Source organism: Pinus tabuliformis, chromosome 2_2, assembly GCF_031772625.1.
Source record: "Pinus tabuliformis cultivar Carrire ecotype Pingquan chromosome 2_2, CPIR1, whole genome shotgun sequence".
Lineage (NCBI taxonomy): Eukaryota > Viridiplantae > Streptophyta > Pinopsida > Pinales > Pinaceae > Pinus > Pinus tabuliformis.
Window position 1 is genome coordinate 854,915,232 of NC_142300.1, and position 144,179 is coordinate 855,059,410.

Genomic DNA, 144,179 nt, shown 5'->3' on the forward strand with positions numbered 1-144,179 from the left:
GTTTATTTGGGTCATATAGTTGGAGGAGGTGAGTTGAAAATAGATCCCTCTGAGGTTGATGTGATTTTGAATTGGCCAAGGCCCAAGACAGTTACTGAGGTAAGAAGTTTTTTGGGAGCATCCCAATATTGGAGGAAATTCAATGCTAAATTTTCTTCTATAGCAACTCCTTTGCATGCATTGACAAGCGTGAAAAAGGTTTTCCAGTGGGGAGGCAAGCAACAAAAGGACTTTGATGCATTCAAGGAAAAGATCGGTTCAGCTCCAGTACTTGCACTTCCAGACTTGAGATAGTCATTTGAGATCAGACTGATGCTAGTGACTACGCCATGGGTGCAGTCCTCACGCAACATGGTAAGCCTATATGTTTTCATTAGGAAACTTTCAATGGCGTAGTGATTAACTATCCTACATATGACAAGGAATTGTATGCATTGGTGCAAAGTGTGAAAAAGTGGAAACACTACTTGATAGGTAAAGAAACAATCATTCACATTGATCATCAACCATTGCAATACTTTCAATCTCAATCAAAGTTGCAACAATCAAGGCACTTCCGATGGATGGATTTTCTTCAACAATCCCACTTGGTAATCAGGTATAAGAAAGGTATATACAATAAAGTTGCCGATATGCTTTCTAGGCCTATTGTTAGTGCAACTACTTTACTCAAACGTAATTTTGTTTTGCATGAAAGTTATGTTGAGCAATATGCACTAAACCATGACTTTGAAGATGTTTATGCAAGCTTGAGTCAAGGTAACCAAGTAGAGGAGTTGGATTAGTATTTCCATGATAACTTGTTGTACTATCTTGGCAAGCTTTGTATTCCACAGGGAGAAAGAGTCAACATCATAATAGAGGCACATACTTCCCTTATTGCTGGTCATTTCGATGTAAGTAAGACGGTGGCACATCTACAGAGGTATTGTTATTGGCCTCGTATGTTTGAAGGTGTGCCACATTTTATTAAAGGATGTTCATTATGTGTAGTCATTAAGCTTGGCAATAGGAAGTTAGGATTGTACACAACACTTTCAGTTACTTCATGACCGTGGGAGAGTGTTTCAATGGATTTTGTAGGAGGTCTTCCATTGTCAAAAAGAGGTCATGATTATTTGTATGTAGTTGTGGACAGGTTCAGCAAAATGTATATTTTGATGCCATGTAAAAAGCAAGTTACATTTGAACAAACTGCTCTGTTATTCTTTCAGAATGTATGGGTGCATTTTGGATTGCCCACATCCATTGTTAGTGATCGAAGTTCTCACTTTGTTGGGAATTTTTGGTCAAGCTTGTGGGGATTCATGGACACCAAATTGAAAAAGAGTACAACTTTTCATTCGCAAACAGATGGTCAATCAGAGGTGGTGAACAAGACAATGATACATCTTCTTCATGAATATTACAGTAAGCATCCTATGTTGTGGGATGAACATTTGCACTATATTCAGCATGCTTACAACTGGGCCAAGTACTCTTCAACTCAAACATCGCCACTTGAGGCATGTTTGGGATATTTTCCTAAGTCTCCTTTGGATTACATTTTTGGCAAAGATGTTGCTATTGATGGTCATAGTGACATAAAACAAGCAAGAAGGTTCATTGAAAATATCCAATTGGTACCCCAAAGAGTTCAAGAAAATCCTGAAAAGAGCCAAGGAAAGTACAAAGCAAGGCACGACAAGCATCATGTAGATCACAAGTTTCAAGTCAGTGATGAAGTTTGGCTTCACATTAACAAAGAGAGGCTCCAAGGAGAAGGTAAAAAACTAAAACCAATTAGATAAGGTCCATTCAAAATTTTGGAAAATATTGATAACAATGCCTTCAAATTGCATCTGTCGTCATATATGCAAATTTATGTTGTTGTTAATGTTGAGAACTTAAGGTTTTATGAGCCTCCATCGGTTGAAGATCAAGGAGAAAATGTCCAAATTCCTTCCATAGAGGATTCTTCTCCTGAATACTTTGATGAACTACAAGAAGACACCATTCTTGACATAAGAACAAGGTCTTCAAAACGAGGGAATGTGGATTAGCTTTGAGTGGGGCTCAAAGAAACAAGTCCTTCAAAGGCAAAATGGATAGAGATTGGAAAGGTGAGGGAACTGTACCCTCACTTGCTGGACAGCTGAAAGTGATATTTTGGGGTCTAAAAGGCTTCCAGTGGGGAGGAATGATGAGGTGTTAAAAAAAAATAGCTCAAATTTCAAAATTTTCGAATTGGTGTCAAAACTAGACAACTACGTAGTGCTTGTCATCCTGAATTTGGCGAAACTCGTTTCGTGCGAAACGGACTTCGTATGACTCCAGAAACGAGTTTTGTTCACTTTCCTAAATAGGGAAATTTTCAAAAAAAAGGACAACCCAGTTAGGAGTTTGTATTGTTGACTGGGTGATGAGGTGGCAGAGCTGACTATGTAGTTTGACTAGTCAATGATTTATTTTAGCGAATTATATCATACCAAGTGGCACCTTTGTACTGGATGAAATTTTGTGGTTTTTCATTGGTTGGAATGATGGCCAACCACTAACTGACACATGGCTCAGCCGAAGGCGGCCACGAGGCAACTCGAGAGGCCACCAAAATTGCTGATATAGTTCGAGCGGAGGCAGCAGGGGTCAAAATCCATGACCTCCCAACACAGAACGCACCATTTACCACTGCACCACACAAGTTGTTACTTAATTGTATGGGGCGTGATTTATATTTAAAGTTTTTTACCGTGAGATATGGAGGTTAGGCCAGTTCCATGGGGCCAAACACAGACTTAACCCATGTGAACACTCCCGTCGTTAAGCCGCCAGCATTTATGTGATTGTTGCCTGATCGCCATCGCTTGACTGCCGGGGTAACCGCCCATGTGACACCACTACTTTAACCACCAGGGTTTTGTGACCATTAGAGGGAAGGGGCAAGCACCAGGGGCTGGCCACTGGGTGCATGCAACCCCCCACCCCCCCTCCCCCCACCCAAACCCCCGCCTCTCCCCCTTATGACCCTATTTCCGCATTTTTAGGCCTTGGCTGCCAAATTAATCGTCCGACAAATCCGCCTGGATTTTGGCGGATTTGGTGGCCAGTTAGCGGAAAATTGGGCGAAAATGGGGTTCAGTGCCAAATTTTGGGCAAATTGTGGAGTGAATACTGGAGAAACTAGGAAAGGTTATAACTTCTCCAGTTTTCAACCAAATTGGGTGTAGAAAGAGGCTAGGTGGCCATTTTTGGATATTCTGGACTCATCGGAGCAGGTTTTGTAAGCATTTAAGCATTGTAAACACACCTTTTTACACATTTGAGCATAACAGAGAGGCCCAAGCCATTAGAAGCTGAACCAATGAAACATAGCCCAGGAGGGATGAACTCTTTCATCATGTTCCTGTTGTGATGTGTTCTTAGTGGTGTTCTATACATTTATATGTTGTTGTTCAGTTTCTATTTTATTTTAAATTGCTCATAAAATTAACATAAAAACTCATTTTCACTTGCAATAGACTCATGAATCCTTAAGCACATGAATAACATTTTGTTTATAATCTGAGGAGGATCTTACCACAACAAAACTAATATTATTAATCAGATCAATTTACCAGGTTCCATCTCCAGAATTTTATGTAATTTTCTCTTGATAATCCATTAATAAAAATTGCAGGAGCAACAATGCTTAGTTAATTTATGGGTTTTACATTATTTAATTTGTTGGCAATTTCTGTTGTGTGAGTGGGTGAAACTTTATGGTTTTTTTTGGGATGAAATTCATGCTATAATTTTTTCAGAAGTAAATTCCCTAATATTTTAACAAAATAATAAAAATGATATTACATACATAAGAGTTTTTTCCTCTATTAGGTTGTTATTTATGTTATTCTACCTCAGTTGGGCCTTTTTTCTATGTTAGGAAGTTTTTCTCTACTGTTAGGAATTTTTGTTGTTGTTGTTGGGACATTTTTCTTTGCTATTGGACATTTTCTTTCCTATTGGGTCATTTCCTCTATTGCTAAGACATGTTTCTCTATTCCTAAGCATTTTCTTTGTTATTGGGACTTCATATTATCGTGTATCATCCACTACATTGTTGTATAATTATCCTCTTACTTGTTGTTGATTACCTTGGATGTGGTTGATCAAGGCTCAATTGATCAACTATTGTTGTTGCTTTCTTGTCTAGTCAATTGATCGACTGGATTTTGTTGTATTAGTGTTTAATCATTGACTGAGACTATGTTTTTGACTTGGAACCTTGTTTAATGAATTGGATGGTTGATTTTATGGTATTCCATTATTTGTGTTCGATCAACATTGATGTTGATAGTGTTCAAACTTCGTTAGGAGTGTTGGTTGGTGTTGCGAACAATGTTCAAATTTCCTCTAGAGTGTTACTTATTACTAGTGACGATGTTTAGACTTCTTTAGGAGTGTTACTTTGTTATCATTGACAATGTTTAGATTTATTCAGAAGTGTTACTTGTTGTTGGTTCATAATTCTCCCACTAAGATAATATATGGTAATTAAGGTGCTTTCTCACAATTTAGTATATCACCCCAATACCTAACACATTGATCTAGATACTCAATCAAGATTTAGTAGCTAATGGATTTTTTTTTTTTTTGGTATTGTCCTATTGAACAACCAACTACATATTTCTTCACCAAATCCATCATAATGGCGAAGTTTCTCCAACTTCCTAACTTATTTGGGATGTGGAAAGTTGTCATCAAGTGGGAATGTTAGTTAATAACAATTTTCTCTTCTGATTTTTTTTCTCTCTAGTTATCATTAGGGGGAATATTAGAATGGGAATGTATTAATGATTACTCAGTGATCTTTTGACCAAGTTATTCTTCAATGGCTCGCAATATTGTAAAAAAAATTATCCCACGTCTTATGGGAATTGTTGTCATTTCACTCTCTCATATATAATTGAGCTAAAGGAGGTTCTTTTGAGTGCACAAGGATGCCAAAATGTAATGAGCTCTAATGATTATGTCGGGGTGTAACCTTGTATAATTGGAGAGTTTACTTGGAGAATAAGAGTAACTTTTGTGGATGTTTCTCCACATTGGAGTTTTACCATATAATTCCTTGTCTCTCCCTTCTTTTGTCTTGCATTGTTTATTTACTATTTTTCTAATGTTTTCATATTAGATTAGACCATGTAGATCTTTATTTGTCAAATCTAACATTTACACCCATCCTCTTTAATTATTTTATTTTTAAATGCATGATGCAATAGTTATTACACATAGCCTAAGAGTATTTTAGCATTAAAATATTTATTCAAATCATCATTTGCAGGTTCTATATTGTGAAAAGCGTAAACAAAAGAGATCGGTCACCGATACGTCCATGGAAACTATCCAGGCAGATCCACCCAAAGGGATCATTTCCCGTCGGCTCATTAGTAGATCCTAACCACAAGAGTGTCAAGGAGAATTGACCCCGTGACCTCCTATTAGCAAGGTAATCTCCCATTGATCTTGCATTGTTTATTTACTATTTTTTTCTCTGTTTTTCACATACACTGGAGATCGGTGGTTGCTCATCCACATAAACTATCCAGGCAGATCCACCCAAAGGGATCACTTCCTGTCGGCTCATTAGCAGAGCCTAACCTTGAGAGCGCGAAGGAGAATTGACCCTGTGACCTCCCATTAATGATGTGCTTTTAACGACAACAAGATAGTTGTGGCTAGCCATAGTGAATTAGGTTTGCCACATGTGTAAGCGAACATAAATTTAAATATATAAATAATGTAGCTTGAAATTGATTTAGGCCATTTGGATGGTATTGATGGATCCAATCTTTAATTTCTTGCATGTTTCTATCACTCCATTTACGATGGCTATGGTATATAGGGTAACATGTTCTTTTCTTATTATTATCTTGTATATTGTGATGATTTAGATAAAATAGAGCATTTTTTCTCTAGAAGTGGGTGTTTGGAATGTTTCATTCACTAATTTCCTTTTTAATGGCTCCATTTAAAATGTGAATTAATCGCTTGTTTGTTTTTTTGTTTTTTAACTAGAATGGGAAATTGTTTTCATAAAGTATGTGTTATGGGCACAACAATTACATCAAAATAAGCAATTCAAAAATGATGATCTTATGCATAAGATGCTCCTTTCATTCACCATCATTATAAAAAAACAAAAGGAAAAAAAAGAAGCTAGTCTTCCCTTATATCTAGTCTATTATATCCAGAGGTACAGATTTGCCAAAAAACATTCAAAATTTTCAACTCTTGATAAACATACTAACTAATAGGAAAAGGTTGGACTAGGTCTCCTTGCACTAAATCCATAGATTGAGACTAAACAAGAGAATTAAGATCAAGCGGGTCTTTCTTTATGTCACTTACAATGTTGTTGGGATAAAAGGGCTCCATTTATTGTTGGTTGAGAGTAAGTTGCAAATATTCAAACAATTAACAAATGATTGTTCATTCCTCCATGATTTTTTGTATCAAGGATATGCATTCAATCAACATTTTCATGGTGGAGGTCACACTAGAAACTAGTCGATGCATTTCAACTATAGGGTGGTGATACCACATTGGAGTTGTTGAATCTATTTCTTTGAGTGCCTCTATGCTTGACTAGGATTGAGGGGCATGTTGAAACACACAAGCATGTGAAAACGCAAGGCCTCCCTCCAACCTTCACTGCATAGTTTGTCTACATTGGCCAACAATTAAGCTTCTGACTGAAGGGCCCTAAGTAATATTAACTCCACACTCCTTTTCTCTCTATGGCTAACCAACCAACATTGAATCAACAACCAACTTTCACTATAGAAAGGGAATACTAACTAGAGAGTCACCAAATTCTATATTGTTTGTGTTTGAATACAAAGGAAATTCCAACCTTCCCTACATGTATTAATTACACTATTTAAAACCTTAAAAACTACATGAAGGGACCTAGTCAGGGTTGGCATGGTCTTCCCTTCCTCCCCAAAATTGTCCAACCCACACAGAGATGATATACATTTTCCACCAAATTGAGAAGAGATATCTCAAAAGGACACCACACCCAACTAATAATCCCAAAGTAAACTCAACAAGTTCCAAAAAGCATGGAATACAAGGGATTATGTAAGGAACGAAGATAAATAACCTAAGTAAACCAAGCATAAGAGCTGAAACAAACTCAATTTCCATAATTATAAGAAATAGAGTGATGCCCAAAAATTTAGAGGAGTGCATATCACGACCCGGGGAGATGGGTTCATCATTAAACATATTATCATTTGCATGGAACCATGGATTTGTTCACCAAAATGCCATCATTCATCTTTTATTTTGAGCATTGTAACTGAAATCAGAGGACTAAACATTATAATGAAGCAAAGGAACTTTTGATGAAGCCATGTCGAACATGCCAAAGGATAGGTCGACATTAGTTCCCATGAAATGGATGAGATGGACCATTAGAGCGCACCCCATGATGGCATGTTTTGGTGACTTGTATACAACAAACCTAGGATCCTCATATCATAAGCATGAACAAAGACACTCCCGTGACTTATATCGGTGATCCTTCCCACAATCTCGCATGAGACTTGTAATCGAATTTGCATGGAATCTTTTCCACCAAAGTGCCACTTGGCACCAAAAAAATGAAACTAATAAGGTTTAAAATTTTAATCACAATAACTATGGAAGGGAATAAAATGACTCTTAATCATTGATGCATAGTGTTCCTAAGGCTAAAGAGGAGTCTTTATTAGCCATATCATCTGCAACCTTGTTATGTTGACGCAACTCAGATGCTTGAAACTTCTTTAATAGAACTTGGATTCTTGTGATAATATTTTTAAGATGCATTTATTTTGAAAGAGAGCCTATGAAAATATGTTGAATAATAATTATGGAGTCCTCAATGATGGAAATGTTTGACATATTTTGAGCATGAGCCAATAATAAGCCCTAGAGAAGGGCATAAGCTTTTGTCTGATTATCAAATCTCAATCTTATGCCCCAAGAATAAGTTTGTTGAATGTGTTTTCATTGATGCCAAGTTTAGGGGGAGATTGTTAAAAGTGTTTTCAATGATGTCAAGTTCAGGGGGAGCTTACTGAAGTGCACATAGTCACGTTACATTAATGCAGTTGTCAATGAGTACTAAGTGTAGGTTGTCTAGCTTAATGTCATGTTTGAAGTTTCACATTTGAGTAGTTTATATTTGAAGGAATTTCTTCTTTAATTCCTTAGGCCAAATGAGAATGAAAAGTGTATAGTTGCATAGCATGCTCAATGACCTTTCCAACGATATATGGCACTTTTCCTAACTCCCAAGGAACGAGGAGAAAAATTAGTTTGGAGTAAAGCAACTCATACACAGTTCCAATTGGTCAAGGTTTCACACCCCAGGCAGTTGAAAATAGGTGGAAAGTAAATGACATGGCAACATCCAAGTGTGACATGTAGCAAGTAGATTTGGTATTTTTGGCAAGCCAGAGGAACAATTGGAGGATGACACACGGTAGGTACAAGTAAACATCAAGCTGACATGTGGCAGGCTCTTATTTGATTGGTATAAGTCTAGTCCAGTATGTAATAGATGGCTTTGTCTAGTATGCAATGATTAACCACATATAATAGGCATCATTTTGAGCTTGATCTAGTATATGAATGTGCCAGGGGACCAATAAAGGGGGCCACGGGTCTAAGGTTGGTATAAAGGTGCTTGTTATAGGCTCAACCCAATGTGTTATGAGTAGGGCCTAATATAGGCCGGTATCAACTCCCCCTTCCTGACTCTGGGACCGCACAGTATGCACGTCCTTGTCAGTTGTGAGTAAGTCCATATGTATCAACACCCATGGGACCTTGGGACCCTGGGATTGCATAGTATGCACCCCTCGGTCAGTGGTGAGTAAGTCTCTGTATGAATATGTGGAACCTATTCTAGTATGGTTTGGTAATGCTCAACTTGGTATGTATAAATAGAACTCACTCATAGTGTGGTTTGGTGTGAAAAAAGATTAAAAGAAAAAATACAACTACGAAACTTTGATTTACCGCGAGCCTAGTGACACTTAATCACGGTCACTAAACCATACTTAAATCCTTAATTGATCATACCAAGATATGACTAGTGCAGCTTAATCACCCATGGATACAGGAGCACTAAGTTAGTATGATAGGCACAAACATGACGTTCAAGTCCATGTGGCAGAGGTAGTTGAAATGGTAGCCAAAAGTTATGACACATGGAAAGTGGATTTGATAAGATTCATAAGCCAATTGGACAATTGGCAAGTGACATTTGGAAAGCACACATTAACAATTTGATACATGACAAGTTCTCATTGGCTACAAGAGATGACATAACAGGTGAAGTGGTAGTTGGTGCGGCGTGGATGAGGCAGAGTGGGTCCCATATCGGGGCACGGGGTCATCTAGGTACCGAAGTGCACTTTATGTTAAAAGGCAACCCGATCCTATGATATCCAAGAGGTTTAGGATCACAACCCCCAGTCAAGAGTGCTAAGCATAAGCGCCTAGTGGCTTATCGAACACTAGGGCTTTAGTCTTGGTACAAAGGCGCAACATGAGCTGGGTGTAGGCTTGATTCTTCAATATTTGATAAGTCCTTGGTCGTGGCCCTTGGTCACATGATTCAGCTTCCCCACAGACAAAAGGAAAAGACATAAGCGATCCTTTGGCAGGTCAATCATCATCAGCAAGCAAGATAGATCAGCCATCAAGCACACCGAGAGATAAAGTTGAAAGAAGAGAAGTTCCGGCCAAAGAAGGAGAGAAGGTTTCAGCTTTTAGTTTGGAGAATGAAATTTCAAAGTTGAAAGTGTCCATTCCTTTGACGGAAATCATGAAGAACAACACTTACCGAGGCCAAATCTCCAAGATGTTGAATTTTGATCCAATGCTAGACACGGTGAATGTAGAAGATGATCAGCCGGAATTGATTTTTGGACCTGCTTTAAATGGTGAGTCTCCCGAAAGTGATGTTCCTCCATTCTATATCAGTTTGCGATTGCATGAGTATGTTTTACATAATGCCATGTTTGACTCGGGAGCTTCGCATAATTTGATGCCGAAAGCAATTATGGAAAAGTTGGGACTAGACATCACAAGGAAATATCATGATTTGTATTCATTTGATTCCAGCCGGGTAAAATGTATTGGTTTGATCAAGGACTTGGTGGTGAGCCTAGATCAAATCCCAGCAAAGAATGTTTTGATGGATGTGGTGGTGGCGGATATTCCTCCGCGGTTCGGCATGTTGCTTTCGAGATCTTGGGGAGCCAAGCTCAAAGGTACACTTCAGCTTGATTTTTCTTATGCTACAATCCCGGTCTTTGGTCAGATGAGGAAGTTATATAGGGAGCAAAAGATGAAATACATGATCACTAGTAAGGAAAAGCCAGTGAATCATCCTGTAAATTATGTACATACAGATTTGGAATCGTTTGTTTTGTTTGCTGATAATTTTAATGAGATATAGTCAGTTGGTTCAAGCAGAAGATATACCAGACATTACAGAAAATTTTAGAGAAATTTTGAGAAAAGAAAGTGAAGAAAGGTCCGTTGTCATGAAGCCAACAGCTGAAATGAACGGGCAGCAAACAGAAAATGCAGAGACATCACAGTTTCAGCATTTAGAAGATGATGAGGATGGTCTTTGTACCATGGATTTTGATGGCGCTGTGGGCAGCGATGGTGCTGGTATAGGTGTGTGGATTCGAAGTCCATTTTCTGTCCGAAACAAAGTCCCAAGCAAGGTACGAGTATGCTCTTACAAATTGGCATTTGATTGTTCAAACAATGAGGCGGAATATGAGGCTCTCATTGCTGGCCTGAAAATCCTTCGGAAATTGAAGGCAAAGAAGATAGCAGTATATGGCGACTCCGAGCTGGTTATAAAGCAAGTGAAAGGTGAGTTTCAGGCCAAGCATCCTCGTATGCAAGCATATCGAAATGTTGTCCTAGATATCTTAAAGCTGTTTTCTGAACATACTTTGACATGTGTGCCCCGTATCCAAAATGGTGTTGCGGATGCATTGGCTAAGGCAGCAAGTAATCTAAAAATCCCCATGAATTCCAGCAATAAGTTTGAGATTTATGTGAAGCACCGTCCTACAGTCCCAGACAATCAAAGATGTTGGCAAGTTTTCCAAGATGATGAGGAAATCAAGGATTTTCTGCAAGTTGAAGGTGAGTTCACAGACATCTCCATAGACACAGAACCTGAGGAAGTAAATCAAATGGATGTATTGCAGCTTAAGGACAATTTCATTCCTAAAGGATTAATTCCTTTGGAAGAGCTATTCGATCAAGATGATGTGGCTCGCAAACCAACCTTGAGGCCAACGGAAGAAGGTGTCGAAGAAGTGAATCTCGGAACAGCTGAAAATCCAAAGATGGTGAAACTATCAAAAGCATTGTCGCCAAAGGTAAAGGAAGAATATATCAGATTGTTGTCTTCGTTTTCTAATGTTTTTGCATGGGATTATTCAGATTTGAAAACTTATGACACAAGTATTATTCAGCATACCATTCCCATAAAGCCAAATCAAAAGCATTTCCGACAAAAGTTGAGAAGAATTAATCCTAAGTTGCTGCCATTGATCGAGAAGGAAGTTAACAGGTTGTACAAGTCTGGAATTATAGTGCCAATCAGATTTTCCGATTGGATTTCCAACTTGGTGCCCGTGAGAAACAAAACTGGTGAGATCCGCTTATGTATAGACTTTAGAAATCTGAATAAGGTGTCGCTAAAGGACAATTATCCGCTGCCCAAGATGGACCATATACTGCAGCGGGTAGTTGGGGCATCAAGGATGTCGCTACTTGATGGTTATTCAGGGTACAATCAGATTTTGGTGCATGAGGATGACCGCGACAAGACTGCATTCACTACTCCATGGGGAACATTTCATTATGCCAAGATGCCATTTGGATTGAAAAATGCAGGTGCCACCTTTCAGCGGGAAATGGACATGGCCTTTGCTAATGAGAAGGATGTCTTTTTGGTCGTTTATCTTGATGATTTAACTGTGTTTTCTAAATCTGATGAAGAACATTTGTATCATTTAACAATGGTGTTTCAAAAGTGCAGAAAATATGGTATCTCATTGAATCCAAAGAAGAGTCTTTTCGCCATGAGTGAAGGCAAGTTGTTGGGCCACATCATTTCCAAAGATGGCATTCGTATAGATCCTGCACGTGTGGAAGCCATTCAGCAGTTAGAGCAGCCCCGAAACAAGAAAGAGATTCAGTCCTTCAATGGCAAGTTGAATTTTCTGCGCCGCTTTATTCCGAATCTTGCCGAGCACCTTAGAGAAATCACTAACATGCTTAAAAAGGACAGCCAGCTCAAATGGACCGAAGAGGCGGTAAAGTCTTTCAATTTGGTAAAGTTAATTTTATCTTCAGCCCCAACTCTAATCAGCCTGGATTATACACAAGATTTTATTTTATTTTCATTTGCTTCTGAGCATACATTGGCAGCTGTGCTGATGCAAAAGAGAGATGGAGTTGAGAAGCCCATTGCTTTTTTCAGTCGTATTATAAGGGACAGAGCGCTGAAGTATAATATCATTGAAAAACAAGCATTGGCGCTGGTAAAAGCCTTGAAAGATTTCCGTGTGTACATACTGAATTCCCACATTTTGGCATATGTTCCTAACGCTGTTGTTAAAGATGTTTTGGTACAAGCGGAACCGGAAGGAAAACGGGGTAAGTGGATTGCTGCACTATTGGAGTATGATGTGGAAATCAAGCCTACCAAGCTGATCAAGGGCCAAGGTCTCACTAAATTGATGGCTGAAACAAATCTCCATGTCCTAGACATTAATTTGATTGTTGCCTTGTCCGACGAAGATGAAGAAAATTCAGTGCTACAGGTATCTGATATCTTTATTTCCTCTCCTTGGTATGTTGATATTGTATATGTGCTTCAAAATTTGTCTTCACCTCCCGGGATGCCTCGAAACAAAGCTAGGACATTGAAGTTAAAGGCTGCCAAATTTTGCATCATCAAATCTGCACTATATTGGAAAGACCCCGGTGGCATATTGCTGAATTGTTTGGTCGAGGAGGAAGCTAAGAGAGTTGTAGAGGATTTTCACAAAGGTGACTGCGGGGGTCACTTGTTTTGGAAGACCACGGCAAACAAGATCCTAAGGGCAGGTTTTTATTGGCCTTCGTTGTTTTCAGATGTATATAAAGCAGTGAAGAGTTGTCATGAATGTCAAATTTTTCAAGGAAAGTAGAAATTACAGCCCTTGCCTCTCAAGCCCATTGAAATCAAAGCACCATTTTAGCAGTGGGGCTTAGATTTCATCGGCGAAATTCATCCAGCATCTTCCGGACAGCATCGATGGATATTGACAGCCACCGATTACTTCACGAAATGGATTGAAGCCATTCCCACCCGGCAGGCCACGGACTTAGTAATTATTTCTTTCCTTGAAAATAACATATTGTCACGTTTCGGCTGTCCACATAAGTTGATTACAGATAATGCAGCAGCGTTTAAATCAAAGAAGATGGTCGACTTTTGCTACAAATATAACATCAGCTTGGGGCATTTAACCGCTTATCATCCGCAAGGAAATGGGCTGGCTGAATCTTCGAATAAATCTTTGGTAAACATCATAAAGAAACTGCTAGAAAACAATAAGAAGAGCTGGCACAAACAGTTAGTAAATGCATTATGGGCTGATCGTGTAAGTCAGAAAAAGTCAATTGGTATGTCACCCTTTGAACTAGTTTGTGGGACAGATGCGGTGTTTCCTACTTCACTTAGTATTCCGGTAGCAAAGTTGCTTAAGGAAGTTGGTGGTGAGGAGGATCCAATGCAAAGGCGGATTATTCAAATGATTCATTTACAGCAGACACGGGAGGAGGTTCTTCAAAATACTCTTAAGTTGCAAGAGCGCATAAAGAAAATCTATGACAGAAAAGCAAAGCCGGATGACTTCCAGATAGATGATGTTGTTTTGAGGTGGGATGCCCGAAATGAAGACAAAGGGAAACATGGAAAGTTTGATAACTTATGGAAAGGTCCTTACAAAATTGCAGCATACCGTGGTCCAAATGCCTTTCTTCTCAAAGAAATGAACGGTGATGATTGTCTTGGAGGGTCGGTCAATGGCCGGCTGCTTAAAAGGTACCATGTCTGAGCATTTTTTGCTCTAGTCATTATCATTGTAATTACCATTTTACTTTTATTTCACTGCAAGTGTGCACTGATCTTTCATCTTTAGTCTGGGGCCCGCGGTGAAGGCTATAATTCTGAAGATGGAGATTAGTTGGTGTGAGTTTTTTATGTTGTTTTTATCAGTCCATTTTCTGTCCAAAAGTTGAGTTAGTTTGGGTCAAAGTTAGTTCAATTTTCAGTCAGTTGTTAAAGTCCCTAAAGCTGTCCTGGTTTGGGTCACATATGTAAATAATGACTCCATTGCCCAATGATTGAAAAGCACTGGTCTGCTCTACCAGAGGTCTAAGGTTCTTGGTACCTCCAAGGAGTTACCATCCCCATTGGAGCCAATGTTAGAGTCGGTCTAGTAGCCCTCCATCAGTGATCAAAGCTCTTTGCATTTGCATAAGTAGGTGTCTCATCAGTGTCATCTCATTGCATTCCATTAGGCATGCCATAACCCTGATGGAGGAGCTGGTGTCTTTATTCCCCTCTTGGCACTGCTGGATCAAGTTGTTTCAGTCAATAAACTCTTTCAAGGTTTCTTGTCTTGTCTTGAGGTCAAAAGTCCTAGGTCTAGGGTTTAGGTCCAATTTGTCTTTGAGGTCATGTCTTTAAAAGTCAATAAATGCCCAGCAGGCCAGAGGGAAGACCATCAAAGTATTTCTTCAAAAGATTTCATCTTGTACAACTAATTTTTACCTTGGATTTAAAAACCCTGTTTTTAAAGACAAGGTCATTTTTTCATTTTTTTTAAAGTTGTAAAAATTCAAAATTCTTCGAAAGTCAGCATGCAGCCCTGGTCCCCTTTGCCAAGATTCCTCAGAAGCTATCCCTGCAAAAATTTTCAAGGAAAAGCATCAGTTCAACCAATTTCAAGACAAAAGGAAACCATAAAGTCAGCAGCATTTAAATTTTGAAAAAGTGTCAAGTTAAAAACATTAGAAAGAGGGTTTGAGGGGAAATTAATTTAAATCAAGCCTATAAAGCCCCTCTCTCCCTCCATTTGATCATCATTTGCCTCAAAGCAATAGTGAAAAGCGATTTGGAGAGAAATTGGGTGAAATTGTAGACAGAGCCCGCGCGCGACCTATCAAGACCTGCGCGCGACGTGTTGGGCAGGCGCGACGTGTCAGGGGGGTCATAGCAGTTGGGAAAAAGCACTGGCGCGACGTGTTGGGTGCGCGTGACCCGTCCAGACCAGCGCGCGACGTGTTGGGAATTCATCCACAAAAAATCGCCTGTAAACTGCCAAACGACCCCAAAATTCTTCAAGATTGCAGGTAGGCCTCTGATCATCAAAGTATTTTGCTTGATAAAGAAAAAGGAGTATGGGAAATGTGCTTTAATGCCATCAAGTTGAAATGAGAAGTTCATGTATATTTGCTTTAAAAATGTCAAAATGCAAGTAGAGATAGGGTTTTGTTTTGCTGCTCTCAAGGTCATCCCTTTCACTCCCATTTTTTCCCCCACATCCCAACCATCTCCCTTATCATTTTTACCTAATCTCCCTACCAAAAAATATCAAAGGCCCAACACCCTACCCATATCCCTAAAATCCAATAATATAACCTTAAACCCTACGTCCCATAAAATCTTTGCAAATGATAATGGTATGATGTTGTATATGTCATGATTCCTTCCCTTAATTCCCTTTTTCATGTATTTTCCCTAATTCCCCTTAGAAGTCTCCCTTCCCTAACATATCCCTTGTGTTATTTGTCCCCTTGAAGCAGCATTTCAGACAGGGAAAAACAACAGGTCATTTGAGGAGAAGCAGCAGTACATTTCAGCCACTTTGCTCTTGAAACCATGTCAGAAACCGAAACCGACTATGAGAAAAGTGATGACCGTGAATCAACACCAGAAGTTGAGGTACAAAGGAGGCCTCACAGGGGTGGTAAGATTGGTCACCATGTGAGAGAGGAGCCCACTTCTTTGACCTATTTGCAGGCTTGTCCACTTGCAGTCACATGTTTCTGTCACCTCTCATGTTATGAATTTTGCAAGAGGATTTCTCAAATTTAGCACCATAGGGAATTGGTCCGCTTGTTTGTTTTGCATCTGCATGATGGGCATGTAAATCTTGCAGGGGTGGATTTTATATTGTCATATGAAATTATTGCTCAAGCAACAGGGATACCCAATGTGGGAGAAGAGTGGAACAAGCGCAAACTATTGGACAGATTTCAGTATGAGCCCTACATTAAACCTGCCTACATGAGGTACATGACTGGTGTATTTCCTTTCAGATTTTTGAGGGATGAGTATGCTCCCTTGATGAGGCTCATCATGCGCTATTTCACCTGTGAGGGCAGATTTTCATGTTTGTATTCGTACCATATTCGCTTGTTGATGCATTTCACACGGGTACGGATGATGAACATACCATTTTTCATGTGTCGGAATATTGAGAAGATGGTGCCCTTGGTGTAGAGAAAGAGCCCAACACAGCAACACAGGAGTATCTATCATTATGGTTTGATCTAGCTTGTGGTCATACATCAGTTGGCTCAGCAGGGTATCACATGGGAGGATTTTATCTCTCGAGATTTTTTCACAGCACCAGCATCATCACCCCCTGAGGTTGTTCATGAGGAGGGAGGGCCTTCACAGCAGCATGATATTCCTGAGACCAGACATGTCAGCTCCCCTCCATTGGTCACATATCAGAGAGGCCACAGGGCCTTATTTGCATCAGCTAGGCGAGTATTATCTCCACACCAGGTGGAAGGGGTCTCGCCTTCTTCATCAGCACCACGAGTGTTATCTCCACACCAGGTGGAAGGGGCCTCGTCTCCGACAGCAGCACAGGTACCAGAGAGAGGCAAGCAGCCCAAGATTGATGAGGGGCCATCAGGTGATCCAGGCATAGATGTTGTTGACCTTGATATCAGTTCTCCTAGCCTAGAGCCAAAGGAGATCATCCAGCACCTAAGGGCTGAAAATGACTCGTTGCAGCAAAGATTGGAAATGGAAAATTGGACAATCACCTACTTAGAGAAGCGCAACAAGCAATTTGAAGATGAGCACACTCTTGATGAGTTACAGAGGATCCATGAAGACCGCAACTTGGCTCGTAAGAGACCCGGTGATTTGGTACCCGTTGAGCGAGAGGCTATGCTTCTCCAGGTCAATGCTCATTTGGAGAGGTTGCTGGCCAAGGCCAACAAAGATAAGGACCTGCTCCGGAACATGAAAAACCACTATTGGGCCCGAATGCACGTATGCAAGGCGAAAATGAAGGTGATCCAAGGGCGGTTGGATAAAGCACTAAAACGAAGGAAAAGGCCTGATCCCCTCCACATCTTGGCTGAGGCTTCCTTGAAGGAGCATGATACTAAATGACTTAACTTCAGCACAAATTTCAAAAAAAATTGAGCATTTTTGGTCACTTGTGAATTTTTGGGCAAAAAACAGGTTTTCTCCACCAACACGTCGCGCGCCGCGCGCGACCTTTTCGATGGGAAACTCCATTTCGGGAAAACTCAACATTTTTGGATTTTTCATGCAAAGATACACCTGCTCAGCAATTACCAAGAGATTTCATCAAGTTTTGAGCCTCCAGAAGGTCAAAAAACAAGCAAAAAATGAGTTTCTGCCACCTTTTTGACACACAGGAAGCAGTCTTAGGAGATTGCAATTTTTGAGGGGCAAATGGCCACCAAATTCAAAAATTCCACTTGGGTTGGAAAGTAGACATCCAGACCTTTCCAACAAGCCCACTTTTGCCTCATTTGGACACCTGGAAGTGCCTCAAAAGCAGCTCCAAAGGCGCGCAACGTGTTCAGGATCAGGGTGCGACGTGTTGGGCAGTTTTCACAGAAATTCACCTACAGCTCAGCAAAACGTAGTTTTGACTGGATTTGACTTTTTGGAGTAGATTTTGATCCTCCTTGTTGTAAATGATGTAATTTTATGATATTTTGACACTTATTTATCTCTTCTAGAAGATTCATTCATGAGATAGGCAAAAATTTAATGAATGAATTGGTTTCCTAGCTTATAGAGGCAAGTTGTTTTGACTGCCTAGTTTTTAGTGCTCAGTTTAGAATTGGTTGAAACAGCTCCTAGGATAGTGAGCTCGACCCCTAGAGGCAAGGAAAGGTGCTCAGTTTAGAATTGGTTGAAACAGCTCCTAGGATAGTGAGCTCGACCCCTAGAGGCAAGGAAATATGTTAGATTACCTATATTATGTACTTTCTTGGTCATTTTCATGGTTGGAATCTTGAGGGAGAAAGCTCTATTGTATTACTCATTGTATCTCTGCAATTTTGGCAAAGGAAGAAAGACCAGGGTTTTGCAGTCCTTTTTGGGATTCCTGTGGTTACATGTATTGATGGTGTGTTTCTCTTTGTACTTGTAAGTTTGTTATGTGAATCATCTTCTTACTTTTCCTTTTGCAAATAGGCAAATTAAGTGTTAAAGTAGAATTCATGATTGTCATGCTCTGCTTTTAAGTTTGCTTAATATTTATGTTTTCATCTGTCTAAAGAGAACTCTTGAAGGTTTCTTGCTCTCTTTAGCTCCTCACCGGTCATTCCTATCCATTCACTTAATTCAAAAGCATCAATACAGTCTCCTACCTTGCCCCAAAGAACCCCCTGCAAAAACTGTGTCCAATCCCCGCACCCAAAATTGCCTTTTCCCGATTTTCCACCAAAATCCTAAAAATCTCAAATCAAACCTTTTATCAGTTTACTAGCCTAAAATCAGTGTTTCCTCATTGGCTATCTCGCCCGTTGAAGATCTTTACCGAGATAGACCGGAGAGAGCCCTCTCCTGCCCCGTAGGGCTAGCTACGAGGCTAAGTGGTTTGATGTTGCCTTTAAGTTTACCTTTCTCAGCCTGAGGTGAAATTTCAAGCGCTAACAGAACCAAAGAAACAAAGGAAGAGAAGTTGCTATATAGAGAAAAAAAATCAGAGAAGTAGAGCAGAGTTGATATTGAAGTTTATTGCATATGTGATAATTTAATTAAAAATCCATATATCTAAGTCTAAAAATGTATGAAAGAGGGATCTCAGTGATCTCAGTGGCTAAAGCAAGTTGTTGCTGGCAGATCAGCGAGATTGACGTCTCTAGTAGGTTGGTCGCGAGATTGGTGTCTCTAGTAGGTTGGTGCTTGCAAATACATGAGGGTTGGTGCCTCCAACAAAAGGGTGCTTGCAAAGAAAATGGGGTTGGTGCCTACAAAATTTGATGTAAATTGGTGTTGGTGCTTGCATTTACATTAGAATTAAAAGAAGTTTTGTAGTTTTGTCCAGTAAGGGTTTCCATGTATATCTTGTGTTCAGTTTATGTGCATTTTGATTGGTGTATGGTTGCATGCTTTAATTTTGTAAATTGTTATAAAGAGATTGATATTGATTCACCCCCCTCTTAATATCAACTTAATTCCCAATAATTGGTATTAAAGCAGGTTCCTTCAACAACAGTCTAACAACTCGAAGGTAGATCCAATCTAAAACATGGCCAACCAAGATGGTAGTCTTACTAACAAAAACTCCTATGTTCAATGGAACAAACCATACCTTTTGGAAGGTGAAGATGAGGACTTTTCTAATGTCCCTTGGTACAAATGTTTGGAATGCAGTGTTGGATGGATATGAAGAGCCAACTTTTTTTATCAACAAGGATGACAAGTTGGACTTCTCCTATAATGCTAATGTAATGAATGTAATCATAAGTCGTCTTTATAAATATAAATTTGTTAAAGTCATGCATTGCATGACAACCAAGGATATATCGGGCAAGTTGAAGAATAATTACGAAGGTGACAATAACATAAAGAAAGACAAACTCCAAGTCTATAGAATGTAATTTGAATCATTAAAGATGAATGAGGATGAGGATGTAGCCAAATTCTTCCTTCACGTGGATGAAGTAATATAAGTCATAAAAGGTTTAAGGAAACTATGGGTGATTCCATAGTAGTTAAAAAAGTCTTAAAATCTCTTCTTTCAAGATTTAATGCCAAATTTTCAGCGCTTGAGGAGATGCAAGATCATGGTAAACTAACCATGGATCAACAACACTGAACTCTAGCTTCCTATGAGATGAGAATTACAAAAGCTAGATCTATATCAAAGGAAGTGACTTTAAAAGTAGATAAGAAGACAAAGGATGACCAAGAATGCTCAAGCTATGGATATGATGAAGAAGAAGCACAATTTGTCGAAAGACTGAAGAAAGGATCTGACAAATACAAAGGCAAGTTACCTTTCAATTGCTTTAATGTGGAAAAGTTGGTCACTACGCACCTAAATTCCCATATACAATGGAATATAATGAATATGATAAGAAAGCTATATATATATATAAAGAGTTAAGAAGGAGAATAACTTCAAGAAGAAGAGATTATATACCCAATAGGACATCAACTCCTCACATGATGAGGATGAGCAAGCTTTTGATGAAGAAAGGATCAATGATTTCATGCTCACGGCTATAGAAATCCAAGTTGAAGGGAAATATGAATATGAATTAGATAAAGAAGAGATTGAAGTAAATCTGGAAGGTGAACTTGTCAGTGCCTTGGAAGAAATAAATAGACTTAGGGAAAAAAACAAGAAGCAAAAAGAGTTATTGGTAAAGTATGAAAAAGGAAAAGATGAATCTAAAGATTCATCGCTTCTTCTGAAACTGGAGTTGGAGGAAGCCTAGATGATTAAAGGCACTCTATTATAACAACTGAAAGAAAAGGACAAATAATGTGTGAGGCTAGAGGAAGAAGTCGTCTCCATTGGGAAAGAATTAGAAGAGACCATGGCTCAAATGAACCAAAATTTAAAGTCTATTAAATGATCTGAAAAATTGAATAAAATTTTGAATGTTCAGAGATATCCCCTCATCAAAATTGGTTTGGGTTATGAAGGAGAGACACACACCAAGAAAGCTGAAGACAAAGAACCAAAAAAAATATGTTGAATCATTCAAAGGTTGTTACAATAATGGAATCAATGGAAATAATCAAAATCAATAACAACAAATAAAGGTAAATGACTCCAAGGAAATCAAAGATAATAATGAAACTTAGCAACAGTAAAGTAAGGTAAATAACAACAATTCAAACAACCACAAAGACGAAGTTAAAAATTAACAGAAGCCTCGTCCATCTCAAAGAGACAACCAACAAAGAATCAAATGATATTTTCCTCAGAGGTTGTTTGCACCTAGGTATCAAAATATGTTTTATGGCTATTGTTATTCATGTACGAATTTCGGTCATAAGGTCGTCTATTATAAATCATATCTTAAATATAGTCATATCATAAATAAAAGTAGTGAATCTTATCAATCCCTAAGAAACATGGATAACAAATTTGTAAATCCTCATAGAAACAAAAATCCTTTTGTTCCTTTACCAGATCATATTGAATGTTATAACTATCACAAATTTGGACATAAGGTAGGTGAATGTAGAACAAGAAAAACTAGATCAGCCCCCTAGATCAAGAAAGCATAAGAAGAACCAAAGACATAGAAGAAGGAAACTACAAAAAAGAAAGAAGAATGTGGGATTGTTTTATATGCCCAAGACCAAGGGAGCCATTATTAGGTGGATAATGGGTGCTTCAAACACATCACTAGTGATAAGAGTAAATTCTTATCATTGAGAGAAGATAAGATTGATATTGTTACTTGGTAATGATGTTCCAGGCAAGATCATGGCAAAAGGCACAATTAGTTTGGATAATGGAAAAGTGAAGAATCATAATGAACTATATGACGTAGATAGACCAAAAAACAATTTGTACAGCAAGTAATATATACACACATAATGAGGAAAATGAAAATTATTGTTTGGGAAACTTTGATGAGAGTTTCCTATGGCATGGAAGGTTGGGGCACTTAAATTTTGATCATCTGGTGAGGCTCAACAAGAAGAAAGTTGTAAGGGATTTGCTAAGGATTTCAAATACCAACAATGCAATTTGAAAATCATGTCAACTTATAACAAGATTGAGTATCTCTCGAGACCAAGGAGCACTCATCAATTAGGCCTATGCAACTAGTTCATATATACTTGTGTAGACCTTCAAGAATCAAGACCCCAAGTGTAGAACACTATTTTATGTTGATTATAGTTAACTACACCAGGCTAACTTGGGTTGCATTCTTGAAGGAGAAATTTGAAGCACTTGGTAAGTTCAAAACCTTCAAATCCCTTGTTGAAAACTAAACAGACTTTAAAATAAAATGCCTGAGGTTTGATAGATGTGGGGAGTTTACCTATAATGAATTTAATTACTTTTGTGAAGAACATGGGATAAGGAGATAATTCTTAATTGCAAGTACCCCACAAGAAAATGATGCTCTTGAGAGGTAGAACATAATGGTGCAACAAATGACTAGAATGATGTTAGATGAGAAAAGTCTTCCCAACACCTTTTGGGTTGACGTTATTCATACAAAAAACCATATTTTAAATAAAACTCACTTTAGGCTAAACAATGACAAGACTCCTCATGAGCTTTGGTATGGAAAACCAACTTCAATAAAGCACTTTGAAGTCTTTGGCATAAATGCTACATCAAAATTAATGATGACAAGCTTGGTAAGTTTGATGATCGATTGATAAGGGCATATTTTTAGGACATTAAACTAACAACAAAGGCTACACATGCTATAAATTATAATAAGATATTGTGCAAGATTTTTGATAACATTGATGTGAAAGTATACCTTTGCCTCTCAAGGAGAAGCAACCTAGATATATTAACCCAATTGATTAAATCAACAATCAATATGAAGAAGAACGACATGAGGAATCATAAGAAGAAGAGGAGGAAGAGGTAGTATGCACTCATCTAAAGACCCCTTCAAGGTATGTGCAAAAGAATCATCCCAATAGTCAAATTTTTGGTGATAAAGAAGTAGGAATTATGACAAGGAGAAAGTTTATATGTACTCCTAGTCAAGCAAATATTGCCATGTTATCCATGATTGAACCCTAAGATTTTTCATGGGCAAGTTAAGATAGGCATTGGATAAAGTATATAGATGAGAGAACAGATTGAGACAAATCATACTTGGGAAGTAGTTCCATGATCAAGAAACAAAAATATCATATGCACTAAATGGGTCTTTAGGAGTAAACTAAATGGGGATGGTTAAGTTGTCATGAACAAAGCCAAACTAGTTTGCAAAGATATGCACGTGTTGAAGGAATTGAATTTAAATTATCTTTTGCCCCTATTCCAAGATTAGAGGCACTAAGAATGTTTTTAGCATTTTCCTATCACAAGAAATTTATTAGATGGATGTGAAATCTACCTTTCTAAATGGAGAACTTGAAGAGGAATAATATATAGATCAACCTGAAGGGTCCCGGTTGTCAGACAATCTAAGTGATGTGGGTAGACTTAAAAAATCTTTCTATGGACTAAAGCAAGCACCAAAGGCATGGTATTCTAGATTAGACATATATCTTCAACACCAAGACATCAAACGAGGGACAAATGATAGTAATTTGTATATTAATTTTGAAGAAGAAAAATCTTCTAGTCACAATTGCTTATGTTGATGACATAATCTTTGCAATTGATGCAGATGTGGTAAGTCAAAACTTTTCAACTTAAATGCAAACTAAGTTTGAAATGCCAATGCTAGGAGAAGTATCCTCTTTCCTTGGTTTGAAAATTGTACAATCAACAAAAGGAATGTTTACCTTCCAAGGAAAATACCCTAAGGAAATGTTGAAGAAGTTTGGAATAGAAGAGTGTTCACGTGTTAGCACTCCTGTGGTTAATGGATGTAAGTTGAGAAAAGAAGATGAATCACCACAGGTCAATCAAACCATGTTCAGATAAATGTTGAGGCCTGACATAATTCAAGTTGTTGATTTAATAGCAAGGTATCTATCAACCCTTAAATAAGTCCATCTACCATACAAAAAAAAAAAAAATCAGATATCTAAAAGCCACAATAGACTTTGGTTTGTGGTATCCAAAGGGTCAAAAATTTTCCTTAACCGCATACACATATGTTGATTGGGTTGGAGATGTCGATGATAGGAAGAGCACGAGTGGTGGTGCCTTCTTTTTAGGAAGTTGTTTGGTGGTTTGGTTGAGTAAAAAACATACTTCAATCACATTGTCCTCAGTTGTAGTGGAGTACACAATAGTTGGTACATGTTGTACTCAAATTTAATGGATGAAGTAGACCTTGCAAGATACGAAGGTAATGTATGATGAACTAATTCCCATTGTTTGCGATAATACAAGTGCCATAAGTATGTCCAAGAATCTTGGTCTTCACTCAAAAACCAAACATATACCTATAAAGTATCCTTTTCTTAGAGAACAAGTGGCTGATAAGACTGTGAGGTTGAAATATATAACAACAAAGGAGCAAATTGTTGATATATCCACCAAGTGTCTTGTCATAGATCCCTTTAAATATTTAAGGCATAAGTTGGGACTGAAGTCTCCCTCATCTCTTCAATGGATTCCTCCAAAAGGAAATAATGTAGCTTTCCAGTCATCTCAAGGAGAGTTGTATGCCAAGATGTCAGAGAGAAGAAAAGAGAGTGAGCTCAGGGGGAGTCGCAAGGAGAGAAATATATGATCAACAAGAATAACACTTGCTAAGGGGGAGTCTATTGCACTATAAGAAGAATGAAATTGAAAGTTTATAGATTTGATATGTTTTCTCTCAATTAGTTTCAATAGTAATTAGAATCAACCATATGTTATATTAAAGAAGAAGAGTATTTGGCTCTCGGAACAATCATTGGTGTGCATTGGTATAGTGGTACAACAACAAAAGAACAACTTACTCAATTGGTATCAAGAACCCTTTTCCATTGATTTCAAAGGGGGAGAATGAGAAAACATTGGAGCTTATGAGGAAACTTCAAAACTAGGGGCAGGTTCAGTAGCCTCAGAGTGGGAGTCAAGCCCAAAGCCATCAATGACCAACAATGTCTAATGTTATTGCCATCAATGCCAAGGGGGAGATTCCTGAATGTGTTGTCATCGATGTCAATTTAGGGGGGCGATTGTTGAATGTGTTGTCATTGATATAAAGTTCAGGGGGAGTTTGTTGAAGTGTACATTGTCATGTTACATTATTGCAATTGTCATTGATTGCTAAGTGTAGGTTGTATAGCTTGATGTCATGGTTGAAGTTGTACATTTGAGTAGTCTATATTTGAAGGTATTTCTTCTTTAGTTCCTTAGGCCAAACGAGAATTGAAAGTGTACAGTTGCCTATCCTGCTCATAGACCTTTCCAACGGTACATGACACTTTGACTAACTCCCAAGGAATGAGGACAAAAATGAGTTTGAATTAAAGTAACTCAAAAATGGTTCTAGTTGGTCAAGGATGCGCACCCCATCCATTGATGTGGTAGACATGTGGTGAATTGATGATGTGGAAACATCCAAGTTTGACACGTGCCAGGAGGATTTGGTGGTTTTGGCCAGCCAAATGAATGCTCAACAAATGACACATGGCAAGTACATGTCAACATCAAGTTTACATATGATAAGATTTAATTGGATCGGTATAAGTCTAGTCATGTATGTAATGGTTGGCCTGGTTTGACATTTAGTGATTAGCCTGGTCTAATATGCAATGATTGGCCCTGTATGGTGAGCATTCTATGGAGCCTGGTCTAGTATATGAACGTGTTTGGGGATTGGTAAAGGGGGGCAGGAGCTTGTTACCAATGTAGAAGCACTCGGTATAGGCATTGCCTTATGTGTTATGAGCAAGGCCTTTTATGGGTTGTTATGAACCCCCCCAACCCCCTAGCCCAGGGATTGCGCAATAGTTGTAGCCTAATCTGTTATGGACTGATAAAACTCTCCCACAACGTGGCTTGGTGTGGAAAAGCTCAAAAGTTTACAATGGGGAAACTCTCATTTACCGCGAGCTTAGTGACACTTAATCACGATCACTAAACCATATTTAAAGCAATGATTAATCAATATTAGTGATATTTAATCACATTGGGACAATATTAGCGCAACTTAATCACCCCAAGATATTAGGACCACTAGGTTGGTATGATGTGGCAGGTCTAGGTGGCATGACTAATGGTAGAGGTAGATGAAGTGACAACCAGAGGTGATGCCACGTGCCAGGTAGATTCAACACTTTTCATAGGCCAAGTGGATGGTTGGGGGTGACACGTGGTAGACACACATTAGAAATTGGACACGTGGCAAGTTCTTATTAGTTTTAAGAGACAATACGTCAGGTGTAGTGGTAGGTTACGTGACATAGTGGGTCCCATATCAAGACACCATGTTGTCAGGGTACTAGTGTGCACTTTGTGTTGAAAGAAAGCTTAATCCTTCGATATTTGATAAGGTTATGAGGTCATAGTCATTGGTATCGAGTGCTAGGCATAAGCTTCTAAGGGTTTATTGGACATTGAAACTTCGGTTTATGTTCAAAGGTGCATCATGTCCGACAAGCTGGGAGCACACCTAATACTCTGATATCCAATACACCAATGGTCCCAACCCTTGGTCACTTGATTTAAGTGGCTTATAACTTGAGCACCATAGAAACAAATTTGGTGTTTCAAGCACTAAAATATATATATATATATATATATATATATATATATATATATATATATATTTTAGTTAAGACTACCTAAGTACCCACGAGGGATTTGAACCGGTGACCTATCGCAAGGAGTGCCTTAACAAATTTCAAGCACTAAAATTAGTTAAAGGGTTAAAACAAAATAAAAAGTCCAAACTCGACAAATCTGAGAGGTTTGCATGTATAAAAGTGAAGAAAGATGACGTGAAAAGCAGGTGTTATCATGCAAAATCGATGTGTACAGTGGTGTGGATAGAATTCGAAAATAATCAATAGTTTGAAAAGAACAACCGTTAAAAAATAATCAATAATGAGAGTTGTGATGTAGCAAATAGAAGGAACGTAGTGTAAAATGAAGGAGAATTGAGACAAAGGTTGTAGAGGTGTGTTGAGCAAATGCTGAATGTGGAAATTGGTTGAGATATGGAGTTGTTGTGTGACGAAAATTTATAGATCTAAAGAGTTAAAGTTTTAATTGCAAAGTTATTTAAGAAAAGAACTAGTGTCCATAAGCATATTTATGAGGAAGCTATTATGATTTGGTGTAAATCCAATTGAATCAAAGGATTAGAGGAAGATAACTTACTGCGGAGAAAAGATCATAAAATTCACGTAGATCTAATATTAAAGTTTGTTGTATTTGTGATATTTTAATTAAAGAGCCATATATATGAGTATGAAAAATGTATGAAAAAGGGATCTTAGTGGTTGAAGCAAGTTGGTGCTTGTAGATAAGGGAGATTGGTGTCTCTAACAGGTTGGTGCCTATAAACACGTGAGGGTTGGTGCCTCCAATAACTGGGTGCTTGCAAAAAATGGGGGTTGGTGCCTCTTGTAGGTTGTTGCCTAAAAAAGTCTAATGTAAATTGGAGATGGTGCCTACATTCACATTGTAATCAAAAGAAGTTTTGTGGTTTTCTCTTGTAAGGGTTTCCACATACATCCCATGTTCGATTTACATGCATTTTCATTCGTGTGTGTATGTGTTCTTTAATTTTGTAAATTGTTAAAAAGTGCTTGATAGTGATTCACCCCCACTCTTAGTATCAACTTAATTTCCAACAAAGTTATTTTTGTTGATCCATTAGGGCAAACCCCTCCCCACCCCCCTATCGAACCTCCTACCACTCCTAAAATGTGAACTAATAGTTGATGGAGTAATTGCCAACGAAAATTGGAGTAATTTCACCATTGGGAGAATTTATCATCTCTTTTTAAAACAAACAAACAAAAAAGAATAAAGAAAAATCATAAGTTTCCATTATTTTCTAAAATGGATCATCTTAAAAAAAAGAAAAAAATCTTCCTAAAAATTGCCCATTTTTTTGGAAATTATTTAACATCTTTAGAAATTAGAATAATTTTACAAAATATTGCCAAACATTTTGTAGTTGGCATTTTTAAGAATTAATAAGATTCACCAAGGTTTCTACAATTTAATATACATATGGATCCTTAAATCCTTTTTAGATGATTATTTTTTGTTTTTGTTTTGTTACGGAGATATTAATATGTTGAATCTAATTAGCATAGTCATATAAATTTAATGGTTGGTAAAGGTTGATAAGCATTAATTCATAATAAGTTAATTGGATTTTTCCAAAGTGGTTGGGAGGTAGGAAAGGAATCCTCCCCATCCAAGTTTAATTCCCGCAAGTGACATGATGAATGTGATGAATGTTTACAGCATGAATAATATATGCATATTCCTCATACAGAATATACAACGTTGTACATGAAAAAAAAATAACACCATTATAACACCATGGGTATATCCAGTAGCATGTAAGCTAGATATACCAGTAATTTATGACTTAGCAAGAGTCGAGACTCCAAGAAAGAGGGAGAGCCTACTCCATGAGCCTTAATGGCTAAAGATGCCCCCCTTGGAATTTGATACCAAGGGACAAGATAATATTCCATTGTGCCCACCACAAGAGGAAACATCATCATTATTATTATTATTATTAATGATTAAAAAATTAATATATATGTTAAACAAATATACATTAAAAAAGAGAGTAATAAGATTCTTAATCATGGAGATTCACCTATACTTTATAATGGAAATTTTGGTGTAGCGGCTATAACACCCTCCAAAATTTTGGCCTACATCCAATTTTGGAGCCTTCCTTGGGGTATTCCTTGATGTTTGCAAGCACTCAGGCTCATCCCATGAGCTCATGTGGAGTCTTTACACCCTCCTCGCTTGACCATTCATCGGACATCTTTTTGCATGTTGGTCACAATGTCATGCTTACAGCCATGTTCTGGCTATGCACAAAGTCTGTCTTCATGTGTAGAAGTTGTATTCGCTATGTAAGCATTTGTCACATTTACACACGAAGTTGTATGCACCGTCGCGCAAGTGTTGTCATGGTCGTTCAATGGTCCATCACAAGTGTCGTGCTTGTCGCTCGCACCATTGATCAGTCACACTGAGTGTATGTTGTCTTGATGGTTTGAGGCGTCTTGTCGTCAAGTCATGTTGAGTGTGTGTTTGCAAGGTCATGCATGTACGAAGTCACTCGTTCACACACTTAGTCATTTTGCTTAAGTTATTTCGACCAGACCAACCCCAACAACCAGACATCTGTTGAGCTGCATTGTGCATTTTCAGCCGTCAATGAACATGTATTGCTGCCCAGAATTGCGTAGAGCTTGAGGCTACCTCCCAGGTAGTTTGCACTGCGCAATCCTGGAATCGACTCGACTCATTGTCACCCAGAACAATGCAGAAGTTTCCCAAAAATCCATCTAAATTTATGTTGCCCACAAGTAACATCAACCAAGTCTCGAGCTGGTCAACCAAAGAGTTTGACCGGGCAGTGACCTCGAGCCTCACTCCTCCAAAAAATTGTGCAAAAGCTGCCAAGCATGCCCGCTTCTGCTAAATGAAGAAACTGCGCAAACATGTCAGACAGACACACACTGCCTGTCACTACATTGGCCTAAAAGATTGCGCAGTTTTTCCAGCCAGTCACCCTGTCAGCTGACTTGTTGCTCATCCTGAAAACTACACAATTTTCATGAGCAATCTTCCAGCTGCCAGCATCCTGTTCATCTCAGAAACTGTGCAGGGATGTCTAGCAGGCCAACCTCCCAGATTTGCATAGTTTTTGCGAGCAGCCTCCTGTTTCCAGCTCCCCAGAGAAATTACACAGTTTTTGTTGCTAGTCTCCCCTTGATGCCTACACTGTACCCCTGAAAAAATTGCGTAAATCTGCCCTCCAGTCGAGCCAGACCCCACAAATAGTCACTATTGATTCGAATTGTCCACCTCAACCTCCCAGTGACCTCTACACAATTTTCATTAATAGTTCCTGGAGCCTGCATCCCAAATTGAAATGTGCCTTGCGCAGTTTCAGAGCCTTGTCCTCTCTCCAGGTCACCTGCATTCGAAATTAAAAGACAATGCATCATGGTAGACTAGGAGATTTCTGGAGTTGATGTCATCTCGTCATGAGTGATTGCAAATACAGGTACATGGATGAGACATGGCGTGATGATGAATGAGATGAACAAGGAGCGCATGCAAGGAGACTTGTTCGTGAACAGACAAACACATGGAGCATGCCAAAGTACAAGCGAAAGAGAGACATGCATGTGCAACATCAAGCGAACACCAAGACCATCGAAGACTCCACACACCTTGCCATGCAAAGGTGAAGCTATGATACACCAAGAGCACATCCATCACTCAACAACACTGCAGCTCGACATGCACACCAACAACAACATGAATATACCAACTTTGTCATGTAGAGTCATGTCACGAGCCATCTCAGCCACATCACTATTGTGGGCCATATTGTTGTAATCAATGTAATGTAATGTGGAAGTCCAAGAGACCCACATGTAAATCTGAAGAGTCATGTAAAGTTGAAGAGTCATGTAAGTTAAACAGTCATGAGGGAAGTCAAACAGTCACAAGGGCCAATTTTACCCTTGGCTATAAATACCCCTCATTTGTACATGCAAAAGACTTTTCACCTTGGCTCCTCCCACAGAGCCTTGAGAGTCTGTAATATTTTCGTTGAGGAGAGAGCAATGGCTCCAATGCCTTGCTATTGGGGTTAGTGATGTAATGGTGTACGGATGTGTCTTGGAACTTTTGCTTAATTCAAAACCCTATTAACAGGACAACACGTTTTCATACATGTATTTTATTCGTTTGTAAGACTCTTCTTTGGACGCTTGTAATGCATGTTGCTTTAACTTGTATTAATACAATTGAACTATTTCAATTGTTTTAGTACATATATTATTGGAAATGTGTTGTATCAGACGCTAATGCTGTCTCACCTGTGTGGGCTATCCCGTCGGACACTTGACAGATTCGTTCTTGTAAACTTGTAACAACACCTGTTGCACTCGTGTGGACTATTCCGTTGGGTGTTGTGCGTGCTATCTGTTCACCTTGTGTTTGTGATTTTCACATTCGTGTGGGCTACCCCATCAGAAGTTACGCATGTCCTATTGTGTTGTGTGTCTCTAACGGAGTTGGGACTATTCCCTTTCAACCTGAGACTCACTTCCACCTTCTCCCTCTGTAGTGAAAGAACTCTGACGTAAGCAACACTAAGCACTCACCAGGCATGTGAACCTCATTGTTTGAAGACAAAGAAAACCACTCTCACATGCTAACAAGCAAGAGCTAAGGCATATCTTTAAGATAATTGAAACCGGGCGATCGTACCGGATGGGACTCTTACACCAAACGGTGTGAGGTTTAGTTGGGACATCATACCAGGGAAATCTCTAGAATGTTGGTGAGTCCAACACTATCAACATTTCTAACACTAGAAGGAGGGCCAGATGACAAGCTGAGCTCGTTACATCTGGTTTGAATCTCTTACCAAATGGATCATACATAATTCGTGTTCCGGGGGTGTTTCTCTCATTTCTCCCTTAATCAACTATCAATCCCTGATGATCTTCTCAATCACTTGTCCTTGTTAAAGTTTGACTGTGAGGATAGAACTTCTGTAACCAAACATATTTATGCTTTTCTTCATTTCTGTGAATCTCATGAAATCGATAGTGAATATCTTGTTTGCGTACTTTTCTTCCTCACCCTTGAAGGTCGTGTTAATCGATGGTGTCATACCTTGCCCCCTACTTCTGTCCATTCCCTTCTCACTCTCCTCAAGGAGCTCCATCAAGCCTTCGACAAGTATAACCACCAAGATGTTGATGAAAGAATCTCTAGTTTAAGAATGAAGCCTGGCAAATTAGTTGAAGACTTTACTACCCACTTTCTTCACCTCTGTCACGAAATTCCTGAACAATTTTTGGACCTTGACTTCGTGAGCCAAGAGTTGAAACGCTTGGTTCATGTCTCCCGAAATGGTGAACCTCCTAATTTCCCTTCTTCCTCGACTCTTGCGGATCATGAGACCCATCAGTTTGCAGAGGAGGAGCCCAACACCCCATTTGTTCATTGTCCTCCTCCCTTTCTAGTCTCAAAGCGGGTGCCCCCTTGTAGTGGTCGCAAAGCTAAGAAATCTGCGCAAAGGGTGTCCCCTTGCAGTGGTCGCAAAGCTGAGAAATTTGCGCAGCATGTTCCCAACCCATCTTCTCAATCGTCTCCCGCTACCATGGAGGAAATTCTAGAATGACTCAGAAAGCCTATGGTGAAGATTCATTCCTCCATTCCGCAAGAGGACATCATCGTTCATAACCCAAGTCTTGAGTCTAATCTGCGTCTCTGCTATCCTCCATCATCTACAAGCCATGACTCCTTGTACCATGACTCGCTTGATCAATCCACTTCACAAGCTAGCTGCATGCATTCTCTTGATTCTCAAGCTGTTGGCTCAAGTTGCAGTCATGTGCAAGGCAGTCTCATTATACAGGAGGAGGAGTAGGAAGGTGAAGACACAATCAATTCCTCTTCTATGTTTCAAAATGGTTCACATCAAGACATTGAGCTTCCATTCTTGATCGACTCTCAATCCGCTAATCTTGGTGAAACATCATGCACAATTAATTCTTTCAATCAACCTCCAGTCTTGGGTTGTCATCACTCACATGCTTTCGTATTTTGTGATGAAGGCCCAAGCACATGATGTGATATGTTGTTCTCTCATGTACACTCTAACCCAGATATGGATTAAGCACCAATCAAAGCAAACATCCATATCAAAACTTCCTTTGCACCTCACTTGCACGTGTCCTACCATTCACAACGCATCTACGTGCGACAAAGATACTCCCTATTGTCTTGTTTCCTCATCTAATGAATTATCTCTGCGATCGATACCAGATAGTGAGGCTGTCCATGATGAGAACAATCTCAATGCACAAAACTCTTCCCACTCGTCATCATCTTGTGTGTTGCATGAAGACAACTCATCAAGTCAACTTGCTGAAGCTGGAAAATTTGATGAGGTATGTGACAGAGATGGCTTCCATCCTAAGAGCAGTTTTGAAATCAGCAACAACAACCATCCTCAAGCCATGCATGATCTGGTTCACATCTCAAAATGAAAATTTTCAATTCTAGAAAGTTCTGGGACGTGCCAGGGAGTCGAGGCACTTCAACATCTGTTGATGGTTATGTCAGGACCTCGCGACTCTGGTAAGCCCCTTGAACCAAATCAAATCTCGTTTCTCACGCACAATCCGTCTATCTACATGGTTGCACTCAACGTGGATCCCCGTGTAAAAAATATTTACTATTCCGGGTGTGATATTTCAAAATTTCAAATTTTCACTAATGACCGAATCCACGAGTCTGTTATAGCGTGTCCGTCTTCATGCACTTCTCTTACATCCAATTTGGGTTGGGAGCATCTGTCTCTCATGCAATCATGGAATTGTGAAGTTGATCATCTCAAAGACTATCTTTGTCCGGAATCATACTTATCAGATGTTCTCTCTCATGATCAGCTCCTTGGTCTTCTTGCGAATCTTGCACTTCAAATCTGCCCACTCATCACACCAGCAATATCCCTGTGTGATGACAAGCGCACAAGCTATCACGCGAATCAAGTTCCTCTCATTTCACCACACCCCAACTGGCTTCACATAGTCACAGTGTTGGTATCCTTCCTACATTCCTATGATGACCATGATACCTGCGCAATTTTTCACCAGTTGCAGGTGGGTGTTCTGCCACATCTAGTGCAAAGCGAGCTTGGTTCCATCATTTAGAGTGTTCACAAGATTGTCCACAAATCTTCTATGTTCATGTCAAACTAGGAATCTAGCATCTTGATCAACTCGTCTAATTAATTAATTAATTAATTTTATTTTATTTTTATTAATTTTATTTTTTATTTTTTTCTTGGGTGACTGTCATGCAGTTTATCATTTTCCCAATAGTACATCCAATGACAGTTGCTTCATGCATTATGTTCTTCATCGTGTAACATCTTTCTCCTCATACTTATGTTAAGCAGGTGAGGCACTTCAGCTTACGTTGATGGCTATGACAGGTCCTCACTGTCTTAACATGACCAATGAGAATGATCAGATCTATCTATCCATACCAAATTCCCATCGTGATCCCCTCTCTCGAATTAGGAACCCATCCTATCAAAGATCACGAGTCTTTCAAAACAACCATCACAAATTTTATGATCCAATCGCTGAATGGATGGAACAATCTAGCTTGGCGAGTCATGTTGCAAGTAACAAGCTTCAATACTTCCTCGCACTCGTTAAGAAAATTGGTGCAGAAGAACACAAACTCGCAAGAGGCCTTCAAGGTTTGTTGAAAAACGATAGTCATTGAAGAGGTAAGTGTGTGTGTTGGGTGGTTGTGACACATCTTTTTGCCCTCATGCGAGACTTCTCTCATGTGTAAGTTTGTCAAGTTTTAGTATTTTCTATTGCACACTATTTTTTATTTGTTTTAATCACCTGTATTTTTGTGGTCGTAGGTCGGGTATGCCTATGATGGCTTCACTGGAAATTTCATTTCACGTAACCCCGACTGTTTAGCATAGAAGTAGGAGTAGTGTTTGCTTTCTTACTTGTCTTTGCTTTCTGGCTTGCATGTTTGTTAGCTTGATGACTTAGTTTGGTTTGTTTGCTTTCTCGCTTTGCTTGCTTATTATCTTTTCGCTTTACTTTACTATTTTTGCTTCCCTTTGTTTTGTTTGCCTAATATCATGCTATTTTTGGTTTTGCCAATAAGTGCAGCCTTCTACTAAGTTCTGGCTTTTGAATGAGTATGTGGTTGAGATCCAAGGAGTCTTCTGACACTGCAGCACTTGGCTAGTCCTGTGTTTGTCTTCTTTGTACTTGGTTGTAACCTTCGACGATGAAGTCTTGATGGAAAATACGAGGCGTTTGCAAGGGAAGCTTGGGTCCAACCATGAACCTGTGTCCACACTGGTAAACCCCGTGCCTGTACTCAGCCTTCCGCTTTGTGTGTTCAAGCTCATCCAACTGGTAGAAACGGATAAGGGGAAAATATAAATGAGCAAACTTGTGTTAGAGGTCTTACATGCTTCTCTGAAGGAACAATCTCTTCTACTTTCAATAAGTCAGGATCCCTCTTCCGCCCTAAAAATAAATAAGTGCCTATGCATTGTCGTCTTGAAAAATACAAAGGCGAAATAAGAGAAAGGCTTCCTGTGCAGAGAGGTGAAGCATGCAACTCCACTGGGGTATTGACCAGGCTCACTGGCAGTGGAGCAATGCATGTGTTCCTGTGTGATTCTGTCGTGGTATTGTTAAGGCATATTGGCAACATATTAATACTATAGATGAAAACTTAAACTCTGTTTTTTTTTTTTTTTTTTTTTTTTTTTTTTTTTTAACTCGCAAGCCAAACTACCCTTCCCGATTTCAAACACTATGATCAAGCTGAAACTTGTTGTTGTGTTTGATTGAGTTGGCGAAAGGTGAACCATGCTTGTCCATGGGGTAAGTGGGAAAGCCGAAGTAACTCGCACAACGATTCAATACTCCTTGAAAGACCAAGGCCCTGTGTTGTCAATGGACCAAAATAGAGAAGTTGGAATTCAACCACTATGTTGCAAAGGGTTGTAGCGGCTGCAACACCCTCCAAAATTTTGGCCTGCATCCAATTTTGGAGCCTTCCTTAGGGTTTTCCTTGATGTTTGCAAGCACTCGGGCTCATCCTGTTAGCTCGTTTTGAGTCTTTGCACCCTCCTCACGTGACTGTTCATCGAACAACTTTTTGCATGTTGGTCACAATGCCATGCTTGCAACCATGTTCTTGCTACGCACAAACTTCGTCTTCGTGTGTACAAGTTGTATTCGCTATGTAAGCATCTGTCACACTTACACACAAAGTTGTAAGCACCATCGTGCAAGTGTCGTCATAGTTGTTCAACAATCTATCACGATTGTCACTCTTATCACTTGCACTGCCAGTCAGTCACATTGAGTGTATGTTTTCTTAATGGTTCGAGGCGTCTTGTTGACAAGTCATGTTGAGTGTGTGTTTGCAAGGGTCATGCATGTATGAAGTCACTCATTCACACACTTAATCATTTTTCTGAAGCTATGTAGACAGGACCAACCCCAATAGGTGGACCTCGGCTGATCGGCACTGTGCAGTTTCAACCCTCAGTGAACTTGTACCACTACCCATAATTGAGTAGAGCTTCAGGCTACCTCCGAGGCAGTTTGCATTGCACAATCCTGTAATCGATTCGACTGACTGTCACCTAGAACAATGCATAATTTTCGCAGCAAGCCATCTCAATTTGCGCTGCTCGCAAGCAACATCAACCAAGCCTCTAGCTATTCAATCGAAGAGTTTGACCGGGGCAGTGACTCGGGCCTCACTCCTCCAAAAAATTCGGCAAAAGATGCCATGCATGCCCGCTTCTGTTGAATGAAGAAATTGTGTAGACATGTCGTACAGACACTCGTTGTCTGTCACTGCACTGGCCTAAAAACTTGCACAATTTTTCTAGCCAGTCACCCTGTCAGCCGACCTACTACTCATCCTAAAAACTGCACATTTTTTATGAGAAGTCTCCCAGCTACCCAGCATCTCACTCAGCTCAAAAACTGCGTAGGAATGTCCAACAGGCTAGCCTCCTAACATTGCACAGATTTTGCCAGCATCCTCTTGCAACCCATTGCCAGCTCCCTAGAAAAATTGCGCAATTTGTGCCAGTAGCCTCCTGCAACCCGCTGCCAACTCCCCAGAGAAATTGCGCAGTTTTTGCTGCAAGTCTCCCCTTGCTGCCTGCACTGTCTCCTTGAAAAAATTACGTAGATCTGCCCTCTAGCCAAGCTCGACCCCACATAAATGACTGCTGATCCAAATGGCCCATCTCAACCTCCTAGTGACCTTTGCGCAATTTTCATGGACAATGCCCGAAGCCCGCATCCCGAATTAAAATGTGCCTTGCACAGTTTCAGAGCCTTGTCCTCTCTCCCGGTTGCCTTCATCCGAAAGCGAAAGACAATGCATCATGGTAGACTAGGATATTTCTGGATTTGATGTTGTCTCGTCATGAGTGATTGTAAATACAGGTTCATGGATGAGACATGGCGTGATGACGATCAAGATGAACAAGGAGCACATGCAAGGAGACTTGTTCGTGGATGAACAAACACATGGAGCATAAAGTACAAGTGAAGGAGAGACATGCACGTGCAACATCAAGCGAACACCAAGGCCATTGAAGACTCTGCACACCTTGCCATGCAGAGGTGAAGCTATGATACACAAGAGCACTTCCATCACTCAACAACATTGCAGCTCGACATGCACACCACCAACAACATAAACATACCATCTCTATTGTGTCGAGTCATGTCATGAGTCACGTCAGCCACATCACTACTGTGGGGCATACTGTTGTAATCAATGTAATGTAACGTGGAAGTCCAAGAGACCCACATGTAAATCTAAAGAGTCATGTAAAGTTGAAGAGTCATGTAAGTCAAACAGTCACGAGGGAAGTCAAACAGTCACAAGGGCCAGTTTTACCCTTGGCTATAAATACCCCTCATTTGTACATGCAAAAGACTTTTCACCTTGGCTCCTCCCACATAGCCTTGAGAGTCTATAATCTTTTCTTTGAGGAGTGAGCAGTGGCTCCAACGCCCCGCTATCGGGGTTAGTGATGTAATGGTGTACGGATGTGTCTTGGAACTTTCGCTTAATTCAGAAGCCTGTTAACAAGCCAACATGTTTTCACACATGTATTGTATTCGTTTGTAAGACTATTCTTTGGACGCTTGTAATGCATGTTGCTTTAACCTGTATTAATATAGTTGAACTATTTTGGTTGTTTTAGTACATATGCTATTGGAAATGTGTTGTATCAGTTGCTAACGCTGTCTTGTCCGTGTGGGCTATCCTGCCAGACACTCGACAAATTCATTCTTGTAAACTTGTTATAACGGCCGTCGCACTATTGTGGACTATTCCGCAGGGTGTTGTGCGTGCCATCTATTTACCTTGTGTTTGTGACTTCCCCATCAGTGTGGACTACTCCGCCAGAAGTTGCGCATGTCTTGTTGTGCTGTGTGTCTCTAGCAGAATTGGGACTATTCCCTTTCAACCTAAGACTCATTTCCACCCTCTCCCTCTGTAGTGAAAGAACTCTGACACAAGTGACACTAAGCACTCACCAGACAACAAACCTCGATGTTAGAAGACAAAGAAAACCACTCTCACCTGTTAACAAGCAAGAGCTAAGGCATATCTTTGAGATAATGGCAATCGAGCCACCGTACCGGATGGGACTCCTACACCAAACGGTGTGAAGTCTAGTTGGGACTTCATACCGAGGAGATCCACTAAATGTTGGTGGGCCCAACACCGTCAATAGATTCTTAATAGGCTTTGTTACAATATGATGACTTATTAATACCACATGTCTAAACAAACATAACTTATTTCATATGGCATGCACTCATATGACAATTTTTTTTAATTAATGAATTTAATTAAAAGAGCAAAATAAACGTAACTACTTTGGAAATAAATCTAAATCTTTGATTTGTATATACTACCAACATAAATCTATCTTAATTCTGAATCTACCAAGAGTTTAGAGGGGTCAAATCTCTTTTCACTCTAAAAATTGTTTACATCTCAAGAGATTTGATCCCTCTTAATGCTTAGTAGACCCAGAGTTAAGATGGATCTATGTTGGTTTAATTTACCCCTTTAAATAAACTATATTCTAATGAATATCATGGATTAATAACATGGGTTTTCATATGCCTAGATCTCAAAAACCACTGGTAACTTGGCCAAGTCAAGTTTACCTTAATTATCTAACAAAAATAATAAAAATAATAATAATAACGTAAAATTCTTATTTTTATTGTTTTAGTTTGAAGTTATTTTTATTTTTATTTTATTTTGACCAAGTCAAAATGTTTATAGGACATTACATTATAACATCTCTACTTTACTGGGCCAGAGAGTGCCTCTCAGTGCAATTAAGAATATTCTATGAAAGTTAAATTCCTACCATCTACCAAATAATTAATGATGATTATAATTCTTGAAGTCTTATTCCAAAATAAACTTTCCTATTGACATAATTAGAAAATGTGAAAGGACAAATTGAACATTATGTTAAAAAGGAATAATTTTTTTCGCAATTGGTTATAATTCTATGATATCTATATATGACATTAAAAGAGTGCGAAATTCTCTCTCTCTTTGTCTCTGTCTCTCTATCTCTCTGTCTCTCTCTGTCTCTGTCTCTGTCTCTCTGTCTCTGTCTCTCTCTCTGTCTCTCTCTCTCTCGCTATATATATATATATATATATATATCATTGAAGAGCCAATTGACACACATGAAACTAGAGTTATTGACTGGTATTAAAAAGTATTAAATGTCTACATAGAAAACCATGAACAACGACTAAATAAAAGACCAGATAACATAAAAGAGCATGCTGAAACATAACTAGAACATAATAACCAAATCAGGTGTCTAATGATGAGAGTGGAGCTAAATCCTTCGCACTCAAACTAGGTGGCATTGAGGACTTAAACTCACATTGGATGTGTCTCTAAATGTGAACTAAGTGGGCTTCCAACCTAGCCAGACAAGCTTGTTGGTTTTATTGATTTCACTAAATATCATTGAGAAAGGAGATGATGTCGTCCATATCTTCATGCTTCTCCTTTAAGACTCATCCATGCAGAGTCTTTAACTACCAATGGAGAGTAACAAAATGCATGTATTGAATCCTTCTTCCCCTAGCATGACTAGGGCCAAGAAGTTAATGGGAAACCTCATCTAGAAATTATGAGTTAGAATAAGCTTGTTGACCTTAAGCAACATGTTTCAAGACTTTGAATCTCAACGGAATTACTATGAGAGGTTGTTGAGCGATAAGAGGTCGTCGCCTCCTGAGTCTGCGACTGGGCACGTGATTAATTGAGCTTGTCACGTCCACCGACCCCCGACGATCATGCACATTCTGTTGCAACATAGTAACTACCACATGTAACAAACCAATGTAGTACTCGAGAAAGAGACCCCACTAATAGAAAACATCATACCCTGTTAACCACCCTTCATGGTTGATTATTGTCAGAAGAGACTCGGGAGATTCTACCCTCCCCATTACAAATTTAACAAAATACCTTCTATCCTCCTACATGCATGGCCAAATTGACTGACCAAGTACAAAGGATGATAATAATATACTCTAAATTGACCTTGCCTTCTAGATCAATCACCGGGAGAAAATTTCGATAAACCTCTATGTTGAGGAACAAAAAAACCAGAGATATAGTCCCACTACCTAGGCATTAAGGCCTCCCAAATTAAAAGAAACAAAGCATGAAGAGACCCTCACGCAGACCATCGAAAGAAGCCAACACCATACCAATACCAAAAACAAAGGAAATTATAATACTGGGTGGGAAGAGAAAAGTTACCTGCTTAAATCCATAGATAAAAACCAAGATAGAGCACCTATGCAGTTTCGAACCCGGATTACTCCCATAATGATTATGCTAAAAGTCCAAAGCATCGGCTCAAAAGCTCGCTTTTAACCTTGAGACTGCAATTTTGTTGGCTTCCCTAAGTCTAACTTGACAAGCATCTCCTGCATCAATATAAAAAAAGGGAATTATAGTCCTTATGAACCCTAGGTGTCACACCACCTACAACATACCAAATCAAAATTAGAATCTTGCTTCCAAATCCATATCTTTGGCTGATGAACATAGCAATATCCTCTTTCCCAACTTTAGAGGGGAAGGAAAATCCCACCCACACCAAGGAAATTACACATGCACGGTTCATACTCCCACCTTGCAATACATACTAGATATAGGAAGAGTCTAGAATAAGCCTATCTATGAACCGACGAAGTGACCTTCACATGTCTCATGCATGGGCGCAAGGGTAGGCCATGTCATCCACCTCTTAATGACATTAAAAAAATGGTGGGGTGATGGATGCCCCTCGATTTCATTTACCACATGGTTAGCCAGGCCATGCCACCCACCTCTTAAAGACATTAAAAAATGGTGGGGTGATGGATGCCCCTCGATTTCATTTACCACATGGTTAGCCACCCCATTAGAGATTAAAGATTTATATTTTAAAATTGATTTTAATATTTAATTAAAAGCAATGTTTTATAAATTATACATTTTTTCATAATCATTATATTCTTGGGATTATTCATAAAATATAAAAGAGTATTAGCGTGAAACAAAATTTTTTAGTATTAGTGTGAAACAAAATTTCACATTAAAAAATTAGTATACACGTATCATAAATATCTTTACCTCTTAAAAGTTAATTGACTATCATATAATTTAAGAGTATATATTAAAATCTTTAAGTTAAATATATCAACTTATGACTTAGTCAAAGTCTATCTTTTTTAAGAAGTATTCAATTTTTAACCGTGTCAAATTTAATTTTATTTTAAAATTTTATAAACAATGTAAATTTTTATAAAAAATGTAAAATTTTCTTACAAGTATTTTGAGAAATTTGATCCTCTCAACTTTTATAAATCAAGTTAAAACATATGAGATGTCTGATAGATTTAAAGTGAAAATTTCTGAATTAAAATAATTACACGAGAAATTTGATCCCTCTCAATCTTTATAAATTCAATTAAAAGAAATACGTGAAAAATTCAAAAATAAAATAATGGCTTAATAAATGTAGAGTCATATCCCATCAAAATTTTAAATTAAAATTAAAATCAACCAAAATTATATAATATAATGTTGAAATATCTATAAGTGAACATTACCCTTTTCCAAAGCCTTTTTTATTTTAAAAAAGAGAGCCATTTTATTTTAAAAAGGTTAAAAGGAGAAAGATAATATGCCGTAATTTGGTTTTCCACTTATTCGACTTCGATACCTCCTAAGTGTGCCTGTGGGGAATCGGGATATTCAACCAAAGTTTTTGCCATGGCTTAAACCCTACAAAGCCCTTTGAACAAATCAAGCACTGAACTTTGGAATGCTGTGACAATGGCGAAACCTTTTCTCATGTTTACAACGCGAAAGATTATCGAGGCATCCTCGACGAAACTGCTGCGATCCGGGACGATTTCTGCTGCGTGGGCGGGGAATATCGGTTTGATCTCTAATTTACAAGGTGCAGAATATTCATCTGAACATTTCGAACATTCCTTTGCCGCTTCTGATGCACGAAATGGATACGAATCGTTTCAAAGCAGTCCTGCATTGTTCCCCACAGCCCCGTGGAACCGCAATTATTCCACAAAGGTTGCCAATGAACCGAAAACTGAAAAAAAGACGGGCAATGGGGCTAAGGAAGCCAGAGAAAAGAGGGCGAAAGCTAAAGATAAAACCCTGGAGCTCTCAGACTCTGAAAAGATTTGCCTAATCCTAAATGGAGATGTAAATTTGGAAGATTTGGTGGAGAAATTAGAAGAAACTGGAATTGAAATGAATCCCATTTTGTTGAAACAAGTGATGGCGAAGGTTTCAAAGGACGCGGGGAGAAAGGTTTCAAGGTTCTATAAATGGTCAATAGAACAGCCTGGATGCGATTCCAATTTAGAGATTTTCAATGCTGTAATAGACTTTTTGGGAAGAAGGAAAGATTTCAAGGCAGTGGAGACGTTACTCAAAGAAAATGCGGCCTCTGGCAGCTGCGATGTTGGTGGAGAAATTGGTCTGAAGACCTTTGAGATTGTTGTGGAAAGGCTTGTCAAGGCAGGCAGAGAGAAGCAGGCTGTTGTTTTCTTCAATAAAATGGAGGAGTACGGGTTTAAGCAGAATGAGGAGGCTCAGAAGATCGTCGTCCAATGGCTTTGCGAGAGAGGGTTTGCAAGTTATGCAGAGAATTTAGTGAAAAGTTTGGCAGATACGTATTATCCAGATGAAGAGATCTGTAATACACTCGTCAAAGGGTGGTGCGTTGCGGGGAAATTGAATGAAGCCAAGAGAATGGTGAATGAGATGTCAGTTGGACAAATTGCCATGGGGGTGACGGCTTACAATGCTTTGCTCGATTGCATTTGCAAGTTGTGCAGAGAGAAGGACCCGTTTCGGCTCTTGCCTGAAGCCAATAAGATCCTTGTTGAAATGGAGGCAGCAGGTGTGCCTCGTAACGAATCGACCTTTAATATTCTCATTACCCATTTATGCAAAATCCGTAAAACCGAGGATGCTTACCAGTTCTTCTTGAAAATGGAACAATATGGGTGCTCACCAAACTTGACCACTTATGTTGTTCTCATCAGGAGTTTGTTCCAGGCAGCTAGAGTGGCTGACGGCCATGAAATGCTGGATCAGATGAAGAAAGCTGGCTTTGAGGCAAATGTAAAAGCTTATTTTAGCTTTATCAAAGTTCTATGTGGAATTCAACGAGTCGAGCATGCTCATAAGGTCTTCAATACAATGATAAGACATGGTTGCCGTCCTGGGAAAGAGACTTTTGAGCTGCTCGTCCCCAAGCTCTGTGAAATTGGGCATACTGGCAAAGCTAAGCGACTGTTTCGTAAAGCTGTCGCAGAAAGATTGATGCCTAGCAGTAGACAAGATATATTAGAGCAAAGCAAAGTTAAACAGCCCGCGGATGTTAAAAAGGAGAAGCCCAAAAGATTGACATTATCAATGATAAAAAAGAAGAAGAATCTGAGACTGAAGAGGCTCAGGTTGAGTTTTGTTAAGAAGCCAAAGAGTTCCAGGAGACAATCTTATTGATGGAACTGGTATGTACACGACATCATTTATATGCTAGAGGTTGTGATGCATATAAATTGTACTGCTTTTGTACATTACTGATACTTAGGTTTAATAAAGTTTTGAATCAGTTAAATATGTGAGTTTAATTCAATTACAAAACTTGTTTTCATGAAATAACATGGAAATTTAAAACTTCCTTTGGTTCACTGTTTCTCAAAACTATGTTAATGTATATGTCTCTGACCCAAAGTAACCTGTAGAGCATTTTTGGTTCAAACTAATATAATAATACCTCACATGCATTCAAATGCATTTCGTGCAAATGGTAATTTATAGGAGGAAGAGATGGACTTTACGTTTGGTCATTTGTGTATTTTGGCCCATTATATTAGGTTTTTGGAGAACCTTGGATTGGCAAAGTAGGTTACTAAATGTGCTATTCTGCCATTATTGGCACAATCTATGGCTTTGAGTCTATCTATTTCCTTTGAACTATTTGTTCAAAGCATAAATTTTTATCGAATAGAACTCTCAAAATAATAACGGGGAAATGATAGTTTATTAAATATATAATGTTAAACTACATACAATAGACCATTTGTGAACAGAGTATAGTTGCAACTGCATTGGCAGTAACAAAATATCAAGCATTTGTAGTGCGCTAGTTGCCCCCGGAAATGATCAGAATATAATATTAGATCACCCATTGAAGATCGGATAATATGGCATTTAAAGTCGACATATAAAGCAATGTGAACGTGGGGCACTGTCAGTTCCTCATATGGGTTCAAGTTTTACCGAGGAGATGCTCTTGCTTGTACTCGTTCATTTTTCATTAAGGATATGGTAGTGCTTGTGCTCATGTTTGTTGTATACTGATACTCACAATAATGATTAGGGCTACATGCAAGTCCAGGGTGAATTTGGTGGAAAAGATATCCCCAATTGTGACAACTTAGTGAAAGGTTTGCTTTCACATTTCTGGATGCTTGTGCTCATGTTGACAAAAGGCATCCATAAAAGAAAAACATATAAAGCAGTGGAGTAAAAGTAGCGATGATGAGTTGACTTTATGGGCCTAGACTATCTTGGGAGTGATGGCATTAGGACATATCTGGTGTAGGATGTCGATAGTAGGAATCAGTATACTTGCGTTGTAATTGACTTAATATGTTATTGTGATGCAATTGTCTTGGAATAAAAATATGCGACGATGACAACAATTTGTTGTCGTAGTTTAGTCATGGTCAATTGTGAACTGTTCAGGTGTGAGATTGTCTCATGATGTTCTTAAGGACATCATCAGGGTTTGCATTGGCTTCTTAACAATGATAGTTAATGACAGGGAAGCTTCTTCTTCCTCTTCTGCACCTATTTCCATTTGTGGCATTGATACTGAATAGTGATTTCCATCCTCCTAGGGTTTTTCATTGCGGTTCAGCTTTTATCATGCTCATTTCTTTCTGCATGTTGTCATTTAGATCCTTTATTTTGTTAGTACTTTAGCATTTAGGAATGATCTAGAAACTCCCATGATTTGATGTCCACTGTTTATATTCTCTAGTCCCATTGACCTAATTGTGGTCATTTATGAACATTAATAAAAATATCGTATCTTATTATTTAATTAAGGTAACTATTCAAAACTGGTGAACAACATATCATCAACCCTTGTTTGGATTGTGTTCCTTGCCTTTTGATTGATTTTACAATTGTTGATGTTCATGGTTTGGCTTTGATGACAAATTCCTTCTTACACCAATATTGAAAGCACATAGAATCCTCTTGATTTGGTGCATCTAGATTTTCATCCATTGGAATTATATACTCAATTACTATTCAATTGTTCCTCTAGATTGAATAGGGATTCCACAATATAGTGGTTGTTGCACTAATCAAGAGTTGAGATAGAGGATGGTTCATCTGCAAGAAAAGCATTAGGGTGGATGCCCACAAAAGTGGAGTGGTGAGATATGTGTAGATCATAGATCAAGTGGTGGATACACCCTCCTACCACCAAAATTAGATGAAGAAGAGAATGGAATTTTGTAGTGATATATACACAATCAATGAATGTGATTTCTCTTTCTTTCTTCTTCTTTTGGAAATTTAAGAAAAATTCAGACAGAACAGAGTATGTTTTGTTCTGATTTATTGTGTATACAGATTTTGAACTGTTAACTAACAAAGATTAGATGCAAACGATGGTCTTCTTGGCCCAAAGCATAATCATGCCAAAGAAAATTCTAGTTTCAGCATTGCTTGCTGCCTTTATCAAAGTTGCTTTCTAATGCTTTCAAATAGAGAATGAACATCTCCTTTCTAGATATCAATTATACAAGAAAGATATTGGATCTGTCCAAAAAGAGAAAATCACTCCAGAGGTCTAGAGTCATAGGATGACATGAAAATGTGAACTTGTTAAGTCTTGTTATTTTGAGTTTGTTTTCGTTATTTGGCAGACTCTCTTCTTGTTAAAATTGGCAACTAGGGCCAAACTCCACATGGGTTATCTTATCTATGACAGCTGTATTTTTCTTGGATTCTTTTATCTGAGAGGTGTAGGATTGATCTAAAGATCATCTGATTCCGACATGTACAAATGAAGATATGAATTTATTTATATTATGGACAAATTGTCAAGGTCGGCCAGCGAGCAAAACAGGCATTCAAACCCCCAACTCATCCTCAACGTTGCATATAAAAGGAGTCCTGAAGTCATTTTCACCATCGTCTCATCTCACATCTCTCTTTCTCTCCTCTTGTGATTGGGTACACATTTCTGGGCATTCTTCTCTCTCACACGTGCGAAGGAAAGGAGGACAGATTTCTGTTGACTGCGTTGACTTGAAGCGTTGACCTGTTTAGACTTCGGTTTGGGCGAGGTATCTCTGTCCTAGCAAGCCATAGATTTGGGCACTAAAACCGAGGCAATCTGACCTCTCCTTTGACCAGCATTGACTGTACTAGGGCAGAGTTGACTTTCGTTGATCAATTTTGACTGGACATTTTCAGACTGTTTTGGGCTGTTTAGACTTGTTGTTGGAGGTCGAAGTTGATTGGGTTTGACCAAGTTGAATTGAGGAATGAATCTGCTTTGTTGACCAACGTTGACTTTTCTTGTTAGGGCTTTTTTTGTTGCTGTCATAAATGATCAGATTTTTAAATTGTATTATCTCTCTCTCTGCTGAACTATTGAAGAATATAAGAAGAATTGATCAAGGGTTTCCCCACATTGGGGTTTGTCTCTGGTTGGTGCCACATCTTGTGTCCTCTTGTCTTGGCCTGTCTTCTACTGTTTATATTTAAGTTCTATCTGCATTTTACTATCATGTTGATGTGATTGCTAATCTGGATATTGATATTGGGAATTTGGGCTAATAAAGAAATTGAAGTAAAATTGCTCTAAAGCATAAAACATACCATTGTTGCCTAAAATTAACATGGTATTAGAGCTGAGGTGAAGACAAAGCTCAAGCAAGAGTGAAAGAGCAATCACCAAAGACACTTGAACAAGGACAAAAGGCTCAATGAGTTCCTCATCCCACTTCCCGGCTAAAGACAAGCTCCGTGAAAAATCTGACTATCATGGATGGAAGATGTCTCTTGATTTGACCTTGGAAGAACAAGAAGTGTTGCATTATGTGAAGGGTAAAATCCCTGAGCCTCCTTCAAATGCACTGGTTGCTGCGAAGACCAAGTACAATAGGGCTGAAGTCAAAGCAAAGAAGGCAAAAATTCCATTGACAAGCGTCTGGTGGCCTACATCTCTGGAAGACCTCCAAGGAGATCGATGATAGGTTGATCAACATGTTCAAGGTTAGCGATGCTAATCAAATTTTATTTTTCAAAAATAAGTTGAAGGATATTAAGAAGGGCAAGGACAAGGATATTCAATCCTACTTCTTAAGGATCACTGAGATCAAGAATGATCTACTTTCGATTGGAGAGGTCATTCCTGACAGGGAACTTACTATCACTACCCTTGGAGGACTCTCACCCGAGTGGTATATATTTAGAACCGCTATTCTCAATAATGATTGAATTCCAGGGTTTGAAGAATTGATGTCGAGATGCATTCAAGAAGAAACAAGAATGGTGGAGCAAGAAATGCCTTCTAATAGAAGCAACCTCACTGCATTCTCCACTCATGCCAATAGGAGAAATAATGTAGGGTCCAAAGGTCATTTCAATTGAAAGCTTGAATCTAAGGGAGGAAGGAAGGGCAGGTGCTTTGTTTGCAATAAGTTTGGCCACTTTGCAAGGGAGTGTCCAAATAGAAAGGACACATCACATGATGATGATCACAATCATTCTAGGGGCAACTTCAACAACAACGATCAAAGGAATGGCAGGTCCAATGGCAAGGGAAAAAGGTATGCGGGACATCAAGGAAATGATCGACCCTCCAAGAAAGCAAGGAACTCCAGGTATGAAGAATCAAATGTTGTTAACAATAAGCAAAAGGGATACTATCTTATATCGACCCTCTCCACTACCTCTCCACCGGACACTTTGGGGAATTAGCTAATTGATAGTGGTGCCTCAAGGCACTTCACCGGATACAAGGAAGCTCTCTCTAATCTGATAGAGAAGGAGACAAACTTGGAGATCATCCTTGGAGACGATTCCACTTATCTCGTGAAGGGAGTAGGGAATGTTACCCTTCAATTGAACCAAGGTAACACTATTCATTTACAAGAAGTACTATATGTACTCGATCTCAAGAAGAACCTGGTGTCCATTTTAGCAATGGAAGACAAAAGATACAAGGTGGAAGGACACTTTGTATCAAGTTGGAGGAAGTCCATTGGGAGCCATGTCTTGCGACACATCTCTACAATCTGAACTATGTCATCGGAGGTTTGCCCATCTTCACTATAAGGCCCTACCTGATGTGAGACAGATGGTGACAAATATGCCCGAGTTTAAAGTAGAGCATGAAGGTGTATGTCCGGGATGTGCCGAAGGAAAGCTTACAAGGGGACCATTCCCCTCAAGTAATAGCAAGACCACAAATATATTGCAATTGATCCACTTCGACATATCTGCTATGATGCCTGCAAACTCTTTGGGAGGATATTTATATTATCTCACCTTTACGGATGATTATTCTTGCAAGACCTGGATCTACTTCTTGAAAAAGAAGGATGAAGTGCTCACTTGGTTCCGTCACTTCAAAGCTTTGATCGAAAACCAATCTGAGAAGAGAATCAAGATATTAAGGACTGATAATGGGATTGAGTACGAATCCAATGAATTCCATGATTATTGCAGAGAGGTTGGCACTAAGATGGAGACTATAACGCCATACACCCTCGAGCAAAATGGTGTGGCTAAAAGGAAGAATTACACTATTGTAGAAGTTGTTTGTGCCATGCTTCATGATCAAGGGCTTCCAAAGTTCCTATGGTCTGAAGCTGCAAATACAACCGTTTATGTTCAAAACTGATGCCCTCATCAAGCATTGGACTCCAAGACTCTTGAAGAAATGTTCACTGGTAAGAAACCTGATGTTTCTCATTTTAGAATTTTCGGAAGTCTTGTATATTTTCACGTGCCGAAAGAGAAAAGAAGCAAATTGGGTGCATCGGGAAATAAAGGAGTCTTTGTGGGCTATAGTGAAAATTCTAAGGGTTATAGAATTTATGTGGCTGGTCAAAGGGAAGTTGAGATAAGTCATGATGTCATCGTCGACAAAGATATAGCCCTCAAAAAGATCAACAACTTTCCTATCCCAAGGAAGGACAAAGAAGTGGACACCGGAAAATAGGGTGCAAAAGAAGATGAAAAATGTCGGATATTGATGAACATATGGATCCTATTGACCCTCCTCCTCCAAGAGGAGACCCTCATGGCTTAGGGAGACTCTCGAAGATGCCGAGAGACATATTGCACCAAGGGGGACTTTCCGTGAAAGCAAGAAGTCGAACAGGTATCAAGGATACTTGACCGTCATGAGCACTATCATTCAAAATGAGCCTTCATCATTTGAAGAAGCTGTGAAGCAACAAGTATGGAAGGATGCTATGAATGAAGAATGCGAGTCAATTATGAAAAATGATCTCTGGGATGTGGCCCCTAGACCCCAGGACAATTGGTTGTCATCTCTAAGTGGCTCTACAAAATCAAGCATGGCGCTGATGGAAGTGCAGAAAAGTTCAAGGCTCACTTTGTTGCTCGAGGCTTCTCTCAAAATGAAGGTGTAGATTACGATGAGATATTTGCACCTGTTGCCTGATACACCACCCTCCGCTCGATCATAGCCCTTGCTGCCTCGCAAGGACGGAACCTACATCAGATAGATGTCAAGACCGCTTTCTTGCATGGTTCGATCAAAGAGGAAGTCTATGTGGAACAACTCGAGGGGTTTGAGGTTTAAGGTTCATGACCGGGAATCTCATGTATGCAGGTTGAAGAAAGCTCTCTATGGTTTGAATCAAGCACCCCGGGCTTGGTACAAGAGGATCGATAACTATCTGATGAAGCTGAGATTCACTAGAAGTGAAGTTGATCCTAACCTTTACTTTAAGGTTGAAAATGATAAACCTCTCATTCTGGTACTTTATGTGGACGACCTCTTCCTGATAGGTGCAGACCCTCTCATTCACAAATGTAAGAGGGAGTTGGCTTTTGAATTTGAGATGAAGGACCTAAGACCGATGCACTACTTCCTAGGGTTGGAGGTCTGGCAAAAGCCAGGTGAAGTTTTCCTATCTCAAGGAAAATATGTTGTGAAGATATTGGAAAGATTTGGGATGGTAGACTGCAAGCCTGTGACTACTCCTATGGAACTTAACTTTAAAAATTAATGTGGTAGTGCTACCAGACCTGAATTGGGAAATGCTTCTGAGTAGCGTCAACTCATAGGAGCACTGATGTTCTTGGTGAACTTCTGTCCAGACATATGTTTTGCAGTTAACACACTGAGCCAGTGTATGGTTGAGCCTCATCACATACATGGATTGGTGCCAAGTATCTTCTGAGATATCTTCGGGGCATAATCACTCATGGACTGAGATACACTGTTGGAGATGTGAGGCTGCATTGGGTTGGCAGTGTGGTGGATCGCAAGAGCACTTATGGATGCTGTTTTTCTTTGGGTTCTGCTTTGATATCCTGGATGAGTAGGAAGCAGAACTCTGTTGCCTTGAGCATTGGTAAGGCCGAATACATAGCTGCTAGTATGGCCTCCTGTGAAGCTATCTGGTTGAGAAAGCTCTTTAGTGAGTTGTTTGGACATGTGCTGGATACCACCGTGATCCTCTGTGACAACTAGAGTGGGATTCGATTATCAGAGAATCTCGTATTTCATGATCGCTCCAAGCATATAGATATCAGGTACCACTTTATCCAAGATATGGTACAACGGGGAGCAATAAGGCTCCATCACAATGGGACTGATGAGCAGGTCGCCGATATTCTGACAAAGCCCCTGGGGAAGGTCAAGTTCCTGGCCTTTCGAGAACGACTTGGAGTCGTGGAGAGACCCACTTATGAGGGTCTTGTATGATATGGACATTGAGATTTGGAGCTTCGGGGGGCTTGAGGTACTTGTTGGAGTGACGAGCAACCATAGGGTGAGTGGTTCAGCTTCCCCTAATGGTTCGCTGTGTACAGGGTTAGTGGTTCAGCCTTCCCTGTGATACCCCGTGGCGACATGTAGGCAGGATGAGTGGTTCATCCTTCTCCTGCTGAGACATCATGCCCATGCAGTCTAGGGTTGTTAAAATTGGCAACTAGGGCCAAACTCCATGTGGGTCATCTTATTTATGGCAGCTGATATTTTTCCTTGATTCCTCTCGTCGAGAGGTGTAGGATTGATCTAACGATCATCCGATTCCAACAAATATTTATGGAGATATGAATTTATTTATATTTACTTAACAAATTGTCAAGGTTGGCCAGCAGCTAAATGTGTGGCACACATGCCCAACACATCATATATATACAAGTGAGGTTAAGTCATTATTCACTCATCTCATCTCAATCATCTTTTCTCTCCTTAACAAAATTGGGCGAGGAAAGGAGCAACTTCTCTCACACGTGCAAGAGGAAGAACGCATTTTCTGTTTAGGGTGGCGTTGACTGATTTTAGGGTAGTGTTGACCAAGTGCTGGGCTGCTAAATGAAGCGTTGACCAAGGGCTGACTTGCGCATGCTGTTTGGGTGTTGCGTTGACCAAAAGTGTTGACCAACATTGACTGCTTAGGGCTGACCGCAAACTGCTGATCTTTGTTTGCTGTTTTGAGTGTTGACCTAGGGCTGTTTTGGGCTGCTGAAGATTGCTGCTGAAGACGAGTTCTTCAAGGTTGACTAGAGGTCAATCCGGGGCTGTCTGACTAGATTTAACTTTGCTGATTTAGGGTTTGCTACTGATGTTATAAAATTATAGATATCTGAATTTGTACTGTTTCTCTCTGTTGAACTATTGAAGATTAAAGAAGAATTGATCAAAGGGTTTCCCTGCATTGGGGTTTGTCCCTGGCTAGTCACCACATCTTGTGTCTCTTGTCTTGGCTTGTTTTCTGTCGATCTATTAATGTTCTATCAGCATTTTACTTTATGTTTATGTGATTGCTAAACATTGGCTAATAAAAGTAAACTGCACTAAGCCTAGAACATACCATAAATTAACATGGTATCAAAGCTGAGGTGAAGAAAAAGCCCAAGCAAGAGCAAGAGCAAGAGCAATCACCGAAGGCTGTTGAAGCAATCTCTAAGACTTCATGGGTCCTCATCACACTTCCCCACTGAGACAAACTCCGTGAGAAGTCTGACTATCACGGATGGAAGATGTCTCTTGATCTGACATTAGAAGAGCAAGAAGTGTTGGATCATGTGAGAGGCAGAATTGTTGAGCCTCCATCAAATGCATCTGCTGCTGCTAGGAACAAGTGGACCAGGGGAGAAGTCAAAGCAAAGAAGATTATCCGGGACTCTATCGACAAGCGTCTAGTGGCCTATGTTTTCAAGCTGACCACCTCTAAGGAAATCTACGATAGACTGGTAAGCTTATTTAAAGTTAATGATGCAAATCAAGTTTTGTTCCTTAAGAATAAGCTGAAGGAAATTAAAAAGGGCAAATATGAGAGTATGCAAGCATACTTCTTAAGGATCACCGAGATCAAGAATGATCTCCTATCAATTGGGGAAGTCATTCCTGACAGGGAATTGACCATCACAACTCTCGGGGGACTCCCTTCTGAACGGTATATATTCAGAATTACTCTTCTCAACAATAATGTGATTCCTGGATTTGAGGAATTGATGACGAGATGCATTCAAAAAGAGACAAGGATGGATGAGCAGGAAATGCCTGCACTTAGAGGCAATCCCTCTGCTTTCTCCTCTCACGCTAAAAGGAGAAACTATTTCGGGTCTAAATCTAAAGGAAAGGTCGGATTGAGGGTGGAAGACAAGGAAGATGTTACAGTTGCAACAAAATGGGCCACTATGCAAGGGAGTGCCCTGATAGAAAGGACACACATCATGACGACGATCAAAATCACTCCCGAGGCAATCAAAGGAATGGCAGGTTCAATGGCAAAGGAAAGAGGAATGCCGGAAATCAAGGAAGTGGTCAACCCTCCAAGAAGGCAAGAAACTCCAGGTATGAATCTAACGTTGTTAACAATAAGCAAGATGAATATTATCTACCAGCGGCCCTCTCTACTACTGCTCCCCCAGACTCGCTGGGAAATTGGCTTATTGATAGTGGTGCCTCAAGGCACTTCACTGGTTACAAAGAAGCTCTCTCTAATTTGATAGAGAAGGAGACCAACCTGGAAATTGTTCTTGGGGACAACTCCAAATATCTAGTGAAAGGTGTAGGAAATGTTACTCTACAATTGAATCAGGGCAATACAATTCATTTGCAAGAAGTCCTATATGTACCTGATCTCAAAAAGAACCTGGTATCCATTTCGGCAATGGAAGACAAAGGCTACAAAGTGGCCTTCATTGATAGCAAGGTACGTGTATGGAAAAAGAATTCTAAAGATGCTTTCACTCTTGGGTTTCGAGTTGATTCACTATATCAGGTTGGAGGAAGTCCACTGGGTGTCATGACTTGTGACACATCTCTTCAGTCCGAACCTAAGTCACCTGACACGGGGATTCGGGACACGTAGGATTCGGGATTTGTGGTGTCGGATTCGGACACGCTGACCCCCCGGAACAGGATACATTATATATTATTTTATTAAAATATATATATATTAAAAATTAGATATTATCATATTTCTTACACAAATTTTAATTAATGATACAAATTTATTGATTTCAAACATAGATCTTCATTTATAGCTATTAGCATGCCTAGTACATACAAAATTCAAATAAATGTCAGTGGTACTGGTCACATAAATGATAAATCTATTAAAAATTTAAATCATGATTCATAATTCATAACTGAAAGACGACTTACAACTACAAGATAGTAAGATAAACACACTGATAACTGTAGTTTTCTCATTAAGTCATCAAATCAAAATGTGTTACATAGGTATGTTGGTGCAATGCCAATGGCAAATAGAAATAGAAAATATAAAACAACTACAGCCTACAAGCCTCAAGGCATCAATCAACATCAGAATCAGCATCACTGTCCCCATCATCATGGTCCCCACTGCTCTCCTCTGCATCCTCCTCCTCCCGTGTATCCATAGTCGCCTCTGCATCTGTTGGTATGGAGGTTGACCACTCTAAGTCATCAAAACTAACAGGGTCTAGCACTGGATCACTGAGATCCATGTTGGCCAATGCCAACTCAACTGTGGTGTCCAGACCCATATCATCAGGAAAGACATCCCACATCTTTGTCTTTCCCCTCAACCACTCTTCCCTCTGCCTGTAAATAAGACGAAGGTTGTTGTGCACATACACCATTGTCTCTGCCCTGGACTGCTCAAGCCTGCTCTTCTTCACATTATGCAAATTCCCATATGTGCTCCAATTCCTCTCGCAACAAGAGGATGAAGTCACCTGAGAGAGGAGCCTCATGGCTAACTGCTGAAAAGGAGGGCTTGTTGCCCCATGATTTGCCCACCAAGAATAGGGCTTCTTAACCCCCCTGTCTCTAATCACATCATAACCTCCAAATCGACCACTGCCAGTGGAAAACTCTACAAAGGCATCCTCCACCTCAGCAAGCAATGCACTATCCTGATAAATCCGCCTGAATGCCTCTTTCCTCCCCTGTGAAATTTCACCATCCATGTGAGGAGGGAATCTGCGGGAAGGTCCACCATTCAACCACTCATGGCTGTAGTATTTGGGGTTCAATGAGTGAGCCAAACAATGTAAAGGTGTACAATTCTTGTCCCATCTGCTGACAAGAATATCCTGTATGGTATCATAGAAGGCAGAGGCTGATGTCTCATACTCGGGGCACTCACTCTGTAGAATAATGCTCCTCACAGACTCAATCATGGAATCCCATCCCTTATAAACCTCTCCTAGGATGGGTTTGTCTGTATCTGCAACTCGAAGCAAAGAAATGATAGGGTCCATGATCCGAATAATTAGATCTACCCTCTCCCACCAAGCATCATCTAGCACTGTGTCCTTCACTCTTTTAGAGGCTGCCTGATCTGTCTTTCTCCAAAAAGACCAAAACTCAGAAATAACCATGTACCCAAGGGCGATCTTGACCCCCCTCAACCTCTTCAACATCATGAATGAAGATGCAAACAGTGTATCAGCAATCTTCAACAATGATAGATTGCTGTACTCCTTGTAGATAGTGAGGGCATTTGTATGATTTTGCACAAAGTTACGGATATGTCTTGCATCCTCAATAATGCTTCCAATCCAAAGCACATCAGAAGCAATGGATTTCAATGCTAAGTTCAATGAATGGACAATGCAAGGTGTCCAAAACACTTGTGGATATTTAGCTTCCACAATCATGCCAGCAGCCTTGCAAACAGGTGCATTATCTGTAATGATTTGCACACAGGATTCAACACCTACATCTTCAACAACTTTAATAAATAACTCACCCATAAATTGTGCATCCTTGTATTCGCCAAGTGTATCCACCGCTTTCATGAAAACTGGACCATTCAAGGAAGACACCATGAAGTTGATGATTGGGTGTCGTGCTGGATCTGTCCATCCATCATAAACAATGCTAACCCCAGATGTTGGCCATGTTGCCACAATAGGCTCAAGCATTTTTTGCACCTCTTTTTTTTCCTTTGTCAACAATGTGGTTCTCAGCTTCTCTGACCCAGGAGGCACATACCCTACTGGAGCCCCTTGAGTTAGAGCTCGACACATCTCAACAAATAAAGGTGAACGTGCAACATTAAATGATATGAAGTTTTGATAGAAGAAGAAGGCAATGGTGAGATCAAGCTCTTCCTGTCTCTCTTTTTGGAAAATCTTGTCCATTGGACCAAGTGATCTTCTTTTTGATGCTTGTCCCCCAGTAGAAGTAGAACTCTCAAATGGAAATTTGGTGTTGGCTTTCCTCAAAAATGGAAGGGGGTCTTCATTCTTGGCTATTTTTGATTTTGAAGCCAGTGCCACATGTTCCATACCAACATTGGCCTCCTTTTGCAATTCTTTTCTCTTTTGTGAAGTAATAGCTCTACAAGATCCAATCCCACAACCAGGTAAAGCCAACAAATGTGATTTCACACGGTAATATGTGCTTTTGAAAGAAATGTTACAAAAATTGCATTTCCATTGCACATTGCCTCCTCCCTTTCCCTTGTTGTCTGGCCCATCCTCTCTTGTGACATATTTCCACAATGGATATTTATCATTGTCTTTAAGTTCTCTTCCCTCAACATTACTTGCAGCAGACTCTGATGATATTGGGGGAGGAAGGGCATCTCTACCCATGACATTCTTGCCCTTCCTTTGCCCCCTAACTGCTGCTGCCTTTGATTGAGCCATGAACACTGTTACCTGTAAAAAAAATGAACAAACTTACAAAGCATGCACAAATTTGTAAATAAAAAATGAAAATCATATACAAACTGCTGTAAAAAATGCAAAAAAATGGAGGGACTGTGAGAAATATAAATTAAGGGACTGTTGATGTTATTTATCTGCCTATTACTGTATCTTTATGGTCATTAAAGATAGTTGAAAAAGTGCTGGAATTTTGGTGCAATATTCTCTTATTTTCTTAAACCCTAAGGGAAAAAAATCCCCTCAGGACATTACACCACCTAACACAATGTTAATCTGGTCACTGACTGTGCATTAATCAATTTTAAGTGTCACAGGCTCACAACATTCAAGATTTGAAACATCGATTCTCTCAGCTCTGTGATCAAAATGTTTACAATGCAAGGTTTCCAATGTTCCATCAATCCAACACTGAACAACACTGTAAATTATAATTATATGAGATGGTAGCTGTATTTTACAGGTGAGATTGTAATATTTATCTCATAGGTTAGTATTGTACATTGAATATGACATTCTTAATTATATAAAATTAAAAGTAAAATAAATTTGATATATAATAAAAAGTCAGGTATGGGCTGGCAGGTGCAGAATGGGTTATTGTGTGTCTTAAAAGAACGATTGAATCATCTTATGTATGGGAAATTTGGTAAGTCATTAAACAAACTTTGTATTTTATGGTTTGAATATAGTTAACAACTCTCGCATACAAACGCAGATTGTGACAGGGGATTCAAAAGCAATGTTAAATCAGATGGTAATGAACTGTACCTTAGTCGATTACCTTCAAGTTACAGCAATCATACAACTTGGAACTTTGGAAGTTTCGTTATAACTTTGCTGTAGGTGTTCGGCACAAAATTTTATTTGCTGGACCATACCCTCACTGTTTTATTTAAATTTTATACTATCAAGTCTTCCAAAATACTTCTATACGTCTCATGACAGGCGACAACTCATAAATTAGAAGTTAGTCTCTATGCCATTTCTGTAGAGGAATGTCAATCGGGATCACTGTTCTGCAATGTCATCTAGTTACAGAACAGTCTCATTGTTAAGTAGATTACTACTTGTCTTATAAAGACACTTCACACCATCATATATTTAATATTTCACTGCCATAACCGGTCTCTATTATTGACAATGTTACTCGACCATCAAGATCATGACACTACTGTTATTATCATATGAGTTAGAAGACGCTGAGCGGCTGATAGATAACAATATAACTCACGAGTCACAACTTATAAGTTTATAACCCTTCTTTGCTGCGATTGGAGTGGTTGACCGTTGAATAATAGTGTGATTGGAGTGGTAATGGAGCTGGAGACCGAGACCGAGGATTGTCAAAGGGCTTGACTGGTAATGGAGCTGCTCAACGTAAACCATAAACACTGAAGTTTGAACAGTGAGATTAGAACTTACCTGGTCGATTCTCCTTGCTGAATGCTTTACTCCTTGCTCCAACAGCACAAATCACTTGCCAACAACACAAATCACTTGCCAAATGACAATTTTTATGAGCAAACACGCCCTTTTCATTCCCGCGCTGAGCTTAGCGAGTCCTGGAAACCGGACACGTGTCCTAAAATCGTGACACGCCCCTGAAAATCGCGACACACCCTCGGACACGACGTGTCCTGCGATTTGGACACGAATCCGGATCGAATCGTGTCGGATTCGCCGGATTCGGGATTCGCAGGGGGTTTAGGACGAATCCGGTGACTTAGGTCCAAACTATGGCACCAGAGTTTTGCCGACCTTCATTGTAAAGCTCTACCCGATGTGAGACAAATGGTGACTGGGATGCCCGAGTTCAAATTAGAGTAGGAAGGTGTATGTCTTGGATGTGCCGAAGGAAAGCTCAAAAGGGGACCATTCCCTTCACACCATAGCAAGACCTCTAATATATTGCAGTTAGTTCACTCAGACATGTCTAGTATGATGTCCGTGAACTCCTTGGGAGGATATTTATATTACCTGACTTTTACAGATGATTATTTTCGCAAGACTTGGATATACTTCTTGAGAATCAAACCGAAAAGAAGATTAGTATCTTAAGGACTGAGTATGAATCCAATGAGTTCCATGACTTTTGCAAAGAGGCTGGCATTAAAAGGGAGACTACAACACCATATACTCCTGAGCAAAATGGTGTGGCGGAAAGGAAGAATCCTACGATTGTGGAAGTTGTCTATGCTATGCTTCATGATCAAAGGCTTCTGAAGTTTCTATGGGCCGAAGCTGCGAATACCGTCGTATATGTTCAAAATCGATGCCCTCATCAAGCATTGGGTTCCAAGACCCCCGAAGAGATTTTTCACTAGTAAGAAACCTGACGTATCTCATTTTAGAATTTTTAGAAGTCCTGTATATTTTCATGTGCCAAAAGAGAAAAGGAATAAATTGGGTGCATTTGGAAAGAAAGGAATTTTCGTGGGCCATAGCGAAAACACTAAGGGCTATAGAATCGATGTGGCTGGTCAAAGGGAAGTTGAGATTAGCCATGATGTCACCTTTGACTAAGATATGGCTCTTAGCAAAATTGACAATCTTCCTATACTGGGGAAATCTGGAGAAGCTGACACCAGGAAACCGGAGGAAAATGAAGATAAGACGATGCCCAATGTGGAAGAACCTATGGATCTTATTTATCCCCCTCCACAAGAGCCTTCCTCTTCTAGGAAGAGGCTTTCATGGCTGAGGGGGACACTTGATGATGCCAAAGGACACATTGCACCCAAAGGGACTTTCCGGGAAAGTAAGAAGTCAGCTAGATATTAGGGATACTTGACCATCATGAGCACGATCATTCAAAATGAACCTTCATTGTTCGCAAAAACTGTCAAGCATCAAGTATGGAAGGATGCTATGACTGAGGAATATGAGTCCATCGTGAAGAACAATGTCTGGGATGTGGTCTTTAGACCCCAGGACAAAGCAATTTTCACTTCGAAATGGCTTTACAAGATAAAGCATGGAGCTGATGGAAGTGCTGAAAAGTATAAGGCTTGTTTTGTCGCTCGTGGCTTCTCTCAGAAGGAAGGTATAGACTATGACGAGATATTTGCACCTGTTGCCCGATATACCACCATCCGCTTGATCATAGCCTTTGCTGCTTCGCAAGGATGGAACCTACATCAAATGGATGTCAAGACCGCGTTCTTGCATGGTTCAATCAAAGAGGAAGTCTATGTGGAACAACCCGAAGGATTTGAGATTCATGATCGGGAATCTCACGTGTGCAGGTTGAAGAAAGCCCTCTATGCGCTGAAGCAAGCACCCCGAGCGTAGTATGAGAGGATCGATGGCTACTTGATGAAGCTGGGATTCACTAGGAGTGAAGCCAACTCTAACCTTTACGTTAAGGTTGAAGATGACAAACCTCTCATATTGGTGCTGTACGTTGACGACCTCTTTCTGACAGGTGTAGACCCTCTCATTCACAAATGTAAGAGGGAGTTGGCTTTCGAGTTTGAGATGAAGGACCTAAGACTGATGCACTATTTCCTAGCACTGGAAGTCTAGCAGAAGCCAGGGGAGATCCCATCTCAAGGAAAATGTGTGGTGAAGATATTGGAGAGATTCGGTATGGTGGACTGCAAGCTCGTGACTACCCTGATGGAGCTTGACTTCAAGAAGTTAAGCGGTAGTGCTGCCGGACTTGTTTTACAAAATGCTACCGAGTATCGTCAACTCATTGAAGCATTGATGCTCTTGGTGAACTCTTGTCCGGATATATGCTTTGTAGTCAACACATTGAGTCAACATATGGTTGAGCCTCACCACACACAGTGGATTGGTGCCAAGAATCTGTTGAGATACCTTCGTGGCACAATCACTCATGGGTTGAGATACACTGCCGAAGATGTGAGACTACATGGATTTATAGATGCTGATTGGGTGGGCAGTGTGGTGGACTGAAAGAGCACTTCCGGGTGTTGTTTCTCTTTGGGATCTGCTTTGATATCCTGGATGAGCAGGAAGCTCGATGTCCTTAAGCATCGCTGAGGCAGAGTACATTGCTGCGAGTATGGCCTCTTGTGAGGCAGTCTAGTTGCGGAAGCTCTTCAGTGAGCAGTTTGGATTTACACTGGATATTACCGTGATCCTGTGTGACAACCAGAGCAGGATTCATTTATCAGGGAATCTCGTATTTCATGAACACTCCAACATATCGATATCAGGTACCACTATATTCGGGATATGGTGTAGCGGTAAGGCTCCAACATATCGGTACAGATGAGTAGGTCGCCGACATTTTGACGAAGCCCCTGGGAAAGGTCAAATTCTTGACTTTCCAAGAACCACTTGGTGTCGTTGAGAGACCCTCTTATGAAGGTCGTGTACGATGCATACATTGAGCTTTGGGAGCTCCGAGGGGCTTGGCGTACTTCTTGGAGCAACATGCGACCATAGGGCGACTTACATTCCCCTACTGGTGCGCTATGTACAGGGTGAAAGGTTCAACCTTTCCCTGTGATACACCATGGCGACTTAGGGACAGGATGATTAGTTCTCTTGTCGAGGCATCCTACCCATGCAGTTTGGGACTCATGGGAAGTACCTCTCATCTGATCAATGAGCAGGGAAATGGGGTTAGGGACCATAGTAGTACTATCAATGGATGCATAGTTGTATCTACCGCACTCCCTATGTTAAGATGACCTCTATTGATCTGGGATCAATGATACTGATATGGGATCAGTGAGAGTGGTGTGGCACACTCTTTGAGACTGACTTCGGGTCAGTGGAGGATGTTATGACACATCCTCGATCATTTCTTCTTCTTCATAGTTCAGCAGAGCAGAGCAGAGCCGAGTGGTGCAGGGCAGTGCATTTGATGGCAGAGATAGTACGGGCGATCAGACGGATTAGCAGATGGAGTTCTTCCTAATTGAGAGGGAGTGTTAAAATTGGCAACTAGGGCCAAAGTTCATGTGGGTCATTTTATTTATGGTAGTTGATATTTTTCCTTGATTCCTCTTGTTGAGAGGTGTAGGATTGATCTAACGATCATCCGATTCTGACAAGTATTTATGGAGATATGAATTTATTTGTATTTACTTGACAAATTGTCAAGGTCGGCCAGGAGCTAAATGTGTGGCACACATGCCCAGCACATCATATAAATACAAGTGAGGTTGAGTCATTATTCACTTGTCTCATCTCACTCATCTTCTCTCTCCTCAACAAAATTGGGCCAACGAAGGAGCAACCTCTCTCACACGTGCAAGATGAAGGACACATTTTCTGTTTAGGGCAGCGTTGACTGATTTTAGGGCAACATTGACTTTTTTAGGGCTGCGTTGACCAAGTGCTGGGCTGCTAAATGAAGCGTTGACCAAGGGCTGACCTGCACATGCTGTTTGGGTGCTGCGTTGACCAAAAGTGTTGACCAGTGTTAACTGGTTAGGGCTGACCGCAGACTGCTGATCTTTGACTGCTGTTTTGACCATTGACCAAGCTCTGTTTTGGGCTATCGAAGTTTGCTGTTGAAGACCGAGTTCTTCAAGGTTGACTAGAGGTCAATCCGGGGCTGTTTAACTAGATTTGACTTTGCTGATTTACGGTTTGCTATTGCTGTCATAAAATTACAGATTTATGAATTTGTACTATTTCTCTTTGCTGAACTATTGAAGATTAAAGAAGAATTGATCAAAGGGTTTGCTCGCATTGGGGTTTGTCCCTGGCTAACCACCACATCTTGTGTCTCTTGTCTTGGCTTGTTTTTTGTCGATCTATTAATGTTCTATCAACATTTTACTTTATGTTTATGTGATTGCTAAACAGTGGCTAATAAGAAGAAATCGAAGTAAACTGCATTAAGCATAGAACATACCATAAATTAACAAGGACTCACGGGGAGTACCTCTCGTCTGGCCAATGAGTAGGGAAATGAGGATAAGGACCATATTACTACCAATGGATGCATCGTGTACTACCGTACTCCCTATGCTAGGATGACTGATATTGATCTGGGATCAATTGGAACTAACTTCGGGTCAGTAAGAGTGGTATGAGACACTCTTTTGATTGGAACTGACTTTGGGTCATAAGAGTGGTATGAGACACTCTTTTATTTGGAACTGACTTCGGGTCAGTAGAGAATGGTATGATACATTCTCGATCACTTATTGTTTTTCATAGTTTGGCAAAGCAAAGTAGAGTAGCGTAAAGCAGCGCATTGATGGCAGAAAAAGTACATATTGGCAGATGGAGTTCTCCCTAGTTGAGAGGGAGTGTTAAAATTGGCAACTAGGGCCAAACTCCACATGGGTCATCTTAATAATGACAACTAGTATTTTTCTTGGATTCCTCTCTCCGAGAGGTGTAGGATTGATCTAAAGATCATCCAATTTTGACATGTACAAATGAAGATATGAATTTAGTTATATTATGGACAAATTGTCAAGGTCGGCGAGCAAGCAAAACATGGATTCAAACCCCCAACTCATCCTCAATGTTGCATATAAAAGGAGACCTCAAGTCATTTCACCATCATCTCATCTCACATCTTTCTCTCCTCTTGTGATTGGGTACATGTTTCTGGGCATTCTTCTCTCTCACACGTGTGAAGGAAAGGAGGACAAATTTCTATTGTATGTGTTGACCAGCGTTGACCAAGTTGCAGGGAGGTTGTTTGACTATGTTGGCTTGAAGCGTTGACCTGTTTTGGCTTCGGTTTGGGTGAGGTATCTCGGTCCTAGCAGGCCGCAAATCTAGGCCTTAAAATCGAGGCAATTTGACCTCTCCTTTGACCATCGTTTATTGTTCTAGGGTAGAGTTGAATTTCGTTGACCAATTTTTATTGGACTTTTTCAGACTATTTTTGGCTGATTAGACTCGCTGTTGGAGGCCAAAGTTGACTGGGTTTGACCAAGCTGAATTGAGGAAGGGATCTGCCCTGTTGACTATTGTTGACTTTTCTGGTTAGGGTTTTTTTTGCTCTTGTGATAAATTATCAAATTTGTACATTGTACTATCTCCCTCTCTGCTGAACTATTGAAGAATATAAGAAGAATTGATCAAGGGTTCCCCACATTGGGGTTTGTCCATGGCTAGTGCCACATCTTGTGTCCTCTTGTCTTGGTCTGTCTTCTACTGTTTATGTTTATGTTTTATTTGCATTTTGCTATCATGTTGATGTGATTGCTAATCTAGATATTGATATTGGGCAAATAAAGAAATTGAAGTAAAATTGCTCTAAAGTATAGAACATACCATTGTTGCCTAAAATTAGCATTGCTTCAATTGGAACTAGGAGACTTTCTCCAATAAGAGGACTGTTCCTCTCTTTAACTAGTTTTTATTGTAGATGGTGTGCTATTGGGTATTCAATAGACTTAACTTGTAGAATTCGATAACACTATACCCTTCGAACCAAGTGAGTTAGAATGCTTAAACAAAACTAATAGAAGTTGTAATAAAAGGCATATTGAAATATATTCGAAATAGAATTAATGGTAACTAACAACATTCATGAATATAAGTCATATGAACTATTTAGATCAATCAACCAGTAAACCAATCCATGAGTAGCACATGTCAAATTCACACCTTATTTATGGCAAACAACTTGAGTGATTGAGACGAAACCTATGGCTGAAAACAAAGCTTAGTATATTCTTCACAAAAAATGAATATAAATCACTTATCACGCCCAGTGATTGTAGATCCTAGTCAAGAGCAGCGAACCTATACTTTGCACGCTATACTTATTGCCAAGGGTTGCTTGAGAAGGTCAACCTTGACTAGGTGCCCCTTTTAGTTTGCTTGTTTGATAAAGTCGTAATTGATCCTACTCTATTTAATTACATTGTATTGCTCGATATGCTAAGTGTGAAAATTCCTTGAAATGCATGTTAACATTTGGGTACCAGAGGACAAGTGGTTCCCTAAGGCTTTGATCTTTGGCCTAGGGAAAAGTGTCCAAATTTATTTTTTACTTTTCTCCTAAAGTGATTTTATAAGTGTTAAAAGTCAATTTAATTTAAAAGTGACATTATAAGTGGTAAAGTTACATTCTAATTTAAAAGTGACTTTATAAGTGGTAAAGTTACATTCTACTTTAAAGGTGACTCAATTAAAGTGAATGAAGAATTAGAAAGTGAAAATGTGACTATGGAAATAAACGGCTAAGTGGGTGAGTTATAAAATAGAAAGTGAGAATTAAATGCACATTTATTCTCATCCCTAGATCTAAATGAATCTCAACCATTAGATCTTAGGGTAACCCAAAAGGTCATCTAGAGAATAAGAGGAGAAGAGAAGAGGAAAAGATCAATTCATTCTTTCATGGGCATTTGAGAGAAAGAGAAGAGAGAGCAAGGAGAGAATTTCTGAGCAATGAGGAAGTGAAGGAGAGCAACAAGAAGACATTTTAGCAAATCTGGGTAGCAACATTTATTGGCTCGCATCTCAAGGAAAACCATACAACAGGAGAAAGGCACAAAAATCGAGGAAGAGGGACAACAAGTTTTGGGCACATTTTTCGAGGCTGGCCGTATAGCATTTAATGTTGTTTTTTTGATATAAAAATTTCTGTTTTGGTTGTTTACTGGTTGGCACGATTTTCGAGGTGGAGTTCAAGCATGGAAATCAAGATAAGTTGTGATTTGTGGTTGCTGGAATTTTTTACTGTGTATTTCAGTTTCTTCGTAAAATCATTTTCAGAAATAAAGAAGAGCTCTCAAACTGGTTTTCTCCAAGAGTTGTAGGGGGTTTTTCCAGGGTCACATAGACCAAAAATCACTGAGTTATTTTCTGTGTGTGGCTGTCATAATTTTGCTGTGCTTTATTTCTGCAATTTCAGCAGTTGTGAAATCACTAAATTTGTGTTTTCAGAAAATATTATCATTTCCTGATTTTAGAATTTTTATCATGCTTGGATTTAAAACTAAATGCATGGAGTGATAAGGAAAACTGATAACCGGAGTGGGGGTTGAAATTTCTTCAATGCAGCAATTGGAATTTATTCTTCTAACTGATCAATTATGCAATTTATTTTGTTATGGTAAAATATCAAATAAATCGCACTTCAATTTCTTCACAATACAAATGTTGTGGAAAATACATTGGAAATTGAGAAAATAGATGCACATACACAATAAAAATGACACCAATATTTTTGGACAATAGTCCCCGGGAAAACCCAACTGGGTAAACTAGTGCAACAGATGAAGGTTTATTTTATTATATGCAACAACGAATCTGAGTACAATATTTGGATGCCCAAATTGGCAATCCTCAGCAAAATAATATGGCAAAAAATAATAGTGAGACAATTTGTCTCACCTAACTCTGATCCCAGCTCCAAAACTGGCTCATATTGGGCCACTCGAAAGCCCTTGCGTTAGCCTCTGCACTGCTTCTCCGCAAGCTAAACTTGCACTGCCTATGGAACTGCTTTGATGCTATCGTTCTGCCCAACTCAACCTCCGGAAATGATTCGCTTGGCCTTCTAGAAAATTTCCTGACCACCAGCAGCTGAATCCACCTCCTCTTCAACTAAATCAAACTGCCCTCTGAAGCTGCCTGCGTAGGCCCTGCGTAACTTCACTAAGGAATAACTCGACCCTGTTCTTGCTGGCTCTTCGACATTAGAAATCCACCGAAAATCACTATCTCCGCACCCACTCACTTTTGCTTTCCTTTTGAATTGAACTCTTCTTCCTTGCTCGACTTCTGTTGCTGGATAACTTGATCTGTTAAGGAACTCACTCTCTTGATGTGTCTTTCTCCTTCCCCATCGTCCCGCTCTTATAATATTTCGTTGGTGAACCAATGATCATGATTAGATCCTCATTAACGACTAAGATCATCTTAAACTCAATCCGTGTGTGTTTTTAGAGCATTCTCACCTTTCCTTAATTAATTCCTAATAATCAACCAATTTTCCTTAGTTAGACTTAGGAGAAATTTAAATGATGGTTAATTAATTTAATTAAGGTGTTTCACAAGCTTATTTCGCGAAACCTCTTTTGGGTTTTGAAGATCTCGTGTTCTTAGCCTCTTTAACAGAAATTGAGACTAGAACATTTGTTCGATGCTATAAAAACTAACACTCCCTTTTAGTGAATAAGTGTTCTATTGTCTTCACTTGTAACGTCTTCCCCCACGTTGTTGATGTCTGACATCTGTGACGACTTGTCACTGCCCACCAAGCTATTGTGCATACTCTGATTCATCTACCAACCTTGTAGCTGAATCATCCTGCGTTTGCACTGTTTCTGACACTGTAGTGTGCCATCCTGCATTGTTGCCAACACTGCTCTGTGCTGCAAATGATCTCACGCTGCTGCTGCTGGTGCAACTACTGCAACTGAGAACCAAAATATGGATCCACTGTGTCTCTGTACTGGCTCTACAACTGTCTCCTTAGTCTTTTAATGCAACTAGTATCTGCAATGTCTACTGAGTAACTGTTTGTGCCTTGATTGGTTTTGCACCCCGCAATAACTGACTACTACTAGTTTCTGCAACTGTCTCTCAAGATATGACTACGCCATCTGATAGTAGACCTGCTGCTATTGAAACGAGTTCTCCACTATACCCATCTGTTCTATGAAATAGACGAACTTAGCTCTCCCTAAAGATTTTGGGAGTATCTCTGAAACTTGCTCTTCTGTGGGAACATGTTGTAGCTAAACTGCTCCACGTTGCACACAATCTCTGATGAAGTGATATTTGATGTATATGTTTTGACCTACCATGGAACATTAGATTTTCAGGGAGCCTAATGCAATTTTGATTATCACTGTAGATATTGGTTGTCTCCAACCTCTAACTGAACAAGCTCACCAGCAATTTCCGAAGCCATATAGCTTTGCACGTGGCTGTGCTAGCTGCCATATACCCTGCTTATGCAGAGCTCAATGCCACAGACTTTTGCTTCTTGCTGCACTAAGACACAACCCCTGATCCAACATTAAAGCAACATCGTGATGTGCGCTTTCGATCCACTGAACTGCTTGCCTAATCTGCATCTGTGAAACCACATAACCTGATACCATCACCTCTAGTATACCTCAACCCATAATTGTGCCACACACATACCTCAGAATGTGCATCGCTGTTGTCCAATGCACTCTCTTGGGTTCCACCATAAATTGACTGAGAGTGTTGACTACGAAGTAGATATATGGCCTAGTATTGACCAGATACATGAGGAAACCAATAAGTTGTCTATACAAGGTTGGGTCAACGTCCTCGTCCTCTGATGCATCGATCTTCCTTTAGTTCGTAATCATAGGTGTGGACATTGGTCTACAATCATGCATCCTGAATCTCTTCAGGATCTCTATAACATATCTCCCTCGACCAAGGAAGATCTCCTTGTCCTTTTGCTATACTTCCAAGCCTAGGAAGTAATGCATCAACCCGAAATCCTTCATATCGAATTCTGCTGCCAGGTTCCTCTTGCATTCCTCTATGAGCCTTGATGACCCAATCGAGAAGAGGTCATCAACATACAACACTAGGATGAGTGGCTCATCCTCTACCATCAAATAGTAAAGGTTAGGATTTTGTGTCACTCTTGACAAATCCCATCTGCTACAAGTAGTTGTCAATCCGACCATACAATGCCCTGGGAGCCTGCTTGAGCCGATATAGAGCTTTCTTCACTCTGCAGACCTACGTGCCCCTCTCATGTGTCTCGAAGCCCTTTGGCTGTTCTATATACACCTCCTCGTCTATCACCTCGTCCAAGAAGGCTGCCTTGACATCTATCTGGTGAATTTGCCATCCCATCTGCGCTGTTAGAGATATAACTGATCGAATAGAAGTATATTTGGAAACTGGGGCAAAGCTCTCCTCATATTATATCCCTTCCTTCTATGCATACCCCTTTGCCATGAACCTATCCTTGTACTTCTCCACCTTGTTGTTTGTAGCGTACTTGGTCTTATAGATCCATCGAGAGCCCACAACTAACTTACCCTTAGGCCTCGACACTACCTCCCAAACATCATTTGTCATGATGGAGCTATACTCTTCCGCCATGGCATTTATCCATACCTGATGCTGTGCAACCTCCTGATAGCTAGAAGGTTCTAAAATTCGTGCCACCAATGCTTGGTATCTGTCAGGTTGTTTGCGTTCTCTCTTGGTTGTCCTAGGAGTTCCTATGGACTTCTCTGCGTCCCTCAACGTTTGAAGAACTTCTCTATTGGTATGTCCACTAGTGGTGGGAGGATCGGCGAACTCCTCATCTTGCTTCTATTGCTTCGTATGTTGTGAACTCACTAGATCTCTTGTGCCTAAGATCATGATGGTATTGGTGACTGTACTAGATCCTTGTGATTGTTAGTGCGACTATCCCTGTTGGTGGACCAATGGAGCCCCGTTGGCTCATTCTGATCATCTGTTGGCAAGTCATGAGATCTATTAAAGGTCCTGTCCTCCATGAACTTTACGTCCCGTCTCACGATAATCTTCTTGCTATTGGGAATGTAGATCTTGTATGTCTTTGAGGTTTCGCTATACCCAACGAAGAACCCCTTCTCTGCAGTCTGATCCAACTTTGCGTGTTTTTCATCTAGGACATGGCCGTAAGCTATGCTGACATAGATTCTGAAGTGAATTACTTCTGGCTTCATTCATGAGAAGACTTCTTCTTGTGTTATCTTCCCCAATGCTCTGTGAGGAACCTTGCTCTGGATATACACTGTTGTGTTACATGCCTCTGCCCAATAAAACTTGGCCAAATCCTGGTCATATAACATTGCCTTCGCAACGCCAACTATTGACCTGTTTTTTTCGCCCAACTACCCCATTCTTTTGTGGATTGTATGGAGCTGTCCACTCTCTTCTAATGCCTTCTTTCAGACAAAATCCTATGAAGTCACTACCTGTGTACTTTGAGACTCTCCTCCTTTATTTGAGTTAAATACCTCAATCTTCTTCCCTGTCGCACTCTCTACTAGAGCCTTAAACTCCTTGAAGTGATTGAAGACCTCATCCTTGGTCTTCAAGAAATAGATCCAAATTTTCTTGGATGGTCATCTATGAAGGTAATGAAATCTTCATACCCTCCTTGAGATCTAGTGGAGATAGGACCACAAATGTCTGAGTGTATAAGCAGAACCACACCATTTGATCTACTGTAACTTCTTGGGAATGCTGCTTTAGCATACTTCCCAAGTATGCACCCCCTGCACACGTCATCATGTTCCATGCCTAATTATGGAACACCTGCCACTGTTTCCCTGAGCATCCTAAATTGTCCATGATGTAGATGTCCCATTATCTTGTGCCATAGCTCATTTAGGTCTGTCCCACTGCTACTGCTGCCAACTAGTGCCTTTGGAGAATCGTGCTACAACTTGTACAACTTGTTGCTTCAAACTCCATTCTGCTTCACCTTATACCAACTTTGGTGTTTAATGAACACCTTCCCTATAAAGTGGACATTATATCCCTTATCCTACAATTGGGATATTGAAATAAGTTTCATACCCAAGCTTGACACATACAACACATTTGTAATGTTGGTGCTTGCACCTGAGTCCCTTTGCATATCGATGGTACCTATTCCAACTGGAGTACATTTACTCTTGTTTCCGATTTGGATCTAGAAGTCCATTTGCTCCTCCTTGTAGTTGGAGAAGTACTCTCTAACTCTTGTCATATGAGCTAACACTCCACTGTCTATATACCAGACTCCCTGTAAAGTTGAGCTAGAGAGGCAAGCTATCTGAGGAAATTCGTCCTCCAATCTAGAAGATAAATCTGTTGCCTCCTGAATATCATGTCTGTCTACAACCATATTGGAGAAATCTACTGAAGACATCCCGGGTATAATTCTTGTGTGCCTTCTCTCTTCTACCCAACGCTGTTTTGTTACTGCTAGACTAGATGCAAACGATCTGCGCTCGGATCTGCTCTACGAACACACTGATTTGCTCACTGGAACCCTTTGTTTGAGAAATCCACTGCATGTTGGAAATCTACTAGCCTATTGGGCAAATCGAACTTTTCCGTTGTTTGGTTTTGGAAATTGAATTTCTTGTCCAACAATTCAAACTGCCTGGCTGACCTGCGCAGATCTTGAAAGTTGTGCTCAAAACTCCCTCTGAACTTGCACAAATTTCCTTCTCGCTACTGGGCCTCCGATTTCATCAACCTGGCTTTGACACCATGGGAAAATTCCTTGAAATGCAACAATTATAATTTATTCTTCTGACTGATTGTTACTATAAAATAATGAATAAATAACACTGCTATTTCTTCTCAATAAAAACGTTCCGGAAAATAAACTGGAAATTGAGAAAATAGATGTACACACACAATAAAAATGACACAAATATTTTTGGACAAAAGTCCCCGAAAAACCCAACTAGGAAAGCTGGTGAAACAGATGAGGGTTTATTTTATTATATTCAGCAACAAAATCTAAGTACAATATCTGGATGCCCAAACTGGCAATCCTCAACAAAATAATCTGGCCAAAAATAATAGTGAGACAATTTGTCTCACCCGTCTATGATCCCAGCTCTGAAACTGCCTCAAACTGGGCCACTCGAATGCTCCTGCATCAGCGTCTGCGTTGCTTTTGTGCAAACCAAACTCGCACTCCCTGTGGAACTGCTCTGATGTTGTTGTTCTGCCCAACTCAACCTCCAGAAATGATTCACTTGGCCTTTTGGAATTTTCTCGGCCACCAACAATTGAATCCACCTTCTCTTCAGCTAAGTCGAATTGCCCTTCGAAGCTGCCTGCATAGGCCCTGCACAACCTCACTGAGCAATAACGCGACCCTCTTGTTGTTGACTCTCCGACATTGGACATCCATCGGAAATCACTGTCTCTGCTCCCTCTCACTTCTGCTTTCCTTCCGGCTCGACCTCTTCTTCCTTGCTCGACTTTTGCCGTTGGAGAGCTTAATCCGCCAAGGAACTCACTCTCTTAATATGTCTTTCTCCATCCCCATCGTCTTGTTCTTATAATCTCTCATTGGTGAACCAATGACCATGATTAGATCCTCATCAACGACTAAGATCATTTCAAACTCAATCTGTGTGAGTTTCTAGAGCATTCTCACATTTCCTTAACTAATTGCTATTAATTGATCAATTTTCCTAAGTTAGACTTAGGAAAAATTTAAATGATAGTAAATTATTTTAATTAAGGCATTTCACAAGCTTACCTTGCGAAACCTTTTTTGAGATTTGAAGATCTCGTGTTCTTAGCTTGTTTGATACAAATCGAGACTAGAACACCTGTCTGATGCTACAAAAACTAACACTAAGGGCCCTAATTACAAAAATTGGGTTGCGGTCAAACCTAACACATGCATGTTTTGGTATACGACTATCCTTGTATGCCTTAGGTTGTCCTAGATTCTCATCTTGCTTCTCTTGTAGGTTCGCTAACCTTGCTAGGATACCTATTGTCTCGTTTTTGCAGCTACATGCTATGAGATGAATGTGTGAGGATGGGTACTTTCTAATGCAATTCACAAGCTATATATGGTAAATCTCTTGGTGGTTGGATTCTCAAAAATTTCTCCAAAATATCATTCAACTATAAAATGTAAATAATATCTATCCACAGTAGATTTTTTTAGCTTTGGATCATATGATTTGAAAGTAATTTGGTTGCGATACGTTTGAATTCTATCATTAAAGCTTGGAAATGGATTATATTGGTACGTGGTTACATGGTTCAAGTGGTGCTCTTACAGTGAAACATTTATTGTGCCTACCCAAAGATCAAAATGATTATTGAACAAGCAATGGGATATTGATTCGGTGTTACTTGGTTGATGCTGTGCAAGTTTCATTGAGGGTGGATGGGTTCATGTTGATAGGAAACAATGAGAGATTCAAAGATGAGAGTGTTATGTAAGATGCACTTCATGGTTGATAAGTGACATGAAGGAAAGATTGGACCCTATTGATAAATCTTTTAAGAGTAGTTATTGAGTAAAATTTTCTCATAAGAGGCTTTTTTGAGACAAGTTTATATCATGTGTATAAATTTTCTCATAAGAGGATTAAGACTTTACCACCATTGGAGGGTCTAGTTGATGGTTAGTATAAGAAGCACCTCACTAACAACATTAAGAACTAAAAATGATTACAAGAAATTTGTGAAATGGTCCAATTGTTACTAAATAATTAGTAGAAGCAAATAAAATAAGTAACTTGAAGCAAGGATTACTCAAAGTATATGAGCCTAAGAAGTCAACCATTTGATATGGAAGATACCCACATTAATGGCCAATAAGATGGATGGACAACTAACAGTCCTTGCATTTAGTTGGACCACGATTGGGGGTCTAGCTTTCCACGATAATTAATTTAGAAACTTGTGTTTGGAAAGTAAAGGTATTGCTGATTTAAAATCATTTGTTTTAGGGTTTTCCATGATGGTAGTGTGGCTTGTAGAACATATATTTTTTGACATAGTGCTTAGATTGTAGCCAAACTAATGCCACCATTGGATGGATAGTTTTTAGGGATTTGATTTGATATACTATATGTTACGCTTTCGATCAATATCTAGTCGACTATAGCCCTTGCACATGTTCCCCCCAAACCCCAACAAAATTGAAGAATGGTGATGTTGAGGAACATGACATGGAAGGAAAAGGCTAGAATCTTAAAGGATCTGTTAAAATTGGCAACTAGTGCCAAACTCCATGTGGGTTTTCTTATTGATGGAAGCTGATATTTTTCTTGGATTCCTCGCATCGAGAGGTGTAGGATTGATCTAAAGATCATCCGATTTCGATAAGTATTCATGGATATATGAATTTATTTGTGTTATGGGACAGTTTGTCAAGGTCGGCCAGCGACCAAATTGCCCCCACTTGTGCTCAACGTTTTAGTATAAAAGGAGGTGGATTTTTAGTCATTTGAGTAACATACATTTTCTTTTCTGAAATCTTCCTCTCCACTCATTTGGGGCTTAGTGGAAGGAAGAGTCACTAAGAGTATACACTGCCATAGAATGAGTGCCCTAAGCATCTACACTGCCCTAACATGAAAGTCCTAATGCAGTCTATGGAAGATCATGGGGAAGCATCTACGTTGTCCTAATAGAGAATCCTGTACGCTGTCATGAAATGAGCCTAATTCCTATACATTGTTATGGAACCTAAATCCTATACGCTGTCATGAAATGAGCCTAATTCCTATACGCTGTTATGGAACCTAAATCCTATATGTTGTCATGAAATGAGCCTAATTCCTATACACTGTTATGGAAGCCTAAATCTTATAGGCTGTCATGGAAGGGATGCTTAAACTATACGCTGTCATCCTTATGCTAAACGCTGTCATGGAGGATCTAGTCTCCTAGCCACAGTACACGCAATAAGAAGGGACACTTATAAAGGATGTCCACTCTTAGCTGAAGATACATAGCCCTAGCTGCACTAACTACATGCCTGATCCTGTAGCATTGACAACATAGTGATAGGGTGCAACAATATAACATGATGAAGAGCAGCATGTTGGGTACAACAACATGAATGTATTGAAGTACAACAATCATAGTGCACAGTGATGGGTACAATAGAGAATGGTGCAACATAGTGCATAGTGACAGTTATGCAACACAGTGATGCATAGTGCAGCATGATGCATAATGCAACACAATGATGATGGACATGGTGATGGTGCAGCATGGTGCAACACAATGATGATGGACATGGTCATGGTGCAACACAGTGATGGACATGGTCATGGTGCAGCACAATGATGATGGACATGGTATGATGGTGCAACATGGTGCAGCACAGTGATAGGTACAACAAGGTGATGGAATCACCTGTGTTCAGATCAACTACCTCATGTGACATCTTCTTAGAGAAGATCTTTGCTCTTATTTTGACAAGTCAAAGTGTTGACTTCTGATGTATATGTACTATCTCTCTCTCTTTGTTGAACTATTGAAGAACATAAGAAGAATTGATCAAGGGTTTCCCCACATTAGGGTTTGTCCCTGGCTAGCGCCACATCTTGTGTCCTCTTGTCTTGGCTTGTCTTCTGTGATTTATGTTTATGTTCTATCTGCATTTTACTATCATGCTAAATGTGATTGCTAATCTGGAATTGATATTGAGCTAATATGGAAAATTGAAGTAAATTTGCTATCAGCATAGAACATACCTAAAATTAACATGGTATCAGAGCTGAGGCGAAGACAAAGCCCAAGCAAGAGTGAAAGAGCAATCACCGAAGACAGTTGGACAAGGTCAAAGGCTCAATGGGTTCCTCATCCCTCTTCTTGGCTGAAGTCAAGCTCCATGAAAAGTCTATCATGGATGGAAGATGTCTCTGAATCTGACATTGGAAGAGCAAGAAGTGTTGGATTACGTGAAGGGTAAAATCCCGGAGCCTTCAGAAAATGCACCAACTACAAAGAACAAGTACACTAAGGGTGGAAGGAAAGGCAGATGCCTTGCTTACAATAAGTTTGGCCATTATGCGAAGGAGTGTCCAATTAGAAGGGACACATCACTTGATAATGATAACAATCATTCCAGGGGCATCTTCAATGATCGAAGGAATGACAGGTACAATGGCAAAGGAAAAAGGAATGCAGGTCATCTGGGAAATGGCCGACTCTTCAAGAAAGCGAGGATCTCCAGGTATGAAGAATCAAATGTTGTTTCGGATAAGTAAGAGGAGTTCAGCCCTCTTCACTACCTCTCCTCCGGACACTTTGGAAAAGTGGTATATTGATAATGGTGCTTCAAGGCACTTCACAGGACACAGGGAAGTTCTCTCTAATCTGAGAGAGAAGGAAACAACTTGGAGATTATTCTTGGACACGATGCCACCTATCCCGTAAAGGGAGTAGGGAATGTTACTCTTCAATTGGATCAGGGTATATGAACCTGATCTCAAGAAGAACCTGGTGTCCATTTTGGCAATGGAAAGGTTTCAAGGTGGCATTCATCAATGGAAAGGTACGTGTTTGAAAAAGTAATTTTAAGATGCTTTTGAGTTCAGGGATTGGCAATTTGTATCAAGTTGCAGGAAGTCCATTGGGGACCATGTTGTGTGACACATCTCTTCAATGGCACTGGAGGGCTGCTCATCTTCATTGTAAGACCCTACCCTATGTGAGTCAAATGGTGACAGGGATGCCTGAATTCAAGAAGAGCATGAAGGAACATGTCTGAGATGTACCGAAAGAAAACTTACATGGGGACCATTCCCCTCATGTAGCAAGACCTCAGATGTGGAACAACTTGAGGGGTTTGAGATTCATGATTGGGAATCTCAAGTATGCAGGTGGAAGAAAGCTCTCTATGTCTTAGAGCAAACTCCCCGAGCTTGATATGAGACTCGAGAGGATTGATAGCTATTTGATGAAGCTGAGATTCACTAGAAGTGAGCTGATCTGAACCTTTACTTTAAGGTTGAAAAATGATAAACCTCTCATACTGGTACTTTATGTTGATGACCTCTTTTTGACAGGTGCAAACCCTCTCATTTGCAAAAGTAAGAGGGAGTTGGATTCCAGATTTGGAATGATGAACTGCAATCCTGTGACTACCTCAATGAAGCCTAACTTTAAGAAGTTATGCGGTAGCGATGTCAGTCCTGATTTGGGAAATGCCTCTGAGTTTCATAAACTCATACTAGCAATGATGTTTTTGGTGAACTACTGTCTGGATATATGTTTTGCAATTAGCATGCTGAACTCATATATGGTTGAGCCTCACTGGATTGGTGCCAAGAATCATTTGAGATATCTTCAGGGCACAATCTCTGATGGATTGAGATACACTGTCGGAAATGTGAAGTTGCATGATTATTCTGATGCTGATTGCGCAGGTAGTGTGGAGGGTCATAAGAGCACTTCTAGGTGCTAGTTCTCTTTGGGTTCTGCTGCGATATCCTAGGTGAGAAGGAAGCAGAAGTCGATTGCTTTGACTGCTGAGACCGAATACATAGTTACGAGTATGATCTCGTGTGACGCTGCGTGGTTGAGGAAGCTCTTCATTGCGCTGTTTGGACACATGTTGGATACCACCGTGGTCTTCTGTGACAACCAAAGGGGGATTCGATTGTTGAGGAATCCCGTGTTCTATGATCGCTCCCAACATATAGACATCAGGTACCACTTTATCTGCGATATGGTACATTGAGGAGGAAGAAGGCTTCATCGCATTAGGACTGATATGCAAGCCGCCGACATTCTATTGAAGCCCCTGGGAAAGTTCAAATTCTTGATTTTCCATGAACGACTAGGAGTCGTGGAGAGACTCTCTCCTAAGGGTCCTGTATGATATGGACATTGAGCTCTGGGAGCTCCAGGGGCCTTGGGGGTACATCGTGGAGCGATGAGCAACCATAGGGTGAGTGGTTTAGCCTTCCCCTAGTGATCTGCTATGTTGGCAGGATGAGTGGTTCATCCTTCTCCTGCCGAGACATAGTCATAGGGTGAGTGGTTCAACCTTCCCCTAGTGATTTGTTGTGTACAGGGTGAGTAGTTTAGCCTTCCCCTGGGATACCCTTGGCGACATGTGGGCAAGATGAGTGGTTCATCCTTCTCCTGCTGAGACATCCTACCCATGCAATCTGGGACTCATGGGAAGTACCTCTCATCTGGCTAATGAGTAGGGAAATGAGTATAGGGACCATAGTTGTACCGATGGACACATTGTGTTACTATCGTACTCCCTATGCTAGGATGATATTGGTCTGGGATCAATTGGAACTGACTTCGGGTTAGTAAGAGTGATATAACTCACTCTCTTTTGGAACTGATTTCGGATCAGTAAGAGTGACATAACTCACTCTCTTTTGGAACTGACTTCGGGTCAGTAAGAGTGTTTTGACAAACTCTCTTTATTGGAACTGACTACAGGTCAGTAAGAGTGGTATGAGACACTCTCTTTTATATGGGACTGACTTTGGGTCAGTAGAGGATGGTATGATACATTCTCGATCACTTCTTCTTCATAGTTCAACAGAGCAGAGCAATGCAGGGCATCGCTGGCAGAGATAGTACAATTTGGTAGATTGATTAGCAGATGGAGTTCTCCCTAGCTGAGAGGGAGTGTTAAAATTGGAAACTAGGGCCAAACTCCATGGGGTCTTTTTATTCATGGCAGCTAGTATTTTTCTTGGATTCCTCTCATCGAGAGGTATAGGATTGATCTAAAGATCATCCGATTCCAATAAGTATTCATGGAGATATGAATTTATTTGTGATATGGGACAATTCGTCAAGGTCGGCCAGCAACCAAATTGCCCCCACTTGTGGTCAACGTTTTAGTATAAAAGGTGGCTTGTTAGTCATTTGATTAACATACATTTTCTCTTGTGATTTCTTCCTCTCCACTCGTTTGGGTCTTAGTGGAAGGAAGAGTCACTAAGAGTATATGCTGCCATAGAATGAGTGCCCTAAGCATCTACGTTGCCCTAACATGAAAGTCCTAACGCAGTCTATGGAAGATCATGGAGAAGCATCTACACTGCCCTAATAAAGAATCCTATACGCTGTCATGAAATGAGCCTAATTCTTATACGCTGTTATGGAACCTAAATCCTATACGCTGTCATGAAATGAGCCTAATTCCTATACGCTGTTATGGAACCTAAATCCTATATGCTGTCATGAAATGAGCCTAATTCCTATACGTTGTTATTGAACCTAAATCCTATATGCTGTCATGAAATGAGCCTAATTCCTATACGCTGTTATGGAAGCCTAAATCCTATACGCTGTCATGGAAGGGATGCCTAATTCTTATACGTTGTTATGGAAGCCTAAATCCTATACGCTGTCATGGAAGGGATGCCTAAACTATATGTTGTCATATTTATGCTAAATGTTGTCATGGAGGATCTAGTCTCCGAGCTGCAGTACACGCAGCAAGAAGGGACACTTATAAAGGGGGTCCACTCTCTGTTGAAGATACACAGCCCTAGCTGCACTAACTACACGCCTGATCCTTTAGCATTGACATCATAGTGATAGGGTGCAACAATATGATATGATGGGACAACATAGTGATAGGGTGCATCAATATGATATGATGAAGAGCATCATGTTGTGTACAACATGATGATGAAGATTAGCATGTTGTGTACAACAAAATGAATGTATTGAAGTACATCAGTCATAGTGCAACATAGTGCACAGTGATGGGTACAACAGTGAATGGTGTAGCATAGTGCATAGTGACAGTGGTGCAACATAGTGAGGTAGAGTGCAATAGTGATGCATAGCGCAGCATGGTGCAGCACAGTGATGATGGACATGGTGATGGTGCAGCGGGGTGCAACACAGTGATAATGGACATGGTATGACGGTGCAACATGGTGATGATGGACATGGTGATGGTGAATGCAGTGATAATGGACATGGTATGATGGTGCAACACAATGATGATGGACATGGTGATGGTGCAACACAGTGATGATGGATATGGTATGATGGTGCAGCACAGTGATGATGGATATGGTATGATGGTGTAGCACAATGATAGGTACAACAAGGTAATGGAATCACCTGTGTTCAGATCAGCTACTTCATGTGACATCTTCTTAGAGAAGATCTCTGCTCTTATTTTGACAAGTCAAAGTGTTGACATCTGATGTATATGTACTATCTCTCTCTCTTTGCTGAACTATTGAAGAACATAAGAAGAATTGATCAAGGGTTTCCCCACATCAGGGTTTGTCCCTAGCTAGCGCCACATCTTGTGTCCTCTTGTCTTGGCTTGTCTTCTGCGATTTATGTTTATGTTCTATCTGCATTTTACTGTCATGCTAAATGTGATTGCTAATTTGGAATTGATATTGAGCTAATATGGAAAATTGAAGTAAATTTTCCATTAGCATAGAACATACCTAAAATTAACAGGATCGAATGAATATATTTTCCAAGTAACAAAAAGATACAAAGGAGATAATTAAATTGACATTTTTTGAATTTAAGGAGAGTTGTATCATTAACAAAATAGATCCTTTTATGAATAAGGAGTATAACCAAGAACGATATGGCTGTTATGATTTAAAAGATGTTTGCTAGAATTGGTATACAAACAATTGTTATTTTTGGGAAAACAGTTGCCTCCAACTTCTATGTGATGGCTCTACTCCATTTTATGTAGGCAAGATTGTTTTAGGAAGTCAAGAGTCGATTATGACTACTAGTTTTCAGCTTGCCTATTCTCCAATAGTAGTGTGGCTTCCAGATTCACATAAGGGTCTTTTCATTCACCCCATTTATCTTAAATTCTCTCTTATCTCATCCTTTTTGAAACATCTCTTTGAAGATTCCTCTCCTCGTTTGAGACATCGCCCAAGAATAGAATTTCCCAATGTTCCACCAAGACTCTAGTGTGGGGAGACGCACATAGGGGACATGTGGGAGTACTCTCAAATTTTTGGGGTGTGGGGGAATGTCGGGGTATACAATTCAAGTTCATATTCAATAATGAAAGCAAAAATAGACTAATAGTAATACATTGAAATTTGATCCACACATAAAATTTAAATTCATAATTGAATTAAATAAGGACATACATTGATCCATCCTCATCATTCATTTTGATAACATACATCATTCATAGGACATACTCTTCATTCATCCATACCATGAGATTCTATCTTCAGTGCATTAGTATCACTATATACTAGACATTGAAGTTTGAACACTAAAATAGTAGATTACTAAATTCAAAATTTATATAACTCAAAAATAGTTAACACTGAGGAGTCAAGAATCAGTTTGAGGTCATCAATATCTAGTGTCACAACTCAAAAGTAAAAATGGATAATGAGCACTGAAAATAAAATCAACGTCAAGGACTCAATCTCAATGATTGGTCCTCTACATCCATTTGCGGCATGAAGTCATCAGGACCATCAATGGGAATGTCACTATCTAAGTCAGAGTCACTCTCGTGAGTAACAAACATAAATCTAACCAAACCATGTTTCAGCTCATCTGGTCCATCCTCATTATCTATCTGTTCATTATTGTTAAAATTGGCAACTAGGGCCAAACTTCATGTGGGTCATCTTATTCATGGCTGATAATATGTTTATTAGATTCCTCTTGTCAAGAGGTGTAGGATTGATCTAAAGATCATCCGATTCCGATAAGTATTCATGGAGATATGAATTTATTTTGATTATGGAATTATTATCAAGTCGACTTACAACTCATGTAGGCTCAGAAGCCCAACAGTGGCATCTATTCAAACATCAACAATTGTGTATAAATACAGGAGAACTTTTCCTCATTTTCACTCACTCGTCTCATCACATCTCTCTCTCTATTGCGCAGAAAAGAGTCTCTTCTCTACTGCACAGAAAAGGTTCTCTCTCTCACACATGTGAAGCCGGAAGCTGCTGAAACTGACGCTGCAACTACAGATCCAAACTTTGACCAGCGTCGACCATCAAACCTCTTCTTCTGATCTGCATTGTAGGTTCATCTAAACCTCCTTTGAAGGTTGCAACTTTTGGTGGTGGAATCAAGTCGATCTGATGGACGGTTTGCGAGATATCAACTGCCTTAGTTTGAAGGAAGCTGCTAAAACTGAAGCTGCAACTGCAGAAGTAAAGTTTGACCTGCGTTGACTAGGAGATCTCCTCATCTGAATTGCGTTGTAGGTTTATCTGAACATCCTCTGAAAGCCGCAACTTTTGGTGGTGGAATCAAGCCGGTCCGATTGTCAGTTTACGAGATATCGACTGCCCTAGTTTGAAGGAAGCTGCTGAAACTGAAGCTGCAATTGCAAAAGTGAAGTTTGACTTGCGTGGACTAGAAGATCTCCTCATCTACACTGTGCTGTAGGTTCATCTGAACCTCCTCTGAAGGCTGCAACTTTTGGTGGTGGAATCAAGTCGATTCGACGGTCGGTTTGTGAGATATAAACTGCCCTAGTTTTGATGATGAAGCCGCTAATGTTGATGCTGCTGATTTAGAGTTTGTTACTGTTGATATAAATCAGATTTATTGTACTATTTCTCTCTGTTGAATTATTGAAGATAAAAGAAGATTTGATCAAAGGGTTTCCCCACACATTGTGGGGTTTGTCCCTGGCTAGCCGCCACATCTTATGTCTCTTGTCTTGGCTTGTTTTCTGTCGATTGTTTAATGTTCTATATGCACTTTACTTTATGTAAATGTGATTGCTAAGCTGTGGAATATAATAAGAAAAAGAAGTAAACTGTTATAAGCATAGAACATACCATAACTTAACATGGGGTCAGAGCTGAGGTGAAGACAAAGCCCGAGCAAGAGCAAGAGCAATCATTGAAGAGAAGATTGGCAAGGCTATCTTAAAAGAACTATGGGGTCCTTAACACTCTTTCTTGTTGAAGACAAGCTCTGTGAGAAAGCTGACTATCACGGATGGAAGATGTCTATCGATCTAACCCTAGAAGATCAAGGAGTGCTGGACCATATAAGAGGCAATATTGTTGAGCCTCCATCAAATGCATCAGCTGCTGCCTGGAACAAATGGAAAAACGGAGAAGTCAAAATAAAGAAGATCATCCGGGACTCTATCGACAAGCACTTGGTGGCTTACATCTCTAAACTGGACACCTCCAAGGAAATCTACAATAGACTAGTGAGTATATTTAAAGTTAATGATGCAAATCAAGTTTTGTCTCTTTGAAATAAACTGAGGGAAATTCATAAGGGCAAAGATGAGAGCATGCAAGCATATTTCTTAAGAATCCCCGAGATCAAGAACGATCTCCTATCTATTGGGAAAACTATTACTGACAGATAAATGGCACTCACGACTCTTGGAGGATTACCATCTGAATGGTACGTGTTCAGGACTACTCTTTTGAACAATAATATAATTCATGGTTTCGAGGAATTAATGGCTAGATGCATTCAAGAAGAAACAAGGGTAGAAGAGCAAGAAATGCCCATACCTAAAGGTCCTCCTGCTAGAAACGCTGGATCTAAGGGTGGAAGAAAAAGATGATGTTATATTTGCGATAAAATAGGTCACTATGCTAGGGAGTGCTCTTATAGAAAGGACTCACACCGGGACGATGATCAAAATCCCTCTGATGGCAATCAAAGGAATGACAAATTCAATAGCAAAGGTAAGAGGAGAGCTGGGAATCAAGGAAGAGGACAACCATTCAAGAAGGCTAGAAATTCCAGGATGTATTAAATGCACCTGACCTCAAAAAGAACCTGGTGTCCATCTCGACAATGGAAGACAAAGGCTACAAGGTAACCTTCAGCAATGGCAAGGTACGTATATGGAAAAATAATGTTAAAGATGCCTTTCACTCTTGTGTTTCGAGTTGATTCTTTATATCAGGTCGATGGAAGTCCGCTAGGTGTCATGTCTTGTGACACAACTCTTCAGTCCAAACTTTGGCATCGGAGGTTTGCCCACCTTCATTACAAAGCTCTACCTAATGTAAGACAAATGGTGACAGGGATGCCCGAATTCTGAGTAGATAAAGAAGTTGTATGTTTGGGATGTGCCGAAGGAAAGCTCAAAAGGGGACCATTCCCCTCAAGCCAAAGCAAGACCTCCGATATATTACAGTTGGTTCACTCAGGCATATCTGAGGTTGGCATTAAGAGGGAGACTACTACACCACATACTCCTGAGCAGAATGGTGTGGCGGAAAGGAAGAACCGTAAGATTGTGGAAGCTGTCTCTATGGGTAGATGACGTAACAATGCCTGATGTGGAGGAACCCATGGATCCTATTTATCCACCTGAGCCTTCCTCTTCTAAGAAGAGGACTTCATGGCTTAGGGGGATACTTGATGATGTTGAAGGACATGCTGCACCCCGAGGAACCTTCCGTGAAAGTAAGAAACCTAATAGGTATCAGGGATACCTGACCATCATGAGCACGATCATACAAAATGAGCCTTTATCATTCTTAGATGCCGTCAAGCATCAAGTATCGAAGGATGCTATGACCAAAGAATATGAGTTTATTATGGAGAATGATGTTTGGGAAGTAGTTCCCAGACCCCAGGACAAGATAGTTGTTACTTCCAAATGGCTTTACAAGATAAAGCTACAGCAGATGGAAGTTCGGAATAATATAAGGCTCGTTTTGTTGCTCGTGGTTTCTCCCAGAAGGAAGGTATAGACTATGATGTGATATTTGCACCTGTTGCTAGATATATGACCATTTGCTTGATCATAGCCCTTGTGGCTTCACAAGGATGGAACCTATATGAGATGGATGTCAAGACCGCGTTTTTGCATGGTTCGATCAAAGAAGAGGTCTATGTGGAGCAACCCGAAGGATTTGAGATTTATGATTGAAAATCTCATGTATGCAGGTTGAAGAAGGCTCTCTATGGGCTGTAGCAAGCATCTCGAGCATGGTATGAGAGGATCGATAGCTACTTGATGAAGTTGGGATGCACTAGGAGTGAAGCCGATCCTAACCTTTACCTTAAGGTTGAAGATGACAAGCCTCTCATATTGGTGTTGTATGTGGATGACCTCTTTCTAACAGGTGCATACCCTCTCATTCACAAATGTAAGAGGGAGTTGGCTTCTGAATTTGAAATGAAGAACCAAGGACTTGAAGTGTGGCAGAAGCCAAGGGAAATTTTCTTATCTCAAGGAAAATATGTGGTGAAGATTTTGAAGATATTTGGTATGATGGACAGCAAGCCTGTGATTACCTCGAGTATCTTAACTTTCAGAAGTTATATGGTAGTGATGTCGGACTAGATTTGGGAAATGCCTCTGAGTTTCAAAAACTCATTCGCGTTAATGTTCTTGGTGAACCTGTTGGAAATAATACTGAGAGGGGGGGGTGAATCAGTATTATCACATCAATAAAACTTTTTCATTTCCATATTCAGATTCATATATGCTACTTCCACAACTTGTTATGATTCAGTTAATTGATCCTTAATGAGTGCATTAGAACATTATCAACCATATTAACAGTAAACAGGTGCAGTAAAATAGAACAGATCATCACACATAAGCCACACACATGAACACCATGATATAAGGTGGAAACCCAATGTGGGAGAAAACCACCTGCTGCAAGTCATCTCAATCTTCTTCTTAATAAGAAAATCCTTTTACAATATTTATGTACTGGTGCAGTCTTATACCAGTACGCAGGCTTCTACCTGCAGAGAGCTACAACCCTCTCTCGTTCTCCAATCTCTCCTGGAAGGGAGCTACAACCCCCATAGTTCTTGTACTAGCCGATCCATTTACTAGTACGCAGGCTGCTACCTGCTACAATGCTCCAAAGTTTTCAAATGCTACTGGAAGGGAGCTACCACCCCCTTAGCTCTTGTACTAGCTAAGATATTAGTACGTAGGCGCCGGCCTACAATATTCTCTCCTTCAGGTACCACGTTTCATACATTTTCAGACTGGATACTCCTGAAGCACAACACATAATCTGAAAGGCCATGTTTCATCCAATTTTCATACTGGACCCATTAATATCATTGAAGCACATAATCAATAAATCTTTTGAATCACCCAAACACCAGATCAATACATATACAAGGATAATATATGTGTTAGCACCCAGATCTAGTCCATCAGATCACATAAATATGAGTCATTATGATCCTGATCCAATATTAGTTCTCATCCATCAATACTGAAGCTAAACACAATCAACCAAACAGGATATGCAAAACACTGACACCTTTAAACTGTCATCAGAACCCATCAACAACCAGAACCACCTGTGACTTCAAATATCATAGCTCAAATTGTATACGCTACTACAATGAACCAAACCTGCATATATACACGCTTACACCAAAGCCAACCCACGTACAGATCTATAAATATTCAAACATGACTTGCAGCGATTTCAAACTTAAGTTATACCCAGTTCAGATCATTTTTCAATATACAGATCTAGAATAAGCATAATCAAATATATAGAGATAGTTCATTTCAAACCATTTGATCCCGATCTATCCTTAGATCTTGTTCTCCATCAACCGGTGAGATCCCTCTTTAGCTCAGATCCAGATCTGCACCATAACCCAATCACAGTATTCCAGATCTAGCACTTTATCAGATATTCAATAATTCAGATGATGCTTTGCCAAATGATCTCCTTCCTCTTTTATAGCCTTAGTCCTTTCTCAATACCACGGTCCAAAACCATAGGATCAAAAAACTGTTGGACTAATACCATGAACCAACCATGAAAGTGCGTGAGATCAACACTTTTGGATGCAATACCACGAACCAAAACCATAGGATCAAAAATTGTCGGACTAATACCATGAACCAACCATGAAAGTGCGTGAGATCAACACTTTTGGATGCAATACCACGGGCCAAAACCATAGGATCAAAAACTGTCGGACTAATACCGTGAACTTTTCTCTTGCATGAAAGTGCGTAAACTTTTCTCTACATGAAATAAACTCTTCTCTGCATAAAAGTGCGTGAACATTTCTCTACATGAAATAAACTCTTCTCTGCATAAAAGTGCGTGAACTTTTCTCTACATGGAATAGACTTTTCTCTGCATAAAAGTGCGTGAACTTTTCTCTACATGGAATAAACTTTTCTCTGCATAAAAGTGCGTGAACTTTTCTCTACATGGAATAAACTTTTCTCTGCATAAAAGTGCGTGAACTTTTCTCTACATGGAATAAACTTTTCTCTGCATAAAAGTGCGTGAACTTTTCTCTACATGAAGGAAACTTTGTTGCACTATAATATATCAAATAAATTTGCTACACTATAATTTATCATTTGTGTGATTTGCCATCAAGGACAACACTTGTCTCATAATGCCAACAATCTCCCCCTTTGGACTTGTCATACTGAGAATTGTCATCTGATATCTCTTCCGTAGATTCATCTAGATATATATAAGTGAGTTGATCTTCTATGAGTTGTTTGCCATCAAGTACAACACATGCATCATAATGCCAACAGAACCTCCATCCGAACATATGTTTTTCAGTTAGCATTATGTGCTCATATTTGGTTGAGCCTCACTAGATTGGTGCCAAGAATCTTTTCAGATGTCTTCAGGACAAAATCTCTCATGGATTGAGATACATTGCCGGAAATATGAAACTGCATAATTATTCGAATGTTGATTAGGTAGGTAGTGTGGAGGATCACTGGAGCATTTTTAGTGTTGTTTCTCTTTGGATTCTACGTCGATATAATGGATGAGCAAGAAGCAGAAGTCGGTTGCCATAAGCACCGCCGATACCAGATACATATCTACGAGTATGATCTCGTATGGAGCTGCCTGGTTGGGGAAGCTCTTCAGTGAGTTGTTTGAACACATGCCACTGTGATTCTCTGTAACAACCAGAGGTGGGATTCGATTATTGAGGAATATCGTATTCATCGATTGCTCTAGTAGGTAGACATCATCTGTGATATGATAAGTCGATGAGCAAGGAGGCTCACATCGCATTAAGATGATGTACAGGTCGATACACCTTGTCAAAGCCCCGAGGAAAGATCTAATTTGTGATTTTCCCAAACGACTTGGAGTCGTCAAGAAACCCTTGTACAAGGGTCCTGCATGTTGCATACATTGAGCTCCAGGAGCTCTAAGGGCTTGCGGTTCTTACTGGAGCAACATATGACCACAGGGTAACTCACCCTCCCCTAGTGGTGCGCACTGGAACAAGATGATTCGCTCTCTTGTGGGACAAGATGATTCGCTCTCTTGTGGAACAGGATGATTCGCTCTCCTGTGTAGCAGGATGATTAGTTCTCCTGTGAGGCCTGGATTGATGTGTTCTCCATGGCAATTGTAGCAGGATTGATGTGTTCTCCCGTGAGGCCTGGATTGATGTGTTCTCCATGGCGATTGTAGCAGGATTGATGTGTTCTCCATGGCGGCGTGGATTGATGTGTTCTTCATGGCGATTGTAGCAGGATTGATGTGTTCTCCTGTGAGGACGGGATTGATTAAGTTCTCCTGTCGAGACATCCTACCCATGCAGTCTGGGACTCATGGCAAGTACCTCTCATCTGATCAATGAGCAGGGAAATGAAATTAGGGACCATAGTAGTACCGATGGATGCATCGTTGTATTTACCGTACTCCCTACGCTAGGATGACCTCCATTGATCTGGGATCAATGATACTGGTCTGGGACCAGTGGTAGGAGTGGTACATTCTATGACACCGACTTTGGGTCGGTTGTTACTGGTCTGGGACCAGTGGTACGCACTCTGAGACTGACTTTGAGTCAGTGGAGGATGTTATTGGTCTGGGACCAGTGGTAGGAGTTGTACTCACTATGATGTTGACTTCGAGTTGGTTGAGACTGGTCTGGGACCAGTGGTACATACTCTGAGACTGACTTTGAGTCAGTGTGATACATCCTTGATCATTTCTTCTTCTTCATAATTCGGACTAAAGCAGAGTAGAAAAGAACAAAGCAGAGCAGAGCATAACAGAGCAGAGCCGTACAGATTAGTACACGGTAGAACAAGACAAAGCAAAACAGGCAGAATAGAGCAGAGCAGGTCAAGGGTCAGGATGTACAGGGCAGTGCATTTGATGGATGAATAGTAGCGACCAACAGACAGATTGCAGATGAAGTTCTCCCTAGTTGAGAGAGAGTGTTAAAAGTGGCAACTAGGGCCAAACTTCATGTGGGTCATCTTATTCATGGCTGATAATATTTTCATTAGATTCCTCTCGTCGAAAGGTGTAGGATTGATCTAAAGATCATCTGATTCCGATAAGTATTCATGGAGATATGAATTTATTTTGATTATGGAATTATTATCAGGCTAACCTACAACTCATGTAGGCTTAGAAGCCCAACAGTCGCATCTATTCAAACATCAACAGTTGTGTATAAACACAGGAGGACTTTTCCTCATTTTCACTCACTCATCTCATCACATCTCTCTCTCTCTCTACTGCACAGAAAAGAGTCTCTTCTCTACTGCATAGAAAAGGGTCTCTCTCTCACATATGTGAAGCCGAAAGTTGCTGACATTGAAGCTGCAACTACAGATCCAAACTTTGACTAGCATGGACCATCAAACCTCCTCTTTTGATCTTCACTATAGATTCATCTGAACCTTCTCTGAAGGCTGCAACTTTTGGTGGTGGAATCAAGTCGATCCGACAGACAGTTTGCGAGATATCAACTGCCCTAGTTTGAAGGAAGTTGCAGAAACTGAAGCTGCAACTGTAGAAGTAAAGTTTGACCTGCGTGGACCAGAAGATCTCCTCATCTGAACTGCGCTGTAGGTTCATCTGAACCTCCTTTGAAAGCCGCAACTTCTGGCGGTGGAATCAAGCCAATCCGACGGTCGGTTTGCTAGATATCCACTGCCCTAGTTTGAAGGAAGCTGCTGAAACTGAAGCTGCAACTGCAGAAGTGAAATTTGACTTGCGTGGGCCAAAAGATCTCATCTGCACTGCGCTGTAGGTTCATCTGAACCTCCTCTAAAGGCTGCAGCTTTTGGTGGTGGAATCATTTCGATCCGACGGTCGGTTTGTGAGATATCCATTGCCTGGTTTTGATGATGAAGCCGCTAATGCTGATGCTGTTGAGCTAGGGTTTGCTACTGCTGATATAAATCAGATTTATTGTACTATTTCTCTCTGCTGAATTATTGAAGAGAAAAGAAGATTTGATCAAAGGGTTTCCCCACACATTGTGGGGTTTGTCCCTGGCTAGCCGCCACATCTTGTGTCTCTTGTCATGGCTCGTTTTCTATTGATCGTTTAATGTTCTATCTGCACTATACTTTATGTACATGTGATTGCTAATCTGTGGAATATAATAAGAAAAAGAAGTAAATTGTTATACGCATAGAACATACCATAACTTAACAACTATCCTCTAGATCCACATTCCATCGTGTCGCTGGTCCCCTCCGATACTCCGATGTCTGCTTATGTGCAAGATGTAGAGAATTGTGAACTGCAACTAGCTTCTTTGCGCTCTTAGAGGAAAGCCTATTCCTTTTGATGGGGGATGCCTAGAAGCACCCCTTTTGGGAAGTTGTGCCCCCCACACTGGGGAAACACACCCTCCTGCGTCTCTCCATGACTCCCCAAAAAAGGTGCGTGTGGAAATGCACCCCTAGACATCCCGAGTGCGAGGGGTGTGTGCACCCGACCCTGGGGGATGCGTCCTCTTGGAACATTGGAATTTCCTTAGTGAAACATTATTCAATGATGTTCTTTTTGTGACAAGAAAGATTCTCTCAGCCACACATTGTTGGAAATCTTGAACTCTTGCCGATGTGTCACTAAGGAAAACTTTTTTGTGTTGATGTGTTGCAGGATATCATTTTCCTATGCCAATGCAGGATCTTCTTTCTTCAATAATGTGTCCCGTGGAAGATTTTGCTCTATAGATATTTTTCTTAGAAAAGATCTGTCCTTGCCATCGATACATCACTCCATTTTCCCACCAATGTGATGTGACATTTAACTTTTGAAATGCGTGCTAACAGTTAGTTCGTGAGTTATAAACTGCAAATTTTCATTTTCTTTGAACACCATTTGCACATAGTTGTGCAAGTGCTTACTCCAATAGGCCCGACACATGGTTCCCTAATTGTCAACCTCACATGTGATAGCTATGTGACCATTGACTTGTATACTTGCCAAGTGCCAACCACTCACTTGTGGGTAGGTAAGCAAGCCCTTCACCATCTTAGCAAGTTCGATTTTGTTCGTTTAAGGAATTTTGATGGGACACTCCCCTTTTATTTCCCACAATTACAATAGTGGGTGGCATTGGCCTTGTTGGTTTAGCTTTCTTACTCTTGTGGTGAGGCTTGTATGTATTAGAGAAGGGGAACAAGCCAACATCAACAACCCCACCTTTGATCGGAGTATAGATACACTTTCCTCGACTGAACTAGAGCACTTGCACCACATTCAACATCGCTTCACTAATCCGAGATTCTGAACTAGCCTTAGGATTTCTAATGGTTATACTTAGTTGTCGTTATGTTGATTCTGACGTCTATTCTCATCTTCCATGGTTTTCACTGCAAACAATTTTAATTTTTTACAGACTTCTGAGATAATTCTCGAATCTCAATAGTCCTTTGTGCCCCACCCTTGGATATTTGATTGACTTTCCATAAGTATTCCTACTGATGGGATTCTCTCAAGTGCCTAAATAAGCCCTCGGCTTACCATGCGTTAAAGGACACTTATAATAGAAGGCATGGAATTTTTCTGGAGTTGTTTGTCTTAACATGTGGTAATCACATTGCCTTAGCATTGAAACGACTAAACAAGCCAGAATTTGCTTGAATTTTTGCTCCCTTAGGAATTTTTCCCTCTCTCGCATATGTCCCTATAGGTTCAATAAGTGAGCATCAACCTGGTGCTGCTAGAGCTTTATTGGTGGAATGGTTTTGGGGCTTGAGCCCTAAACGCTTTGCTAGCTAACGACCATGTCTACATTATCAAGAATACATAGATGAGAATTTTAACAAGGCATATCATGATACACTTTTATTGTTATTGGAATCTGCTAACTGGTTTAATATGGTTTATTATTCCTATGGGTGGATTACAGGAGCTATCATGGCCCCTTACAAAACAAGAAGCAACAAGGAACCTGTCATTGAGATTCCTTTAGATAAGGATGAAGGGGAAGCATCAACCAGCAAACTAGGACCTGTTACCACTCAAACCAACAGGGGACCTAAAAGGGGTTCCTAAGAGGGGTTCTAGTATAGAGTATATAGTGATACTAATATTACTAAATTCAAAATTTATATAACTCAAAAATAGTTAAGACTGTTAAGAGTGAGGAGTCAAGAATCAGTGTGAGGTCATCAATATCTAGTGTCACAACTCAAAAGTAAAAATGGATAATGAACACTGAAAATAAAATCAACATCAAGGACTCAATCTCAATGATTGGTCCTCTTCATCCATTTGCTGCATGAAGTCATCAGGACCATCAATGGGAATGTTGCTATCTGAGTCAGAGTCACTCTCGTGAGTAACCAACATAAATCCAACTAAACCATGTTGTAGCTCATCTGGTACATCCTCGTCATCTATCTGTTCACTCTCCTCTAGATCCACATCCCATCATGTTGCTGGTCCCCTCCGATACTCCGGTATCTTCCTATGTGCAAGATGTAGAGAACTGTGCACTGCAACTAGCTTCATGTTTGGGCCAACGAAGATATGCAACCCATGCTTTATAAGTCAATTTCTTTTACAATAAAATTTGTTTTTCTTTCTTTTGAAAAATATATTACATTATGATTCAAATATTATTATGAAGGCCGACACTAGTTACATTCTTCAACATTCCTTAATTTAAATATCCTTTAAAGGTACATGTCCACGGTTCATATATATTATTGTCACTCCTAATCTGCTGTTTTTTACAAATTTGGGCAATGCTTCTAGCTGTTCTGCACACCCATACGTGCCCTTCCAACATTCACACTCCAAAAACTCCTGGAACACAGAAAATGACTCATGTATGTAAAGTCTAATCCCTAATAAGGATGTTGTTACGTATGCATGATGTCTGACTCGGCTGAGTCAGATTGTGAATCGGCAAGTCAGACTGTTTGCTGCCAACTCTACTTGCATTTAGGGAAATCTGAGCTGGAATTGGCCAAGTTGGTCTGACTCAGCCTATTCTGACTGCATTGGTCAAAACTCTTAACTGTTCATTTATGGTGACAACAAGAGATATTTGCCCATCTTTGTGTCTACTTATATATTTATTATACTACAGATATATTGTTTATGTTGTTTATGGAACAAGTAATTTCATACAATTATCTGTAGTAACCATGACGTCTGCTACAGCCTTTTACGATATTTGCAAGGGAGTAGTCTACCTAGGCGGAGGAATGGCCCGGTTTCCATCGCCGCCCGGAAAAACCTCTGGCTCCGGCCGCCGGCAATTCCTCCGCCCTCCGCCATCCTCCGCCACCCTCCGCGAGCTCTGCCCAGCTTTGCCACTCTCTGCATTAATGTCCACGACTGACAGATATCTGACAGACATTCCCATTTCCATCGCGTTTTGCCGCCGGGAGTTAATTCACCATGGAATTTGAATTTCTCCACCTGGGATTAACTTCAACTTCTCGGGTTAAGGTTCTTCAGAGATTCAAATGGAGAAACCATGTTGCAGGTCCTCTGTCTTGTGTCTTCTTACTGTGTTTTTGATGCAATGTTCCGGGTTCGAATCCTGCTGCGCTCAGGAGATAACAGCTCCTGCTCCAATGCTTGAATCATAAAAAGAAGCCCTGTTTTCAGTATTGGGTTCTCTGGTAGGAAGTGACTCGAATGTGAATGGGATTTATCCAGATCCTTGTGGTACCACACCTATTCAGGGATCTTCATGCGGATCGCTTAGGATGAAAGATTTTTCTGAGTATCTGCTTTTGTGTCTATATCTTTACGTTTATGTTTTCTTTGAACGTCCTTTCTTGGAATGAAGGTCTATTATTTGCAGAAATTTTAGGGTTTTAAGATCTCCGTGTTTTCCAATACCCATGGGATCAGGAAATATAACAAAGGGCCTTCCCTTTTAGTGCTTTGGTCGTGCATTCATGGCTGCAATATCGTAGACAGTCTTAAATATCTACTTGTATTGCTTAAATTTCATCTAATCGGCATACCTATGGCATTGGGAGATCGGTTCGAAGAATCTCTAATTTGGTCCATCACAGATGAGTATGTGGATTCGAACACTGTATCTGATGAGGAGGTGGAGGCGCTCTCCTTTTGCGACCTGCCGATTACACAGGGAGTAGAAGAAGCAGCATGTGAATGGGGCAATATTGGATTGGGAGAGCGGTGGGATTCGAACCCGGGACGTTCGGACCAGGAGGATTTCGAGTTCGGCCCTAATTCCAGCCCTTCCAAACCCTCTGTGTGCACTCTGATCTGCACTAATAAGCCAGATGAGCTACGTCAGAGACCGTAAAATCTCAGTCAATTGGAATCCAGTTGAATGCCTACTCGGGTCTGTGCTAACATATGAGACACCTAACGGTTGATGACAATTTTGCTGGAAACACAAAGCTAATCAGCAGATGGAAGGAATTTGTTATATCAAATCAGAGAGGCAGATGGAGGTTCATGACTACCATGATAGCCAACATAAGTGGAAAAGGATGAACAGGAAAAGTTGGAGATTGAAGAACATATGAAGGACGGAAATTCAGATTCAGGAAATGGCCGAAACTGTGGCCTATAGAGTCCAGTCTTCGGAGATACGATTAGCTGTCTGAGAGAAGAAAAGGATGGTGATAGAATAGCTGCAGAGTATAGACAGCTGAGAGAGGCTATGGGGACCAGAGAAGCAGAGAGTAGACAGTGAGGTCTGAGAGAGATTGATGAAACATCTTTCTGTGTTGCAAAGATTCTGTAGAACTTTCTGCAGTGTGAGTTAATATAGTGATTGAATCCAGAGTTGAATATTATTCCTGTGAAGTTTATTGTATTCACAAATCTTCTGAAATTAACACAAAGACAGAATTTTGCTCCCAATTTGTGTATAGAGGCATTGCTTGCACTTTTATTCTCATAAATTTTGAAGAAGGTTTTTGCCGTGTAACTCTGCATGGCTCAGTGACTGATATTTGTGGCATGTGGAGTTTAGTTTCTCCCCAAATCATCAAGACAGAAACTAATGAAAACTACACTAAGATGAAAAGCTGAAATTAGAGATCTCTAATCAGAGCATATATGTGTACAATACTCTTAAATTCAACCAACGCATTAAAACCACTTCTCCACTTATATGTCCAAGCAATCATCAGACAGGCAGTAGAAACTTACCTTTTGTTGCATGTAGACTGGATGGAAACCGGATTAGAATGTTACAGGAGCAAAACTTAGCAATATTACATAATTTTTTAATAAAAGAGCACACAGAAGTTCCATGGCAATCTTAAAAGTTGTATCTTATAGTGTCTCTGATGGGTCACATATGAAGCATGCAGATCTGCAGATGATGGATATTAAACATCGATATTCCAGTAATCATACATACATTTTGATTACTTTGCACTTCTCTTGCTGCTGTAGTTAAGGAAAATATCCATAAGGATAGCAACATTCTACTAATTGGTTTCATAGCTGAAATCTGTAGCCAGTGAAAACGTATTCAATGGATTGTTCATGTCTGCAATGGTAATATATTGCAGGAAGCAACAGGAGCACTTACCTGAACCTCGTTTTGAGTTCCAGTTTGAACTTTGACATGCTGCTTCAAAGTGTCATGCTTGAGACTAGAACCTATTGAGAAAACTATTTTCTGCTTTTTTAATAAATATAGATGAGCTCAGAGAATGAATTATAGTAGCTAACCTCAACAAGCTTTCAAGAGGTCCACAACAGACAGTGAGCACTGTCCTGCAGACCTAAATAGTCATATCAATTCGAATTTTACTTTCAGCACTCTACAACAGCACAAGCTGCTCCATTTTGTACATAAGGTAAATCAGGCCCTCGCTGCCATTCCTGCAATTTGGTATCATAAATGAGAACCAACCCCTCTTTCAATCCTCGTGCATTCCTCCCACTCCTCAACAGATCATCAATAGACCCTCCAACTTGAATAATATAAACCAAACTCCCCATGGTAACACAGCTGAATTTCAATACATTGTCCATCCTTAGAGGAGATGGAATGGGAGGCTGCTTAATCCTAGTCCAAGAATCAGTATCTGTAACATATTTCCAGAATGATAACTTGACTGCATGACTCGACAACATATAGATACAGGATCCAACCACTGTACAAGCAATCACACAACCCCCCATAGGCAACGCCTTGGTCTTAAGCCAAGTATTCGTCTTTGGGTCGAAAGAATCCATAGAACTCACATAAGCATAAGGGTGTATAGAGAGTCCATTCATATTGCCAAACTTAAGCCCACCAATAACATAGAAGATGCCATTAACAAGTTTATGAAAATCTAGAAGCAAGTTTATGAACATTTTCTTCTATGATTGTCCTTGAAGCAAGTTTATGCATATAGTGATAGCAATTTAATGAGAGCTCTTGCCATATTTTGTTTGGGGGCAATATATTACCAAACCTAACATGCAAAAGCCTCACGATTTCATATAAATTGGCACTGCAATTTGTAACATGAACTTGACTTCCCAGATCATGCCCAGGAAGTAGGTAAGAGATCTCATCCTTTAATGTAATAGAAATTCCATTTCTGAACAGTATAGTAGATGATTGTACAGGTTGCATAATGTAGAATTGTAAGCAGTACAGGTGACAACATAAATGAGCTATGTTCAGCTATCACATAAAAGAAAAATTCTTGAACCTCAGTAATTCTGACATATAGAAAGATCCTCATGTCTTTCATAAACATTTATCATTTATCACCCAGAGATAGCTGCAGAGTCTACCCTAGATTGGTGGAGTGCTATTACTCTACCCTTTGTCTCCAATATATATACCAAGGGTACCTAGTCTCAGGGCCATCATATCTTGTCTTGTATTGTATTTATTGTAAAAGGAGTTTCTACCCTCGAAGTGGATTGTATGCATTGACTTCTTATAAGATGAGGCCTGGTGCAGTTCCTAGGTGACTTTGGCAGACTAGATTTTGGCATCTAAGTCAAAGAAACTCTAGCAGGGCCTTGGTTCACTGGTGTGGTTGACAATATTGAGCCATCCACCGAGCTCCATTCTTTCTGTGGTCTGCCCCATTCTAATGACATGTCAAAAGGAATGAGGCCAGGTGCCTTCCTTTTCAATTTTAATGTCTTCCTTTTCAATTAGTAATGCATAAAGAAAACCAGGACAACAGACAAAGTAGAAAGATTGAAGACTTCTGGTATTAGGTCTGAACTGTTTGAGAGCAAGTGAAAGTTATGACTTCTAAAGAAACTTTTAATTGAGTCCAAAAGCTGGGAATTAAGTTGAGGGAGGAGTATCTGCCAATCAACACTTGGGGCATTGATTATTTCTTGATTGAACTAGGGGGGAGTAATGGTGTCCTCATGATACAGTCACCTTTCCAACGGCCACAATGGGATTTGAAATTGTTAGAATTTGAAAGAAACAATTGTGATTCATCAGTTTCTTGCCTGTACTAGGGATTCATTGGCCTTGGATGTTACGAAAGCTTCCCCAGGATAACCCAGCTCAGCCCTCTTATCCCAGGCCATTATGCTGAAGACATTCTCTGGGTCTGCATTGGTACCTTAAAATCGAGATACCAGTACTAAGTTTTCATATTACAGATATGATTGCAAACTAGCAAAAGTTTGCAGGTGAGCAAACGACTGGACTGTTGCTCTCCGAGTGTGGGATAATTTGGGTGTTTCCCCTGCTAGTATTGACATTGCTAATCTCTACAATCAGTCCACTACTCTACTGGATACAAATTTTTCAAGAGAGCAGTCTATATCTGGATAAGAGGCTCAAATGGGAGTCAGTTTCTATTCATAATTTTATTGCAGTAAACACAGAGGCAAGGATATGCTATTCTTGGCATTTTCTTTTATGCTTGTCTATGATTTGTTCATAATCTTATTCCCCAATAAAGGACTACATAGATAACATTTGCATTTTAATTTTGTGAATCTGTTTGGCTGGTTTCATTGATAATTTTACTCCCTGGTAAGAGAGTACATGGCATCTTTTCCTTGGATTCTGTGATTGAGGTAGTAAATTTTTGTCCCTCGCTATATTTTTTGTTTTGTTTTTGAGGTATTTTGCATTCTACATTTGTGATTTGGTTAGTTGGGAATTTTCTTCAAAAATTAATTGAGTTTTAAAATTTGGTATTTTTCCTTTTTGAGCTTTCTGATTTGGTGGGTTTTTGTTTTCAAATTCACTCCATATTTGTTTACGGTTTATTGCATAAAAGCCTAAAAACAGAGTATAATGGTAAACATGGCTCTTTTTTCTTTTTGGCTTATTTTATTAGCGAGTTTTGCAATATAAAATATGCATGCCATTGATATTTGGCCATTATATTGTTCAAGGTACCTGAAGGACTAAGTCAACATGTAGAGCCATCAAGGAAAGCACAGGCTAACTGGTATGCCTATCATCTTTTTACAAATGATTTTTTTTTTCAGACTTGCAAAATAATTCAAACTCTGCTTTTATATTTTCATGGAGCACACTTTGAGAAAGTAGACCTGGCTTTATTCTTGCACATCCAAGAGAGTTTTTTTGTGTTGTGGGTCATTATGACCAACAATATCCAAGGCTTTAGGGTTCAGATTCCAGAAATATATATTACTACTAGTTTCTTCCAAGGGGCACATTAGGGGAAATATATTCCGAAAGGTACTTCTTCTTCCCATATATATAGTCTAATAATTCCCATGTTTCACCAGCCTGAGAATTTGTGATATCATGGGTTTGTTTTCCATTTAACAGAAGCACGAAGTGTTTTGTTCTGTGCAACAACTGCAAACGTTCCCAGAAACGATACTAATCAGATTCATAGAATTGGTGGAGAGGACAATCGAGATACCAGTACTAAGTTTTCATATTACAGATATGATTGCAAACCAGCAAAAGTTTGCAGGTGAGCAAACGACTGGACCGTTGCTCTCCGAGTGTGGGATAAAATGTTTGGACTTTTGGGTGTTTCCCCTGCTAGTATTGACATTGCTAATCTCTACAATCAGTCCACTACTCTACTGGATACAAATTTTTCAAGAGAGCAGTCTATGTCTGGATAAGAGGCTTTGAAAGATATCAAACAAGGCCTACACCAAGAGAAAGAAAGTCTGGAAAACTTTGAAAAATATGTGACAAAGATGATTAATGAGTGCACCATTTCTTCAAATGTTTTCTGAGAAGGAAGCAGTTTCAAAAAATGGTGGCAAGAATATAAGCAAATGCAACCAGTTGAATGGAAATTAAGCTCTCCATCGTATGAGATAATGGAAACAACTTGTTGGAAGAGTCCAATGTACAAACTTTGCAAATGTATTTTTATTTAGATTTTACAGATGGGGGATTTCATGTGACAGTGAGTTGAGATGAGTGCATAAATTCTGTAGGTAGACCGTAGAAATGTATTTTTAATTAGATTTTACAAATGGGGGATTTCATGACACTACGAATTCTAATTCACAGGTACTTAATAGATATAAGGCTCGAACAGATTTTTAATTAGATTTTACAAATGGGGGATTTCATGACACTACGAATTCTAATTCACAGGTACTTAATAGATATAAGGCTCGAACAGATCTATGGTGGTGACAAATGTTTATGAAAAACATGAGGATCTTCGTATATGAAGTTAAAGCAATTTTCTTTTAGGAAATAGTTGAACACGGTACTTTGTGTTGTCACTGTCACATGTACTACTTACAATTCAACACTATGTAATCTGTTACATTAGAAGATGAGATCTCTTACCTACTTCCCTTGCAAGGTTCAGGAAGTCATGTTCTTGTTACAAATTGCAGGGTCAATTTATATGAAATTGTGAGGCTTTTGCATGTGCTATTTGGTAATGTATTGGCCCCAAACAGAATCTGACAAGAGCTCTTATTAAATTGCTAAGACTATATACAAGGACAATCAGAGAATGAATCCCTAATATCATACACAACGAGTGCCTCTCTGGCCCAAAAACGTTCGGATTATCTACCTACCTACTTGAATTCTATGATCTAGATACTTGCACTCACTTAAATAAGGTGACTGTACTTCAATAAAACCCTGCTTTGAAAAAAAGGATGCAGTGATGCAGCATCATTTGAGTTCTGGAAAGAGTTGAAGTCTGCTTCAGTAGTGTCCACAGGAATGCCCTTATTGCCAGTGAACAGGTTTATGGGGCAAAAACTGTCTAACAAACTGAACTAAAAATTATCCATGGTCATTCAAACAACTTCAATTCTATGATCTGGATACTTGTACTATCTTAAACAAAGTGGCCATACTCCAATGAAACCCTGCTAAAACAAATTGATGTAATCTAAGCAAAAAAGTCCTTTAGATAAACTTACAAACCTTTTATCCAAGGAATACAATGTTTCAATTACTGTTGTTCACCTCAGATTTTTGCAGTTCTGTACACTCAGAGAAAATGCACTTTGCCCGGATGGGTTATGGCCATAGGGAACTTGACATCCCCCAACTCTGTTTCTCAGAATTCCAAGTTGCCTGATTCTCCCCCAACTCTGTTTCAATGACATGGCCAATTTGGAATTTAAAGCAATGGTCAATTCCTGTTTTACAGTAGGGTTAGGGTTTACTGTTACAGACTGACAATCTCTTAAAATATGGCTGATTCTTCACATTTATATCAAACACTGTCCTCACTTTTCCACCAAAATGCCATGGCCAGTTTGGAATTTAAAGCCATGGTCAATTCATATATTAGCAAGTCTTTTCCTGAAAAAATATGCAAAATAAGGTCAGACAGGTAACATGTACTCGCAGTAACTGAGTCAAATCATCACCAAATGACTGATTGGGTCAAATATTACTTAGAGAAACACAAAAAGATGAAACAAATTTTGTATCCCCGAACTTTTTTTTATATTTCTTAATATAACGAACGATAACAAAAAGGAACACAGGTATCCTGATGTAGTATACACATAAAATTATATATCCGTCCTTCAAAATAAGGGATGTCTGTTTTTTATCTATGGCTGTTGAGCCATTAGAGTGCCTACATACAGTAATAACAGCAGTACAGAAACATATTCAACATCATATCTCTTTATGCCTGGGCTTACAAAACTAGTTGGAGAAGATGGGTGGCTTGCTGCCTTTGATGATTCGGAGCTGCAAGAACTAACACCATGAGGAATTATCATACCAGAGCCTTCATAGCAAAGCCCCAGGCTATTATTCTGCAGGGCCAGGCGCCTTCCCAATCTCCTGCAAAAGATATCAGGAAAAACCACTGTGCCTGATAAATTATTTCCATTGAGATATAATGTATTCAAGGAAGGAATCTCTGCCAAATTCGATGGGATTTCCCCCGTGAAACGATTGCCATTGAGAGAAATATATTGCAATTGCTTGGATGAACCCAGAGACTCTGGTATTCTTCCCTCGTATCTTGAGGTCGAGAGATCGAAACTCATTAGCTTTGGCAGCTTATCCCATGCTAGAGAAATATTGCCCCCAATAGGATTGGTTCCTAGATAAAGCTCCTGCAAATTACTCATGTCCGTCAATGTCTGTGGAAGATTGCAAATTCTATTCGGTGTATGAATTTGATTTCCTGTATGAAAATTGACCAACGATGTCATCAGATTCGTTCCCAGATCTCTGCTGTACTGTAAGAGGAAGGAGCCGACCGTTATAGAATAGATCATCGGCTGGGCAGACGTGCGCCCTGGAAGGGCTGGAATTAGGGCCGAACTCGAAATCCTCCTGGTCTGAACGTCCCGGGTTCGAATCCCACCGCTCTCCCAATCCAATATTGCCCCATTCACATGCTGCTTCTTCTACTCCCTGTGTAATCGGCAGGTCGCAAAAGGAGAGCGCCTCCACCTCCTCGTCAGATACAGTGTTCGAATCCGCATACTCATCTGCAACGGACCAAATTAGAGATTCTTCGAACCGATCTCCCAATGCCATAGTTATGTTGATTAGATGAAATTTAAGCAATACAAGTAGATATTTAAGACTGTCTACGATATTGCAGCCATGAATGCATGACCAAAGCACTAAAAGGGAAGGCCCTTTGTTATATTTCCTGATCCCATGGGTATTGGAAAACACTGAGATCTTAAAACCCTAAAATTTCTGCAAATAATCGACCTTCATTCCAAGAAAGGACGTTCAAAGAAAACATAAACGTAAAGATATAGACACAAAAGTAGATACTCAGAAAAATCTTTCATCCTAAGCGATCCGCATGAAGATCCCTGAATAGGTGTGGTACCACAAGGATCTGGATAAATCCCATTCACATTCGAGTCACTTCCTACCAGAGAACCCAATACTGAAAACAGGGCTTCTTTTTCTGATTCAAGCATTGGAGCAGGAGTTGTTATCTCCTGAGCGCAGCGGGATTCGAACCCGGAACATTGCATCAAAAACATAGTAAGTAGACATAAGACAGAGGACCTGCAACATGGTTTCTCCACTTGAATCTCTGAAGAACCTTAACCTGAGAAGTTGAAGTTAATCCCAGGCGGAGAAATTCAAATTCCATGGTGAATTAACTCCCCGGCGGCAAAACGCGATGGAAATGGGAATGTTTGTCAGATATCTGTCAGTTGTGGACATTAATGCGGAGGGTGGCAGAGGGCGGAGGAATTGCCGGCGGCCGGAGTTGGAGGTTTTTCCGGGCGACAATGGAAACCGGGCCATTCCTCCGCCTGGGTAAACTACTCCATTTGCAAGTATGTCTTAGTTTCCTGAATGGTATTAAATTAATCATTTTTTTAATAATATTTCCTAAACGTACATGTCAAGGTTAATATGTATTATTTTCACTCCTAATTTGCTATGTTTTGCAATTTTGGGCAATGCTTCTAGCTGTGCTTAACAACCATACTTGGGCTTCCAACATTCTCTCGCTCCGAAAACTCCCGCTTAACACCGATACTTGCGCTTCCAACATTCTCTCACTCCAAAAACTCCCGCAACACAGAAAATGGCTCATGTATCTAGAGTCTAATACCTAACAAGGATGTTGTTACTTATACAACTTGTCGGACTTTGCCGAGTCAGATTGGGAATTGGCCACGTCAGATAGTTTGCTGCCAACTCTACTTGTTTTTAGGCAAATCTGACTTGGAATCGGCCAAGTTGGTTTGACTCAACCTATTCTGAGTCCTGACTACATTAGTCAAAGCTCTTAACTGTTCATTTATGGTGACCACAACAGATATTTGCCCATTATGACATTTATTTCTTTATGTCTATTTATATATGTATTACACTGCACATATATTGTTTATGGAACAAAAAATTTCATACAATTCTGTGCTGTAGTCATGACTTCTACTACAGCCTTTAATGGTATTAGCGATTATGTTTCAGTTGCCTTAATTAATGGTATTAAAATAATAATTTTATTAATTATGTTGAGATGTATTTTATTTTGGAATAAGGTTTTTAGAATTTTAATTTAATTATCAATAATTTGAGGTGGATGACAGAGATTTAATTTTCATGGAATATTTTGGAATATTTTAGAATATTCATAAAAGTATACACAAATTAAAGGTTGAGATTTATCTTCAACGCAGTTATGCTCTTTTTTTTCTTTTAATTAAATTGATTAATTAAAAAAATATCATATGAATAAGTGTCATCTGAAGTGAGTGAGGGTTTTTGGGCATGAGGTATTGATAAGCCATGATATTATAACAAAGTCTAATTACAGATTAAGAAGCTCCATGGTAAAGTAGGGGTAAATCTCAATGGTTTGGAATCTTTTTCTGTGTTTTTTTAATGTATACATGTTTAACTTAAATATCATTTTTTTAAATTAATAATAATCTAAAATAAGTTATAATTTAGTTGGTTATTATTATTATTATTAATATTTAGTTTTAGCAATGTGAAATATATAATGAAGTATTTTGATGCTTAAATTTTTAAATATTTTAAAAAATAAATTTCCAAATTCATTTGAAATCTCCTAAATAATACAAACAAAACTACTTCTTAGGAAAAAACTACTCTGTACTGGTACTTTTCGTCCTTTGAAATGTAAAATATCATAATCTTCTTACCACATTATCTAACGTGTGCAGATTTGCTCTCATATTTTAATTTTTATTTTTAAATTCCGGATTTGAACTTTATATTATTTAAGTTCAATAATAGAAGTCTTTTTCCGGTGTGGTATAATGAATGAGAACTTCTTGCTACAGGTACAGTTAACTTCTTCCAACCGTTTCTATCCAAGTAAAGATGCATTGGAGGTTGAGCTACTGGACGCATTTTGTAGTTCACTTGTTGGGATTTAGTACTGCAAGTTTGTATCAAATGCACATTTACTAGTAGGTTTGCATTTTGCAGCAGTCATTTGTTCTGTTGCTGTTGTTACCAAGTCCTACTAGTTTGTTTTTTTGTTTATTAAATCAAAATCTTAATTTTCAAAACATATAGAATAACACGCAGGCTGTTGTTTGATTTAGATTAAAAAAGTTTTAGTATATGGAGTGTTGTTCAAATTCCACACTCCTTGAAACGTCATCTGCAAATTATTGTTATCAATAGTATGAATTCTAGATGTGTTTTACTGTTGTAAATCCATGAATTTTCAGAGTAAAGCCATGAATTTATATTATTTTTTCAAGAGGATCTCCGTTGTGCGCTTTGGTTACTTTCCTTTTCTTTTCTAGTCTGATTATATTTCATTTCATGGGGACAGATCTACTTCATTGCCATCTGTTTAATTAGTGCAAAATGGCTATTAGTTTACAGCACCTTAGATTATAGCAATGCTCTTAAGTTAATTTAGTGAACTTGTTTTGTTGAAATATTGATACGATGAATGCTTTAGCATCACGTGAACGTCGTTCGTTTTTCATTTCAAAGATAATATTGCCGGTTATGCCACTCTTTTTTTCAGGATTCTTGTCTTCCTGAAAATAAGAGCGACATTAACGACATTTTCTTATGAGTTGCTCTTTTCTAGGCCGCAAAAATTATGAACTCACTAAAATGTAGTTTAATGGTATAGATGTAATGTTCTTTATTGCACTAACAGCATTAGTGAGGTTGAATTATGTATGTTTTTTCAACAGTAATGTCTTTTAGTGGTTGGAACAAACTTTTTCTTATTGTGATTGAATGCCTATATTTAGTATTACGGGGAATTATTAGGTCAATTCAATTTGGCCGTTTTTTCGCTGAAGCAACGAGTTCTCAGTATCTATTCTACTGAAGTCATCGCTTGGGGCTTGCACTTGGTCTCAGTTACTTTTGCACGTGTCTATATGCATTCAACTTGTATCCACAAGTGCAAGCGCAAATATTACTATGACAGGACTTGAACCTTGGTGAGGGCTATATTCTATGTTCTACCAAGTTTCAAGGATGGGGATGTAACACTACCTAGTCCCTTAATGCCTAATTAAGGATATGGATACCAAATTTTTGCATTTCTTATTCAACTCAAAACATTTTTGTGAATTTGCCATCACCTTTTGCTCATCTCAAAACACTTTTGTGAATTTGCCATCACCTTTTGCTCTGCTCATCAGGAGCTTCCCAACCATATAAATTTTATTGAAATCCAAGTCTACATGGTCGAGATGGGGTCACTTGAAGAATTTTACTCTTGGTAGCATGTCAACATCATTGTGCAATTGCCATGTGGCTAATGATGTGGCACCCTAAGTCCATGCGTCACTTTGGGGTGGTGACATGTTAGCACAAGGCCCCTTCGTTCCCTTGATATCATCCATTGGCCCAAGGTTAATTACTTTATGTTTAATTAAATTAATCTTTAATTAATAACTTAATGTAATCATGTTAATGTAAATACATTTAACACTAATAATAAGTTATAATTTACCTCTTTGAATAGAATACATTTAACACTAATAATAAGTTATAATTTACCTCTTTGAATAGAATTCACATGTGTGTTGATGGTTGGCTGAAATAAGAAAGGTTGTCATTTGAGAACCACTGGCCCTTCCGCTGTTTGCCCATTTGAGAACCATAGAATACATTTAACACTAATAATAAGTTATAATTTACCTCTTTGAATAGAATTCACATGTGTGTTGATGGTTGGCTGAAATAAGAAAGGTTGTCATTTGAGAACCACTGGCCCTTCCGCTGTTTGCCCATTTGAGAACCTTTGAGAACCACTAACCCTTCCGCTGTTTGCCCATGGTTCCCATTGGTTATTGATAAAATTCATCAAGTTCCCCATTGTGCAACCTTTGAGTCAATTGTTGATCACCGACTCCATTAGCCATCTGTGAAATTCATCTAGTTGCCTAATTGTGAAATATTTGACTTAATTACTAATTGCTGATGGTTGGTAAAATCAAGGAGTTTTCCTTTCAAAACTTTGGACATTTGTTGATAGTGAAGGTTTTGCATGTGCTGCATCAAACCTAAGATAATTTGCATTAAAAATTAGAGAGAATTAATCAAATTATGGACATTCTTTGCATCGAGCTCTAAATGATCACAATTTGGATGGAATTCTTTTCTAAATTCTCTTATTCATGTATTCGTGAATGTTATATAAATATTCTCATATACTTCTTTTGCATCGAGCTCTAAATGATCACAATTTGGATGGAATTCTTTTCTAAATTCTCTTATTCATGTATTCGTGAATGTTATATAAATATTCTCATATATTAGGTAAATTTTCACACATTTAATTAAGTTTAAAAAAATGATTAGTTTAAGTAACCTTTACTTGATATATATATGAATACAAGACAACTTTAGATTTAACTTTAGATAATCTCTATCATCATATTTACTAGAGATCACTATCCACCAAAATTTATGCAATTCATTGGGATTGAATACACAGGAAGATTACTCCCCAAAAACTTTCAGATTAATAATCCTAACCGTTTAACCATTTAATAAGAATAATACAAATTCTATTTTTATAAATTATAAATTAAAATCTTAAAATATAAAACTCTAAATTATTAACTATTTAATAATATTAATATTAATTCTATATAAAATATAACCAATTAATATTAACATTTATTAATATTAATTTTAACCAATTAAATATAACATTATATATTAACAATTAAATATATTATTATTCTTGAGCTTTGATTAAAATTTTCAATCCTAAATTATTAACCAATTAATAATAATAATACAAATTCCATTTATATAATTTAAAATAAAATAAAATTTAATAATTGTAAACTATTAATTATTTAATAATATTAATATTTAAGTATTGAGGGGTTTTGACAATGCATTATATTAGATATCATTTTTTGGGACTTACTTAACGTAGTTAAGTCCCAAAAAATGATATCTAATATAATGCATTGTTGAAACCCCTCAAAACCTAAATACAAAAGAGTGAAGGGAGCTCTACTTGAATGGTTCATGGGGCACAATACTTGCTAAGGTTTTGCAAATGGGGGTAGCAAGCTAAGTGGGATTGATTGTGGGGAAAATTCCACATTTAAGCGCGTTTGAGCCATAGGTGACTTGGGATGGGTGACCTCTTGGGAAGTCTTGTTTACAGGGTGCAAGCCTCGAAAGTGATGATTGACACTATGTGATTTATTTCACTAGTTTCAATCCCACTTCTTCACCCATGTGAGCATCACCTGATGCACTGAGTGCTAAGTGGACTATTCAAAAATCAAGAGAAATTAGTTAGTTACGACTACTTTTCATTCGACTTATTTAATGCAGTTGAATTCCAAAAATGATATCTAATGTTAATATTATTATATAAAATAAAAAACTCAATATTTTATTCCATTTTATTTTTTGACTTCTTCAATTACATTTTAACTCATTAAATTTTTGACTATTTATTTTTAATCATTTTCTTTATAAAATTTCTTCATCTTTTAACTGTTGATGTTCTTAATTTAATATTTTATCCTTGTGACCGTTATTCAAGTCTCTGTCCTCTCATTACTTATAGGTTTGATCAACTCTCATGCTTACCATATGTTTACTTTTTGGTCCCTAATGATGGGTGGAGTGTCCACCCAAAACGTTGGACTAAGAAATCTTCTACATAGTTCATATCCGAAAGATTTTGATAATATGACTATAAATTCTTACTGAGATATATTAAACTCAAGCATATATATATATATATTAAATGCTACAAACTGTCATCGTCCCCTCGTAATAACCAAAATTTCCTAGATTTACTATGTTTCCATTAATTATAGCAACCTTCGTATATGAGTAGATATTTGGATCATGTGTTATTATATCTTTACTCTGTCTATGTACTTATACTTGTATGGGTTTTATTGATATTTATGAGCAATGGGGCTTACTCATACAAGTTCAATGGTCTAGGCTAGATTGGACCTAGATCTTACCCCTATAACAACACAAAGAGAGGCATTAGGTGACATACTTGTACACCTTTAAAACACCATAATAGGGTTGCAATGAGTGAATTTAGTTAAGGTATAAGGTTAGCTTTATCCTTAGTTTACACATTATAAGCGAGATTCATTACTCTAACCCCAATATGGTAACTTAAGGCCTCATGGAATCCCATTACAAATTAAACCTCAAAACCCAAGTCTTGGCCCAATTTTTTTTCAACAAAGAGACTTGCAATGCCATCTAAATATGGCAATATTTTGAGACCAATTGGATTTGATTATGCCATTATGCATGTTGACACCTAATCCTCAATGGATGGGTGAACTGGATAGTCATCAAGAAGATGAACTGATCCGTCATATTTGTGTATATAATTGATAGTTAGCTAATGAATAAATCAATCAGTTTTTCTTCCGCTCATTCCTTCTGGAGTTACCCTGGCCTGACATGGTATCAGAGCACAGGTCCCAGAAATAGTTGTAACTCCTGCTGTCCTGAGCGCTGCTCAGGACTGAGCGCTACTCTGACATTGATTCCCTGGCTCTGCCTCTGCCTAGCCTGACTGCACTATAAGCGTTTTCATTCAAGGCGGTATTGCGCTCTCTGACTGCCAGAGACTGAGCGCCTCTGTCCTGAAGACTGCGCACTATACATCCGTTGAAGCGTCACTGCATTGGTAACGCCCTTCCCTCTTCCCTCACGCCGACTGGAATCATTCGAAACCCTAGCATTCTAGAGGTTGTAGCTCTGCGACCAATGTTCTTCAACATGGAAGTCGGGTTACATGCATCTGTACGTTTTTGCTCAGCCGAGAGATGACAAAGAAGGTGAACACACAGTCCCTGCTCCTGGTCGGAATTCCAAATTAACGAACAGTGAGTTTTCTGAAGCTCTCCCTGCCTAATGAGGATTGAGCTTCTCCTGAATAACAACTCAGGTTCTTGGAGGGTTAAAGCGTATATTTCTGCTTACAACTTTCCTTCATAGTCCTTTATGTTATATAGTTACTGGCGGGAGAATGAAAAATTATATTATGTGTTTAATTAAAATGCCTGCCGCCGAGATCCTTTCAGTTATTTAGCAGATGTAGAATTGGGTATTGACTGTAGACTGGTTGTCCTCCATCGCCTTGTAACCGTGGAAGCTATGTTGACCATACAAGGAATTACGAAGTATAACGTATACAATATTGCAGTGGGTATGGTATTTTTGTTTGCAAAAGTACAACGTACTGATGGGGTATAATCTGTGACCAAGGCGGTGTGGAAACTGAGCACCAAGGCGGTGAAGGCCTGTTGTGAAGAATTGGATTGGTTAAGCAATACGCTTAAAGCTGGCGGGAGATAATTTTTAACATGAATTTTCTCAATGATAATGGTGCTGACAAAGACCTGAATGCTGTATGCGTTGTTTTTTTTTGAGATAGCGGTGCTGAATATGTATATGTGCACTAACTCTGTTGCTGTGGCGGTGCTTTATAGTAATATTGCACAATTCTTTATCATTTGAATGATAATGCTGTAGTATTGGGCATTGCGCTGTTTTTTTTTTTTTAAAGTGTTCATATATATCATTTAAGGCAGTTTTCAAAGCATTCAAAGTTATATCAGTCAGAGTGTTTTTAGTGTTACATAATAAATTGATATATTGAAGAGATATATTAATACATTGAAGTGATATATTGAAGTGATCCCTTGAGCATTTTTTCAAAACATAGTAGTATTGCAGTGATATGTACAATGAAATGTTGATGCTTTCAGCAAATATCAGAAGGATTTGAAGGCTGTAACGTAAGGATTTTTTATCAGTAGAAGTAATTTTTACAGAATGCATTCAATCATCTCTATGGTCGGAATAGTTCTCACTGGCAAGGAGAACTATTCTGAATGGTCCCGGATGGTAAAACACACCCTCATCTACAATGAGTTGTGGAAGGGAGTGTGTATCGGAGAAGAAGACAATGACCCTGTGCAGCCTACATCAGATAAAGAACTTGTCATTTGGGAAAACAAGAACAACAAAGCCTATGCATTGATCGCAGCATCTGTAAATGAAGAAGTAAGTCGTCATATTTCATCCTATTCCACTGCCTTTGAGGCTTTACAAAAGCTGAAAGAACTCTATGATTCACATTCTGCACTTGAAGTTGTTCAGCTCATGATTAAACTCTTCACTCTTGAACTGAAAAATAATGATCCTCTTGCTCTTGCATCTGAAATAAAGTCTATAATGCATGATATTAAATCCACTAAGGTTGAGCTGGATATCTCTCTTATTGCCTTTCTCAAAGCACTCTATCCTACCTACTCCAATTATCTTGAGTCTTTACAAGCAAATGGAAATCTTAAAGACATAACCTTTGAGTCTCTTGTAAAAAGTTTGCTGAAAGAGAGAAAGCCTTTGGAAAGAAAACAGTCCCTGAATCTTCTGAAGAGACTGTTTGCCTTGCTCATAAAGAAAAGCATCCTGCTCAAGATTCTACAAGAGGAAGAGGTGGACGAAGAGGAAGAGGAAGATACTTCAGAGGCAGGGGGGGCAGACATTCTCAAGGTGAAAAAGCATATCTGCATTGCATTCGCTGCAAACGAAATGGATCACATGATGCTTCTACATGCAAGCTACCATGGGACAAAATTGAGCAGAGAAGAAACCAGCAGAAAGGTAAAAATGATGACACAGACAAAGGTAAAGCACCTAAATCCGCTCACTATATTGAGGCACAATGTAACATTGGAGTAAATGAAGATTTGTTTAATGCTTCACTTGCTTCTTCGAAAAATCACTGGTTGCTTGATTCAGGAGCAACCTGTCATATGACTCATAGGAAAGATTTTTTTGAAGATTTCACTGACAATGTTGATGGAGCAGTATACTTTGCAGATCAGTCAAAAATCAAGCCATCAGGGCTTGGCACAATCAGGCTTAAACTGTCTGGTCTTCCAGACTTTCTTCTGGATCATGTTCTATATCTCCCACAGCTCAAGAGAAACTTGCTGTCCCTGGTCCACATCCGCCAGCAAGGTCACTCCATTCACATGTTTGATGGAAAGCTTGAGGTAAGAAAGGCATCTGACCACTCACTTGTCATGAGGGGTATAGAAGAAGAAAGACTTCTTAAACTGCAAGGAACCTCTGCTCATACACAACATTTCTCATATATTTCTTATCATGAAGAAGGTACACTTCCATCAAGTTTATTATGGCATGCTAGATTTGGACATTTAAACTATGATAGTCTCCGCTTGTTGAAGAAAAATGGTGTTGCTGGTTTGCCTACAATTCCTAGAAAACATAAGCAATGTGATGCTTGCATTCTAGGAAAGCATAGCAAACAGTCTTTTCATGATTCACATTCAAGAGCACATAGGAAGCTTGAACTCATTCATTCAGATTTATGTGGTCCAATTCCTGTTTCTTCTGCAAATGGAAATAAATATATCATGACATTTATTGATGATTACACCAGAATGCGTTGGGTTTATTTATTGAAGAACAAATCTGATGCTTTTCAAACATTCAAGAATTTTCATAAATGGATTGAAAATGATGCACAATCTCATATTGGGTCTATTCACACTGATAATGGACAAGAATATACATCAAATGAATTTGAACACTATCTTCGCCAACATGGGATTAAACATCAAACAACTGTGCCTTATAATCCTCAACAGAATGGTGTAGCTGAAAGAATGAACAGAACAATTTTGAATATGGTACGATCCATGCTTTTCTTCAAAAATGTAAAGACAATGTTTTGGGCTGATGCTGTTCTATGTGCTGCATATATAAAGAATAGATGTCCATCTAGTGCTATAAGAAACAAGACTCCTTATGAATTGTGGTATGGACATGTTCCTTCGGTAAAACATCTCAAGATTTTTGGTTCCACCTGTTATGCTTTAATACCAAAGGTACATAGAAACAAACTTGGTGCTAGAAGTCGTAAGTGTATCTTCCTGGGGTATTCAAACACATCTAAAGCATACCGCCTCTATGATGAAGTAAATAAAAAGTTTGTTTTATCTAGAGATGTCATTTTTCTTGAATCATCCAAATCTGACAATGTTGTTGAGCGGCAACTTGATCGCTTGGATAGATTCACAAAACCGAAATCATTTCAAGAGTTTGATAATCAGATTCCACATCTTGAAGGGGGGATTCCTATACTAGATCAACATGTGGAATCTTCTTCTGAAGAAAAATCTCCCTTGCATGAAACTCCAACACCGGATGATCCTTTAAGTGATGTAATTGATAGAATTGGGAGACTCAATCTTGATTCAGACCCAACTCAATCAACAGAGCAGCCTGGACCATCTCAGAAAGGTCCCCCAAAGTCGCTGACAAAGACACTTGAAAGTGTTCATCCTGATGAAATTGGAAAAACAGGAACCAGAAATACAAACCGACAAGATGGAGGTGATGTAGATAACTCTAATTCACCTGTTGATATGGATGTTACTTATGATTGTGAATTGAACTTGTCTACAGATTTTGAACCAACTTCCTTCAAAGAAGCTGCTTCTCATGATGAATGGAAAGAAGCGATGCAGAAGGAATATGATGCCCTCATAAAGAATGGCACTTGGAAGCTGGTTGATCCTCCATTTGGAACCAAACCAATTGGCTGCAAGTGGGTCTACAAGAACAAGTACAAAGCTGATGGCTCACTTGACAAGCACAAAGCTAGGCTTGTGGCAAAAGGTTTTGCACGGAAGGAAGGGGTCGATTATGAGGAAACTTTTGCCCCCACAGCAAAATGGGCCACCATCCGGACACTCTTTGCACTAGCTGCTCAGAACGGGTGGAAAGTCCATCAAATGGATGTAAAAATTGCATTCTTGAATGGAGATCTAAAAGAGAATGTTTTTATGTCCCAGCCTGAAGGATTTGCTGTGAAAGGACATGAACATAAAGTATGCAAACTTGTGAAGTCCTTGTATGGCCTCAAACAAGCACCACGAGCCTGGTATGAAAAACTAACTGAGCATCTTCTGAAACTCAACTTCAATCATTTTGATCTTGATGATGCAACTTTATTTGTCAAGAAAGTTGGCAAAACAGTGGTATATCTTGTGGTATATGTAGATGATCTTTTAATGACAGGGAACAATGAAAGGTATATTACATCCATAAAGAAAGAATTAGGAAATTTTTTTGAAATGACTGATTTGGGCTATGTTCATTACTATCTTGGCATTGAAGTAACCCAACATCCAAAGTCCATATTTCTTTCTCAAAAGAAATACATTGGAGATTTGTTAAACAGATTTGGCATGACAGAGTGTAATCCTCTTTCTACTCCAATGGAACAAAACTTGAAGCTCACATCTATTGAAGGAAAGGAATTTGAGGATGCAACAAAGTATAGACAGCTTGTAGGAAGTCTCATCTACCTCACTACTACCAGACCAGACATTTCATTTGCTGTTGCAATCCTCTCCAGGTTTATGCAAAAGCCTTGCGAGGGACATTGGTCTGCTGCAAAAAGAGTTCTAAGGTACTTGAAGGGAACTCAAGACCTTGGAATCAAGTATACACAGGTGGACGACTTCAACTTGATTGGATACTCTGATTCAGACTTCGATGGAGACAAAGAAACTGGGGTATCTACTTCAGGATATGCTATGAGTCTTGGATCAGGAGCTGTCTCCTGGAGATCACGCAAACAATCAGTACCAACAGATTCCACAACAGAAGCAGAATATGTGGCAGCAGCTGAAGCAACGAAAGAAATTGTGTGGCTCAGGAAAATTCTTGAAGATTTGCAGGTAAAACAAATACAATCAACTCCACTCATGATTGATAACACCTCTGCAATAAAGTTGGCCAAGAACCCAAAGTTCCATGATCGTACTAAGCACATCAATACTAAATATCATCTGATCCGACATCATGTTGAGGCCAAAACAATCCATCTCCGTCATTGTTCCACAAACGAGCAAATTGCAGACATCTTCACCAAAGCGCTTGGAAGAGAAAAGCTTGAAAGATCCAGAACGATGCTTGGACTCACCAACATCCCTTCAGATTAAGGGGGGGAATGTTGACACCTAATCCTCAACGGATGGGTGAACTGGACTGTCATCAAGAAGATGAACTGATCCGTCATATTTGTGTATATAACTGATAGTTAGCTAATGAATAAATCAATCAGTTTTTCTTCCGCTCATTCCTTCTGGAGTTACTCTGGCCTGACAATGCAATAGCTTTGAATTTACAGATAGGAAGGTCTCAAAATCTTGTATAATAGTTAGATTAGCTAAGGGTCCAAAGCTGATTTGCACATATTAATGTTTCAAGAACAACCATTCATCAACAAAGATTATAATCTCTTGCCTTTCGATGCTTTTGGGAAGCCTTAGAACACTTCATCTTTCTCATAAGTTTAAGGATTCAATCATGTAAGAACTATGGTTTAGAAAAAATTGAACCTTAAGGTTAGCTCCCACTTAAGAGAATTGTATACAACCACTATAGTCATGATTAAAATGATTTTAAAATTACTTGACACTTAACTAATATAATAATTATGCAACCTCATGACCACAAGCCAATCCTTTTAACATGAACACACAAATGGACCCCAATATATAGAGTCAAAATCCTCAACATGATAATGTTCTTGAGCATAACGATCAATTTAATAATCGAAGATATATATGACCATTTAACATATGTACCACAGTTCAAGTTCCATACAATAGAAGACATTTTTTTACTTTACTAACATCACTAAAGGAGCAAAAGGACAATAATCTATGAACATGGACAACACTTGTTTGAAGTTTCCAGCTAGCAACTGATCTTGGAAGGAGCCATTTTCACTCAACTGTAGGCTTAATTACACTTGTGTTGTCTACAACTGGCCACCCCCTAGCTTGGGCATCATACCACAAGGGGAAACTGTCAACAATTAGAAAATTGAGGTGGGTGAAGCCAACTCTTCTGATGATTGGCTTGACACACATCAATTTGTGACCCCCACTATTTAGCTAAGTTCCATAACTCTCTGGTGAATAATGGCCATGCAAAATTCGTTTTTAGAGAGCCCAAAATACATTAGCAATGGTCCAATCTATGATTATCACTTTTCTAGGCATATCTGTGCATCCAAAACTCTGTATAATCTCTCAGAACAATCCAACAATCTTACCACTTGGAAATGACAACATTCTACTCATGAATTTCTTTCCTAGGCATTCATACACCTCTACTCACAATATCTAGATTTCTCCCTCTGCATGAATGAGTGCTCACACCCTTTTCTAATTTGTGGGTTTATGCCCCCTTCCAAAATTTGCCATCATCAATGCAATTCGTTGTTCTACATGCTGATGCCTTAGTTTCTAGGCAACTCGTGGTCAACTTCGAAATCCAAGGAATGTACTCAGTCCATTCCTTCCATTGAATTCTGGAGCACTATTTTAGCTTCCACTCAAACTTCCATATTTATGAGTGTGACATTTCCAACTACCAAGTAATGCACAACTAATGACATCATGGGAAAGAGGGACAAGTTTTAGATTTGAATTCAAATTTCTTGGCAAGGCAATTCCTGTAAGTCCTCGCAAATTCCCCACATTGTGGTATCATAGTTCATATCAGTGCTTGCATTCCCAATTGACTGCTCAACATTTTTAACTATTTGATAAATATTTACATACATATCATTTTTAACTGTTCAATTTGGTTTGTCGCAATGATGGCATTTAAATGCCAATATATGTGATACAATACCACTAACATATTCATTTCCAATTAATTATAATTTAACCCAAGGGTCAATATGGGGTGTTACAATACCCTCCCCCTCAAAGGAATACTACCCTCGATATTCACAACAACCATTGGTGTTCTTTTGATTGCAACAACACAATCATTAATGTTCTCTTTTATGGTTGTAGCATTCCTCAATACTTCTTTAGCTACACCAACAACACAACATGGTCCTCTTTAGTTATTCTTCCTTTGTCATTTTGCTTTCATTGTTTGGCTACCTTTAGACTTCTAACATTCCAAAAAAGGCCTACAATGTTTATTAGTGAATAAGTATATTAAAATCCTTTTCCATGCGTAAACATTTCCCAATTAGGATATGATATTTATTCAAACATGATACTGATTTGTATGATTGTGGATTGACACCCACATGGCTACAATGACTAACTATTTTTCCTGGACATACCCAATGTGCTCATGATCCCAACTAGTTTGTTATTTACTCGTCTCCTCTTCCTTACAATCACTTTCCCTCCAAGGTTAGGCATCCCCTTTTTTGTTAAACAATCCCTTGGGCAATTCATAATTTGCCAATGTTTCCTTGCACAAAAATATTATGGAGACTTGTGGAGTCTTATAACCCAGGCATATCATAAGGTTCTCGTGTCCTAACAATATCCTCTTTTATGTGCTTTCTAGATCAACAACCATCACCTATTTTTCTAGACAACACGTCATCTCATCTATATCATAGAATCATAACAAAATCGTCATAATAACTCCAATTATAAATCCTTTATCTCAAACCCACTTCATATAGAAATATTATTATTAACCATGAGATCCTTATCATGATGTTTGGCTCATGTAGGTGGTAGTACCCAACCTTCTTTTTTGGAATTATGTTCATTTCCATATCCAAGGCCATTCCATATGCAATTTGAACTTTCAATCAACAAAACAATTGTTATCATACATGCATCAAGTCCTTTCATTATAATCATCTACAATAGTTCCTAAAATTATCTCAGGATTGTCACATACTAGCAATTCAATCATTTTTCACTGCATATCACATATCTTGGAAGGAAATATCATTGCATTAGTTGTATGCATTACTACCATTCCACATTTCTCAAAATACCATTCAAACATTTATTCTAATAATCAGAAGGCCAAAATTAATAATGGCAAATGGTTTTCTTTTAACTAGTTATATCTATCATCAATTTCACTTTGTATTGTGGGATGTAGGATTCACACCACTCATTTCAATGATTTATAGTTTCTTAGTTCTAGAAGTTCTTTCCTTTCATGACATGAAATCATGCATATGCTTGTCCCATGCAAGTATGCACCCATTCAATGCATCGAACCTGCACATCATTATAACTCATATTATGGGTGTCATTACTTAATCTTGCTACAATAACTCACAAATGAATCACAAGGGTTCTAATCTATCTCACTGGGTATTAATTTCAATACCCTACTATCAATGACAATGACTTCTTGCTTTTGTCATACCCATTGGGTGTTGACGACAATTATGCACTATGCATCAACCCATTCATGCATCACTAACACACTTCCATCATACATATTTTATGTTTCACTACATTTTATCAAGGGACCTAGATTCTCATCATGAGGTTCCCCTTTTACAGCATTTTTGCCTTCGCTATTGTAGGTGTTGGTCTTCCTTTTGGTCCTAAAGCATTGCCATAGCTAAAATTAGTTCACTTGGAACAAAATATGACACTACAGTAAACCAAACAGTTGTTACACTGATAGGTGCGCCTATTTTATAATAGAGCTTCCAAAATTTTATTTAATCAATAATTATTAGGTGGATGGTAGGGATTTAACATTCACGGGATACTAGAATATTCCTAGTAATAGTCACAGATCAAAGGTTGATATTTGTCTCAAAAGTGGTTAAGCCATTTCCGCACTTTTAATTAAGTTGGTTATTAAAAGAAATGTTATATGAACATGACTTATGGTTTTTTGGGCATGTGGTATTACTAAGCCATGGTATTGTAACACATACTATTTAGAAGTTAAGAATTTCCATGGTAAAGTGGGGGGTGAATCTCTATGGTTAAGAATCCCGTTACATAATTTTCTTTTAATGCATATATGTTTAAGTCTCACACACACATAATTAATGATAACAATAATAATTTATTCTTGGCAATACGAGACACATCATGAGGTAAGTGTTTTGATGCCTATCATTGTTTACTAGCCATTTAATTTATATGGTTGCACTTGTTGATATTCAACATATACTTTCTTTATTGCATCATTGTTAGTGGCCTACATATAACCTCAAAACTTCTTACACTATCATTTACAACAACATAATGAAAAACACAATTTATCTCATGTGTGCATTATTAGCACACTCAACATTCAAATTCATAAAATTTTCACATTTACTATTAATTATGTTGTTACTAGGGAAATCAAACATTCATTTGTTGGAAATACTGAGAGGGGGGTGAATCAATATATCGTTACTTTTAACAATTTTTCACTTTTGTTAGTTTGAAATCTCATCACATAATCAATCATCAACACTAAGCATGATCATAGATATTAAAGTGCAAATCTAAATTTGAAAGAAGAAACACTTGCATGTTTGTCAGACAATCTTCAACTTATTACAATCACTTGTAAGGACACCAATCCTTTGTAAGCACCAACATACAAAAATTGCAAGCTCCACGCTGTTAAGAAGATGAGGACACCAATCCTCAATAAGCAACAACTTACAATGGTTCAAGAGACAACATCTAGGCTTGGAATTTGTTCAAAGAAACTCTACCCTCTTGGCAACATGTACCACGAAAAATTTTAAGGATGAAAATTTATTTTAAAGTTTAGAAACCTTGGCGAATCTTACTAGTCATTAATATGCAAGTTGTAAAATGTTTGGCGATGTTTTTGTAAAAATATTCAAATTTCTAATTAGTTTATATAGTCTCTAATTGTTTTTTGGCATTTTTTAGGGTAAAATAATTTTATACTATAAATTTGGGTGAATAATTCTTAGAAAAAATGGAAAATGGAAAATCTTGTTTTTTGGAAAAAGCATGGAAAATTAGCCCACTTGTGGATTTTAGCTGCTAAAATTTTCCCTGGCTTGTTCACAACTTACTCTAGGATGTGGCCTCCAACTAGGACTTGGCCTCCAAAAGGTCTACAACTCAACCTCTAACTGGGACTACAACTCAAACTCCAACAAGTCTATAATACAACCTTCAATAGGGATATTGTTGAAAGAACTTGTCATTGATGTCAAAGTCTGTCTATATGAAAGAGAAAGTCACATATTCAAATAACACATTTCGAAATATTGTTTATGGATTTTTGATGCCCTATTTGACTACGCTATATGTGAATGCATTTTTACTCCATTTACATATCTCAAATGCAAGCATAACATATATGGTTGGAAGCTCATTTCGAGACCTTTCTAATGGTATATGACACACACTCTAACTCCTCACAGTTGAGGAGAAATGATCTTTTGGATTTTTGATGTCCCATTTGGATACCCTATCTTTGAATGCATTTTTAGTCCATTTACCTAGCTCAAATGGAAGCATAACATATATGGTTGGAAATCTTATTATGATATATCTCCAATGATATATGGCATTCCTTCTAACCCCTTATGGTTCAGGAGAATAATTTTTCAAATATTCACTATACATTCTGCCAATTGCACAAGCTAGTCTAGCCAATGGACTAGTTGGCCCAACTGGTGGACAAATTAGTTCAGTCTAGACCCCGAATGTGTTGAGAAATATAAGGGAAACTAGATTAGGTGATTTCTCTTACTTTTATAACTGTTTGCGATGTATTTTTACTTAACTTGATTAACTTCTTCTTTCAAGCAACTACCAAACAATGAAGATCAGTGAAAGGACACAAAATATAGGCTACAAGCTAGGGAAAAAAATGTTGGGTGTGTGTTATATTCTGTCCATGCCTGCCTTGTTTGTTGCGACGAGCGCAATAGGGGGGTTTTTAGGGGGGAGGTAGCCCCCCTACATGGAATCCGGGGCAACACCCCAAGATTTTTTTTGTTTGAACCCTATATTAGGTGGGTTTTGCACATGGGTTTGTGCATGATGGTTTTCTGCCCATGGTAATTTGTAGATCTGGTCAAGGGAACTACAGTTATGTTCTAATCCAGAGTTAATGGATTGGGGTTTATGAATGATTTGGCATGTATATATATACATATATATCGTAACATTGAAAGGAACATAATGAAAAATCAATCTGGTAGTCTCGATTTTGGGATCCAGGGGAAAATTTTTGTGTACTTTCTTTTATATTCTCGTCGTTGTTTATTTTTGTTTTTAGAATTCATTGTAGGTAATTTCTGTACAGGGTTAAAACCTACAAAAAAGCTCTCCTCTTGAGAGGAAAACCCAAAAGAATTCTTCTCTTCTTATAGAATGTTTAGATGATGAATTCCAAGACCTAAGACCCTTGACAAGGACCCCTCCAAGACCAAGTCAAGCTTCTCCTTGATGAACCTTTCCAACAATTTCAATCTAGCAGCTTTCAACAACTTGAACCTAGCAATTTCCAACAACTTCGACCTAGCAACTTCCAACAACTTCGACCTCCCCAACAACTTCTTTTGCAACTTCGAATTTCCCAACAATTTCTTCTACAACTTCAAATTCCCCAGTTGTTTCTTGTGCAACTTTGACCTCAAACAATTTCTTCTGCAACTTCGATATCCAATAGTTTCTTCTGTAATTTTGGTCTAGCAGCTACATTAGAAACCCTAATACGAGAGAGAGAGGGGTTCAAAACTTCGATCTTGATCCTCTTCTTCTTTTCCTTGAATTTCGTCCTTTTTCCTTGTCTTCCAGCTTCTTTCTTGAGACCTAACTTCTTTCTTGCTTGAATGAATGTCTCTCCAAGTGAAATCGAGGTTTCCTTATATATAGGTTTCTTAGGAGGTCGAATTGTTGCCCATGAGGTTGACTTGATCCTTCTTGTAGGTTGATTTGTTTGAGAAGGTCTTTATGACACTTTTGACTTTACAAAAATTTTTCTTTACAAGATACAACATTCCCAAAGGGGTCTTACATGTATGACAATGAATCTTTTGACTTCATAACTCTATGAAAAACCTAAAATCACTCAATGGGTGCTTGAACTATAAATAAATTTATCTTGAGCATGAAACCCATGCATCAAGAATGTCAATAATAAATTTATTCTCTTTATTATCAAATATATAAAATCTTGATTACAATGGACATTATGAAGACCGAACCTAGTTACACATTTCAATACTCCCTCTTAACTAAGGAGGTATTCATAATCCATACATGGTACTTGGAGATTCTCATACTGAATAATTCTCATAGGAAGAGTCAGATTAGCAAGCCATCACATAAGCTATCTTCTCAACTTATATAAGTGCATCTCAAACATATCAACCAACATTGTCACATAGCAAGGTCTTGACTAACAAATCTATTTCTCCTGAAGATTAGAGCATAATGCTAGGGATACAAATGATTCATAGACACCTTCATCATTGTCTCGCAAAGTAGATACCCCATCCGTATGTTCACAAGGTATGTCCTTTCAAGACCATTCTCGTCTCGGAATAACACATCCTCAAGGAATTTCCTCTTCGATCACTCTTGCCTATGGGATGCTCTATTGCATCCTTAAAGAGTATTGAAATCAATCTCAGATGCTTGCCTAATCCTCCATTATTTCTTCATAACATGAAGACAAGAACAATGTGTCTATCTCTCCCTCTCAACTAGGGAGGATCTACACATTCCTATAAAAGGAATACTCCCAAGCTCCCTTTTAACAAGGGACTTGCCCAAGATCCCTCTCAACTAGGGATTTGTTTCCAACAACAACTATCTGCTCTTTGGTGGAGATCATGGTACTGTCAACTACTTGTAGGGCTCTTGTTATGAACTTCATATTCTTCATCATCACTTTACGTAGGGCATTGACCGTCTTCTCCATCACTTTCCTTTCAACGAACCATAGTGTTGAACTAATAGTCATGGCATCATTCTCTTCATCGGAAAGTGATCTTCTAGTCCACATCCAGATTTTCTTCATACAACTACCTCTTCCAAGTCATGTTTCATTCAGGATCTTCCATCCAATCACGAGTATTAGTCGTAGGTGAATTTTACAACCTTCTTTTGGTAGTCCTGTAACAACCCAACTAGATGTTTTCAAAAATCAAAATGAACAATAAATTAAAGTTACCTCTTTATGATGGCCTTTCGTCATGACATCAACTTCTTGCAACATCAACAACCTATATATGTATGAATCCATCTCCAAGACACATATTACCAATGTTTTCCTTTTCCATCATACATATCATGGTCTTCATACCTTCTTCATGGAGATGTCATAGATAATCCTTCTTTTTATCGAGTGTTGATCACTTGTCTTATCTTACGTGACTATAGATACATCTTTCACAAACTCTTCAAGTTCCACCACCTCTTCACATATTTCTTCCACAAGTTTGTCTATACATAGTTCCTTCATCATAGGAACCGTGAATTCCAACCACCTCATATTCTCCATGAGGTCATATTATGTCAATATGTAGAGGAGTTCAAGTCATATTATCTACATGCCTTCATGTATCTTTCTAATGGAAGAGTTTCTTCTTCTTTTATCATGCTCATGAGATAAAGCATTCTACCCATTCTATCTACAACCATATGATGACATGACTTTATTTATCTATCAAATATATACATACCTCTTCCTTCAAGTGTCCATCTAGACTTCCTTTGGGCAACTACCTTTCCTTGTTGAAGATGAAAGTACTTCAACCAACTCATCATGATGCATATCTTTGTCATCATACCATCATCCTTTTAACCTATAGATCCCACATAAGGTGGAATGTAGATAATTTGCGAGAAACTTGCTTCTTCTTAAGTAAAGGTGAATATTCTAACAAATATTCCAATGGAGGATCTTAATGATCTTCATTCTACAAATTCTCCTTTTTAAATATGATGATGTACAATGATTTATTATCTTGCTAGAAGACTTTATTTCAACCATATACACTGCTACTTCAGTTGTCCTTATATGCTTCCAAGGGAGATGCCATGAACTACTTCCTTTCTATCACGATGACTGCTACAACCATGCAACCTTTCTACTTCAACTATCCTTCCATGCTTCTATGATGATGTCATCACTATTTCATCTATAATGCATCTATCATACTTGATGATCCCTACATTTACTTGTCAACTTCTATGTACATGAAAATGTGTGATAGACCTTCTAATAGTGGAGGTCTATCACTTCCTCCTTTGATTTCTTCTTGTTGGGTTCTTCTACTTCTTCGGTGACACGAGCTTCATTTCTATCTTTTATTTTCTTGTTGTACTTCTTGAGTTTAGGACAATTCCTTTTAAAGTGCCCATATTCATTACATTCATAACATTGGATCTTTGACATGTCAAGTTTCTCCTTTTTCTGAGGGTCAAACTTTCCAAATTTCCCTTTCTTTCTAGCCATGGATGCACATGCGTGAGTTTGTTCACTTGATCCAACATCGCTCTTTGCCTTTATTCTGGTTTCTTCAACCTTGCATAATGACTATAGTTCACTGAATGGAGTGGCTTCCTTTTTTCCATAAATACTTGATACAAAGTTGTCCCATTCACCAAGTAATGCATTGAGCACAACAATGGTCATTTCTTTATAAGACATTATTTCTCCTAGTTCTTGTAGTTGATATCTTATTTGAGATACCCTCATAAGGTATGAGACTACCCCTTCTTCCTTTGATATCTTCGTCTTGTAGAATTTGATATAAATTGCAACTGCTCAAGATTTCAAACTGAAAAACTAGAGACACAATTCTACTCTACTGATCTGCGGAATAGAAATCACAATTTAGAACAACATGCATAGAAATGAAACAAACAAAACCACAAATACACATTGATTTCTAGGGGAACCCAACTGGGAAAAACCCCTCAAGCCTATTTTCATTAATCAATTGAATAGATAAACTATTACGATTTCTTGCTCCAGCGCTGCGCACAACCTGCAAAAGAATAATTGTTCTCTTTGTTGAATGAGAAACTTTGGCCAACACTTAGCCAATTATCTGCTCATCTAGCCTCCTATTTATTTATGCAAATATGATCAAATTCGAGCTCCTAAACAATAGGAAAGTCCATATTTCCATGAGTAACTCCCAAGGAATTGATCCCCTGACTACATGCAACAATTGTACACCCAACTAGAATACAACTCATGTTACACCGGCCTTGTCTCCACTCTAGCTGAGCAATTCGAATTCCATACTTGCATTATCTATTTTGGGCTGTTTGATCATTTAACTAATATATCTCTAAGTTAGATTGTTGGCCCATTTCTCAACTGACTCTATCAATAGCTAGAGGTCAATTAACTGAATACAACTGAAAATAACTGAACTCGATTTCTAAAATTTAGTAATCACACATGCATGAATGAACTCCAAGCCCACTAACTTGAATTTACTAAGCTAACAAAATGTCAAGAGCCATGTCACACTAGTTAAAAAAAACTCCAAGTTATCATGCTAATGTGGAAATTCTATTTACTCAATTTGATTAAGGCTAAAGTCAAATTGAGGATTTCTTGCTACATTTTTTAACACTCCCTCTTAGCCAAAAAGGGATTTTTCACCACCCCTATCCTAGAACTTTGGAATTCAATTTAACTCTTGAAAATGCCTTTGTCAAGATGTCAACATATTGCTTCTTAGTTAGAATGTACTGTAGCAATATAATTCTCCTCCGCACATAGTCTCGCAAATGATGATACCAGATATCAATGTGCTTGGAGCTGTCATGAAATATCAGATTCTTAGAGAGCTCAATGCAACTTTGATGATCACAATATATCACTGTCGGATCCATCTCCTGACTGAAAAGACCCACAAGTATTTTCCTCATCCATATGGCCACACATGCTGCTTGACTTGCAACCATGTATTCAACCTCTGCTGAGCCGAGTGCCACAAACCTCTACTTCCTGCTATACCAGGAAATAGCTACAAACCCAACGCTGAAGATAACACTTGCATTAGAGGAAATTTCAGCCTAAAAGTGCCCCCCTAAGGAAAATTAATAAAATAATACTGAAAATAATAAAATAAGAGTTATGAATTTTGGAGGGAAAGGAAGAAAACTATTTTTTTTTTTTAAATTGTATTTTTGGCTTATCTCCTTATAGGTTTACTCAAATTTCAAGTGTAGAGACTCGTTGGATGCAGAATTAAATTCCACATCCAATGAGTACCCATTATGCATACTTTTGAGAAGATCCACACTGATAAAAATGTAAGATACATTAAAAAAATGTGTTGAAACACATCTTTTTAATGTATCTTCAATTTTTATCAATGTGGGTCTTCTGAAAAGTATGCATAATGGGTACTTGTTGGATGTGGAATTTAATTCCACATACAATGAGTCTCTACACTTGAAATTTAAGTAAACCTATAAGGAGATAAGTCATAAATACAATTTAAAAAAGCATATTTTCTCCTTTTCCCTCCAATATATTTACATATACATCTTTTTAAATTTAAACAATTTCGATTAGTTTACATATTATGACATGGAAATTACATGAAAATTTCATGGGCACTTTTAAGTTGTAATTTCCTCTAATGAAGTACTTTTCTTGTCTGATGGACACCTTGCCCAATCTGCATTGGTGAAGCCTTGGAGCTTCACTCCCTCTATCCTTTTGTACCATAATCCATACTCAGTAGTGCCTCTTAGGTACTGTAACACATGCTTTGCTTCCTTCCAATACAACTTGGTAGGCCTCAACATAGCTTTACTAAGCTGGTTTAGCATATGTCGGGTCTTGTTTTCACAAGATACATCAAAGACCCCACAAGCTGCCTGTAAATGGTAGAATTAACCTCTTCACTCGAAGTGTCATTCTCCTTCCTCTAGTTTGTAGCTAGAGGTGTGTCCATAGGATTAAAATTTTCCATGTGAAATCTTTGAAGTATTTTAGAGGCATAATCCCCGTAAAACACAAAAAAGTCACCATCACCTTTCCATACTTCCTGCATGAGGAAGTAATGCATTAAGCCCATGTCCTTATCTAAAATTCCCTTGCAAGATCCTCTTTATAAGAGTGGATCATCTACTCATCACCTATAAAGATTAAATCATCAACATACACAAAACAAGAATAAATAACTTACCATATACCACAATGTGATAAAGGTTCACATCTACTTCACTTTTGATGAAGCCCAATCCACTGAGATAACTGTTGATCCGAGTGTACCATGCTCAGGGCGCCTGTTTGAGACCATACAATGTTCTCTTGAGTATCCACACATGTGAATCCTGATCATAAGTCCCAAATTATTTTGGATGCTCTATGTAAATTTCATCCTCAAAAACACCGTTGAGAAAGGCGGTCTTCACATCCACCTGGTGGATTTTCCACCCCATCTGCATAGCCAATGCCAGAATGGATTTGATTAAGGAATATCTTGCAACTGGTGCAAAATTTTCCTCATAGTCCAATCCCTCTACTTGAAAAAATCCCTTGGTCACAAATCTAGCCTTGTACTTCTCGATGCTCCAATCAGCTGCATGCTTCACTTTGTAGATCCATATGGAACCAACCACTGATTTACCTTATGGTCTCGGCTCCACCTCCCATACACCGTTCTTCATGATGGATTCATATTCTTCCACCATGGCATCAAACCAAACAAGTTGAGAAACTACTTCCTCAAAAGAAGAAGGCTCTGTCTCAATGAGATATGTCTTGAGAACCATATAACCAATGTACCTCTCATGTGACCCTCTTTGCCTGCGTATTGATGTAGGGGATCTTACATTCCTCCTAGAATCCTGCAACAATATATCAACTTCTCTGGTTCGCTTTATCCCTTTTCTGGAAGATTTTGGTTGAGTGTGTGCCTCTACTCTGCCTCCTGTCTACTCCGCTACATGTGGCTTCTCCACAAACTCTTGAAGCTCATCCCGAGGCTCCAACTTTGGAGCTAGAAGCTCCTGCTCTGGTGGGATACTCAAATCTCATTCTAGAGAGCATGTCATAGCCTTCTCCTAATCGAACTTGACATCTCTCCTCACAATTTTCATCCTTAGTGTTGAAAAATGCAATAAGAAAGTCTCAATTTGACTTTGCCTTGGTCAAATTGAGAAAATTTGAATTTCCAAATCAACAGACAACTTGTATGTAGTTAACTGAGGTGACATGGCTCTTGTCACTCAGTTAGCTCAGTAAATTCGAGTTAGAGGAGTTAGATTTCAGTTAAGCATGCGTGATTGCTAATTTGTAGCAATCAAGGTCAGTTATTTCAAGTTGTTTTCAGTTAAACTAGTTCTAACTGTTGGAGGAACTAGTCGAAGGTCAGTTATGTAGTGGGGCTTTAGTCTAACTCAGTGATAATATAATTAACTAATCAATCAACAAAAAATATCTAGTGCATGCAGAGAATTTGAGTTCCCTACCCATGGTGGATATTCCAAGGTAGTGTAACATCAGTTGTAGACTAATCTTGAGTGTACAAATGTTGCATGTAGTCAGATCATCAACCTTGGGAATTGCGCAAGCATTTTGGAGGAAATTCCTAAATAATAGTGGCTTAATTTTCTCAGGAATTGCGTAAGGAGATAGGGGCTCAAGCAGAGGTGTAAATTGACTAAGTCAAGGTCAAAGCTTCTTAGTGAGAAGAGAGATATGTTATTCACTTGTAGGTTGTGCTCAATTGAGAAAAGAAATTGTAATACATCTCCAATAATCAAATTAATGCAAGCAGACAAAGGGGGTTTTAGCAGATTTATTTCCCCTAAAAAAATGCTATGTGCATGTGTGTTATTTCTCATTGCATGTTTGTGATTGATGTTCTAAATTATGAATTGAATTCCACAGAGAAATAGAGTAGGTTAGTATCTTGTGATTTAGGTTAAAATTTCACAAGCAGTTGCAAATATACATCATAATTTCTACATGGTATTAGAGTAGGATTCACATTAGAACATAAATTTCAAAGTTGTTTCTCAGGAGGATCAAACTTGCAGTTAAGTGTAGCAAGATCTCTTCAGAGTTAGGAATGTGAGTTTCAACGAACTAAGACTAGAGTATGCCTTGGAAGGAAACTCTAATTTCATTGTATGGAAGGATCACATGGAGGCTGCCATGGATGACAATGCATTGTTGGAATATGTCAAGACAAACATTCCAAAACTAGGATTAGCTGATGCCAAGAACCTAGTTAAGTGGAAGAAAAAATTAGCCAAGGCGAGGAGAATAATCTTGGAGGGAGTACGAGACCACATTGTCTCAAATCTCCATGGGAAAGAAAATCCTTTCACAATGTGGAAAGCATTTAAAAAATTGTTCGAGAATAGCAGTGACCATAAGAAGTTGGCGCTCAAGAATAAACTTTGAAATATCAAGATGCAGAAGAATGACGCTATTCTGCAGTATTTGATCAAATTTACACAAGTTCGTGATGAGCTTTGTGTAAATGTTGCAGAAGATGATTTGGTAAGCATAGATCTTCTAGGCCTTCCCAAAAGTTGGCATAACTATGAGGACTCAATGAACAAGAGGGACAAATTATCGAATTGGGAACACTTATGGTCTGATTTAGTATAAGAAGAAATCAGGGGAAGTAATAGAGATGGAGTAACATCCACAAAAGTGGAAGAGGACTTTCCTCTAGTTGGAAAATGATTGAAGGCAAAGGGAAATAAGTCCCAAGGTGAGGTTGAATCCATCCAAGGGGAAAGAAGAAAGACTTGTCCAAAATAAAATACTTCAATTGTCATGAATTCAGCCACTATGCTACAAAGTGTCCACACAAAAAGTCTAGCAAGAAGGAGCCTACAGTAGGAGCAACAAGTGAAGCATTTGCTTAACAGTTTGAGCTTGAATTCACCATTATCACATGCATGGACAACACAATGATGGGGAGCGTGTGGTACTTGGACTCTGGTGCCTCGTTCCAAATGACAGGGTGTAGAGAGTTTTTTAGTGACATGGAGGAGAAAGATCTCCAAATGAATATTGATTTTGGGGGTGAAGAAAGGTACACCGTGACCAGGATTGGTCCAATCACCTTTCAGATGGAGTTAGGATCCCATCTTCGACTCAAAGATGCTATGTTTGTTCTAGTCCTAAAGAAAAATATCATCACTGTAGCAGTTTTGGAAGATTGTGGTTATGGTGTGATATTCAGCAAAGGGAAAGCATTCCTGAGACACATAGCAACTAGATATGTGAAGCAGATCAGGGTTCATGTGAAGAACCTATATTCACTTGAGGTAGAAGATGTATGTACAACCTTGAGGAGAAATAAAGAGAATAGAGATATAATGGTTGAGAGGGAGCTGGATAGACCTCTCAAAATGGAGACTCAGGAGGAACCTCAGGAAGTTGTGGAGCAACCAAAAATGGAGAGGCAGAGAAGAAGCAAAGCGGAGACATCTACTAAAGAAGAAACCTCCATTAAGGGGAGAGTTCAAGCCAAGTGGGCAGAGGGAGAAATTGCAACTATACCTCCAAGAGTGAGGTGGAGAGATGTAGATCCCTAAACCCATAATTGCAGAGATTTGGGTAGGGTCCATTGAGGTGTTCTCCTCATGGATCACTACCTTGCTACAGGGGCCCACAATATTCAGTAGCAGGAGGATCAATGTTAGTTAGATACTGAGAAGTATAGAGGAGTATTGAAAACAGATTAGGAGGCTGAGTAGCAAAGTCAACAACAACACAATTTTCCTAGTAGACAGTTGCACACAATAGATTCAATGTTTTTCTTGGACGCTTCTCAGTTGCATATGTTGCAACAGAAACAATAACAATGAGAAGCGTTTCTACAATACATTCTACAGGTGCAGGATAGGGGTGGTTGATAATCCCTTTCATACTGAGAGGGAGTGTTGAAAACTATAGCAAGAAAGTCTCAATTTGACTTTGCCTTGGTCAAATTGAGAAAAAATGAATTTCCATATCAACAAACAACTTGTATGCAGTTAACTGAGGTGACATGGCTCTTGTCACTCATTTACCTCAATAAATTCAAGTTACAATTGTTAGAGTTTAGTTGAGAATGTGTGATTTCTAATTTGTAGCAATCAAGGTCAGTTATTTCAAGTTGTTTTCAATTAAACTGGTTTTAACTCTTGGAGGAACTAGTGGAAGGTCAGATGTATAGTGGGAATTCAATCTAACTCAGTGATTATCCAATTAACTGATCAATCAACCAAAAATATCTAGTGCATGTAGAGAATTTGAGTTCCCCATTTGTGTTGGAGATTCCAAGGCAATGTAACATGAGTTGTAGACTAGTCTCGAGTGTACAAGTGTTGCATGCATTCCGATGATCGACCTTGGGAATTGTGTGAGAATTTTGGAGGAAATTCCTAAATAATAGGGGCCTAATTTCCTCATGAATTGCGCAAGGAAATAGGGGCTCAATCAGAGGCAAAAATTGACTAATTTTGGGTCAAACATTCTAAGTGAGTAGAGAGAGAGTTTATTCACTTGTAGGTTGTGCCGAGTTGAGCAAAGCAATTGTAATACATATCTATTCATCATATTAATGAAAGCAAGCAAAGGGGTTTTTAGCAGATTGCTTTCCCCTGGAAAAATATTGTGTGCATGTGTGTTATTTCTCATTGCATGTTTGTGATTGATGTTCTAAATTGTGAATTGAATTCTGCAGAGTAGTAGAGTAGGTTTGTGTCTTGTGATTTAGATTAAAACTTCACGAGCAATTGCAAATATACATCATAATTTCTACACTTAGTGAAGGTAAATACACTTGGTAATCATGTGGAGTTCCAATGTATCGTACAAAAACTCCCAACTCTATTGTAGGCTCAAGTTTCTTCCTCAAATCCTTGGAGATGCGACAATAAATTGAAGCTCCAAAAATTATGAAACGAGACACATCAGGCTTCCTCCCAGAGTAATATTTCTCCAGTGTGATCATACCAAGTATTCTATGAGGACTCCAGTTTTGCAAGTAGACTACAGTGTTGACTTCTTCCGCCCGTAGATGTAATGGAAACCCCTGATATTGCAACTGTTAGGTGTGGAGCATGATTATCATCCTAATTTAGAGGTCTTTGTTTCAGCCGGATGTATACCCTAGGAAGATTGTACACCCCTCCATGCGGAGAGGTGCGAGGGGGACTTGTCCCCCCGGCGGGGGTTTGGGGACCCATCCCCCGGTTGGGGGGTTCGGGGGCCAGCGGTCCCCCGACGGGGGTTTCAGGGGCAGCGCCCTCGAAGGTAAAAACAGATGTAAAATTGCCTTGTAAAAGTATAGTAATTTCTAGTCAATCTGGTCCATTTATTAGGTGGATGATCTGACGGTAGAATTTATGTTTAGTTTAGGGTTTTTTTCCCTAGAAGGCAACCCCTCTCTTTGTATGAGGGTATTGTATTGAGGCTGTGGAATATATGTGTATTCTCAAAGCGAGAAACATAGAGGTGAGACTGTGAGAGAAAACATAGGATATTACAACGGATTTGCTGTAAGTCGTGTCTCTTCATTTTGCTGGATAATAGAAAGGAAGGACTAGCTGTTCGGGGTGGACGTAGCCCAAACTAGGTGAACTACGTATATCTGTGTCTCTCTGGTTTTATGTGTTTGTTTTTTTCCGCATATTATATGTCTTGCACTTCTCTGTCATATGTAATATTTTTCTAATAGCAACATGGCTCTTGCTAGTCCCACTATGCTTCTATTCTTCCTTTCAGCTACCCATTCTACTGTGGGTTATGGGATACTATTAGTTCTCTTCGAATACCTTGTTTGGCACATAAATCCTTGAATGTATTCGAAACAAATTCACCTCCATTTTTTCTCCTAAGAGCCGTCACCTTCTTCCCAGTCTTATTCTCAACATTGCTTTGAATTCAACAAATTTTGAGAAAAAATCATCCTTATTTTGCATGAAGAAGATCGAACATTTTCTAGAGAAATCATCAATAAAATAACATAATACTTATGTTTTTTTATGGAGGCTATACAAAAGGGTCTACAAACATTAGAGTGGAGTCTCTCCAAGATTGCATATAGTCTACTATCTCGACCATGGAAAGTGGATTTGATATATTTCCCTTATGTGCATCCCTTCCAGACATCCCGCTGGTCAAAGGAGCCTTTAGGGAGATTGGTGGTAATTTGCTGCATGAGTTTTAAGGCACCATGGTGTAGATGACCCAATCTCCTATGTCAATGTTCTCCAAGATCTTAGATTTACACCTTTCAACCTTGTTTCTCAATGTAGTGCAATCTACCACTTGAAGTTTGTATAGGTTCTTCACTCGAACTCTAATTTACTTCACTTTCCCGGTAGCTATGTATCTGAGAAAGGCTTTCCGTTTACTGAAAATAACATCATAGTCTCTATCCTCCAATACCACTACAGAGATCAGGTTCTCTTTCAGCCCAAGTACAAACATAACATCTTTGAGGCGAAGAGGAGAGCCTTTCTCCCTCTCAAAGGTGACAATACCAATTCCTGTAGCACTATACCTCCCATCATCCCCCATTTCGATATGCGTTTGGAGATCCTTCTCCTCTAGGTTACTGAAAAAATCCTTTCACCTTGCCATATGGAACTAAGCACCATAATCAATGTACCACACACTCCCCACAATAGTTTTGGCCATGCATGTTATTAGGGTGAAGTCCAATTTGAATTCTGAAGCCAGTGCTTCACCTCTTGCTGCTCTTGAAGGATTCTTGTTAGACTTATTATGCAAAAATTTTGTTGCATTGTTCCCATATTCGTGGCAGTGGAAACGTTTTATCGTGCTCAAGTATTTCTTCTTGTAATTATTTTGGTTAGATTTAGGTTTGCTTTGGGTCTTCTTTTCTTTTCCCTTCTCCTTTGAAACCAAGGAAAATTTCTCTTCATCCTCTGCTTTGGAAGAAGTTCCATCTCTGGTATTTCTACTAAACTCTTCTTGAACCAAATCATATCACAACCTTTCCCAATTCGGTAATTTTTCCCTTCCATTCACAGAGTCTTGGTAGCTATGCTAGGATTTTGGAAAGCCTAGGATCACCAGGTCATCTTATGCAACATTCACCCCAACCCCTCCAATCTCATCACGAACTTGAGTAAATCTGGAGAGATATTGGGGAATGGTATCATTCTTCTACATCCTAATGTTTCGAAGTTTGTCTTTCAGGGCCAATTTTGTATGGTCACTTCTAGTTTTGAATAGCTTAGTCAGTGTCTTCCACATAGAAAATTGTGTCTCTTTTCCATGGAGATTTTGGACCACATGGTCTCTCACACCTTCGAAAAGAATTCTCTTGGCCTTTGCAACGCCCTTCTTCCATTGGGATAATTGCTATGCATCAGACCACTGGGGTTTTGCAATGTCAGTTTTAACATATTCTAACGAACCATTATCATCAAGCACTACTTCCATTCGATCCTTCCAAGCTATGAAATTCGAGCTGCCCTCCAGGGAATACTCTAATCTTAGTTCGCAGAAAGACATCCTCCAAAATTTGAGGAAAAAATGATACACTGAAGATGAAAATTCGAAATTCCTGAGGGATAAATTTGAAATACTAGCTCTAATGTGATTTCATGGCTTTGATACCATGTAGAAATTGGATAGAAATTGCAACTGCTCAAGATTTAAAATTGAAAAACTAGAGATACAATTCGACTCTACTAATTTGCAGAATGGAAATCAAAATTTAGAACAACATGCATAAAAATGCAACAAGAAAAACCACAAGTACACAATGATTTCTAGGGGAACCCAACTAGGAAAGACCCCCGAAGCCTCTTTGCATTAATTAATTGAATAGAGAAAATATTACAATTGATTGCTCCAACTTTCAGCACAACCTGCAAAAGAATAACTGTTCTCTCTGCCGAATGAGAAAATATAGCCAACACTTAGCCAATTATCTGCTCCATATTCTTATTTCCTTGCACAAATGTGAGAAAATTCGAGCTCCTAAGAAATAGGGAAGTCCCTATTTACTTGCACAATTCCCAAGGAATTGATCTCTTGACTGCATGCAACAACTGTATACTCAACTAATATACAACTCATGTTACATTGGCCTTGTCTCCTCCACTCCAATTGAGCAATTTGAATTCCATTCATGCATTAGCTATTTTGGGCTAATTGATTAGTTAACTGAAAAATATTTGAGTTAGACTATTATCCCACTGCTCGACTGATCTTAAATTGACTCTATCAATAGTTAGAGGTCAGTTAACTGAATAATACTGAAAATAATTGAACTAGATTGCTAAAATTTAGGAATCACACATGCATGATTGAACTCCAAGACCACTAACTCGAATTTACTGAGCTAACTAAGTGACAAGAGGCATGTCATACTAGTTAACTGCCTCCAAGTTGTCCCGTTGATGTGAAAAATTGATTTACTCAATTTGACTAAGGATAAAGTCAAATTGAGCTTTTCTTGCTACATTTTTTAACACATCTTGTATAGTTCAGTTCTCAATGATATAACTGCTCATTCAGTGCTTATAGAAAACAATTCTAGCAAGTTTTCATTGATTATTTTGATGTCTCCATCTTTGCTACATAAGGGATGAATGAATCCTTGATTGATTCTATGAGGATTCCTTGAGCCCTTACTTCCCCTTTCATGTACTTTGATAGAGCTTGAGATTTCTCTTAAGATGGTTCAAAGATTGAACCCTTAACATATTCAATAACTTCATTCTCTATGAGGATCATGTGTATCCTCTTTTTCCATGCAAGAAAATTTGATGACCCAACCAGTTTGTTGCGTAGGGAGTGAAGTCATGATGATAGATACTTACAAAATTATAAAGATACTTACTTGTCAAGTGAAGATTATCCTTGATGATGATATTAACTTGATGCCTTCTTGATGATGTTGATTATTGATGATGCGTTCTTTACGATGATGACTTGATGTCTTCTATAAAGATGATTGATATCTGATCCTTTCTTCAATATGAGGGAGATACCTTTGATGATGAAGTTCTCTTTATTTATTCCTTGTTATATGATTATAGAATGTGTAAGATTCCAAAGAATACTTCAGGTGTAGAGTCCTTCTTTGAATGAGGTAGGGTATTTGAAGTCTTCTTATTTTACAAAATGTTTATCCTTCTAGATGGTATGATCCTTGTGATGAGATGGGTAGTCCTCTTTGACGTTCCTTAGTTCCTTCCTTCAAGATGATGTGTGGATTATTCCTTCTTGATGATCTCCTAGTGCTCAAACCTTATGTATCCTTCTTCAATTGATGATCTTCAAGTTGGATTTCCTTTTTGATGTCACCTTAGCTCTGATACCATGTTGAGAAATCTAGGGGCAACTAGATTAGGTGATTTCTCTTACTTTGATAACTGCTTGTGATGTATTTTTACTTAGATTGATTAACTTATTCTTTCTCTTGATTATTATTGTGTTTTATATCATCAAACAACTACCAAATAATAAAGGTCATTGAAAAAATATGACACCAAATATAGGCTGCAAGTTAGGGCCGAAGCCTCTCCTCTTGAGAGGAAAATCCACAAGAATTCTTCCCTTCTTATAGAATGTTCAATGAATAATCCCAAGACCTAGGACCATTAATAAATTCCCCTCCAAGACCAAGTCAAACTTCTCCTTCTTGATGAACCTTTCAAGCAGTTTCGTCCTAGCAGCTTTCAACAACTTTGATCTAGTAGCTTCCAACAACTTCGACCTTGAAACTTGCAACAACTTTGACCTAGCAACTTCGACCTTCCCAATAAGTTATTCTGCAACTTCAACTTTCCTAGCAATTTATTTTGCAAGTTCGACTTCCTCAACAATTTCTTCTACAACTTCAACTTTTAATGGTTTCTTCGACAATTTTGAATGCCAACAGTTTCTTCATAAACTTTGACTTCGAACAATTTCTTTAACAAGTTTGACTTCCAATAGTTCCTTTTGTAATTTCGGCCTAACAACTACTTTAGAAACTCTAACATGAGAGAGAGAGGTCCAAAACTTCGATCTTGCTTCTCTTCTTCTTTTCCTTGAATTTCATCCTTTTTCCTTTTATTTCAACTTCTTTCTTGAGGAGATCAAACTACTTTCTTGATTGAAATAATGTCTCTCCAAGTGAAGTTGAGGTTACCTTATATATAGGCTTCTTAGGAGGTCGAATTTCTGCCCATGAGGCCGAATTTATCTTTCTTGTAGGCCAACTTGTTTGACAAGGTCTTAGAGGGTCTTTATGACACTTTTGACATTACAAAAAAAATTCTTTACAAGATACAACATTCCCAAAGGGGTCTTACATGTATGATAATGACTTTTTTGATTTCATAACTCTATGACAAACCTAGAAGAACTCAATGGGTGCTTGACCTATAAATAAGTTTATATTTAGCATGAAACCCATACATCAAGAATGACAATAACAAATTTATTTTCTATTTAATATAGAATATATAAAATCATCATTACAATAAACATTATGAAGACTAAACCTAGTTACAAATTTCAATAGAATGATCTAGAAATAGGCGCGAAAAGGATCATTTCAAGTTATTCGCTCAAGCAGATTCAGATATGTTCAATCGAACGAAGAAACGAAGGAATTATAAGGTTCATACCTCATGAACCAAAAGTGAAGAGGAGATGATTTCGACCGAATTTGTGTGGTAGGCTCTTTGGCGCATTTTTTGAAGGGGTTTTGGCTTATTTTGGAAATATTTTAGGCTTATTTTGAAAGGAACCTTGAAACACTTTTTGAAGGTTTTAGTCTTGATTTTGGCACTATTGAGGCTAATTTATGCTGATAAGGAGGCTGAGTTCAAGGATCATTTGCTACAGGAAGTTCTATTTCTAATAAGGATGTGTTTGGGAAACTGAGTGATTCTGTGAAGGATAGAGGAGCAGTTGACAAGAGGGAAACATTTATTTAACTAACATTGACTCTTGTACAAGCTTTGGCACTGATAAATCAGGGAGTTGGTGCTTCCTTTCAGTTGATGCTGATAAACTAGGGAGTTGGTGCTGATAAATTTGAATGTACTCTTTATATATATTAAAAAAAGAATTATGTACTTTTCTCTCACTTCTGGATTCCACGTAAAATTATTTGTGTTCTTTATTTTTTATGTGGTTTGTTTATATATGTGGATGGATTTACAAGTTTTTGAAGTTAAAAATTGTTAATACTGATTGACCCCCCCTCTTACTATTGCTGAATATTCCAACACAAACCTTGTGATGGCAGAAGCACATAGTAGACCTAGAGAAGGTATAAGTAGTAAGAAAACTAAGTGAAGTAGGTCGGTGCATACAAATATTTGTAGTGGTGGTGATTGGTGTCGTTAGTAAGTTGGTGCCTATGAATATTTGTAGTAGTGGGGATTGTTCTCTCTAGTAGATTATTTCCTACAAAGATCTAGAAGAGTAGGTTAGTTCCTACTTTTGTTTGTACTAGTGGTAATTCATGTCTCAAGTAAGTTGGTGGCTACAAATATTTATAATAATAGGTTGGTGCCTACAAATAATTATAAAAATAAGTTTTGTGGTTTTATCCTAAAAGAGTTTCCATGTTAATATTGTATTCCATGTTCCTCAACTAATAAATATCATATGTGATTGTTTTCTTATGGTTCATGATTGTTTAAATATCTAAAAATTGATGTATGTTGATTCTACTTCCTTGTCCAACCTAAATATAACAGTGTGCTCAACAAGCAGACCATTACTGGGAAGAGACATAGGGAGAAGAACATAGTAAGTACACGTTCATGAAATTTCTCATGGAGACCTCTTTGCATACCATTGTGAAGCTAATCATAGTATGTAAGCCAAGGAGGAGACAAGGTCAGGATAACTAAGAAGGAGATCGCACATCCAAGGTAAAATTATTATAAGTGTTTCATTTGTTTCATGTGGATTTCAATAATGTTTTACCCAAATCTTGTCATGCATTAAACAATTTCTTTTGATTTTGAATATATTTGGAGAATTATCTTTAGATGTACTAAATATTCTAATAAATATTTGTTTGGAAGGGTATATCCGAGCTATTTGGTATAAATATATGTAGGATACATGTGATAGCTATGCAAGCAGGATGTCTAGGAGCTGGATCATGACTCTCCTCTATTCGTTATGCAAAGTACATTAGATTGTATATCTAGGAAGATCTTGCAAATGGTTCACCATTTTCAATATGTATAAATTTAAGGGTGAGATCGACATAGCATAAGTTGTTTTCCATAGGGAAATTTTGTGAAAACATAAATGGAAACTCCATTGGGGTGAGATCCCCTTGATTTCTCCTTAATTCCTTAACTATTCTTGGTTTTTATTGTTTCTTGAGTGTTATATGGTGTTAGTTATGCCATTCATGTCATTTTTGGGTCATATCCACTCTTAATACTTAAGGTCTAAGCTTGATTCTTGGGAAATATTTCTCAAAATTTTTTATCACTTTTCCTCCTTGTTGACAAAGCAATAATCCCGCCTTCATAAACCCAAATCTCTAAAATGGAGTGATAATACCTTTGTCATCACCCAATGTGCCATGTGATAAAATGATGATGCATGTAGGAGGCCTTTTTGAGTGAGATTTGGGTGTTTGTTTTCCTACTTGATTTCTTTTCTATATTTGCTAGGTTTTGGAGGGCTTGATCTCTCTAGGATTAGACTCATAAACACTTGTCATCATCAAATATAGTCAATTTTGTTGGATTTGGGTCTCCCTTACCTTGCTTGAATTACATATTTGTTTTGGATGCTTAAATGTGTTGTTTGGTGATAGGTGATCCAAAAAAGGTCTTGAGGGTTTGAAGTTTAATCTAGTTGCTGATTAGTACATTTTTCTTATTTCTTCAAGAACTTATTTGAAAAATTAAGTCTTTGTGCTAGATCTTGTGTTTCTAGTTTGGGTGTGTTCCTTTATTGTAACATTGGTCGATAACTTCTTGTCTATTTTTTTTTTGTTTTTCAAACTTGAACTTTATTTATTGGTTGGTTACATGTCTTTATTTTCCTTGTTAGATAGGTAAAACATCACATTGAATTTATATAAATCTTGGTTCTTTCTTTTGAGTGCATTTCTTTTAAAATTCATTAGGAATCTTGGATTAAACGAACAAATTGTAGATCAAATTTGTCTGAAAATACTTGAATGAATTGTAGTGATCATTGAGACAGTGTGAGGTCTCTAAATTTCTTATAAAAGGGAATATACCTCTCTTTGAGTTCCTTACATAGTGCTAATCGAATTGAGAACTTTCTTCCCTATTTTGGATTGGTTAAGAGTAATCTCAAACACCATAAAAGTTTCACTCCAGACCCTTTTGTAACAATAACCATTTAATAAAAATAAGCACTAAATAATGTCAATCTAGACATCTTTACATTTATAGAAAACGAAAAATAGACTAGGGTGTAGGGCCTTGGAATAGGATTGGAGAGTCAACTCTGCAATTCCATCAAAATATGAAGCTAAATATTACTAGAGAGTGGAGAAAAACCACTATCGTATATATCACTTGCTAGGAAGAGAGGAAAATCCACCAACCAATGTGAATCCTCCTTTGATTAATCCTCTTGAAATTTTACTCATTAGGGTGGATGATAACTTTATGAATCCTTTTTCACCATTTGTCATCAAATAGGTGATGAGAGTAGACCCTCAGCAATGGGGGAGATCATATCCTCTTCATCGAGTGTCTCAAGGATGTATACTATAATGTCTTCATTACTATTGATAAGTGTGATGGTTACAACTCCTTCCACTTCTAGTTCATCACCATTTTCTCTTTGGGCCATACCATTGATTGTGTCAATAACGCTGGTTACTCTTCCTATTCTCTTAGTGCCCCTCCCCCCACTAGCTTTGTATTTGGTGTAGGGAAATAATAAAGCTCACAACCTGGAGCTGAGTACTTATTTCCTAGATCTATTATACCCATAGTTAAACTACCATTTTGGAGCTTGCGACAATTATCTGTAGGGAATATTCCAAGGGGGTCTATTCCTAATGGCATGGTCGGTTCCATATCCACTAATATCATGAGCTAGTTAGCTGCACAATTGGGCCACGAGATTGTTTCGTCGCAAACCCTGAATACTATGCCTAGCTTTAAAAAATATTTGGCCCCTTAGCATACTAACGAGTTGCATTCGATGCAATCCATGAATTTGAAGAATCCTTAGTACTTGGTGGGAAAAAGAATAAAAGCAAACAAAATATCACTTCAAAATTTCTCAACGAGATGCAAAACCCAAACTACCATGGGTGGGGGTACCATAGAAAAGAAATAGAAGAATAAGTTTCCATGCAATATTTGTCAAGGAGACCATGTTACCCATGAGTGTCCATGGATGGATGTGATCCATCACTACTTTGCATGGTAATAAACTAGCTTGAAACCTACTACATTGACAAATCCATTACCCATCGAGCAACTGATCCAAACTTAAATAGGAACGCAACAAAATAAATATATAACCACAAATGCAGAGATGCAGCATAAATACTACTTCATTTAATTAATATCAAAGAATTGAAATATGCTTACAAACAAAATGGAAATAAACTAGCTCGGGAAATGGTAGCTTATATATGAGAAGAGATGTGGTGGCTACATGCCTCTGAACTGTGTTACAATGAGGCTGAAAGTCCTATTTATTATTTAGAAACAAGGAAAAACCCTAAACATCCAAAAACCTAACCCTAGGAGATGAAGCACCAAATTGTGGGCCCCATTTGGATAAATTGGTACATCAACTTCCCGGGGTCATAACTTTGGCTTGCCATCTCCGTTTGACGCGCACAATACCTCGTTAGGAATATCTATCCGAGGATTACAACTTTAAATTGAAAACAAAAAAAAGTCTCGTGTTTTTCTGTTTCCCAAAATAGCATTGTTTAGGGCCTCAAAACGACTTCGAAAATTTAGGACCTGAAAAACTGCCAAAAACAGTAAACCATGCTACAATTAAGGAAACTGAAAAACTAAAAGAAATAGTGGTGGGAGTCCAAGTGGAATAGGAGGGTGGCCATCGATATCCACCTGTATCATCCCTCCCCCCTTAGGAAGAAATTATCCCCATTGCGTTGAGTGCTTCCATGAGATGGGGAAACTTCTGCTGAACTTGGTCCTTGGTGAGCCACTTGCCCTTGTGCAAAAGTTGGACAACTTTGACAACCCGTGCTGATGAGCATTCTTGATTTGTGTGTCCATGATCCATTCAGTTTTGGCCTGTTCCATGCAGTTTGGGTTTAACTCTGTTAGTGTGAACTATTCTGCAATGTCTGATGTTCCAGTAATAGTGGAAAGTATGGTTCGAAGGCGGTACACACTGGGTGTAGGCCTAGGAATGGTAGAATAATGAGCTCGAAAGCATTGTCACCTATAACCTTAGTGATGGTGTAAGGCCCATATCGGAGTGGGTGAAGCTTGTGGTGGGGCCCAGCAAGGCGCTCCTTCTACAAATGTAGCCAAACTTTGTCACCCACCTAGAACTTGTGTGGCACTCGACGCTGATCATGATGCTACTTGTACTGAGCATTGGCTTGCTCCAATATATCATGGAATTGTTGGAAGATGTGTTTGATGTGCTCAATGAAGTTTTTAGCCCTGTCAACTTCAGAATGGACATGGGCCGAAGCTGACTGAGTAGTTGCAATGGTATGGCCACATCAATGGGACATAGTGGCTTGAATCCCAACCCCACTTGAAAGGGGTTGTGGTTAGTTGAGCTATGGAGAGTTCTTTTGTAGCTTTTCTGGACATAGGGGAGGCTTTCGTCCCATGTGCGTGGATGATTCGAGTTTTACATGTGCATAATGTGTACGATCATCCTGTTGACAACCTATGTTCAGTTTTAGGGTGGAAAGTCATGGACTTAGTGAGCTTGGTATCTCGATTTGAGATAATGGATTGTGGGATCCCAAAGTGTACCCATACTCATTCAAAGAAGAGCTTAGTAGTGGCTTCTATTGTGGTACTCTTCTTGTACGCTGCTAGAATGGCCATCTTAGAGAATTTATCGATGACCACGAAAACACAGTCATTGCCATGCTTAGTAGAAAGGGGGCCCAACATGTAATCCATGGAGATGGACTCCCAAGGTGGATTAGGAGTAGGTAGAGGAGTATATATGTTTTTCTTCTTGATGGTCGGTTTGGAAATGGTGCAGGTAGTGCAGGATATGATGTACTTACCAAAATCCTGTCAAAGGTTCAACCAATAAAAATACTTCTACAACACTGCCACTATTTTCTCTACGCTGAAGTGTCTTGCGACTCGACTATATTGTGCCTCCAAAATCATCTTGGAACACTCACTTGAATGAACACATAGGTGTCCCAGGTGACATAACAATGTATCCTGGAGTTGAAAATTTGGATCTTGATTTCCTTCTAGGAATGTCTGGTATGTGTTAAGTAATTATGGATTGCTCTTGTACATATGCAGCCACCCCGAAGTCTTGTGCCCAAAAGAGTCGAGAACAGTGGTCAACGCCATGAATAGAGGTTGGCTAAGGCAATCTACAACATTATTGGTGATTCCCTTCTTGTAGTTAATGTTCAAATGGCACTGTTGTAGGTATGTGGACGTTCTGATGGCGATTATTGTGCAACTTCCCTTGTGTTTGTATGAACTGCAAGGGTTGGTGTTATGTGTGGATGACCGTTTCTTTCCCCAGAAGTAATGCTTCCATTATCCACAAACCTGCACAATGGAATACATCTCTTTGTCATAGGTGCGATACTTTTAGTCTGTGTCTGAAAGTGTCTTACTGTGATATGCCACTGCATTGCCTTGTTGAGTAAGAACTGCACCAATGGCATAGTCAAAGGCATTTGTCTCAATCTCAAATGGTTGCTGCAAGTCTGGTAATGTGAGCACTAGTGAAGAAAAGAAACACCTTCTATTGGGATTCAAACCAAAAGAATTTTTCTTTCGCTACACCCTTGGTGACTTGACTCAAGGGCTAAGTGATATGAGAGAACCCCAACACAAACACACAATAGAAAATGGAGAGACCTAGGAAGTTGCGGAGCTCTGTTAAGAGTGGTTGGAGCTGGCCAATCCCAAATGAATTATATCTTGAATGGGTCCACATGCACACCTCGCTCATCATTGATGTACCCCAGTTATTGAACCTGGGTCATACCAAAAGTTCATTTCTCCAAATTGGCACACAACTTGTGTTGTCATAGAGTTTGGAGGACCTGTCGAATATGGCGGAGGTGCTCTTCCCATATTTGGTTGAATATCAAGATTTATTCCAAATACACCACCACAAATGAGTTGGTGAAGGGTCCCAATATGTCGTCCATCAACCTCATGAAGGTTATGGGGGCATTTTTCAACCTGAAAGGCATGAAAAACCATTCGAAAAGGCCCTTCTTGGATTTGAAGGCAATCTTCCACATATCAGATGGTTCGATTGGTCCCTGGTGATACCCAGACTTCAAGTCATTCTTGCTGAAATATTTGCCCCCCTTGAGATGAGCTAGAAGGTCATCAATCCGTGGGATTCAATACCTATTCCAGACAATGATCTTGTTTAGTGCCTGATAGTAAATAAAAAGTATCCATGTCCCATCCTTCTTCTGTACCAAAACCAACAAGCTCCAATGGGGTGATGTGCTTGGCCTGATGTGCCCTTTCTGCAACAACTCTTGAATCTGCCTCTTGATTTCATCGTTCTCCAGAACAAAGTGTTGATAGATCGATCCATTGGGTAGCAATGCACATGGGGTTAGATCAATGGAGTACTTGACCTGACAAGGTAGAGGTACCCCTTGGGTGAGGTGAAGATGTCGCTATACTCCTCCAGGACCTTGCCCTTCTGCTACTGTCGTACGAAGGATCCCTTTCTGGAGGCCGTGGACACAATCTTCTTCTTACCTTGAGGGCGAATCATAAGGTAAACAAATTTCCTAGTCTGGGAAATGATCTTACTGCATTGCTTTGCAGTGACCAAAGAGATGGTGGTAGGCGACACTTTCTCCGATATGCTCTACAACTTATTGCTCAAAATAATAATAACAGTGCAAAGCTTAGACTCATACATATCATGTCTCTTCCACAAGTATGGTTGTCCCAATAATACATCACAAACTTCAAGAAGAGAAACATCACGCAATACCTCATCTGCGAAGGGCTTGATGTTGTAGGGAAGCAACACTGCTGGCTGACGCAGAGATTTCGCCCTTGGTGAAGCCCTTAGTGAAGCCACTCGATGGTGTACAATTGTGGGTGTGTTATGGTCGATAGGCCCAACCGCTTCATGAACTCTTCTGAAATGAGGTTCTTTTGGCTCCCACTGTCAATAATGAAATGCAACGGAGAACCCTTCACTCACATATGGGAGTGGAATAGGTGCTCCCCCTCCTCTGGATCTTCAGGCTCATTCTTTTGGATCTTGGTGGTGACAACGATGGCACTGGGTTCCACGTAAATAATATGCTTCCATTTGTCATTCCCCTTGTCGGGTTCTGACTTAGATTTAGAACATGCATATGATTCAGAAGTCTTCATCTCGGCCACAAGTGACTGCTTGGATCGAAACTCACTTGTGTTGTCAGTGGGGCTCTTATGGAGCTCACACCATTTCCTAGTGTCCTTCTTTGTCTTCGTGGTGTTTTTCTTTGCTTGTTGATTCAACAGGTTGTCCTGGGTCACCCGCCTTGGA

General features: G+C 39.0%; 1 protein-coding gene and 1 pseudogene across 2 annotated transcripts; one reads left to right on the forward strand and one right to left on the reverse strand.

The window, feature by feature from the left end:
• The first annotated feature begins 42,011 nt into the window (after positions 1-42,011).
• LOC149195656 (uncharacterized) lies at positions 42,012-103,947 on the forward strand. 2 transcript variants are annotated; one of them, XR_016254610.1, is made up of 3 exons: positions 42,012-43,876; positions 97,685-97,740; positions 103,520-103,947. XR_016254610.1 is itself a non-coding variant. In XM_089405391.1 (2 exons), the coding sequence occupies exon 1, from the start codon at positions 42,165-42,167 to the stop codon at positions 43,866-43,868; it is 1,704 nt and encodes a 567-aa protein (XP_089261517.1). In that variant the 5' UTR covers positions 42,012-42,164; the 3' UTR covers positions 43,869-43,876; positions 103,520-103,947. The 2 variants fall into 2 exon arrangements, 1 of the variants encoding a protein (XP_089261517.1); XM_089405391.1 differs by lacking the exon at positions 97,685-97,740.
• LOC149195657 (F-box/kelch-repeat protein At5g26960 pseudogene) lies at positions 95,120-95,668 on the reverse strand (annotated as a pseudogene).
• Positions 103,948-144,179: the final 40,232 nt, after the last annotated feature.

Bases quoted from the DNA above. Each gene is read 5' to 3' on its own strand.
- LOC149195656 (XM_089405391.1), top strand. From the start codon at position 42,165: ATGGCGAAACCTTTTCTCATGTTTACAACGCGAAAGATTATCGAGGCA.